At 35.9% G+C, this 144,179-nt stretch overlaps 8 protein-coding genes across 11 annotated transcripts; 4 read left to right on the plus strand and 4 right to left on the minus strand.

The window, feature by feature from the left end:
- Positions 1-6,605: 6,605 nt before the first annotated feature.
- On the plus strand, positions 6,606-10,853 carry LOC116124435 (glyceraldehyde-3-phosphate dehydrogenase GAPCP2, chloroplastic-like). The gene is made up of 14 exons (XM_031410159.1): positions 6,606-6,840; positions 7,301-7,377; positions 7,475-7,542; positions 7,625-7,663; positions 8,029-8,129; positions 8,456-8,568; positions 8,673-8,772; positions 8,887-9,033; positions 9,371-9,431; positions 9,517-9,614; positions 9,709-9,851; positions 9,981-10,064; positions 10,385-10,474; positions 10,571-10,853. The coding sequence occupies exons 1-14, from the start codon at positions 6,751-6,753 to the stop codon at positions 10,623-10,625; spliced, it is 1,266 nt and encodes a 421-aa protein (XP_031266019.1). The 5' UTR covers positions 6,606-6,750; the 3' UTR covers positions 10,626-10,853.
- A 7,366-nt stretch (positions 10,854-18,219) lies between these two features.
- Positions 18,220-23,255, minus strand: LOC116124459 (leukocyte receptor cluster member 1 homolog). 2 transcript variants are annotated; one of them, XM_031410195.1, is made up of 3 exons: positions 23,086-23,255; positions 20,944-21,662; positions 18,220-18,519 (listed from the first exon to the last, which is right to left on the minus strand). In XM_031410195.1, the coding sequence occupies exons 2-3, from the start codon at positions 21,630-21,632 to the stop codon at positions 18,492-18,494; spliced, it is 717 nt and encodes a 238-aa protein (XP_031266055.1). In that variant the 5' UTR covers positions 21,633-21,662; positions 23,086-23,255; the 3' UTR covers positions 18,220-18,491. The 2 variants fall into 2 exon arrangements, with proteins under 2 accessions (XP_031266055.1, XP_031266056.1); XM_031410196.1 differs by lacking the exon at positions 23,086-23,255 and adding an exon at positions 22,477-23,062.
- A 5,151-nt stretch (positions 23,256-28,406) lies between these two features.
- LOC116124371 lies at positions 28,407-35,588 on the plus strand. 2 transcript variants are annotated; one of them, XM_031410091.1, is made up of 10 exons: positions 28,407-28,689; positions 29,337-29,436; positions 29,528-32,350; positions 32,441-32,521; positions 32,904-33,056; positions 33,430-33,593; positions 33,832-33,979; positions 34,072-34,194; positions 34,475-34,562; positions 35,140-35,330. In XM_031410091.1, exons 3-10 carry the CDS (start codon positions 29,612-29,614, stop codon positions 35,328-35,330), a joined length of 3,687 nt encoding a protein of 1,228 aa, XP_031265951.1. In that variant the 5' UTR covers positions 28,407-28,689; positions 29,337-29,436; positions 29,528-29,611. The 2 variants fall into 2 exon arrangements, with proteins under 2 accessions (XP_031265951.1, XP_031265952.1); XM_031410092.1 differs by having other exon boundaries at positions 28,408-28,689; positions 29,543-32,350; positions 35,140-35,588.
- Positions 35,589-35,886: 298 nt separating this feature from the next.
- On the minus strand, positions 35,887-37,849 carry LOC116124500 (GRAS family protein RAM1-like). Its single transcript, XM_031410240.1, has one exon. It carries the CDS (start codon positions 37,602-37,604, stop codon positions 35,994-35,996), a length of 1,611 nt encoding a protein of 536 aa, XP_031266100.1. The 5' UTR covers positions 37,605-37,849; the 3' UTR covers positions 35,887-35,993.
- Positions 37,850-57,054: 19,205 nt separating this feature from the next.
- Positions 57,055-61,450, plus strand: LOC116124445 (nuclear transcription factor Y subunit C-2). 2 transcript variants are annotated; one of them, XM_031410173.1, is made up of 3 exons: positions 57,078-57,169; positions 59,364-59,533; positions 60,368-61,450. In XM_031410173.1, exon 3 carries the CDS (start codon positions 60,422-60,424, stop codon positions 61,235-61,237), a length of 816 nt encoding a protein of 271 aa, XP_031266033.1. In that variant the 5' UTR covers positions 57,078-57,169; positions 59,364-59,533; positions 60,368-60,421; the 3' UTR covers positions 61,238-61,450. The 2 variants fall into 2 exon arrangements, with proteins under 2 accessions (XP_031266032.1, XP_031266033.1); XM_031410172.1 differs by lacking the exon at positions 59,364-59,533 and having other exon boundaries at positions 57,055-57,169.
- A 48-nt stretch (positions 61,451-61,498) lies between these two features.
- On the minus strand, positions 61,499-62,379 carry LOC116124446 (SKP1-like protein 1A). The gene has a single exon (XM_031410174.1). It carries the CDS (start codon positions 62,263-62,265, stop codon positions 61,645-61,647), a length of 621 nt encoding a protein of 206 aa, XP_031266034.1. The 5' UTR covers positions 62,266-62,379; the 3' UTR covers positions 61,499-61,644.
- A 5,224-nt stretch (positions 62,380-67,603) lies between these two features.
- LOC116124407 (SKP1-like protein 14) lies at positions 67,604-68,161 on the minus strand. Its single transcript, XM_031410130.1, has one exon. It carries the CDS (start codon positions 68,159-68,161, stop codon positions 67,604-67,606), a length of 558 nt encoding a protein of 185 aa, XP_031265990.1.
- A 1,053-nt stretch (positions 68,162-69,214) lies between these two features.
- Positions 69,215-70,022, plus strand: LOC116124408 (pseudo histidine-containing phosphotransfer protein 2-like). The gene is made up of 5 exons (XM_031410131.1): positions 69,215-69,274; positions 69,348-69,478; positions 69,557-69,625; positions 69,747-69,818; positions 69,911-70,022. Exons 1-5 carry the CDS (start codon positions 69,215-69,217, stop codon positions 70,020-70,022), a joined length of 444 nt encoding a protein of 147 aa, XP_031265991.1.
- Positions 70,023-144,179: the final 74,157 nt, after the last annotated feature.

Below are 144,179 nucleotides of genomic sequence, written 5' to 3' on the forward strand. Positions count from 1 at the left end.
CCACCTTCCTTCAATTCTGATAGCCAGCCAATAGCTGGTGCACCAAAGTACATTGATACAAAGGCCTTATTCTAGATCTTCCACAGAATCAACTTTATAAGACCTGTGCCCAGCTCTCCTGCACATGACAAAAAAAAAAAAAAGAAATTTGGAATTTAGTCAAATACAAAGCAAAAAAAACATGCTGAAAGCGTCAACATGAACAGAAAATTCAGTACTCTTTACTAGTAGTATTGAAAGTACAATTTTATTTATCTACTTACATGTAATCCCAGAAAGCAGTGAGTAGTCAATTCCCATAATTCCAGGTTTTTGTCCGACACCATGCACAAAAACGCATGCTAACCATCTCAGCAGAGCACAAAGAACTGTCTGTAGAAAGATAAAACCGCATGGGGAAAAATTACATGCAATCTTGAAAGAGAAACTTAAAAGTACCTCCACTAATGTTCTAATCTTATCATGTAACCTGTAAACTATTCACTATTGAACCGTATACTTACAGGTTTAACACCCTTTGTGCAAGTACTTGGAAAGAATGATTTCAGCTTATTGCCTGCAAGAAGACATTAATGCCATTTGAGTTCATTTCCCTTTCACAGAAGATTAGTTCATTAACTTTTCAATTTATTGCACCAAAATTTGACTTAAAGGAAAGAAAGAAGGTTCGTGCCTTCCGTTCTATTCGGGAAAGATCGGGTCCTTTCTTTCTTGCATCATGAGAAAACGCGCACTTTTTCCGCGTTTTTCTCCCGATTTTGTCCATTCTTTGGCAACCCGGATTATTCACATCTCTTCCATGTCTTCAGTGAAGTTTAGCATCCCAAGAATCAGTACCTGATTCTCATTCAAGAAAGATGGAAAATCAACCAGGCTGTAAACATAGTGCAACTGTTTCTAAGGTAAAGAGATACTCAGATATGGCATAAGAAACTTTTCTGGAAAATAATACACTAACAGGGTTCAGATTCAAATCACAATGAACTAGAGGCAATCAAAGTCAGGTCAATTACAAACTTGGAAGAAAAATGGCTTGGGGGGGCCCCGCGGTGAACTGCGACTCATGGCTTCAAAAGATGAATATCATCTTTAATAGTTACATACGTTTTAGTGTAAGGAATATGATTCGTATGGTGACATGAATTCAATGCAGTAAAGTAACTAGAAACTGAAAAAGTGTAACCTGTATTTTGTGAAGCAGGTTTATTAGCAGAAGGCAGTGAAGAAGAAACATCATTCGTGAAGAACCATCATCCAAGAACTTTCTGCACGACAGAAAAATAATAATGGTAATAAATCTCAAAATAAAGTGTTGATTTGGGTAAGGAATTGCCTTTGCTTTTGGCGTGCAGTAAATCCTGATTCCAGCATCTTTAGAACAAAAATAAATTTCTAGCATGTATCTTATATCATGTTAAAATATGACTTACATTTCCACCATTCCTTGAAAGTTCAATCAATACTAATTTTAATGCTTTTAACAAAAACTACGAGATGGGAAAACACCACAAACAACAGAGCAAGGACATATCAAACAATCAATTGTGAAATTTGAGTATTAGCGAAAACAACCACCTTGAGGAGACTTTCTTGACTGAAAACATATCTTTCCAATTGGCAATGTAGATTTGTGAGTAGCCTTTTTCGCGCCTCCTTTATAGCCCTGACAATATATTCTTCACTCCTTTCTCTGCAAGGAAGTAATGTATCAATTCTCAGCAGGTTAAAACCTTTGGTGATGCTAAGGATTAAATGAAGTCTCAAGATTTTGCAACTACTTCATCATAGGTTGATAAATATTTCAGGTAAGCAGCTCCAAAATATACACTTACGAAGGCCCTATACAGAAGATTGGATTTATTTCCACATCATATGCTTTGCAACCCATATCACACTGCAAGCAATTTGTAGTGAAGATTAGGGAAATGATTATGAGTTAAAATTGTTAAATGCTCAAAAAGACAAACAGATCATAGTTGTTACCCAAACAGCCAAATAGCAGTTTTTGTTGAAATTTGCATGAGAACTTGAGTGGTTTCCTTAGACTTTTTTTCAATACGCATAGAAAGGAGCTGTCTGTCACTTTCAAGTTCACAAATTGCACAAATCATTTCCTGTAGAAACATAAAACGATCTGAAATTAAACATCTATGGTAGCAGAGAAAAAACTTGAAGCAAATAGTAAAGGACATCCGTTTTTCTTATTTGTTTCACATTTATCTGCTATGGAGAGAGAGATCGAAATATCCCTTTCTCTGAGGGTGTGAAAAATGAAAAACATATAAAAATCAATTTTGTAAACAGATTTCATTCCACTGAATTAAACATCATCCATGTTGTCAAACTTATAAATCCAGAACATAAAATACACAACCAGATGAAAAGATACAAACCGGATCAATCTGTGAATCAAAATGCTTCGAACAGTGATATTGACCACAGCCTGAAAGCATACGACACAATGCAAGGGAAGATCAAAGAATAAGACAGACCCAGTTGAGTAAGTAAACTGCATATGAGTATTCAAATATAACATATGCCTTATGCAATGAATCTGGTTTACCTTATCTCGTGAGTCAAAAAAGGCTCTCCATGAGATCCCTAGAGAGATGGACTTTCTGTCCTCTATTTTTCAGCATCTAGCCATTCAGTGCTGACTTCAACTTCCTTCCAACATTCCTTCATGTCTCGGGATCAACACAATCATCCCAATACTTGTGACTGCCATCAATACTACTTGATCTCTCTTATAGATCTATCATCATCCACAACAACAATAGCATCAATCCAATTCTCAATATCCCATCAAAAACCTAAAAAAACAAATCATAAACACCCTATAAAATTCATAAAAACATACAATGTCACACTTATAACATATAAACGTTATCAAATCCAAATACAAACGTGATCAATCAGTACAGCAGCATCGTCTCGACTACGTATAAAACATTGTACATAACAATTTAATAGTAACATTACCAAAAGAAGGATCACATATTAAAAGAGACATTGTTAAAACTCTCATATTTCATTATCAAATATAAAAAAAAAACGTAGAATTATATTGAAATTGAACATTATAAGACAAACCCCATGTACCAAAATGAAGAAACAAAATTACGGAGAGGGGGGGTTACTTAAGAGGCAGGAGGAAATGGGGTAAGGAAATGAAATCCTTTCTTCTGGGGGCTCTGTGTATGTTTGTTACGTTTGTTGGTTAGAATGAAAGGTGATTGAAACAAAAGGAAATAATAAAAATCGAGGCCAATGGACGTGAGGTAGAAGAGGTTTTCCGTGGCTGACACGTGGCGTGCCCCGCTGTCGCTTCCTTTTTCAGGTGAAATGGCAATATCTCTCCCCCCCATTTGGGAACTATTCGAATGCGGCTGGAGAGTATATTGCTCTTTCTTATTCCTTCTTTTTCTGGCCACTGAATTGGTTTACTAAGTTTAGCTTGTGTGGTCAACATGATTGGTTTGACCATTTATTGTAATTCATTATGACGTGGCACGATTTGTTGGTTCAATAGTAATTCTAGAGTCTGGTTTTTTTTTTTTTTTTTTTTAAGGTTTTCAATTTGTAACCAGAAATTTAATGGTTTTATTAACTTTTTTATGAGAATACTTTTATAAAAAAAATTAAAATATTTTACATCCATATTTGTTTAAAAAACCTCACCCTATATGAATTCATTAAATAATTAAAAAAAAAAAGAAGCATATAATTAAAATTATTATTTGAGTTGAAAATACAAGATACTCGATAGCTAAATACAAAGAATTTTTCCATCGACCAATTAACCGTTAATTATGGTTTGATAAGCCTATTCGTATAGTTTGATGTCTAAGACATCACACATGCACCCTAAGAGAAAAAACGACCGAAAGAAGGCTGGGGTGGATTGCAGTTGCAATGGTTAGGGTTTCTTGGAGTTTTGATCATGGGGGCATGTTTGCAGATTTCAAACCTATAGGGATTATGTGTTAATTCTCAGAGGTGTGTCTTTTAAGTTTTAAACTTGTTGGTATGCTGACATCACCGATCGAAATGACCAACGAGAATCAGCTCCTTGATGGTTCAAGGGCGGTCTAGGTTTTTAGAACATTGTAAGATATCAACACTTCATTGTAAGAGAAAAAAGTCTTGTTTTGACAAGATTACTATTTCTTATTATCATTTATATATAGAGTTTATTGATTTGCATTATTTTCAAGCTTTATATTGATAAGAATATGACATACAACCAAATATTCTGTTGAAACGAAAATTTGTACTAACTAGAGAGATGCGATTGAATGGTGGAATCAGAATGGTGTAGGCGTGATTACGGATAATCAACGATAGGTGAATAATAGTGCAATCAAGTAAAAGACAATAAAATTTTTTAAAGTGGTTCGGCGAGGAAACTCTTATGTCTATGTCACTGTTCTTATATTCGCTGTGAGAGCTTATAATGAGAGTTTATGAAAAATTTCTAACCCATTTTCATCATTTGAGGGGTTTATATAAAGGTTTGTGTAAAGAAAATAGCAAAAATAAAGGAATTACAATTGATTTGAACTGCAATTCTAAAATTCTCTCGATTGGGCACTATAATTGCACAGAAATTGTTGTTAATCTGGTTATTTTCATAATATGGGATCTAAAATTATCTGGGAATTGATTGAACGATCATTCATGTTGTTTGCGATTAGTTTACGCTGGATCGAGCTATATATCGATGAGCTTATGCTGAGTCAAATAATCGGTAGGTCTGATTGATTCTGGGTCTATCTAATACCTCGCAACTCACGAACTTGATGGAAAAATCAAGGACAACAATTCTCAATATGTTCAGCTCAAGGAACAAGTTAAAGACCCATTAAACAATATTGTACTATAAAAGTCTTCGAAAGAAACTAAATACTTCTACATAATCTACTCCAAGACTTTATCGTAAAATTAAATACCAGAATCGTTTTTTAAAATATTTTTACCCGTATCGCGGGACTTGTCCTATTAGTAATAGACAAACGAAGAAAATAGCTAAAATTGAACAGAAATAAAAGAAAAATGATTAATCACAAAAATGTATAGCGTGATGATTAAAAGGTGGCACTCCATGGAAATGGAATCCAATAATGCGTGTTTTGTTAATTAATAAAAATTAGATGCAGTGGAGGGTTTGTTGGCAGCAATCCAAACACTGCGTTGCCTAAGCAAATTTCTAGAGTAGACCGTCCCCACTTTGAGCCACCCGACCAATAAAACGTACATTTCCTACGGATTGCTTCTATACAGTCCACCAGTGTCTTGTCTTTTTATTTATTTTTATATATAATAAATCGATAATATATCTTATGGATATAATAATTAAAGAAGACGGATACTAAATGGTACTTCGATATAATCAATAAATTTTTATGCATTTGTTATGTGAGAAGAGAAGCATTTCGATAGTCTTATGAAGTATTATTAGATTAGTTAGGTATAAAATAAATAATTGTATAAGTTAACCCATAAATGAGTAATATATAGATCGGAATTATTTATCAAGTATATGTAACCTTTATATTAAAAATATTATAACCTTTACTAATTTTAGACATCAATTTTCACGCAAACCATTACTGGATGTTGAATGTGACAATAGGGATTTTTAGATATATTATTTAAGAGGATTTACTTGCATTAACTTTAGAGTTCCAAGACTTGAGAGATTAGCGAGGTATACGTAAACTGATTTGGACATTTTATCACAAAAAAAAAAAATTTCAATTCATATTTTTATTTATGATATTACTATTTAATTCAAAGGTCGCATGTCAACCTCACGCATGCTAAATCCATAATTTTATTAATTATAAATTAAATTATTAATATTTTAGCATATGCTCTAAGAATATAAACTATTATTTAAAATTTTTAATTATTTTATTATTAAAAAAATTTTAAAGTGCAAGAGAATCTGTCATTTTTTTTTCACAAAAATGGTTTATTTCACACAATTGCAATAAAAAAATGTAAGAAGTTTGATTTTGCTACTTTATTTATTTTAATCACGAGTCAAGGTGCAAATCTGACCGTAGACTTGGTACTTGTAGGGACTTTAGAGCGCGGAACTGGATTGACAAGTCAAAACCTAACCACAAACGTGGCTTTCACCAGCCACAGGCAGCCGACTTGTCGGTAGGACCGGCTAAATCTAAAAATGAAAAAAAGCCCAAAATAGGCCCAGCCATGGACCGACGTGGCTTTCGAGGGTCGCTGAACTTTTCTCAGCTCAGCAATAAAACGACAATCCCACCTACGTTTATCTCACAGTCGTCTTCCCCAGATACAATTAAGAAATGTTATTATGTCCCCGTTCTCATTCCCTTATCATACGCTTTGTTCTGAAAAGCCAACATTTTCAAATCAGTTTCACACGTGGCAAGCTTTGATAGGCATATATAGGAAGTAAATATAGGCCGAGAAACAGAAAGGTGGTGTAATATGTTGATGTGTAGCGTTGTTGACATAAGAAACTCCGCTCAGTTATTCAATTTCTGTTTTAAAAAAACACGCGCTACGCTTAACCCAAAACTGAGAATAAACAATTGTTTTCTTTTGCTTTTAAAAACACTTCATTTCGTATTTTGGCCACTGCCTGCCTCCTCTCAAAACTCAAAAGCCAGCCCTCTCCTTTCTTTTCTGTTCCTCTTTATTAGGGTTTCCGCTTGTTAAAAAGAGAAGCCCCGGGAAAAGTGGCACTGTTGTTTTCAACAAATGGCTTTCTCTTCTCTCCTTAGATCTACGCCCACCGTTTATCTTTCACGCGCCGCCGACTTCTCTTCTTCCTCCTCCGATCGTCTCAAGGTCCGATCGCCGTCCTCTGTTTTTGCCTTGGTTTTTTAGAAGCTCCGTTTGCTTGTTGTTGACTGGACTGGGCTTGGAATCTCAGTTGCTTCTATTTATTTATTTATTTTGGTGCTTATGGAATTAAAAAGAAGAAGTTTATTACATTTAATATATTTGGAAATATATTTATATATTAAGCTGATCTGAGTTTAGGTAACTGGCTTCTCTGTAACAATACCGGTACGGACAACGTTGTACGGCCAGTTTGTTTCATAACAGTTCTGTTTTCAATTTCAGTAATGTCACCGGAAAAGTGTTCGAATAATTTTCTTTTTCTTTTTAAATCGTGTTATGTTGCTTTAAGTATTGATTTTGGGTGATCTTTTTATTTATTGTTTATTTTTTAAAATTTAAGAAGCTGTTTTAAAAGTTTGCTTCTGCATTCTAATAATATATTTATATAATGCAATTTTCTCAGGGTTCATGTGTTGGGTTTAATCTCAACACTTCAAGCATTTTTGGTTCTTCGGTCGCGAGCGGGTCTTCTTCTTTACAGTTGAGTGACCTAGTAATTAACATTCGGTGGTGCGTTTGTTTGTTTCGTTCTTGTTTTGTTGTTAATAGTGGGACTTCTTTGTGTTAAATTATGCAGGAGATATGTTGCCAAGAGTATTCAACCCATCAAAGCCACTGCTACAGAGCTGCCACCCACAGTTCAAAGTAAGAATAAAAGGATTTCATTTAGTGATTCATAATCTTGGAAACTAGTTTAATAGTGTGCTGATCTGTTTTGTTTTGTTAGAAACTCGGAGCAGTGGGAGCACAAAGATTGGAATCAATGGTATGTTTTACTCTGATTGGAACTATGCTTTTTTTGCTTATTTTGACTTTGAAGGGATTAGCATTGCGAAAGTAGCTGAAAAGTTGTGTTCATCTCTAACTAAATATTACAAGGAGCTACAAAAAGTTTAGGAGCTTAGTGTTTGATGTGTTTTAAAGGATGGTATTTGAGTCCTTATGGCGTATTTGTTAGACTGATAATTTGTTATGCTGTAATGAAGAGTTCATTAGTTGCTCATCTCTCTAGCGTTTTGAATACTGGAAATCTCAATATTTACGATTGCATATATTCTTATTCATTTCAGATAAGGGCTTTTTAGTTAAGAATTGTGATATGATAACTCATTTGTTGCTGAACTTTTGCAGGTTTTGGTCGCATTGGAAGACTGGTTTTGAGAGTAGCAACCTCAAGGGATGATATTGACGTGGTAGCAGTAAATGATCCTTTTGTTGATGCCAAGTACATGGTAAGGATGCACAATTAGTTGCGCGTGTCGCACTTTTATTTGTTAAGTTCTCTTTGGTTGATGGATGTTTAACTATTAAATAATGATTCATATTGTTATTTTCTGTGCAGTTTTTCATTGAAAGTTTCTGTGGTAATATAAGAGTGTTTGGTTTAGTCTTCTTTTGCTTCATGATTATGTTTGGTAGTATGAACTTTTTCTTCCCTGATAAATGATTGCTCATCTCTCAAGTCCAATATTTACCATGGTAATGATTTGTTAGACTTCTTCAAATTATGGAAAAGAGTTGTTGTTGTTCACTTTTTTTTTTTCCTCTTCTCTTGCAGGCTTACATGTTTAAGTATGATTCCACTCATGGAGTTTTTAAGGGAACCCTCAAGGTTGTGGATGAATCCACTTTGGAAATAAATGGGAAGCAGATTAAAATTTTCAGCAAAAGGTAGGGCCTCAGAGATCAAATGAAGATTTATATATTGGCGTGGTTTTATTGCAAACATAAGTAATTGATTCTACTTAAGGTCTAATGTTTAACTCTCCACCTAGGGACCCGGCTGAGATCCCTTGGGGTGTTTATGGGGCTGAGTATGTTGTTGAATCTTCTGGGGTCTTCACAACAATTGACAAGGCTTCAGCTCACATAAAGGTTAGTTCAGAGTTTTTTGACACTATTTTTTTTTTAGTTCATTGCTATCTTTTTACCTCTCATACATTTATGGACAGATATAACTCAAAACTTTCTTGACTTTGTGCTCTATAGGGTGGTGCAAAGAAAGTGGTAATATCTGCTCCATCAGCTGATGCACCTATGTTTGTGATTGGAGTAAATGAGAAGACTTACAAGCCAAGCATGGATATTGTTTCTAATGCCAGCTGCACTACCAATTGTCTTGCCCCTCTTGCCAAGGTTTGATTGCATTTTCATCCTCAATTTTCAAGCCTTATTGATACTTATTCCGAAAATATATTATTTGGACTTGGGGTTTCATAAATTTAGTTTGCTCCGCCTTGCTGATAATAGTTGGCCCCTCTGTTGGTTCACTTAATACCAGTTTAGAAACATGTGCACACCTCTTACGAGTTGTTCTTGACAAGTAATAATTTTGAGAATTAGCCAAAAAATTAGAAAAAAAAGAAAAAGAAATCCACTGTAAGCTTATTGTAATCCCATTCTTAATCAGCTACTTGAGTTATGCTGTGCCTCTTTTATACATAGCTAATGAAATCACCATCACATTTTGCAGGTGGTCCACGAGGAATTTGGTATTCTTGAAGGTTTAATGACAACTGTGCATGCAACTACAGGTCCTTCTCTTTGACTCTCTGATGTGCTCAACATGTCATATCTAGGGGTTTGGTAACTAATGTAATCATGGCTGCCAATGTTCAGCTACACAAAAAACTGTTGATGGTCCTTCAATGAAGGATTGGCGAGGGGGACGTGGAGCTGGACAAAACATCATTCCTAGTTCAACTGGTGCCGCAAAGGTTAGACATGAAACATTTGGATTTCCTTGCTGATATAATGAATATGAAATTATTTTGCTTGGCTGCTACAATTTTGCTGCTACTTATACTGCAGGCTGTTGGAAAAGTTCTTCCAGACCTCAATGGCAAGCTTACTGGAATGGCATTCCGTGTCCCAACTCCCAATGTTTCCGTTGTGGATTTAACTTGTCGACTTGAGAAGAGTGCTTCTTATGAAGATGTCAAAGCAGCAATAAAGTATGGTGTTTTTTCAGTTATATTGTACAACTTGCATTTTCTTAACAATATATTTTCTATTCTTCTTTTCCTTGGGGGAGGGGTTGGTTGTTTTTGCTTACGAGTTACTAATACTTTCTCCAAATGAAGGTATGCATCAGAGGGCCCATTGAAAGGCATTCTTGGATACACAGATGAGGATGTTGTCTCTAATGACTTCGTTGGTGACTCAAGGTATATCTGTGTTTATTTATACTTGTGTGTCTCTACTTGTATGAAATTGGTGATATACAGAAAGTTAGTAGATGTACATTGAATAATTTATCAGTGGAAGAGGGTTCTTGTTGCATTGTGCTAAACATTTTCCAGATATGTTGTAATACTTGTTTCTCTTTCCTCAATTTCTAGCATTGTTAATTCATTTTTAGGATCTCATACCATATATCTTACTGACAGTTGCTTTCGTGTCAAGATGATTTTTGAAACACAAAAATATATTCATTTTTAATCTCTATTTGGTGCATTTTAGAACTTATGGCTTTGTTTCATTCCAGGTCAAGTATATTCGATGCCAAGGCTGGGATTGGGTTGAGTAAGTCTTTCATGAAGCTTGTCTCATGGTATGACAATGAGTGGGGATACAGGTAAAACATCTCTTACTCGCACACTTGGTCAGTGAAACAGATTATATCGAGGTGATTATGATTATGTGATAATTTTATCTTCGATTTTTCTTGCAGCAACCGAGTTCTGGATCTGATAGAGCATATGGCATTAGTTGCAGCCCACCACTAAATAAAATTACTAAAGATGTTTGCTGTTGCTAGCAATTGATGCACAGCGATGCTATGAATTAGATTGAAATAGTAGTTATAAATTCAATAGCGATTCAGCTTTTCATTTTTGGTTTTGAGTGACTTTCATCACAATATGAACTTGGACATCTGATGATGCAACTTGAAAATAATGGAATGTTCATAGTGTATGAGCTTTATTCCAGTAATATACATCTCTGTTTGGGCATGGTGAATTTGTTCATACGAATTCAACTGGCTTTCGCAGTCTTCTCAGTGCAATGTTAATAAGATGGTCAATAATCGAGTGGCCTGCATGAAATTTGATATAGCAAATGTTACTGTTCTTGTTTAAGCAATTTTCAATTAGTATGAAAGAAAAATCTACTTCTAATAGCCTGCCCCAGGGAAAGAAACTTAATGTGAAAATCAGGCTTCAATTAGTATGAAAGAAAAATCTTGAAGTTATTCTGGTCAATGTTTTAATAACCAACACCTAGCAAAGTTGTTGGTCGCTTAAAGTGGGTGACAACTTTTAAAATTCAGCAAATATACCCTTAGAAAATCATGTTAAGCGCTTACAGGTTTGAAATTTAGTAAACATATCTCAAATACAAATTGGCCGGTGATTGGTTGGTGGCGGTGACATCCTAAATGCAATTCCAATCATTTCTTAAGCTTATTCTTTAGAAAATCTATCCAATATTTGTCAGATCTCATTGATGTTGACGTCGACATTTCAGGCCAGATCTCCCTGACGTCGACGTCGACAACCCCTTTCATCTTGAAAATACTTCCCTCTTCCTTTCGACGAAAACCCATCTCACCTTTACCCCGTTAGCCTCATCAATCGCTGGCAAAAGAAGGCAGTTGTTGTAGCCCTTTTTTTCGATTTCCGATTGATTCACTCATCGGAAATCAATTTTGTCGTCATTATTGCACTCACTATCACTTTCTCTTCAAAAACCCTAACATCTTGGTCTTCAATTGTTCACCGATCATCATCCCAAATTCTAAGTTTTGGGTGAATAGAGAAATTGTTAACCTAGCCTGGTGAAGCTCTCGGGTCTCGGTTAAACCAGCCAGGCCGGGTCGGGTTTTAAAACATCGATTATGGTAATTACCAAATTAATCTATAATGCTAGGGTAACTCAGACTCAGATTAAGTTTCAGTCCGTAATGGAAATGCTTGGAGTCTGGGACTGACTCGCTTCATTGGATGCCCTCGTTTGAGGAGAACTTGATGATCTCAGGATTTCAGGTGGCTTTGCGTAGGTGAAGGATTTCAGACTGGCAAATGTAAAGGCTTTTGTCTTCGATGCATTTGTTAGGTGGATTATTATTTATCAATTCTTCTACTGCTTTTATCCACCATGCAGTTAATCAATAATAATAAGTTCTTCATTTCATTTTACTCAGCTGTGGATCAATTTTTTGAATGAAATGCCATCAATAAATTAGTCTCTTTTTTTATTTATTTTTAATTAATAAAATGATTGTGTTTCACAACTCTTATCATAAAACTCAAATTTCATCATCAATCCTGGAAAAAGAAAAGATAAACTAATGGGTATTTTATAAGAAACGTGGTGATCGGTTGTTGCGCTAATTTTCTTGAAGATTAATTGAAGCGTGTATAAACTGACTAAAAACATTATAAAAAAAAAGGGGGAGGGGGGAAGAGGGTATTTTGTAAGAAAAACACTTAAAAATAACCTATCTTATAAGTAATTGCAGAAGGTTGGAAATAACCTATCTTATAAGTAATTGCAGAAGGCTGGAACATATATATATATATATGTTTGTTATTAGGTTCAAAATTTGGGGGTTTTGGGAAAAGTTTTTTGAAAAAGTTAAAAAAAAGTTGAATTGGGCGGGTATTACGATGTAGAATTTATAAATTAATAAAATACCCTTTATGTTTGTTTTTTTACAAAATACCCCCTATAATAAAACATTAAAAGTTAACAAAAATACCCCTAACCCACCCTCAAACACCCCCAGCCGGCGACCACCACCGGAGGTGGCCGGAGCTCGCTTAAGGGCGCATGGACGGTTGATCTTGTCGGTCATGCGTCGATATGGCCTTTTCCGGCCAATCCACAGTGGATCTGGCTGGAAAAGGCCAGATCTACGGTCAAGCCAGATCTGGCCGTATTTGCTCTCAACGATGGCCAACCGGTCATCGTTGATGGTCAACGATGACCGTTTGTTGGCCGTCGTGACCGAGTGTTACGGCCAAGATCTGGCCGTCAACGGCCAGATCTTTGGCCTTAGATCTGGCCTTTTCCGGCCAGATCACAGTGGATCTGGCCGGAAAAGGCTAGATCGGCGCACTACCGGCCAGATTCAGCTGGTAGTGCGCCATCCTACCAAATTCCGGCCATTTTCCGGTAGTGGTGGCCGGAATCTGGTAAATGTGGATTGTTTGGGTATTTTTGTAATTTTAAAAAAAATATTTAGGGGTATTTATTAAATTAACAAATTTAGAGGGGTTAAAAAAATTGAATAATTTGAAAAAATTTCCAAAATGAGAGATTTATTTATTTTACGGTTTAACTTTTTTAGGAATACCAAGAGTAGTATTCCCAATCTTGAACCAAACGAAGCCAATATGTTAGATATTGCTCCATGAGTTACAAAACTAGCTAGTCACTTCACTAATTTTTGAATGGACGAGGCAGATTTAAACTTTCCAGTTTCACTTCTGGAGGCTCAACGGAGGGGGCATGAGCTTTAGAACACACATCATCATGAAGAGACTGAGTCACCCCTCTGCAGATTGTGGGGGAGGGCAGGAGCCTTGCCGATGATGATGATGGCTGATGGTTGATGGTTGATGACATGGAAGAGCCCAGTATTTATAGGAATAAATGACATAATCTAATTGACATATTTTTATTATGTGACATATAATTAATTAATTATATTCATTAAGACTATAATCTATGTTCTAGATTTTTACTATCTACTACATATCTTCATTAAACAATTTCTTATTAGCTTAAAGCTTATTTTTTGAACTTGAATAAGAGATATAGTTTTTTTTTTTTGGGTAACCAAACCACGTCACCTCTCTAATCCTCGGAATTTATTAATACCTTACAAGCCTAAAAATATATGGTATTTATTAATTTACTATTTAAAGAAACATTTTTAATAATTACTTATGCATTTCTAGAAAAAAATAAATAAATAATGTCAATTCACATTTTAAGGGTTTTTTTTTTTTTTTTTTTTTTTTTTTTTTGGGTTTTGTTTGGTTTGGCTCATGAGCTCATCTAGATGCTTCTTAGCTCTCACTTTAGATTATAGAATGATTGAGACCATCTCCAACCCATTACATCAAATTGGTGCAAGTTTTGGTGTAAAATATTATTACATCTCCAACCCACCACACCAAATATTACACCAAAAAGAATATTCCTTATAATATTCTCTTTCTTTTTCTTTTATTGTAATAATTAACAATTAATCTATTTCACTCATTATTTTTGTATATATTAATTAAATATTGGGAATGATATTTTTATTAAATAATAATTACTTTGAAAATTATACTAATTTAATAAAATTAAGCATTTATTTAATCAAATAAACATTACATTTAATATTAAAAAACATTACATAATATAAAATGATACCCCAAAAAAAAAAAAAAAACAACAACACAAAATTAAAATTCCATATTGATAGTAATTTAATTTCAGTGTTTTTAAATTAGTATTAATTTTTATTTTGAGTTATTGTAGTTTAATATTTGCAATTAATAAAGTTTTGTTTGTAATTTTTCATCATTTTTTGAATTATATCATTATTATGAATTTATTATTATAAATATTAACATAAATAATAATCAAATTAAATTAAATACAAATAATCAAATTTGGTGTAAAATTTAATAATCAAATTAATTTAACAAAATTAAAAAAAAAAAATTAATGGTGCTACAGGGCATATAATCTGAACAGGCACCGTGTGATTATTTTGATTTTTGATTATCATTTTAAATTGTAAACAAATACAGAGAAAATTTGTCGTCTCAATCCTGTTACAATCAACATTACTCAGCTAGCTACTTCAACCTGAATTAAAAAATCAAAACATGGGAATTGGAGGCCAATAAAATTCTTAAGAAGCAGGAAGATCGAAGGGAAGGGTTGCTCCAGTGTTCATTTAACATCTTCAAACTCCCAACTACTAGGATTCCGCATGCTCATGTTCCTGGAGTTCTCTCTAATTCTATTTCAGTGTCTAAAGCAATCTTACCCCAACCACTTTCATCTTCCGCATAATCCTGAAACAGTATAATTAATCATTCTAATAGTTCATTAAGAAAATCTGGAATCGAATCTCAGTAATATTTATTGATATGCAATTTACCATCTTCATTAACTTGGCCTCTAATACCTTCACATCTACCAGAATCTTAATCCCTGTCATAAAATGAAAATAAAAATAAAAATAAATCAAGTATGTTGATGGAGCATGTTAACCTCAGACAGAGAAAGAGAAAGCTCGTACAGAGATGTGAATGGTAGGGGTCTTTGCATCTGGTAAATCGCTAATCCGATTATGACAAAACTCATCAAATTCTGTGTTGCTTCTTTCACTGGAATTGTTACTGAGGAGGATGAACAACTTGGAGAAGATAGAGAGTGAAGCTCCATCATAGAGCTCAGAAGAAAAGAGTTTAATGGTGTGAATGTAATTGAGATGCAATGGTGAAACTAGAGGGGACGAGTATTTATAGTGGCATTGATATGTTATGCCATTAATACTAATACTATACGTTACATTATGCAATTCCAAGATGCATTTCTGGGAAATGTTTCACCGTCGACGTTGCACCATAAGTTACAGTAAGAGATTATAGGGTTTAGGGTTTGAGGTTAATATTACCTGGTCATTTGGATCATCGAATCATAATCTAATTAATTTTTTTACGTGTTTTACTCTATAACATCTTTGTCTTGTAGGTATTATAAGAAAAATGTCTTCTTCCATCGATATTTCTACTAACGTAGATGAAAAATGTTAGAAAATAGAATTTACTCGAATAAAAACCGTATTGCAAACAATTATAATCCAACCTTACCATAGATTACAAATAAAAATGCTAATTTTGGGAAGGTTATATGTTTTAAATTACTTAATTATATACTCTTTATTTATTTTTCTTAAATACATGTAGACAAAGCTTGATTGGTCCACTGGGACCAATAATATGTCTAGTCCAAGCTCGTTAAACTGAGATGGGATTAGAGGATTACAACCTTATAATATTAATGCCATTAAGAACGTAATTTGGCTTAGATTCTTTGGTATCTAATAATTTATTAAATATACTAAATTTACTTCCATCTTTAACATAAATAATTAATAATTATTGAATTTACTGCCATATAAGAAATTCAAAATTAAATGTACTAGATTTACTTCCATATTAGCTAAAAACTTCCATCTTTAATATATCATAAATAATTACTGAATTTATTACCATATATATAAATAATTAAATATACTATACTGGATTATTGTCTTTTAATTAAAGTAATTAATACTGTAATCTGTTGTGTAGATTCTTTATAATAACTGTATTAAATGCACTTCCATATTAGGTGAAAACTTCTATCTTTAACAAATATAATCAACAATTACTAAATTTATAATTTTTATATTAGGTAAAAAATTCGATATCTTTAAAACCAAAGTAATAATATTGCACATATGAGATATATATACCATCTCTTGAATATAGAAACTGAAAATAATTAATTATATTAATCTCTTTGTGTTTTTAAGTCAATAATGTCAGGGACCTTAAAAATAATTAACTTATTTATAAAAACTAATATAACATAACATATAATATATTAAATCAATCGAAGAAGAAAAATTTATAAACTAGTCAAAATAAATAAATCAATTATAACGAATACTATCACAATAAATTTTTAGGAGCTAGAACCGAAACTGTTGGTTCCACCTTGTTGAAGATAACAATAGCAACTTACGGTGTTAAAAAACAGAAAGAAGAAGAAATTGAGTTAACTTCCAAGTCTCTTAGTTTTTCATATGAAGGAACGGCAGCGTTTTGGTTTCAGTAAAATATCTCTGCACTTTCCCATTCTCTGCAGATTGTGAACTGAAGCAGACTAAGACTTAGGCTTTTCTCTTTCTATTGAAGAAGAAGAAAATGGTTCAACGGTCAAGATTATTTGTGTTTGTGTTTGTTTCTAAAACAATTGATGGCTTAGATTTTTGTTTACAAGGATTGCCAACTTGGACAGCAAGTATTGTATAAATACTTTTGTAAAGTTATTTTGATTTTGATTCGATTAAAAAAAAAATAAAAAAATTGAGATATTTCATTTTGAGTAATACTATATTTACACTACTCTTTTATATCATATTTATTACATCATGGTGTGTCATATGTCATAACCACATATATTTTTAATTATTTTAAATTTTTAATATTATAATAGAAGAGTAATGCTATATTTACTCCATTTTTTTCACATAATTTTCATTACTTCAGGATGTGGCATATGTCACAACCACACAAATTCTATTATAATATTAAAAATTAAAAATAATTAAAAATTTATGTGATTGTGACATATACCACGTTATGATGTAATGAATATGGTTATAACATATATCACATCATGATATAATAAATATAGTATAAAAAAGTGATGTAAATGTAACATTACTCAACTTCCATATCAGTTAAAATAAAATAATCAATAATTACTAAATTTACTTCGATAGAAATTCAATATAATTACATTAAGGACCTTTAAGTTTTCCATATGTCCTTATAGTTTTAGAATTTGCACAAAGAGCCTTAACACAATAACTATTGATTTAAATTTGTTATCTAAAATACATTCTCAAAATGTCTTCAATGTAATTAATTTATACCAAAATTTACATTCTATGATAGATTATAGTGGCAATCTCGAAAATAATAACTTTCATGTTCATCCAAATAATGCCTTTCAATACCATACTACTTCATAAAATAAAAACATATATCTCAGTAAAATTAATAAATAAATGAAATAATAAAATATGTATACATCAATTATAAAATTATATTCTAGTCAAACAGTTTTTACATAAATTAACTTCTATATAAACCCTTTTTTATTTTTTTATTTTTTTAACACCAAAACATCCCTACCTACCAACTTACACGCATCCTGAATAATTCTCGAAAAAAGACCAGCATAACAATCATATATAATTTTACTAGAATAAAACCGTCCTGAGAAAGAACTTCTTCATTCCCCAAAAAAAGAAAATGGTTTCAGTTAGCGTAGGAGAAGAAAATACAGAAGATGATGATGTGAAGAGGAAGAGAAAATCTTCAGTTTTTCGTTATCGGATCAATGGCTTACCAGATTATTAAGGGTAACTCCAAATTTTCCATTATTTTTGCTCTTTGATGTATCTTACACAAGAACCGTACATTTAAATCCTAATCTCGGTATTTGTTTCAAAGTATCTATCTTATCAGATTAAGTTAAAGTTGGACTGTCTTGCTTCATTGGATGCTCCGACCTCGGCTTGAGGAAGATCTTAGGAATATTGGTGTTCACAGACAAGGTTTACGGATCAAAACCTGGTCCGAATGTTTCCCAAGAGACAAAATAACACCCTGGAATCAGAATTTCATGCTGCCTTTTGAGTTGCAATGGTGAAACTGCGACTAGCACAGTGTCTCCATTGATACTGTAAATTAATACAAGTCCCAGCTTCACCATTGCATCTCAACGGGCAGCATTGAATTTAGTTCATTACAAACATCTACATTATCAACGAACACCAGCATCCTTCAGACTGTATTGTCCTTTTACTGATTTCCTCGTCCAAATAGCACCCTGGAATAATAAAAATCAACACATGATAAACTCAAACGTCTTCTGTTTAATTATGTATATAGTTAAGGATATCATGTCGAGAAGACAAAAATGTGAGTTTATCTCTGAAATCAGTACAATTTTTTAATGCGATGGATCGAAACCGTTACTTTTTCTGATGAGTGGAGAGATTATTTGTGCATAAAATCTGCAATAGTATGAAGAACCAATTCTGGAGAAAATGTAGGAATCTCCTGTATATATACATGGAATATTGAATTTGCCCAGTGTGCAAACATGCATGATTTCTTAAACTCTGCCTCCCGCAGGCTGAAGCTGCTCTTATAATCAAATTCTTATGGAAAACTTTTCCTAAAACTCAAAATTCATGTTTGGGTATATGATCTTATGGACTGAAATCAGACAATGAATACGGCACAATTTAGCAATAGATGCACTCTCAATAATGTTTGACTCCTAATCTATCAGAATAATCAAATATAATCACAAATGTCATTGATGATCAAAACTCTCCTGAAATTGATGAAGTCATATTTATGCAGATTTTTCACTAAAGAAAGCAAAGCAAAAAGCCATAAATACAACATGTGCTACCAATGATTTATAAGAGGCATAAAAAGTCCACTATAAGATCAGGGGAAACAAAATATCAGTACAAATAAATTCATCCTCATTTTCAAACACAATGACCTGTTCTACCGCATCCAAATTTAAATTGAAAGGCTTTGGCATTTATTTTAACAAGGCTTGCGACAATGCTCACATTCAACGCCGTAGAATATATAAGATTGTTGAGCAGATGCAGGCGCCAGCAACTACACAACTATACAGCTATAAAAAGTACAAACTCAATACAAGCCAAATCATGATATAAAATTTGCTATAAAAACAGATCATTGTGGTTGAAGAGTAGATTACAAGCAGAATTCCAACATTTCAGTTCATTCAACTTGATGATTGCCTCTAGTAAGAAGCCAAGAATAATGAATATGTGAAAAAATAATACTTCCTAACAAAAATTGGCAGAAGCAAAACAACTAATTATAATATCCCTTCAAACACAACTACTGCTTGAATGTTTAAACCCTCAATAAAATAGCACAAATTGGCAAAGACAACTGAATGCAAATAACCTTATGCAGATACTTTCACTCATGACAATGTCACCTTAGACATAAAATGACAGAAGAGATGCGATCATTTTTAATAAGGGCATTTCTAAAAGTATGCACAGTTGTAGAATTGAATTATCTTACATATATAGATTGTAAAAGAAGTGCTCATATAGCAGGAGCAAATTATTTGAACATAATTATGCAGTGCAGAAAGAAAATTCAACAGCTCCTCCACACAGTGATTCTCTTGCAATACATGGTTATGCTAACTAAATTACTGACTCAAATTCCAATCGTGAACAGCAAGATGAATGCATATTGGAACTGAAACTTAGGCACACACCAATAATATTATCTTCATACAATTTACTAGTTTGAGTTTGAAACTGAGAACTAAATTTGTTGTATGACAAAGCTTTTAGGAAAAATTAGGCTCACAACAGTCGGATATCATTAAGCAGATCAAATTAGGAGACGCAGTGAAAACAAAAAGAGATTCTGTATCTCTATGGACATTAATATTCTGTTGCATTAATGTAAATCCATTCACAGAACAACACTTTGAATACTAAGAATGCAATTCCTTTTAGAGCACCCAAATGCTCTGAGGTTGTAGGAACCACAATTCCATGTATATAACCCAAAAGCTATTAGTATTAATTAATTGAAAGTATAAAAAGAGGACCCATCATGCCACTTGGTTTTCTGTATAAGAAAGTCACCTAACCTATAAATAAATTAGACAGACACTAGCCTTCTTTTTTATCTCAAAAATGCATGCCCAGAAATGCTTCAAGACCTACAAAGATTCCAAGAAGGAGATGATGGAGAAGCTTCTCATTTGATCCTACTACAATTTGTCCAAGCAGACTAATACTATCACATTTGATTTTACTGTACAATCACATATAATTCAAGAAATATGTGCATACACTGTACTACTTTCCGATTGCCTACATGAGGCTATAATGAATAGTTAAACTATACCCGCACATTCCAGTAAATATACCGTGAATGATTATGTAAGCCAAAGTTAAGCATCTTTGTTAACAGGTAGTATAGAACATAATATATTCAATAATGTATACATTAAAAAGATATAATACCAAAATATGCCTGTGATTTCTTGCTGAAACTATTAATTCAATGAACTAGTACATTACTTGTTTGGAACATCCTCAAACTAAAAATAAATTCTTGCTCCAAGAGTTGGCCACATAAAACCAGAGAGAGGCCAAACACATTGCCCAGATAAATTCTAATATTTCTAGTGTTAGGTATATATGATATGAAATTTCTTAAAGCTCACCTCCTGGAAAAACCTCTATCCCTTGCAAAAGTCCTCTCTCTCTGACTCTTCTCCACAAACAATGCCCGTTCCCTCTCTTTCTCCTTCTTTTCCCTTTTCAACCGTTCTTCTCTCAATTCTTGTAGCGTCTTCTTCCCTCCCTGCTTTTGCTCCTCCTTTTGCACTCTCACCAACCCATCATCCATACCATTCTCAGCATCTGCATCACCATTGCTCCTCCGCTCAAGATACCACGGCAACTTAATCCCTTTCCCGGCTAACCCATAACCTAGCCTATACTTCTCGTCATCTGGTGTCATAACTTTTTTTGACGCTTCCTCCTCTTTCCTCATCTTCTTCCTCTTAAACCCATCTTTCTCTTCACCACCCTCTTTCTCTGACCCTTTAATTGGGTCAAAAATCTTAATCCCTTCAAAGAGATTAATATGATTCGACTTTGGTTCAGATTCAACATGCTCTGTAGCAGCCTCTCCAGTTGTCTCTTTAGCTCGTTTCAATGGAGCCAAACCACGGGCAGCACGAAGCTGCTCTAAACGAAATTCAGCATCTCGTTTCCTGGCCTGTTCACGCTTAAGTTGCTCTTCTTTTGCAGCAGCCTCTTCGTCTTGACGGACTTTTTCTCTGTTTTCATAATTGTACACATTCCACCGCTTCTGTGGAAGAATATTCAAACCACCATGACCTCCCATAATTCAAAATTACTGTAACTTGAGAATCACCTGAAAATCATTGTATACAAGTTAACTAGGGTTTTTGCAAAAAAAAAAAACCATAAATTAAAAGTATGGATGATGATAAGTATGGAGGAGCAATGGTGATGTGGATGATGAGAATTATAGCAAAATATGCAGATCCTACAAAATCAAGCACGGTATCACACTTAGCAGTTATAGTAAAACAATGTCCACAATCTGAACATGGAAGGCAAAACTATACAATATTGACAAACAACAATCAACACATTAATACTTAATAGTTTTATGTGTAACTATTTTGTTATGCTAATTATAGTAATTACCATAATTATTTTTTTATATAATCAAACTTTACATAAGAATATATTAATAATATATAAAAATAGGAATTCTTTTTAGATATCCTTAATTTTAAAAACAAACAATCACATATCTTAAAACTATTAAGTATTAATATACATTTAGAGTTAAGTTAAAAAAACAAACACAACCTAACACTTGACTTATTTGTGTCCAAGAACCTTTTACTATTTAGAACTTAACATTAGAGAGAGTAAATTATTGCTAATGTTAATGTGCTGTTGTTTCCAGCAGACACAGCTAAACAAAGATCTGTTTTTCTCTGTTTATACAGAAAAGTGTCAGGAAATTTTCCGTTTTATAGCAGCACTTGCACTCATTTTTCTTGTAGGCTTTGTAGACAATCTAGGCAGAAATTACAGCCAACAATCTATCTGTGCTTGCAGATAAACTTACAGCAATTAAAAGAATGCTCTCTTTTAGTTCTTTCTTTTAGAATATATCAAATAACTTCGAGTGTCTCAAAGTAAACAATAACCCGAGACAAAAAGGCACACTTTCATCATGTTCATTCCCTCCAAGTTTAATTAAACCATAACCTGCTCCACTAGCTTCCAGTACAGTAATTTCATTCCATTTATCTTCAACTGATTCCTTTAACAGCACTAACAATCTCATTGGTCGAGGTGTAGGCGACACAGATTGACAGAACAGCTTTGGAACTTTTTACAGCAGCCAGCATTAAAATCCTGGGTTTACCACTTTGAATTTTAAATGCCCCGCAACAAACAGGCTGCAATGGATTTTTAGGTAGTGAGCAGGCTTCAAGCATTAACACATGCAATCTGAAGTTAGGGGTTGATTCAATTTTCTTAACTTGAGCATAACTCTCAGGCATCCTATCTCTATCATTATACAGCGCCCATATCTGAACTACTTATTTTATTGTACTTTTAGTTTCTAATTGAAATAAACGAAAATAGTTCTTGGCAAGCTCAGAGCAACAACAACAAAAATCAGAACTTCCCAGCAAATACAAACACCAACAACAAAATCGACACAGCAACAAGAATAACAAGCATGAGAACAACAGCAATAGATTGACAAATACACTGATCCCAGCAAAATCGACATAGCAAATACAAACCCCGTAGTCGTTGCCTCGTTCGCACCGTGCCACCGTTGCACGTGGGGGTTGTACACGAAAGGAAGAATTAGGGATTTAGAGATTTAGGGTTATGTCACACGGAAAGAGAGAACGAAATTAGGGATTCAGGGATTTACGAAGGAAGGAAGAATAGAGTGGAGAGACAGAGAAGAAAGAATAAAGCACCAATTACCAAACCCTCTTCCACATTAATATAAACCAATGTTTTAAAATCCGGCCCGGCCGGTTAAACCGGGACCCGGCCAGTCAGCCGGGCCAGGTGAGCTATATAACCGGCAAAAATACTTTACCCAGTTTGACCCGCGGTTGGACCGGGGTACTGTAGCACTCACCGGTCCAACCGGTAGCTTTACTATAAACCGAGTCAAGCAAAATCCATTAATACAAATTGCAAAACTTAAAAAATAAAAATATTAAATTTAATAAATTATATTAACTACACATTACACACTTAAACAGTATCAAGTATCAACATTTTCCCCCATTTCACGCACTTTCCTTTTTCGTCTAAACTCCTCTGAACCATTTTGCATTTTCAATTTTTCATCATCCACGAACTCCCCTTTACCAGTTCACTAACTTCACTGTGAATAGCCTTCACCGTCACCAGTTCACCGTGGAATCTCGTCGTCTCCCCTTCACCATTTCGCGATCTGTTCTCACTCTTCTCTTCACCGCCGATCTGCTCGTTTCTTCCGTCACCGTCTATCTGAAAGCTGCACCATCGTTGTCATCTTCTTCTTGCTCAGGAACTGATGAACTGTGGGCATTCGCAATCTCTTCTTCTCTTCTGCAGTTTTGCTCTGTTCAGTGTTCAAGTGTTCGTCCGTTAGTCGAGCTCCACATTGATTTCGTCTCTGCTCTGTTCAGTGTTCAACGGCAGCTCGTCTTCAGTCTTCACCAACACCAGGTATTGATTTCGTCTCTGTTCCAAGTTTCCAACTATGTAACTTATTATTGTTTTTCATTTTTCGTTTTTTACTACAATGTTTATACTTATAGAGTTTATGCTTTTTTAATTGGAAAGAAACTTTATAGAGTTTATGCTTTTTTAATTGGAAAGAAAGCAGTTGAGGAAGATGGACATGACTTAAACTGAGTTGGGTTTGGTTGGAATAATGGAAATCTTGTGAAAAAGAGAGATAAAAATGAACTGTCATGGGTATAAATTTATTGTGTTAAGCAAATAAAGCTTTACTACATTTATGAAAATTCAATGAGGAAGTAGTGTTGCGCAATTCGCTTGTATTTTTTGAGCTCCATTTGAGTGCAGAAGTTTGGAAAATTAGTTGTAGAAAAAAGGGTTTAAGCCACAACTACGTTCTGTCTTGTAAACAAAGGCTCTTGGCTATTTATTACTAGCTGAAGTTTTAAAGTCTACCTACTTTTGATGAAAGCAACGCATAAACTTTATGAATAATAAAAAATGATTTGTATATTTAATTTTGCTCTTTAAGGAGTTGTTACAAAAAAATTATATATGATCCTATTGATTATGAGAGTATTGATAAAACTGAATGGTGGATAGTTGATGAGGAAGAGGAGATTGGTGAGCTTAATTATGATGAATTGAAACAATCATTATATGGAGAAGGAGCTACTCCTGTAGATGATGGTGAATCTAGTGATCACCCTTTTTATTATGATTCAACAGATGCTTCAGAAGGTTATTTAAAATTTTTTTAAGCAATTTCAATTTGGTATTAGCTAGTTTATATTCAATTAGTTTAAATGGGAAGATTTAACTTATGGTTTTTCTTTTTTGTTAGAATTTTTTGTAGATAATGTCGCTGTTGTTAATAATGATGACGATCATCCATCAGGTGGTGTGTGAATTGTCAATTTTAATTGAGGATGGGATGATGGATTGATTGATTGAAGACCATTTGGTGAAGATCAATTTTTGTTAGAATGTTGAAATGTTGAGTCGTTGACTTGAAAGTTGGAAACTTGAAACAACTATTATGTTATTTTTCTTCATTCATTTTGTTATTTTGATTTGTATTATTAATATAATGATGTTTGATGATGTTTTGCTATGGATTTTTTATTTTGGAGTTTATGATTTGGACTTTAGAGTAAAATTTGGGAAAGGAAAGTATTATGTGAACAGTAACTTGATGATGTCATCATGCTGACGTCATCAAGTTACTGTTCACCGGTTGAACCAGCTGGTTCAATCGGTTAAACCGATCGACCCGAGACCCGGTCTTCTTGTCGGGTTTTGTCCCGGGTCGGTTTTTAAAACATTGATATAAACTCATTCAATTTAACCAAATAAATCACCAAATTTAACACGTGTGTTTTTTGTGTGTGTGGGGGTGGGTGGGTTTGATAATGTATCTTCTATTATTTGATTATGACAATTAATGTATTATCTCTATTTTTTTTTTTTTTATATTTTAACATTATTTGCTAATATATATTTTTTTGTTACAATTTTATTCTTTATTAATAAAATTTATAGATAAAAATACCTTTGTTATCTATATAATTTATAATAAAATTTATGGACAATCTTAACCGCATACTTATGATTTTTAAGACAAAATTACCCTTAAACTTTAACAAAATTATCCAAGACTAGAGCCACCCCTAGCCACCACCCAATAGATTGTCGACGATTGCTAGTGGTGGTGGCCGGTGACCGACAGTCCATTGGGTGGTTGGGATAGTTGGAGGTGATTTTGTTACAAATTAAAATTGTTTATGGTTGTGGTGTTTTAGCAAAATTTCAAATGTAGGATGTTAAAAGAAATAGTTCAAAAATTAATAATAAAAATAATATTATATTAATATTTAAAAAGGAGGGCGATTTAGTAATCTATGTAACTTATTCACTCATTTATCCTTCCAACTAAATATATCAATATAATATACCCAATAATTTATTTCAACCTAACCAAACACATTTTCCTAAACATTCAAGGGGTGTTTGGTTGGGGGTTATGTGGGATTACTGAAATTATATCATCTTATATTACTTGATTACTACGTTTGGTTATTAAGTAATATAAAATTCCGGTAATCTTCAAATACTAATAGTAGTTATTGTTGGTAATATCAAATTATCTCTATTTTCTTAGGTATTGTAAGATTACCAAGGTAATCTTTTTTTTTTGCTTCTAACAATTATATCCTTTATTAATAAAATTTTAGGACAATAATACCCTTATTTTTAAATTAATTTACATGAATATTGCTTGTACTATTTCACCCCAATTAATTAACTTTTTGGACAAAATTACCCTTGAATTCAAAACAAATTGCAACCCACCCAACCCCCCCCCCCCCCCCCCCAAAAAAAACCTACTGTCACTGGCTGCCCGCGACCAATTTCTGTCACCGTCGGAATGGTGCACGGAAGGCCGAAAAATGTCGCCATTCACCGATATGGCCATTCTGGCTTGAGATCTGGGCGGAAAACTGCCAGATCTAATTTGCTCGTTTCCGGCCAAATCTAGCCGGAAATGGCCATATGGCAGATGGAGGTCATTTTCTATCTTCTGTACGTCATTAGGTTGCTGACTGTCGGCGGCCAGTAGTGGTTGCCAGCGACCGACGGTGGCTGGGTTGGTGAGGGTGCATTGTTGATTTTCCAAACTTTTATTATGGGGTTGTTTTTGCTAAGTTTTTAAATGTAGGGGGGTTCTAATAATCTAAATAATAATATTTAATTAGAGGATAATTCAGTAATTTAAATAACATACCCATCAATTTATTTCTCCCAACCAAACATATTAATAAAACATACCCACCAATTTATTCCAACTAACCAAACACATTTTCTTAAATAGTCCCAGTAATCTTAAAGGTAATCTAACTTTTCAGTAATCCAACATTCCTTGAACCAAACGCATCCTCACAGTAATTTTTCAATCTATCTTTTCATTAATATAACATTTTCAATAATACAATATTCCCTATATTCACTTCCATATTTGTTAAAACTTTCTTTCTTAACCTAATTAATCATACACATTAATTACTAAATTTACCATAATTAACCACTAGTCTTGTGGTCAGATGAAAAGACTTTAGTCATCTAACCTATTGGGCTTGTAGGGTGTTAGTTGAAGCACATCCTGACCTATTAGGCTAGTAGAATGTTAAGTGCGCATAAATTGACTCAGATGCTCACAAGGTGTTAATTGAGGGGCACCCAACCTAACAAAATGTTTTTTTTTTTTTTTTTTACCATAATTGGGTTATAGAATTTAGACACAATCAAAAGAAGGTCTAAAATGTGGAAATTAACAAGGGAACAAAACGAATAATAAGCATTAAGAGTCTAAATCTTGTATGAAAAGTTCTTAAACAATTGGATTGATATGATATTTGGAAGCTTGACCATTGAAACCAAAGCAAAATATATCACAAACTTTTTGACAATTTCTTCTATGATATAAAACAAATCAATTTGAACCGACCAAGATATATTACAAATTAAATTTGGTTTTATCTGAAATTGGGAAACAAAAAACAATAGCCAACTTGACCGACCACGCCCAAATTCTCAACCTTTTCTGCTTAAATATTTCGAATAAATCTAAGTAACAGGACAAACCCAGTTGAGATTTGATATTAATGAACTAATATGGTGACATTAAGTGATTAAATAAATTAGTTATACACAATAAATCAACAAGGTCAAACCGCCATCCTAATCAATCTTCACAACTTGAAGATGCCTACAATCATTTTGCATCACTCACTGTCAAATTTTCTTTCCTTTAAAGTTAATCAAATTTCAGAATTTTTATGCAAAGTGGTGAGTGCAAGGTATCTCACCTGTGAATCCGCAACCCATTTCATTCCTGTTTAAGCATCACACCAAAAGTATAAGATAAACACAAACTATTCTATTATCATTTAGACGTTTAAGTGGAAATGGTTTAGGTGTGAGGCCATCAATTGCACATGTGACATGACAAAATCAATCCAAGGCATTTCATACTCATCTTGTACTAAATTTATATATTTTTTAAAGGATTATTGGGCATGATACATTACATGCACATGTGTTCTATCAATCTTGCACCCCATCTCTACATCGTTGATTTTTTCACAAATCAAAACAATCTCATATTAATCACTCTATCAACTGATAACACAAAACCTTTGATCAATGATCATCAAAGGGTGTCTAAAAATAGACTTGAATACACAAGATGGATGAGGGTAATTTAGTCAAAAAAAAAAATTGTAGGGGCATTAAGGTCAATATTAGAAGAAGGTGGGGGCTATCTGGGAACTTGGAGTTTCTTGTTTGACTATTAGTGAAGGAAGAATTTAGATGTGAAGTAGCAGACAGAGAGATTGTAATCATTTTTATATTGTCTGAAAAAAAAATCAATTTTTGTGGCAGAAGAAGATAAAACCAAAGCTACCCATTAAAGAAAATGATGAAAAGTGAGGGAAAGTGAAAGAAAACGAGGTAAATATAGGGATTTTCGTGTGTTATTCTTATGCTTTTTGTAGCTTCGAAAAGTGAGTTTTTCAGGTTCATTAATGGCTGTTTTTTCCAAACCCTTCCGAGAAAGTCTAACCAGAGCTCATTTATTGAAAGCATTTCTCTAAAAGGTACATCTTTTAAACTATTAGCCTGTTTTTCTTCTTAAAATTTGTATATCAAATCCTATTGATTGAGATTAAGTATGATTCGATTGAGTATCTGATGAGTTTGAGGAGGGTTTTTTTTTCTTCTTCTGAATTTGTTGTGTTCATTAATGTTAAATGTTGATTTTTGTTGTTAATCTACGGTGGAAGTAGGTTCCTTTATGAGGAATCGGTTAGCTAATATTGTTAGCTGAATAAATTGATGTTTGATTAATACTAAGTGTTGTGTTTAATGATAGTAATTTTGCGTTCTTTTTGGCCTCTGTCAGCTGCTGGTGATCCCAATTATGAAACCAGCAGCTCTGTATGAATAAATTTGCCATTTCATTATAGTAGTTCCATGCATATATAAAAATTTAGATCTTAATTTTGGCAAGTCGTTATTTGAAATTTTAAGGATGTGATAAGTAAAGGTATGAAATTAAAATACATAATTAATTTTTATATATACTAAATTTAGGTGTGGATTATTACCATAACTATTTAATATGATTTTTTTTTTTTAATATTTCTTTCTTTGGGTTTGAATTATATGTGTATTTCCAATTTATCTTAGAGCATTATATTTGTATTTTTATTTACTTTTCTTCTCTGATTCTTATATTGTGCAGGCCATAATATCCTCTGAAGGCCTTTTGCTAGTATTAGCTCCAACTACAGTTAATAGTTATCATCTTTAATATTCGGAAGTTACCGTAAACCTCTTCCACTGTAAGTAAACTGGAAACTTGCTGTGGCTGTTTGCTAGCAAATTCAGCTTTTCCGTATCTTATTGCAGTTCCTGCTTTACATATAATTGAAGATTGCAATTTGGCAGATGAACCGTTTGCATACGAGTTTCTTCTAGTCTTCAACATTGGGGTAATTCCTATTTGAGTCAAGCTAAATGGAGAGAAACCCAAACCACATAGACATGGAACAATCAAGAATACCTCAACCTTATCAATACACTTCCATGCAACCTGGAAATGGAGAATTCCAGGTCCAGCCTGCATCTCAGGCATATATGCTGGACCCTACTGGCAGCATAAATGCTAATATGATACCTCCTGACCCATATATGTCAGAGGTTAAACCTGTACGTAACTTCTCCATACAGACTGGTGAGGAATTCGCCCTTGAATTTATGCGTGATCGGGTGAATCCCCGGAAGCCTTTGATTCCAAATATTGCAGGTGATCCCAATTATGCTACTGGCTATATGGAACTAAAAGGCATTTTAGGTATTAGTCATACAGGATCCGAAAGTGGGTCAGATGTTTCAATGCTCACCATGGTAGAGAGAGGTCAGAAAGAGTTTGAGAGAAGAAATTCTTCTTTACACGAAGAAAGAAGCAACTATGGGTCAGTTCGGTCTATACCACCTTCAGGTTATGATAGTAATCGGAGCCTACCACGTGGATATGCGTCATCGGAAGCCTCTGATAGCTCATCAATTAAAATGAAAGTTCTCTGCAGCTTTGGTGGCAAAGTCCTACCCCGGCCAAGTGATGGAAAGCTTAGGTATGTTGGAGGTGAAACACGCATTATACGTATAAGGAAGGACATTTCTTGGCAGAGGCTTAAGCAAAAAACATTAGAAGTTTATAGCCAAGTTCATGTGATTAAGTATCAACTCCCTGGGGAGGATCTCGATGCATTGGTTTCTGTGTCCTGTGATGAGGATCTGCAGAACATGATGGAGGAGTGTGATGAGCTTGGAGATAGAGAAGTATCACAAAAGCTTAGGATTTTTCTGTTCTCCATGAGTGATTTGGCTGATACTCAGTTTAGTCTCGGCAGCAGTGATGGGGACTCTGAGATTCAGTATGTGGTTGCTGTAAATGGCATGGAGTTGGGGTCCCAAAAAAGCTTGAACCTGCATGGTTTGAGGAGCACATCAGCAAATGATTTGAATGAGTTAGAAGGGCAGAACAATGAAAGGAGGACGAGTAGAGCTGTAACAGACACAGTTGGGGTTAGCACTTCAACATTGACTGGCAACGTTGTACCATCATCGAGTACTCGTACATCTAAAACTATTCTACCAAGTTCCTCCAATTCCTATGAAACCAATCCGCAGTTTTATCATGAGCAGATGATGCATCTTAGAGAAACTAAAGAATATCCGCTGCACTATGGCCATGATCCTTCTGGATACACTCCTGTTGAGAAAATACCAACTTCAATCCCTCTTCATGGGTTTATAAATCAACATGGAGATGTGAGTGAAGGGCAACCATATAGTGTTTTACAAGCACAATATCCATATATGATGGCAAGGCTGGGTAAACCAATATCTGATGGTTCAGTTCAGCTAGAAGATGATAAGGTGATGAAGCATTTTCCTGTTGAAGAAGCAGCAGTTCGAATTGTTGCACCTGAAGGATCTCTACCTTTAGAACATGAGGGAAGACACCAAGAACCTGAAAAGGTGTTTCCACCTGTTGATGCTGTAAATGCACTACAGGTTCCAAAGTGCAGTAATGATGACTTATGTTCCATGTCGAGCAGCACACATGGTGCTGCTCATGGTATTTCAGAGTCTGATCAAATTGATATGAGCCATCTTGTGCCACCTGCACCTTCTCAGAGGATCTATTATTCAGAGATGATACCTCGGGAGCAGGCAGGGTTGCTTGATCGGTTGTCGAAGTCTGATGACTCCCTTGGTTCTCAGTTTCTCATTTCTCATTCACGTTCTGACATTGTCCAGCAGGATCCAGTGTCAGAATCTGATGAAAATTTGCATAATGATCCTCAAACCATTGAAGATGGACTTGCCCAACTTCAGAAGTACAAAGAGTTTGCTGATGCTATATCTCAGATGAATTCAGAGCTTTCTGAAGAAATGTTAGACCATCACGAGTTGAAGCAGGTAATTCCAAACCTGATGGACAACAAAGGTGCTCAAAACAAGGACAGGGTTCATAAGCAACTATTGGTAGATGAAAAAGGAGAAGCTGAATCAGAACTTCCTGCAGTGAGCCAAGCAGCTTCCATTATGCACCATGAAGGATTTGCATCTAATCCATCAGAGTTTAACGGTGGTGAGAAAATTGGCCAGGCATCCTCTGCTAGTACCATTCAGGGGCATTCACAGCCTTTTCCTCAGTCAGAGAGCTCAACTAAAGATTTTTCTCAAGGAATTTCCTCTGTTGGTGTTTCAGCACCAGAGCGGGTAGATATTCGTGTTGATGTTGATGATAGGTTCCCTCGCGATTTCCTCTCAGATATGTACTCCAAAGCCAAACTCTCTGAGTATCCCTCTGGTATTACTCCGCTGCACAAAGATGGAGCTGGCATTAGTGTGAACATGAAAAATCACGAACCAAAGCGCTGGTCGTATTTTCGTAATTTGGCTCAAGCAGAGTTTGGTCAAAAAGATGATTCTTCCATGGACCAAGATCATCTCAGTTTCTCGCCTGCACTTAGAGATGCTGAAGAAGGAGATCGTGTATTGTATCAGTTTACACCTTTAACAACAGAAGGAGTTCCAATGGGCCATGTGGATTCCCAACCCAATTTTGGTGAAGATAACCAGAAAGGTTTACCTAGAACATTTGGAGCGGATCCTAGTGTTAGTGAAAGCATGCAGTTTGACGCTATGATGGAGAACCTAAAAGCACCAGAGTCAGAGTATGAGGTAATAAATCTCTTTTACTGGTGATTTGGTTTCAGAAACTTCTAAACTATATGGCCATTGCAGAATATCTAACCACTTCAATGCTTTTAGGAAGCAAATGTAGGAAACAAGAATATTGGTCTACCTCCTCTTGATCCTTCTTTGGGAGACTTTGATATTAGTACCTTGCAGGTATGATGCCTGTGTTTGAAATATTGGCTTGCACTTTAACATGGTCTCTTACTGTATGTTGTCTTTCTGTTACTGTGACATGTTTTTACAAGGCTAAGACGTGCTTGATTAGATATTTTATATGATTATACTGGATATCTTGAACAATCATGCTGCGTTTAATGTTTTAATCTTGTGAGAGCATGTGTTTCACCTCTAAAATTGTCCTTTTCCTCTTCTATACTCTACACATTCATGAAAAGTACCAACATACTTTCTTCTTTCTTGCTTGCCTTTGGATTTAGCCCTTTTGGTTGTTTGATATTGTTTAGCTTCCTTTTGACAATTTCCTTTGTCTATACTCAACTTCTGCTTTGTTATTTCTTCTGAATGTACTTAAAAGGTAATAAAAAATGAAGATCTTGAAGAGCAGAAAGAACTGGGTTCTGGTACTTTTGGGACTGTGTATCACGGAAAATGGAGGGGAACAGATGTTGCCATTAAGAGAATTAAAAAGAGCTGCTTCACAGGAAGATCATCAGAGCAAGAGAGATTGGTAATTATTCCTTTGCACCTTGAGACATTCAAATATAGCTATACATGTCTGTATGTGTAAACATTTATACTAGTACATGATGTCAAGCCTTGAGTTGTTCACTTTAGTCCAGTCTTCCCAAAAATTATGCCAAATGGTCTATCTCCAAATTGGACAATGCCTTTTTATATACACCAACAGTCTTCCATGTTATACTAAAGAAAATTAAAAGAAAAACTATTCACACAGTTTCAAACATAGCTATACTTCTCTTCCATGTTTTCTATACATATCATGTCACGTGTGCTACAATCGTATCTCTGATCAGAAAAACATCAAGACTACTCTCTTTGTATTTTCTTTCTTAATGCTTTTTGCTCACTGACATCTCCAGACTGTGGAGTTCTGGCGTGAAGCTGACATTCTTTCAAAGCTTCACCATCCAAATGTGGTGGCATTTTATGGTGTAGTGCAAGATGGACCTGGTGGGACATTAGCTACTGTGGCCGAATACATGGTTGATGGTTCTCTTAGGCATGTTTTGGTTCGCAAGGATAGGTAACAATCATTGAATTTCGATTTGACTTCTGGATTATGGAACAGATGTTCTAAAATTTTATTTATATTATCATACTAGAATAGAATATTAGACAGATTATATATGATTTTGGACTGGAAAGTCCAAAAGAATTGTGACTTTCTGATATGTGCTTCCTGCTGGTTCACGATTTTGGTGTGGAAGCTGTTACTGCTTTCAAACTTATCTCTGGCTTCATGTTTCTTCAATCTTAATCAGGTTTCTTGACCGACGCAAGAGATTAATAATTGCTATGGATGCAGCATTTGGAATGGAATATCTGCACTCAAAGAACATTGTACATTTTGATTTGAAATGTGACAATTTGCTTGTGAACTTAAAAGATCCTTCACGACCAATTTGCAAGGTACAGTTGACGATGCTGCCTATTTTAGTGATAGGCATTCCCAACAAACATTTTGTACTAATTGCAGTTGTTTATATTCTTACTCATTCCAGGTTGGTGATTTTGGACTATCTAAAATCAAGCGGAATACCTTGGTTTCTGGTGGTGTACGTGGAACCCTACCATGGATGGCCCCTGAGCTGCTAAGTGGCAGCAGCAGCAAGGTCTCAGAAAAGGTAAGATGCACTCATGATATTTTCTTCCGCAATGGCTAAACAAAGAACATAATTATATGGTATTGATTTTTCCTCTTGTCAACAACTAGTCGAGATGCAGATACCTTTTTGCTTAACAAGAGTGAGCTTTGAAACATATGTCTGTGTATTATTATTGTCAGGAAATCAAGGGTTTGAAACTTGGTGCTTTTAGGGTTCTATTTTTTTTTTCTTGTGTCTGGCTGTTGAGCTTTGCCTCTTGCAAGTACTGGTTTGCTTACATTTCTTTGTTGATCCACAGGTTGATGTGTTCTCCTTTGGTATTGTCTTATGGGAGATTCTCACTGGGGAGGAGCCATATGCCAATATGCACTATGGTGCAATCATAGGTTTGTCTTCAGTACTATTCTCCTTTTGCCTTCTCTCTCGATTATGCCTGTTTTACGAAACTGCAACACTGTGAATCCCAAGTTCATATAATCAGTGTCTGCTTGCATAGACAAATAAAATTTAGGTCTGAAGGCGTGAAGCAAAAGTTCTATATCATAGCACTTTTTTCCTTGAACTAGGTCATTCCAGTGTAGTTTACATCTTCATTGAAAGTGTTTTTTTAAAACTGGTTTTCCTCTCTTTCCAGGAATGGTGCCACATCTACATTTTCCCTTTTGCATTTGTATATCAGCATTATTTGTAGCATCCTTATATCATGTTGCTTTGATGATCCGTTGAACTATGAATATCTGAATTTAGAACAGAAATTGTTCGTGTTGCTTCAGTACCTCTATGAATTTAGTTACAGGCCAGCCCCATACAATGATAGGATTTGATGCTCTATAATTGTGTTATGTTTGTTTTTCCATCATTTTTGGTTTGTGCAAAGGGGTCGCATCCAAATGTTATGTTATCTTTTCTTTCAACAATCTATATGAAATATAGATCATCTTAGATGTTTTCCCTTGCATGCAGGAGGAATTGTAAATAACACGTTGAGACCAACCATTCCAAGCTATTGCGATGCTGAATGGAAAGAATTGATGGAGCAGTGTTGGGCTCCAAATCCCTCTGCCAGGCCATCCTTCACAGAAATTGCCAGTCGCTTACGTGTGATGTATAATGCGGCTAACCAAGCCAAACATGCTCACAAGGCATCCAAGTAATGGTTTAACGGTTCCTCTGTACCTCCAAATGTTTTATTGATAATTCATTCAATTTGTACACGCCAGAGATAGATACTAATAGAAAGGGGAAATAGCCTTCCATAATTGTTTTTTTTTTTTTGAAATGGAAGAGCTTCTCCTAAATAAAACTCCAATGTATCTCAATTTTCTCGCAAACCTAATAACATTGTCGTTGACTGTTACATAACTTATTCAGATTTACTTCACATAAAGAGCTGCAGTTTTCTCATTTGATTTGCATTGCTGATGATATAAAGGCTTTTGATACACTAATCTCCCCTATGCAAATATGGTCTGATTTGTGCTCCTCTTGTTTCAGTAATTGCATTTTTTCTTGCCCAAAAATAAGGCTAGTTGAACTTGGTCAGTTTTCAATAGATTTTGCCAGGTTTAATGGTCCAAAAGTACCAAATTATATGCCTGGAATAGTTCAAAATGATTCAGCTGGCAGTAAATGGAAAAATTTGGAGACCAAAGTAACAGATGGTTACATTTGAAGAAGTCCTTATACAATGAAATCAATAATGCCATTTTGTATAAAGGGATTATTGTTTACTAGATAATCCACCACATTATTTTTCTAACTCAAAAGTCACTTTTGTGAACAAATAATCCGTTTTGGGGAGGGTATCATCCAAGACATTAAGAAGATGAACCATTGTTGACCTGCCAAGCAGATGCAAGCATTATTGGTCTTCCTTTCCATCCAAGGAGAAGGCAGCCTTTCTCACTAGCCAAAGTGTAGCCATCACAACCATAAACAGATAGCATCATCCTAGCTTGACTCAAACACTTCATCCCCACAACTTGAAATCCTGCTCGGCCTAGTTGTCTTCTCCATTGATCTGCCCTTTCATGCCTTTCAATCCTATCAGAGCCCTCATATGCTACAATGTTTCTTATCTCTTCTGCAAAGTGAAGTCTCTCTATGTTCATCCTCTGAGGACTGTTTCTCGGCAAACTAGCCTCAAGCGAGTCGAAAATAGCAGAGTAGTAATGAAGAGACTCAAGAAATCTCCCAAGAAAGAAAGGACCATTATGGTTAGCATCTTGCTCCACCATTGTAAGCAAGGTTGGATTGAGTTTCTTGATTGCTTGGAGAATTGCCTTCAGGGAGCCTCTACTCTCTTTTACAAACTTGTGCAAGTGCATAATACTATTCACAAACAATGCTTCTCCTTTTTTCAAGTTAATATTCTCCCTGCTTAAAAGCGATGGGGTAATTGGCTCTGATATCATGAAGAACTCTAACGAGACACCTTGTGAACTAGCATCCTGCACAAGTACATTCATGCTAGCTTCAAGCTCTAACAGATTTTGATCATTGATTAATCCGGTAATTCGTATTTTTGGAGGACCCTCAGGCCTTGAAGCCAGACTTCTAATCAAAGAAGGCCATTGAAGGGTATGTTCCATTCCCAGATCAATGATGTGCAAAGAGTCTTTTCCTTGTGCAGCTTGACATATAGCTTCATTTGCAGCCATGAAACCAAAAGCAATGAAAGGAGTTGTCTGGTATAGGAGTTGAAAAGCTTCAACTTTCTCCTCCCTGGAGATCAAAGACACATCCATAGCTCCATCAGTAAATGTACCATTTGCATTGACATTCTGAAGAAGTGATAGCCTAGACGTCAACCCCATTGCAAAACAATAGGAAATTCTCTGTAAAGAATCACCCCAAGAATTTGCAGAAGCCCAAATCTGCCTAAGCATAGACTCAGCAAGCTGAGTATCTCTGCAACCAACAGCCTCAGCACAAGCCAATAACAAATGCACCAAGTGAAGCCCTTGATCCACACCATGACTCACGTCCTCCACACTTGGTACCATCTCATGAGAGGCAATCCCTAACTCTTCATAAGAGACACCATTACTTATTTGCGAATGGTCATCTCCTCCATTTATCACAAATTGGACATCTTCAAAATGATCAAAACTACTCTTGAGCCCCTCCTCAGAGGCCTTGAGATTATCATGGCCATTGTTATTATTATTATCTTTGTTGCTGTCATGATCGTTCTCCATGTTAAAGAAGCTATCAACAAACTCATCAACCTCAGAGGCAGCTAAATGAGGAGTGCTGGTGGAGTCATCGTGATCGGAAGGAGAAAACAACTCAACTTCATTCATTATCTCCTCCCATTCTCCTTGTTCTTGCTCAACTCTTGCAGGACAAAACCTTCTAATGGCAAGGTCATGATTGAAGCTCTCATAATGCATTGGGAAAGAGAAACAACCATTCATGGTTTCCATTGATTCTTCAACAACTTTTGAGGATGAATAGAGAGTATTGCCTAAAGGGTACCTAAATTTGGAGACTAGAGATGCTTTCTCAACTTCTTTTAAATATGTGGTTAAGAATGTTCTCTTTGTTTGAGGCGAGAGAGAAAGGGGAAACTAGTAAATTCTTCCAAAGTTTCAATCCAGATTTGACATATATAAGATATCTGCATTCCTTAAAACCCAGATCAACGTCAAGTAACAGATTATTGCCATCAATAAACGCTAAACAACAAATTTCTAGACATATTTTTTAATTTTCTCTTTTCTATGAAAATATAAGGTAAAGGGTGTTATAAAAGAATATTGAAATGGACTTAGGTGAAGGTGAATGAAAGGGACAGGCATGGTTGGGGGTAGTGATAACAAGCTTTGAATTTTGGTTGTTTTCAATTATTTTATATATATATGCTTGACAACTTTACATGCAATGGCCGGCCATAAAGAGGCCGATTAACCCAACACAATAAAGGGCCCCCTCTCTCTTGTCTAATTGGTGTCATGTGCTTGTCACAAATCATCCTCTTCTTGGGCGGCCAACAAACAATGAGACGTCAAAGGTGGCTTAATTGCACACCTCCTGCAAATTTGCAATGGAATCAAACCGGGGGTGGGGGGCTTTTGCTTCATTTCCTTTTAAATGATAAAAATGAGTGAAATCTTCATTCTCATACCCATTTATCAATATTGAAAAACTTTGCGTACATATATATATATACACCATGTGATTCATATGTTTATGTTATAAAATCGTGAGAACTTTTGTTAATGATTGATAGTTTTTTAAATGTGATTGAATGGATGCACGACCGACATGATTTTTCGCTCATCTCCTCACCAACCCTTGGGTTCTAAGTTGAAAATAGATAAATTAACAAAGAAGAAAAGTTTCACAGTTCACTTTTAAGGTAACTAAACCCAACAACCACTCCCCCAACCGAAATGAAAACACCTTATGTATACACCATTGTTTTCAAACACAAAATGGCCCTAACTACAAATGGGTGCATTGAGATCACAGAATGGTTGGTAATATTCCAACTAAATTATTTATTTCAATGTACTCCACGCATATGCAAAAATTAATTTTATGTCCCTTCACCTACGTTGGCATTATGGTACTATGATAGAGATGGGTAGCAAACAAGCATAACCAAACTCTATTACTCTCATGGAGAGAAAAAAATTGCAATCGATTCATATACGAACAACCGATATTACTTCGTATGTTCAGAGGAAATCATTCTTTAAATATAACGTGAAATGGATCTTATTCAATAGTCGATCAAATTGGTTTTCTAAGTTCTTGGAGGTTGGTTAGTAGTAATTCTAGCTTCTACAAAATCTGTAGAACATTTGATTCCTAGCAAGCTAAATCCAAAACGTTGAGCCAAAAGTTGCTTTTGATTATACAACTCATTGCCCAAGTAAAAAATTAGTTTATTGTGTTTTATTGATTGTTGCTTCCAATGGCAGAACCACTTTGTATTATTTTAAGTCAAAGCATAATATTAAGACATTTTTATATAGGAGACCAATATAATAAAGGATAGGTCAAAAGATAATGTTAATAATAATTTTGATTGGTTGTGAGTTCTAAACGAGTCAATTATTATGCATTTAAATGATGCATAAATGTGATGGGTTGTATAAATTAATTTTTGATATAAATGAATATAAATATTTTATGTGAAATATAATTAACATGACAATAAATCTCGTATTGGGTTGTATTAGTTAACTCTTATATGAGCACTAGACATGAGGCCCGGGTGTTATACATGTATGTTTATTCAATGTTTTTGAAATAAATTGTAAACAAATTTATTCTAACAAAATAAACTAATTAGATTACGACATAATAATTGTTAAATTATATCAATTTTAAAGTAAATATAAGTTATATATATATATATATACAAAGTTGTGTTAAAATAAAATTAATAATTGTGCCTATATAATTATTAATATCAATTATAGGTAGATGTCATTAAATCATTCATCAAACTTGAGAAGATTACCTGAATATTATATGGTCTAATTATATTTTTAGGATCATCACCTTGTACAATTGATATTATTTTTGCAGACATGTATTTGATATTCGATGTCAGTATTTTGTTGTGAATCGTATATGATATTTAAGATCACCTAAGTATTATCAAGATCAACTATTTAAATTTAAAATTTATACTGACCTTCTGCAATTTTTGTAACTTATATTCATTTTCAAGTTATGTTGCGCTGATATGTTTATTATATTTTTTTTTTACATTATTATTGGTTTTTTGTGTTTTAAATATATATTTTTATATTAAAGTTCATTTTATATTGAATTGATAATTAAAAAATCAATAAATAAAATATCTACAAATTGAACTCAAAGTCTATATCATCATGGTTCTTCTCAAATATGTCACCATTTGAAATCTGCAACCAAAGTTTACAACTTTGTCAAGAAAAGCAAAAAAATTTGCAGGATAACCCAATGAGTATTATTGATAAGTGTATAAATCAATCAGAGAAAAAAAAACATTGTTGAAAAATGTGATCTTTAAAGCAAGAGACTTGCATAGCCAAGGGAAAAAAAACTGATTTTGATTGTTGATAAGAGAAAATGAATTATTTTTATTATTATTATTTTGGAAATTAAAAAAAAATTAAAAATGTTGAGAAAAGAACTCACATAGAAAGCAACAACAACTCCAACAGTATAATTTGAAGGCAACTTAATTGAAACATTGAAGAAGTCATGAAGATAAAAGTTATGTGATATAAATCTATTTGCTGCAATTAGAATTGACAACCACCTGTAGCAAAAAAAAAAAATTTGATGATATCATCTTAAAGAAAGAAGATAATTGTAAAACCCACAAAACCTACAAATCAAACAACAAAATCAATCCAAAAATCAACAAAAAGAGATAGAATAAATACAATTAAAACTATATATCAATATTTGTTTTCCTTTGTTATCACTAAAATTGAATTTGTTTTATGTGTGTGACGATAAAATGAATGGTTCGACAGCAGGTCTATAGTTATCTTAATTCATCGTATAATATATCAAATTAAAGCTCTATCTTTCTAGTTTCTAAATATTTAAACCGCTCATCAATTGTATTTTTATTGAGTAAATTATGACTAATTTACTACTGACTGTTAAATGAAAATCGAGAAATAAGAGAAACCAAAATGTATGTGATAATAAAAGAAATAATTCTATAGTAGGGCTACAGTTATCCAAATTAAGCGTATAATATATCAAATTAAAGCTCTATCTGTCTAGTTTTTAAATATTTGAACCTATTATCAATTGGATTTTTATTGAGAAAGTTATGATCAATTTACTATTGACTATTCAGTGTAAACCAAAATGTGTGTGATGATAAAAAGAATTGTTTGATAGTGGCGCTACCGTTATCCAAATTAAGTGTATAATATATCAAATTAAATCACTGCCTGTCTAGTTTCTAAAGATTCAAACCTCTCATCAATTGGAGTTTTATTGAGCAAGTTATGGTTAATGTACTACTGATTGTTCAGTGGAAACCTAAATGTGTGTGATGATAAAATGAATGGTTTACTAAAGCTACATAGTTAAGCATCAAACATCAGTTGATATTTGTTAAATAAATGAAATTAGTTATATTCAACAATAACCTCTTTTCATTCATGATATATGTATGTAACATAAAAAGATATCAACAAAAAGAGATAGAACAATTACAATTAAAATTACATATCAATATTTGTTTTCCTTTAAGGATAATAATAATGGTTCGACATATTATAAATGGTTTACTAAAGCTACATGGTTCAACAACAAATATCAGATGATATTTGTGATACAAATAAAATTTTTTATATCCAACAACAACCTGTTTTCGATATATATATGTAACATAAAAAAATATCAACAAAAAGAGATATAACAAATACAATTAAAAATGAATATCAATATTTGTTTTCCTTTGTCATCACTAAAATTGAATTGGTTTTATATGTGTGATGATAAAATAAATGGTTCAGCCGCAGGTCTATAGTTATTCAGATTCATCGTATAATATATCAAATTGAAGCTCTATCTTTCTAGTTTCCAAAGATTCAAACCGCTCATCAATTGAATTTTTATTGAGTAAGTTATGACCAATTTATTATTGATTGTTCAATGGAATCGAGAAATAGGGAAAACCAAAATGTGTGTGATGAAAAAAGGAATGGTTCGGTAGTGGGGCTACAATTATCCAAATTAAGTGTAACGCCCCACTTAAGGTACGTACTCAAGATTTGCTGTCTTGCTTAAATATTTATTGATTTGGTTTTAATTGAGTTTGGTTGTTGTCATGATATGTTGAATTGGTTAAGTGTTTGCCTTGGTTTTGGTTGAGATTTGGTGAATTTTGGAAATCCAATCTTCGTCGGGGCGAAGGAGAATCTTCGCCGCGGCGATGAGGTGCTGTACCCATGGGTAGGTTCTGCCGTGTTTCGCCGGGGCGATGGAATGTTCTTCACCGCGGCGAAGAGCCTAACAAAAAGTTTCTTGAGTTTTCTAGAGAATTATTCATAAGGGTAAAAATGACATTTCTACCCCTAATTAGTAAGAAAAGTGGGGAGTAAAATGTAAGAAAATTTAGTAGAGAATGTGTTGGAGTGGGGGTGTATTTGCAAAGAATCAAAAGATATAGGTGGAATTTATAAGGAAGAGTAAGGGCAAAATTGGAAATGATAGTTATAATATGAGCTAAAAAGGGTTAAGTGAAATAAACCCTTCATTTTGCATCCATTCCACCGCCATATCCATTCTCTAATTTCTCTCAATCTTCCATTCAATTTTCCTAAGATTTCTAAGGGATTTAAGAGAGCTTTTGAGTAATTTTGAATAGAGATTTCATCTAAAGCATCCTAAGGTAAAGATTCTTGCTTTAGATGTGAGTTTTTCTTATGGTTATATTGAAGTCTTATATTGTTATTATTGTTCTTGTTGTTGTTTTAAGTTGAAGAGAGAAGACAAGACAATAAAGGAAAGGAAAAGTGCTAGAGAAGTCACTTTTTCCCAAGGTAAGTAAATCCAACTAAATTGAGATTTAAGAATTTATTTGAGTAGAAATTGTGTATGTATATGTATGTATTATGCTTGCTGAGAAATTGAGATGTTATGAGTATGTATCTATGTTGATATAAATTTAATTGAGTTATGAGAAGTGTTGTGATTGTATGATGATGAGTTGAGTTTGATTGAAGTTGGAGGGAGTTTTGAGCAAACCCTATGGGAGTGTTTGCCTTGACAGGGAATTAGAGTGTATGAGGGAGTTTTCCTCCCATTTTTGATGATTAAAGAGAAGAGTAGAATTATAGATAAGTAGAGCTTGGGTATGCACATGAGTTGGTTGAGGAAATGTCTAAGTGAAATCTGCCTTGTCACAGTCGTGACTTTCTAAGTGAATTTTAGGCATCTTACGGATTGAACTGGGCTGAGACCAAAACATCAAAGTTGTAGCCCTGTTTTTGAGCTTTAAAACGAGACCAAAAATGTAGCAATCCGATGTGTATAACGCAAGTTATGCCCTTTTTAGTGTGACCTGTGCAGAATGACGATTTTGGAGCAACATTGCATTTATTCATTTCTTGAGTGCATTAATGAGCATGAACCATCCACATGCACTAATTATGCCTTAGAGAAAGAGTAGAAAAAAGAGATTAGGGAACTTTGAGTGTGAACTTTATTAAGAGAAAAGAGGGAAAGAGAGAATATAGTAGGTTGTGCGATGGGGAACCCGTGCGTAATGGGTAGAGTATTCCTGCATGTACGCCGCATTGAGAGAGCGGCATGAGTATGAGAGAGAGAAGTGGTGTAGCCCGTGAGAGTACATGCGGATGAGGGCTATACCCGAGAGTACCCGAGAGAGAGATTATTCACTCACATGGCTAAGGGTTCCGAATCCATGCATAACCGAGTCCGATCGGCTAGAATGAGGAGAAGTCACGTAGAGCGGGAGCGAGTCCCGGCCGTGCCTCCGGTAAGATGAGGCCGTGACTATAAAAAGAGTTAATAGAAAAGAGTTATGAGAAGGAGGAAATAGATGAAGTATAAGAGAGAGAGAGAGAGAGAGAGAGAGAGAGAGAGAGAGAGAGAGTAAACGAGAATTGTAAGGAAATAATTAGAGAGAGAGAGTTACAAGGATAGATGAGTAGAGGATTTACTTACTGAGCATTAGTTGTGCTCACCCCGTTGTTTTCTATGTTTTTGCAGGATTTAGGTGAGGACACAGTCGGATGGACATCGGCGGGCGAAGGGAAATGACTACACTGTCCACCTTGTTTTGATGCTTTTGTACATGTTTTATGAATATTTGAGTAGAACGCGGCTATTACATTAAGCGTGTAATACACCAAATTAATTCTCCATTTGTCTAGTTTGTAAATATTCAAACCTCTCATCAATTGGAGTTTTATTGAGCAAGTTATGGTTAATTTACTACTGACTGTTTAGTGAAAACCGAAATGTGTGATATGATAAAATGAATGGTTTGGTAGTGAGGTCACAGTTCTGTCTAGTTTCTAAAGATTTAAACCTCTCATCAATTGGAGTTTTATTGAGCAAGTTATGGTCAATTTACTACTGATTGTTCAGTGGAAACTGAAATGTGTGTGATGATTAAATGAATGGTTCAACAGTAGGGCAAATTATCCAAAGTAAGCTTATAATATATCAATTTAAAACCCTGTTTGTCTAGTTTCTAAATATGCAAACCTCTTATCAATTGGATCTTTATTGAGCAAGTTATGATCAATTTACTACTAACTGTGTAATGGAAGCCAAAATGTGTATGATGATGAAAGGAATGGTTTGGCAGTGGGGCTACAGTTATCCAAATTAAGCGTGTGATATATCAAATTAAAACACTGTAAAGATTCAATCTTTCCATCAATTGGAGTTTTATTGAGCAAGTTATGGTTAATTTACTACTGATTGTTCAGTGGAAACCGAAATATGTGTGATGATAAAATGAATGGTTTACTTGACCCAAATTTAAGGGATTATCATATTAGGACTGATAAAAAATATTTCAAATAGCACCTATTAATTGGAAAACGGAATTAGCCAAAATTAATTAATTTAACATATATACTCACACATCAGTAGGACATAAACAATTAATCATTCATATAACAAATTAAAATACACGAATGTTTTTACAGAAAACATATTCAACACAAATGAACTATTTCTACTGATATAGATATGACATATACTCACAGTTCGGCTGACAATAAGATCATCCTCGATTCGATCTTAGTAAAGTACATAACATTTCCTTGAAAACAAACATAACAAAATTTAATCGATATTTATGTTAAGATTGTTAAGGAACAATTATTCATTCGTATAACAACTGTTACCTGAAAACGAAATCAATAAAAGTTAATTAATCTTTATATTAAAATTGTTAAGGAATACACTTACCGTAGGGCAGGACTAACACAATTAATCATTCAAATATATTGACCAAACAAAAACAATCATTCAACCAAATAATAACTGTTAAAATAGTTAGGAGATATACTTATAATTTCGTATTAAAATAGTTAGAAGATATACTTACAGTTTAAAAGAACAAATCAAAATAACAACTCACTTGACAATGTCAGTCAGATATCCTTCCTTAATTCCATGCCAATTAATGAATCTTTGACCTGTAAACAACTACAAAAACGTAAATAAATAAAAAATCATCGATTAACAAAATCATGAAGAGCAGACGTATTATTGACACAAACTAACGTAACCTATAAACAATTAACAAAAGACCAGACGTATTGTTGACACGAACTAGCATATTGCGATAATACACAACTGAATATACGCCCCTTTTATAACCTCTTATTTAGACATTTCGAATGCTAACACAATTAAATACGAATTGAATATGAAAAAATGTTTGCAATATCAATACAATGCACCTATATAATTATTAATAAACAAATATGCTTTTACTACCAATGCAATGCACCTATGTAATCCAATCTTTATGTTTATTTATTTAGACTTTGGAATACTAATACAACAATTAATATTGTCTACATCATTAACAATAAAATTCAACCACATGACAATCACAAATCTAAGATGTCATTATAGTTGGACCTTTAGAATGCCAATGCAATTCACCTATATAATTAGTATTATTATTAATTATTAATACAACCAATGCAATGCACCTATGTAATCCAATCTTTATATATATTTATTTAGACTTTGGAATACCAATGCAACAATTAATATTGTCTACATCATCACCAATAAAATTCAACCACATGACAATCACAAATCCAAGGTGTCATTATGGTTAGACATTTAGAATAATAATGCAATGTACCTGTATTATTATTATTATTATTATTATTATTAATACATGTCCCATTTATTTTAATTAATTAATAATAATAGATGGAGCAATAAATACCAACCCAACGTATCAAGATAGAGCAATTCTAGAACCTCCAAAATGTGCCACGTGTCGATCAACCCATATGGGTATTCAACTTTATATGTATAGATAGATTGATTTAAGTGGTGTTTGCTTTACTATAAAGTAGTATCGACATCTAAATTTGTATTCTAAATAAAAACTCCACTCATTCTATACCCGTCATGGGTCATTTTGTATGAGTAAACGACCTTTTCCCACCAAGGTTTGGCCTAATGACACTTTCACATACACCGTTAGTAAATTCTGTTAAATACAGTATATATTTGTTGTAAAGACAGAAATACCATCCCTATTTGATTTAACATTTTTTTATTATTACATGTAGAGTCAATTATCTTTATACCCACTTTTTAATTATAAAATTATTGATATATCCCCAACTATTAAATTTCTTAATAAACATAATAAAAACAACTCTAATTCACAAAAAACTTCAATTGAAACAAAATTCAATGTCGGCCAAACAACTCTAATTCATACTTTCCATTTAGATACGTAATTATAAGACTAATTGATTTTTGTCTGCAAATCACTTATCAGATGAAAAGATTTAGAAGATTCTTAACATTAAGAGACTGAAAGCTATCTTGTTGTTCCCATTTACCTGCCAGACGTCGGAGAATTGAGATGGCTAGAAGCTACCAGTTACTTTAGATGCATTGATAATAAGCACAACCAGAAAGATTGATCCACAAGGTAGAACTGCAACTAACATTCTATATTAAATTTTAACACAAATCAAGCAAAATTATAAATATGCAATCAAGTTGTACACTTTGTAGTAAAGCATAATTCCTGCAATCAAGCTATCAAGCTGTACACCGCCATTATCGTTACCTTTAAAAAAAAAAAATCCAGGTCAGTTTCTCTTCTCAACCTCTCTTTTGCTCTTCCTCTCGACCTTGACCCACCGGATCTCCCCTCTCAGCTTTTCCCAATCCTCACAAAAAACCCTAAAAACTAGCAAAAAAACCCCTTAATGAAGAAGCTCATTCCTTTTATTATTTTCGCTTCTCATGTTTCTTCCCTCTATAAATTGAACTTGAATCCCCAGATTGCGCTTGATTTTTTTTACTGAATTTCGCGAAACCTGGGTTCAAACATAACGTAGAGTCGTATTCTTCTTTGGTGAATCTTTTAATTGGGAGTCTTTTATGTTTTGGCTGACGAGTTCGACTGTATTGTATATGGGTGGTACACCCATGATGGAACCCACCCAAAGTACATTGCAAGTGGAAACTGCCGAAGACAGTTTTCGCCTAAAACTGCAGCAGTTGCACCCATATATAAGTGAAAAAATTCCTTTTAGAATTTCTTCTTCAAACTCTCTAAAAAATATATTGAAAGAAAAAACACACATACGGTGGTTCTCTCTCAAGATACAATTTTGCTTCAGAGTTAAGGAGTAAAGGTATTTATGCTGTGAACTTCATTGTAATTCGTTCAAGTAAAATGTGATTGCAATGGGTGACTATTAATATGATCTTGGGATAGCTTAGAATATTTGGCTCCGTTTGGTTCAAAATTTGGGGGTTTTGGGAAAAGTTTTTTGAAAAAAGTTAAAAAAAAGTTGAATTGGGTGGGTATTACGATGTAAGATTTATAAATTAATAAAATACCCCATATGTTTGTTTTTTTACAAAATACACCCTATAATAAAACATTAAAAGTTAACAAAAATACCCCTAACCCACCCTCAAACACCCCCAGTCAGCCACCACCACCGGAGGTGGCTGGAGTCACCTTATGGGCGCATGACCGGCTGGATCTTGCCGGTCATGCGCCGATATGGCCTTTTCCGGCCAGATCCACGGTGGATCTAGCCGTCAACTGCCAGATCTGGCCGTATTTGCTCTCAACAATGGCCAACAAACGGTCGTCGTTGATGGCCAGATCTAAGGCCAAAGATCTGGCCGTTGACGACCAGATCTTTGGCCTTAGATCTGGCCTTTTCCGGCTAGATCCACCGTGGATCTAGCTGAAAAAGGCTAGATCAGCGCACTACCGGCCAGATTCAGCCGGTAGTGTGCCATCCTACCAGATTCCGGCCATTTTCCAGTGGTGGTGGCCGGAATCTGGTAAATGTGGATTGTTGGGGTGTTTTTGTAATTTTAAAAAAAATATTTAGGGGTATTTAATTAAATTAAAAAATTTAGACGGTTTAAAAAAATAAAAAAAAATTGAATAATATTGAAAATAGTATTCCCAAAAATGAGAGTTTTTGGGTATTTTACTGTTTAACTTTTTTGGGAATACTAAGAGTAGTATTCCCAATCTTGAACCAAACGAAGCCGAAAGTTTTTGGGTATTTTACTGTTTAACTTTTTTGGGAATACTAAGAGTAGTATTCCCAATCTTGAACCAAACGAAGCCTTTGTTATTATCAGTTTTTTTTTAGTTTTTTCCAACATTGGTATCAGAGCCATGGTTTTACATCTTTTTAATTTCGTACTATTGTGTTAAAGCATTCTATATGTTACTTAAATTCAATTCTGAAATTTCATTTTTTGTGCTTGTAGAGTTGTCTTTCTACTAATAATAATTATATTATTAGATTCCTTATGAAACTATGAAGAAAATGGCTTTTGAATCACAAAAAACGGAGTTAAAATTGTTTAGTTATGCTTCTTTAAAGATTCGGGTTCGTATAGGCTGTTTTTCCAGATCGGGTACCAAGTTATAGACCCGAGCAGAGGTAGAAGATGACCATGTTGACCAACAAAATTCGTTTTAATTTCAACCTTAGAAACGACTTGTCATTTGTTTTTACTGACTTTTAATTAAAAAAAAAAAAAAAAAACACAGAAAGCGTCGTGACTTGAACCCAGACTTATCAAGGCTATAACTGATCGTGAACCATATGGGCAGATTTTTGGATTATAGTATAACTTCTACCACATTTTTTATTTAATTTTTAAGTCTATTGCATTTTCTTTATACCATGAGTGAAAAGATAATGTGGTTGTTGAACCCAAGTCTTTACGTGGAAGGCAGATACACTTAACCATTGGGCTATATTTTGGTTTGTGCTAGCCATTCTTACAAATCTTGTATATTCATGTCAGACCCAACCCAAAAACAAAATAAAACGGGTCAAGTTGACCCGCGTATTCTACCCAAAACCTCAAACGGGTTAGTCAAACCCGATTAACACCCAACCCATATGGTCAAACAAAGTCAACGGGCCAAACCGGGTCAAATTTAACCCGGTCAAAGGTGAAACGGGTCAAACCGACCCGAAGTTTATGTAAGGAGCATGGTAGGTGCGTGTGGCTACACGTGGGGACTTCTGGGTGGCGCGTGAGGGCATGTGGAGTGTTCTAAAATTGTTTTTTTCATTGCTTTAAAGAATAAAATGCATCCTTGGTATGTTATTGGGAGTCTATTTTGGTTATTAAGCCATAAACACGTATATATTATTTATCAAATATAGTCAACCTTTATTTGATAAATAAATAGTTTTTTTTTTTTTTTTTGGTATTTGTTACAGAAAAATGTTACGTTATAGACGTACAATGACTACTAGAACACCCGCTCAAAAGGAAAGGGTTATGAACATGATTATAACTCTACAAACTCACGCCTTAATATTAAGAGACACAGAGGATGAGTTGGTGCAACTCCTAAATCATTTCATTCATGTGAATGAAAAGATTTAGGAAATTGTTTGGACAGGGGGATTAAAGGAAGATGAGTTAAAATACAAAGTCCTTAGAGAGGCTCTTAGTTACCCTAGTCTTGTTGATCTCCTTGATCTGGTTTGAAACAAGTTGAAAGTTCAAAACCTTAAAGATGACAATAAAGATTATAGACGTTTAGTCAACAACTACATCAAGGAGTACATAGATTAGGGTGCCAAAAAGACGGCTGATGCATCTATAGGAGTCTCCACTCGTAAAGGACATCACAAGAAACTGGGAGTTCCCTTGCCTAAGGTTACTTACAAGTTAGATAAAGACCTTAGGATAAGGCTTATCAGATCCTTCCCAGTTTATGGAATGTGGCAGTACACTTAGTTTTTTTTTGGCAATTGTTTGTTTTAATGTCACTACATGTTGAATTCTATTTACATAATGGAATCAGTTTTATTTATTTATTTATTTTTCATTAAAATTTAAAATTTTATGTGAATTTATGTTGAATTATACTTAAATGATTGTGTCTTAATATTATTTAGAATTAAAATTAATTATATCTATGATAATTGGAGATTAGAATTTTGGATGATGATTGTTGACATAGTTAACTTTTGACTCCAAATCTAATATACAATTATTATTAATATAATTAATTAAATATACGCATGTTCCGAGCATTGAATAACATGCATGATCCAATGTGTAATTTTCTTTAGAAATGGAATCTGCATCTAAGAACATTGTCGCCGAACTTAATAAAGGAGAAAAATTTAACGGCGAAAATTATGAGATATAGAGCATGAAAATCCAATATGTCTTGGAAGAACAGGAGGTTCTTGAAGCTCTAACCACGACCATGGAAGAGCCTGAAGAAGGAGCCACGACTCAACATAGAAGAGACTGTGCGGCTTATGACATGCGGAAGAAGAAGAATTCCACTGCTCGCATCACTTTGTTAAGCAACATGGACAATGATCTCATGAAAAAGTACAAGGATTACGAATTAGCAAAGGACATTGGTCCGCCCTTGCTACAAAGTTTGGCGGTATGTCCATTACCAAACTCCGGTCACTTACTATCAAGTTTGACACATATAAGAAAAAGCCTGAACATACTATGAGAGTACACTTAAGGCACTTGTCAAACATGATTAGTGAGTTGAGAGATGCAGGTCATGTTCTAACTGATGAACAACAGATTCAAGCTGTCATTAGATCATTGCCTCAAAATTGGGAACACATGAAGATACACCTTACCCACAATTAGGGCATAAAAAATTTAGAAGATGCCACACGACATTTGGAACTGGAAGAAGATTGCCTTAATGCGAGTAAGGCAAATACTGATGTGTATATGACTGGTTCCAGTTCACATGGTGGGAAGGGATTTAAACGTAAATTCCAAGGTGGATCATAAAGAAAAGACAATACTGATAAGGCTTAAGGGAAGAATAGAAAGTTTTTTAAACACGGAAAAGGAAAACATCCTGCCAGGAAGAGAAACATGGCAAAGGTGAAATGCTATAACTGTGGCAGCAATGGACATTTTGCTCGCAATTGTAGCAAGCCAAAGAAGGTAAATTACTTGTTTGCACAAGTAAGTTCTATAAATGTTTCCAGTTCTGTTTTTCTAATTGAATCTCATCCTTTGTGGACTGTAGATTCAGCAGCAACATACCACATAGCGAAAGACAAGAGTGCTTTCGTGGAGTTTCGACGAATACCATGGGAAACAAAATGGATATATGTAGGTAACAATTCAAAAGTGGAAGTTAAAGGGATCGGCACATGCAAATTGATCATGCATGGAGGTCGAATCCTATACCTACATGACGTGTTATATGCACCTGATATTCGTCGAAATTTGATTGTCATGTTAGAACTTATATTTAAACTAGGTTTTAATTTAAACTTTTCTAGTACTGGTGTCCATTTATTTTTGGACACAACATACTATGGTTGTGGTTATATTTCTGATGGTTTTATCATACTTGACATTGCTTATAATTATAGTAATGCTTGTTTTTCCTTCATTACATCTTCCAATAATGATGATGTGAATGTATGACATGCACGGCTTGGCCATATTGGCCAACAACGAATGAATATACTAGCAAGAGAAGGCTTGTTAGGAACCTTAACAAAAGTAGACTTGACTACTTGTGAACATTGCCTATCTTGAAAAATTGCAAGAAAACTATTTGGAAAATTGATAAAAGCTGAAGTTCCATTGCAACTAATTCATTCTGACATATGTGGTCCAATGAATGTGAGGGCTAGACATGGGGCTGTTTATTTCATCACATTTATAGATGATTTCACACGATATGGTTGTGTTTTTTTGATTTCTCAAAAATTAGAAGCTTTAGAATGATTTCAGAAATTTAAAAACTTAGTTGAGAATTAATTAGATAAAAAGATAAAAGTTCTACAAATCGATCGAGGTTGTGAATATTTATCTGATTAGTTCAGAAATTTTTGTAATGAAATGGGAATAGAACATTAATTAACTGTTCCAAGAACTCCGCAACAAAATGGTGTTGCAGAACGAAGAAACAGAATCCTACTTGAGATAGTGAGGTCTATGATGGCACAAGCAAACTTGCCCATCACCTTTTGGGGTGATGCCTTATTGACTACCACATATATCCTCAATCGAGTACCCTCCAAATCTATTACTACTACACCATATGAGTTATGGACAAATCGGAAATCCGATTTGAGTCTCCTGAAGCCATGGGGATGTGTTGCCTATGTTCATGATCCTTCCCATAAATATAGAAAATTAGGTCCAAGGGGGAAGAAATGTATATTCATAAGATACTCAGAACATTCAAAGGGATACATCTTCATAGGAGAATAAGAAAGTTGTAGCATCATTGAGTTTGAATCACGAGATGTCACATTCTTAGAAACCGATTTTCCTAAGAAGGGCGAGATAAGTCAAGACTTGTTTCTAAATGAAACACAAGAACAAGGCAATTCTACTGCCGAAAACTAGTTGGTTATACTACATCCCAGTGGGAGCGCTATGGAAGTTGATGAATCAGTTTCAGATTCTCCATCATTCCCCACTGACGATCTAACTATGATAGCTGGTCCAAGTGGGAGTAACACCAATCAATCTCCAATATGTCGATCAAATAGGAAACAAGTTCCATGTCGACGATTTGAGATTGACGGGGGAATTTTTCTAGTTACTCCACAAGATGAAGAAGAGCCAAGGAATATAAATAAGACTCTCAATTGCCCTTTTAAGGAGAAATGGATGAAAGCAATGGAAGAAGAATTAAAGTCTATGAAATCAAACCAAGTATGGGAATTGGTTGATTTATCGAAAAGACGCAAAGCCATTAGGAACAAATGGGTTCTCAAAATCAAGCATAAAGCTAATGGTAGTATTGAAAGATATAAAGCTCGCTTAGTCGCGAAGGGGTTTACCTCAATCCGACTTATTCTAGCTATAGTTGCTAGCATGGATCTTGAATTGCCTCAAATGGATGTAAAGACTGCTTTTCTCAATGGAGAATTACAAGAAGAAATCTACATGGAACAACTAATAGGTTTTATTAGAGAATGTCAAGAACACAAAGTGTGCAGACTTTTAAAGTCAATTTATGGCCTCAAGCAGTCCTCCAGGCAGTGGTATATTTGATTTCATAATACGATAATGTCATATGATTTCAAAATGATAGATGAAGATCACTGTGTATATACAAAGAGATCCAATAACAAATTTGTTATATTGTCATTATATGTTGATGATATACTTATAGCTAGAAATGATAAAGGATTTGTCAATGAAATCAAAGGATGGTTATCATCTCATTTTGAGATGAAAGATATGGGTGAAGCTGCATATATTCTTGGAGTCAAAATTTCAAGAGATTGCTCAAGAAAATTAGTATTTCTTTCACAAGAACTATACATTAAGAAAATTCTTGAACGATTTCATATGCAAGATTGTAAACCCATAGACAACCCTATCGCGAAAGGCGAGACTTTGAGTTATAAAGTGTATCCGAAGACTCCACAAGAAAAGGAACAAATGAAGAATGTTCCTTATATAAGTGTTGCTGGAAGTCTTATGTATGCCATGATGTGCACAAGAGCAGACATCTGTTATGTTGTTGGGTTGGTAAGCAGATATCAGTCCGACCCAGGACAAGCACATTGGAAAGCAGTGAAGAGAATCTTAAGATATCTAAAAGGAACAGCTGATTACTCATTATGTTATCAATGAAATGATTTACACTTGAGAGGCTACACCGATGCTGATTGGGGAGGAGATTTAGATGAAAGGAAATCTACTTCCAGATATATTTTCTTACTAAATGGTAGGGTCATATCTTGGAGCAATAAGAAACAATCATGTATAGCCTTATATACAATGGATGCTGAGTTTGTAGCATTTTTAGCTGTAGTGCAAGAAGCCGTTTGGTTGAGACAGTTCTTGAATCATCTGGGAATAATTAATGTTGCTATTGAATCAGTGAGAGTAAACTGTGATAGTCAAGAAACAATAGCATACACTAATGATCCCAAATATCATGGTAAAATGAAACACATAGATATCAAATATAATTTTGTGCGAGACTTGATGGCACAAAAGGAGGTGAACATGAGTACATATCTACGCATGACATGGTTATGGATCCATTTACAAAGCTTATACCAAGAGATACTTTCAATAGACATGTTAGATCTCTATGCTTATGTAGATGTTGAATATACTCATACTTTGAGATTTCCCAAAATTGTTCACGTTTGTCTTATCAATATTAAATAACAATATTGTCAATGCTCAATTTTGATTATTATGGAACATGAAGGAGTATATATATTACGTAAATATTATATATGTTTATTTTGAAAAGCATGTTGGACAGTTAAAAGACTGGTCTTCTCACACAGGCAATCACCTCCATTACTTCGTAGGAATGAAGATGAGACGATTTTAAGCTAATTATCTAGGTGATAATAGAGAGCCAAGCTTAAAATATTTAACGTCGCCTAAATAAAAATTAGAATTAAAATCATGTCATATTGAAATATGACCATAAGTGATAAATGATCACTTTATCTGTCTAATTGTCAGATTAGAGTTCTGATGAATTAAAAGTATGTAAAGTGAACTCAAGTTAGACATTAGGTATGTCTGAACTAAAATCTGTACGACATTTACAAGAAAAGAGACATGCACTCCATGGGAAAGGAGGAAATGCTGTAGTATGTGATTTATACAACATGTGCAAAATATTGACCAAGGGGGTAATGAAAGTCAAAATCTCAATTTTAACATTGTGTGAGACCTTGAGACTTTAAGAATAAAATCTCATAAAATACCTTTATTACTCTATTTTGTTTCTTGAAAACCTTATTTAATGATTGCTATCTTAGAGTATTGCCAAAAGATTAAGATAAATTCAATCTGCTAGGACATTTCTAGAAAAGCAAGTTAAATGAAAGTTGCAAGAATCAAGAAAAGATGAAGATTACAATTTTGGATTATCACACTATAATCATGTGTATTCATTGGTTGACCAATTATGTTTTACTTTTATGTAAAGAGAAAACATAATTATGAATACAACTGATGTTTATTATAAATGAGATTGTTAGAAAAAAAGATGTGATAAGTAATCTAGGATATTGCATACAACATACAACCTAAGTTTCACAATTCGAGAAGTTATATATTCCTAACAGATATATGACTAATGTGCTCTCGAAGTATGCATGGTCACACGACATATTTACTAAAGTATGAACCTTGAAGAAGCACAAAGAGAAATAGTCCCATCATGTGTGAGTGGGAGATATTGGATATGGGTGAGACACCCATGATGGAACCCACCCAAAGTACGTTGCAAGTGGAAACTGCCAAAGGATATTTTCACCTAAAATTGCAGGCAACTGCCGCCCATATATAAGTGAAGAAATTCCTTTTAGAATTTCTTTTTCAAACTTTCTAAAAAATATTTTGAAAGGAAAAACACACATATGGTGGTTCTCTCTCAAGATACAATTTTGCTTCAGAGTTAAAAAGTAAAGGTATTTATGTTGTAAACTTCATTGTAATTCATTTAAGTAAAATGTAATTGCAATGGGTGACTATTAATATGATCTTGGATAGCTTAGAATATTTGTTATTCTGAGTTTTTTTAGTTTTTTCCAAAAGACTGGATTCCGGCGAATTGGGTGCGAATCCTTGCTGTGAAGAGCAAGCTCAATCACCCGTAGAAAACTACCGCAGCCATTAAAACCGCCACACAATCAACCTACAACCACTACAAATCTCAAATAATCACAACCCAATTTTGATCGTTAATCAATCATCAAAATAGCAATAATCCACAAAGAAATTGCAAAATCTCAAGGGCAGCTCACAGTTACGTAAAGGAGATATTGCTTTGTTCGTTTTCTTTTTCTGTAGAGAATATTAAAAAGAGATGAAAGATGATGGAGGTGAGGCGCTAGGGTTGTTGGAGGTTGTTAGATTTTGGGGCTGCCATGACTAATCAAGAAGAAACCCTAGATTAAGGAGAAACGAGAGAAAAAAAACTTAGGCTTTATAAAATTGATTAGAGAAGAAACCCTACAGTAACCCAGATTTCAAATTTCAAATTTTGATTTTTTATGCTTAATGTAAATTGACCATCGTAGCCTTACTTATAAAAGACTTTTGACCATTCTACCCTTCTTCAAAAGAAAATTTACTAACAGATCAGGTTTGTGGGTAAGAAAATGTCATTTTAAACTTTTTTGGGTGAAAAAGTGTCATTAAACCAAACCTTGGATGGAGTTAACCAAACCCGTTCAGTTAGAGTTGATATTCATAAATTCACTAATCAAATAAATTACTTTTTAGTGGGTTTATTCTATTTTTTGATTTAAGACAAGTCCGTCTAAACGGGTTGACTCTTTAGTCATAATGAATTTTAGTTTTATTTATTTATTTATTTTACCTACCGAAATTTTTTTTTAATTATATTTTCAAATTTTTCCCATTAAATTTTGGATGCTAATTTTCAAGACAAATCTAAAACTAAAACTCCGCTGAATTCCCAAAAACACCCTAGAAATTGATCCAAAATCTCCAAACTAACCCCAACCACATTGGCAGTCTTTTTTCCTCATACGTCACAGTCGTTTAGTTGAGCACGCTGCTCTGACCAAACATCCAGCAGCTTTCATCCACGTGGACATCCTGACCATTCCATTATGAGTCAGAACTCTCACTGATTGACACGTGTCACCCCACAGATCCCTGCAGAAGTCTCCGCAGTTTCTAAAAGTTTCAAAGACTTGAACTTTCAAAACCTGTGTCCCTCCCTTTTAACCCTCACACATCTTTCTCTCTCTTAGGGTTTCTGCTACTCACCAAGCTCGCAGGCAATTCATGGGTAATTTTTATCTGTTTCTGGGTTGCTTTTATATTTGTTTTTTTGTTGTACTCTTTTCTTGGGTTGTTGAGAGCAACAACAGTGAAATAAATGACTTTTTTTCATGTTGGTTTCATCTTCAATTCTTACTTTTTATGTTAATTTTGTTTTAAGTTTGTTACTTTAAGCTTGAATGATGATGCTATGTGTGTTCTTGGCAACTTGGTGTGGCATTGTTGTCTTTGTTTGACCGGATCAGTGAAGTCTTCATGCGTGATCTTGTTTGAATGCTCTGCATTGTTTTTGATTTTGTGGTCAGTAACTTTAGGTGCAATGTAATTAGCAAGAAAAATTTTGTTTTTTCTTTTTATGTTCGTTTTTTCTTTGGATGGTATATACTAGAATTCGGTTCAAGACTATTTGTATACATATGCTACTTGTAATCAATGTATCTTATAGACATGTATATTTTAGTTAATATACACTTGCACGTCTTCTTGCATGAGCCGCTTTCACAAATTTAGAATCAGCTTTTTCCCTACTTTAGTGGAGACAGTTTAAATTGTATGATAATAAGGTTAATTTGTTGGGTTGTTGAGCAAACCGGTGGAAAAAAAAAAGGTCATAAAAACTAGAACTTTTCTTACTACTATTAATAAAATAAAAAAAATCTCAAAACTGGAATGAGTTCAACTAAGTAACCTTTACTTGTCATTCAAATGGTATATCCCCTCAAATGGTCACAATGTTGAAACTATGTCTTACAGTTATATTTTGTGCTAGAAGTACTTTTATAGATTCTTTGGTCAACAACTTTTTATATTGTGTGAACACCCCTATTTTTTCTGTCTTTGTTAAATTAAGTGAGAAAGTAGTTACCATTGTACATCTTCCGTGGATTTCCACCAACAATATTCTTTTACCTTCCAGACTGAAAATCTTGTATTTCTGTAGGCTTTGAGGCTTTTCCTCAATGTCCAATCGCATGGTATATGTTGTCTTAAAGTATTAATGTTGGGTATACAAAGATCTCTTAATGGCTTATTCAAGATTTTTTGGCCATTTGTTTAATGGGGAGGGAGCTACAAGTAATGAGTTACCAAATGGTCTCCCAAAAAAATTATCCATAATATATGTTATGTATAGTTAGGAAAAAATAAAGCTGCATAAAAAAGGTAGAGTAGAAAAATAGTGGTTGAGGTGGTTGAGTGAGTTGCTAATTATTTAGTCAATTCTCTAGTGATATCTCATGGGTGGTTGGGTGGGTTGCTAATCACTTGGTCAATTTTATTGTGATATCTTATGGTCAAAGTGGCCAATGAAATTGATTTAAGCTTGAAATTAGACATTTGGATTTGCTTGGGGAAGAGAGATGGGATAGTAGTCTTACAGAAAAGTAATTGGCTGAGAGAGATAGTACATAGAAACAAAGGAGCACTTGATGAGAATGGATGGATGTAAACTCCTATGGACATACCCACGATGTGATGCTAAAAGGGACAAGCTTTATGAGAAATGGCTTGTCAATAAAAATTGGAAAAACTTTACGTTATAACTAAGCAGTTTCTAGTCAAGATGAATGCTGATATACTCGAAAGGGAGTTAGATGCTGATTCTTAGTTTATGTTATTTATTATATTTTGAATAAAAAAATGCAGCACAGAAAGGTGCTGGCTATCCTGTTTAGTAATTTTTATGTACAAAAGATCTCTGTTCTTTTCATAGTGTTTTAGGCTAGGAAGATGTGAGATGGAGCTGATGATGTCATCCTTAATGATTTTTTGAACATCACTGACTAATTGTATTATTAGAGGTGATTTTTGGCTCATATTTGAACATAAAGAATTCATTTGTGCTCTGTAAAGTTGTTATTTACTAAAATTAAGACATAAAGTAATCCAATTTGCAGCTTCTTATATCTGGACACTACATTTATGTTTTAAAGAAGTGATGATCTAGGGTTCTGCGAGATGTTTACATGATGTCAAAATAACTTATTTTTTATGTTTTTTGCATCTAGCAAAACATGTTACCAGTTATGTAGTCCTTGATTTAGAGTCTTGTCACAAGTATCTATGTATAAGTAAAAGATTCTAAGGTTAGCTGATTCACTGGTGAATGTTTCACTTAGGTCACTGTTAGTTGTGGGGTGTGAAACTTCTGACATATGTGAAAGCTATGATGTCTCAGTCTGACTTTCTGGGTACCATTGCAGACTCTTAAACTTTGAGATATAGCTTTATGAAGATCTGTTTTGTCCATTGCAAGGAAGATAAATTTAGGGTAGGATTGTTTTCCCTATGGTTAAGCACAGTATGATGAGCATCTATCAAGGTGAATTATCATGGTAATACGTTTATGGCCCAAGCCATCAAAAAGTAGCAGGTAATGAGGGGGAAATCTTTTAGTTTTTGTATGTAGAATGTTTTTTTAGTGACATAAATCTCAGTCCTTGTCTAAGTCTTTATCTCTATCTCTAGTCAAGCTTGAAGTTTTTTGTTTTATGATCTTTAGCCTTTGTTTTATCTGGCAATAGTTGTAGCTATTATACATTTGTTTTATTTTCATGTCCCCAATCCTTCATTCTATGCTCTTTTTCAAGTAGTAGTTGGGTGGCACTAACCTAGATACAGCTATTACTTTCAGTATATTTGATACTTAAGTAGCCAGCTTTTGACATTTTTACCGAAAATTAAAGATGTTTTCTTAGTCACGATAGCATGCTGGATTAATTTCTTTCTTCGACATGCAGACTCCTTAAAGTGACTTGATCAATAAATTTATTAATATTTTGCAAATGAACATTGGTTGGGTATTTTTGACCAGCTTTGATATCAATGCTATAATTTTAGTTAGCAAAGCTTAATAATTAGATTGATGCAAGGACTTTGGATTGCAGTATAATTCATCGGACAAGTAAGGTTCTATGTATATATTAAACATGATTTTACTATGCTAATTACCTAACCAAAGGCATGTTGTAGTTGGTCATAATCTTTTGAGCCAATTCTAGCTTATTTAACTGTCTTCCAAATTTGTGTCAGTTTCTGAGCATGAAAACTTTCAAAACCTTATAACATTGTTAAATGTATATGGATTTAATTGTTCTATTAAATCAGCATGAAACATTTTTGTTCTTTAGATGTCAACTTACATTTTTTCCTCTCTTAACTTTGGATTGACTCCAAACATGGATCTTGTTATGCTTATTATTTGCAGTAATGTGATAAGACAATAGCTGGACTAGAGGGAAAAGAAATTTTGTAGTTGGCCATGGATCAATCTGATCAAAATCAACAGCATCATCACCATCAGCAGCAGCCTGTGATGGGAGTTGCTGGTGGTGGTCAGATGGTGTATCCTACGCCTCCCTACCAAACTGCTCCCATGGTGGCCTCGGGTACACCTGCTGTAGCTGTGCCTTCCCCGACACAGCCCCCCGCTACCTTCTCAAATTCTTCACACCAGCTTGCCTTCCAACAAGCCCAGCACTTCCACCACCAACAACAGCAGCAGCAACAACAGCAGCTTCAAATGTTCTGGTCCAACCAAATGCAAGAAATTGAGCAAACTATTGATTTCAAGAACCATAGCCTCCCACTTGCTCGGATCAAGAAAATAATGAAAGCTGATGAAGATGTTAGAATGATTTCAGCGGAGGCTCCTGTCATATTTGCAAAGGCTTGTGAGATGTTTATTCTGGAGCTGACCTTGCGCTCTTGGATCCACACAGAAGAGAATAAAAGGAGGACGTTGCAAAAGAATGATATTGCAGCTGCCATATCAAGGACTGATGTTTTTGATTTCTTGGTGGACATCATTCCAAGAGATGAATTGAAAGAGGAGGGACTTGGGGTCACTAAGGCTACAATTCCTGTTGTAGGTTCTCCTGCTGACATGCCTTTATACTATGTCCAACCACAGCATCCTGTTGGACCTACAGGGATGATCATGGGAAAGCCAGTCGATCAAGCTGCACTCTACGCGGCCCAACAGCCTCGACCTCCTGTGGCATTTATGCCATGGCCCCAGGGTCAACCACCGCAGCAGCAACCTCAGCAGTCTCAACAGCAACCAACTGATTCTTAAAGTTTGATGTCAGGTAATCTAAGGTGTGTCTTAGTAGAGCTTTTAAATATCAGGGATGGATTCTAGTTGTGGTAGCCATTAGCGTTAGTTGACAGTTGTAATATCTATCAAACTCTGTAGATGATGATGCCGATTTCATAGTGGCAGCTGGATCATGTATTGGCTAGTATCTCTTCTTTTGATTGAAATTGTGTGTGAAGGCTATTGTTTAAATTTCTATTTGCCTCAGGCTTGTTCCGATTATCATCTATTTCGTTCAGGTGAAGATCAAATAAGGAGAAGTCGCAATAAACAAGCAATAATGAATCAAGAAAACAAAACCCCAAATGAATTATTGAACTTCATCTACGATGCAAACAAACTAAGCTACAAATAACAAGAATTTCATCTTTCGTTCATTCATTAATTTAATCTTCATCAACACCTTCGAAAGCCCACTCATACTCCTTCCTCACAGCTTCTTCTTCCTGCGGCGTGAAGTCATTCTCAATCCCGAAAAACGCTCTCACATACTCCACGCTCTTATTCTTAAGCCTATTCGCGATCGTCTCCGTCAAAAAATCCAACATTTCTTTGATATTTAAATAATTGGCCGCCAGAATCAGCTCCTTCAACTGCTCGTTACTCTTCTCTTTAATATACTCCGCATTAAACTTCTTCACCTCGTCTTTCCCCGCCGCGCCCTTGGCGCGAAACTCCACGTGGGCCTTGCAGAACTCGATGATCCCCGCGAGTGGCTCCGCCGAAACATTCGGCAGCGGCACCACCGTGTCGTCCGCCGCGTCCTCATTCTCGTCGAAGAACGATTTGACGATCTCGAACTCCATCGCGACGGGGTCGTCCACCTCGAAGAGCTGGCCGTCAGCGGTCTTGAGGAAAATGATTCGCTTGGCTTGGCCCAATTTCGACATGTCGTTGGTTGGTTGTGTTGTCGGCTTGTTGAAAGAGTCTGGGTTGAGTTGTCGTGTAATTGTGGGTAGTGAGAGAAGATAATTATAGTGAAAATAAATCGAATTTATAGGCAACATTTATTAATTGGTTTTGGGTAAGAATCTCTTTTTGGACGAAAGTGAGGGCTATGGTTTCTTGTTGCGTAAGATTTGTCATCTAATTTTAGGATCAATGAAGACGATGACAATGGCAATCTAAAGCTCCTATTTTGGATGCTAAATTGTATTATTATTATATTATTTTTTTAAATTTTTTTTATCAACTTGAATTTGAGATAGTTTTCGAAATCTGTGAAAGACTGAATTTGCTATCTCTTGTGTAGGGGTGAGCGGTTCCGGGTACCCTGTATTTTCCGGGGAACCGGAACCGGAACTGCACTGCAGGTTCCCAAAAAAAGGAACCGAACCGGAACCGCACAGTGCTGGTTATTCAATTCAAGGAACCGGAACCTAAAATACAGTTTCCGTTCCTTTCCAGGGTACCCTGTAAAAATCAATTACCCCCCTTTAGTTTAAAAAATAACAAAACACCTTATAAGTTTACAAATCAACCCCTAACAAATTTTCATTATTCATTCATTTGTGTCCAATGTAACTCATAACCTGTAATCTCTAAGCAACACTTGAATTGTTAATCATTTAATTAAGTATTGTAATATTGTTTTATAGAATGTTATAATTAATTAATCTCATACCAATAATTTAAATAATGTATAATAATTTGATTAAGTATTGTGTAATTAGTAAATTACTTGTTTATAATATAATGTCATAGTCAATTAAGTAATCATTTAATTATGTAATGTTATATTAATTATATGATTATACTATAATAGTATAATGTAATGTTATAATGAATTAAGTATCATCTGTAAATTTATATTTATATTATAATTATTAAATTCAAATCATTTAATTATATACTAAGGTTTATAATGGAATATTAAATTGATTAAGTAATCATATTACAATATATAAAGTAATGTTATAATTAATTAATTTTTTAATCGTTTACTTAGTAATGTAATAGTATAGTAAATTACTGATGTTTATAATGTAATGTTATAAATTCATAACTAATTAAGTAATTATGTAATCATTTAACTATAGAATGCTATAATTAAGTAAGTGATCATATATATGTAATATAATAATATTATATTTAATTGAGTATTATTACTATAATGTATGTTTAATTATGTTTATAATGAAATGTTTATAAGATAATGTTATAATTAATTAATTTCTTATCATTTAATTAAGTATTGTGCTAATGTTTATGATGTAAATTAGTAATTACTAATGTTTAAAACATAATATCATAACTCATAATCTTAAGTATCATTTAATTATGTAATGTTATATTAATTATATGATCAATCTATAATAGTATAATGTAATGTTATAATGAATTAAGTAATCATACTATAAATCTATAATTTAATATTATAATTATAATTTCAAATCATTTGATTAATATACTAGTTTATAATAGAATGTTATAATTGATTAAGTAATCATATTACAAATATATAGTAATGTTATAATTAATTAAAATTTTAATCGTTAAATAAGTAATGTATAATATAGTAATTTAGTAAATTACTAATGTTTATAATGTAATGTTATAAATTCATAACTATTATGTAATTATGTAATCATTAACTATGTAATGCTATAATTAAGTAAGTAATCATAATATATAATGTAATATAATATATTATAATTTAATTGAGTAATTATTAACTATAATGTAATGCTTAATTAATTTTATAAGGTAATGTTATAATTATTAAATTTCTTCATTTAATTAAATATGTGCTAATGTTTATGTAGTAAATTAGTAATTACTAATGTTTAAAACATAATATCATAACTCATATCAATTAAGTAATCATTTAATTATTTGTTATATTAATTATATATCATACTATAATAGTATAATGCAATGTTATAATGAATTAAGTAATTATAACTAAATCTATAATTTAATATTATAATAATTAAATTTCAAATCATTTGATTAATATACTAATATTTATAATGGAATGTTATAATGATTAAGTAAATATTATAATAATAAGGTATGTTATATTAATTAAATTTTTAATCGTTTAATTAAGTAATGTAATAATTAGTAAATTACTAATGTTTATAATGTAATGTTATAAATTCATAACTATAAGTAATTATGTAATCATTTAACAATGTAATGCTATAATTAAGTAAGTGATCATAATATATAATGTAATATTATATATTATAATTTAATTGAGTAATTATTTAACTATAATGTAATGTTTAATTAATGTTTATAATGAAATGTTTATAAGGTAGTTTATAATTAATTAAATTTCTTATCATTTAATTAAGTATTGAGCTAATGTTTATGTAGTAAATTAGTAATTACTAATGTTTAAAACATAATATCATAACTCATAATCAATTAAGTAATCATTTAATTATGTAATGTTATATTAATTATATGATCATACTATAATAGTATAATGTAATTTTTAATGAATTAAGTAATCATACTATAATCTATATTTAATATTATAATTAATTAAATTTCAAATCATTTGATTAATATACTAATGTTTATAATGGAATGTTATAATTGATTAAGTAATCATATTATAAATATTAAGGTATGTTATAATTAATTAAATTTTTAATCGTTTAATTAGTATGTAATAAATATATAATTAGTAAATACTAATGTTTATAATGTAATGTTATAAATTCATAACTAATTATGTAATTATGTAATCATTTAACTATATAATGCTATAATTAAGTAAGTGATCATAATATATAATGTATATAATAATATTATAATTAATTGAGTAATTATTTAACTAAATGTAATCTTAATTAATGTTTATATAATAATGTAATGTTATGATTAGTTAAATTTCTTATCATTTATAATATTATGCTAATGTTTATATAGTAAATTAGTAATTACAATATTTATAAATAATGACATAATCAATTAGTTTATTTAATTATGTAATGTTTAATTAATTATATAATCATACTGTAATGATGTTATAGTGAATTAACTATTTAGTAATCATACTATAAATTTTTAATGTAATATTATAATTAATTAATTTTTAATCATTTAATTAAGTTTGTACTAATGTTTATAATAAAATGTTATAATTGATTAAGTAATTATACTATAAATCTATACGTAATGCTATAATTAATTAAATTTCTAATTATAAGTCATTAATTAACTATTTAATTATGTTATAACTTATAAGTCAATTAATTAAGTGTATCAATAATTAATGTAATGCTATAATTAATTATACTAAATCAATTAAGTAATGTTTAAAATTATATAATTAAGTAATCATTTAACTATAATGTAATGTTATAATTGATTAAGTATATATTTAGCTAGTAATTAAATTTATTAATGTTTACAATTTATCATTATAATTAATTAATTACTAATTTATTATAGATATACTTAGAACTTGATAATTGAAGTAAATATAATATATTATACTCAATCAAATATACTATTTTATTCAAAAATAATTCTTTTAATAACATTAAAAATGTAAAACACTTTTAATTGGATCATAATTCCATTATTCACTTAATTGATCAAAACTTTAATATTAATGTATTATAATATATTAAAGTTTTTATTGGTGTAATTTATATATAATAGTATTATTGTATTAGTATATTTATTTATTAGTTTATTCTAAAAATTTAACTTTCTTTTTATTTAAATTTTTTTATATGTAAAATATGAAACTCCCCCTTATTTACATTTCACAAATATTTCATTTAGTCCAGGTTCCAAAATAGGTTCTAAACAGGTTCCAAACAGGTTCCAAAACAGGTTCCAAACAGGTTCCAAAACAGGTTCCAAAGCAGTTCAAATAGTTCCAAACAGGTTCTAAACAGGTTCCAAAACAGGTTCCAAACCGGGTACCCCCTACAGGTTCCAACAGGGTACCCTTTTTACAGGTTCTGGTTCCGGTTTCGGTTCCTCCACATGCAACCGGAACCGAACCGCACAGTAGCGGTTCCAAAAATTGGAACCGGAACCTACCCGCACAGTGCAGGTTCTAGGTAGGTTCCAGTTCTGGTTCCGGTTCTTACCCCCGGTTCCGGTTCTACCCGCTACCCGTGCTCACCCCTACTCGTGTGTTGTTTTTTTGTGAAAAGAATATCAATCGAAGCGTAGGGTTTTTCAAATAACAAAGAGCTGGGTCAAGCATATTGAGCCTCTTTCCCATCTCTTCTCAAGAAACAATTAGGTTATTCTTTTTTTTGCAAAACTGTGCTCAATTTCATGCGACAATTCTGTCAAGATCTCTTCTTTAGTTGGAGGAAGAATTCTCATGAATTAGATTTTTTGAGGAATCGTATCAAGAGTTGATTTTTTTTTTTTTTTTTCTTTTTACAAAAATGAGTAGGAAACATTGCGCCTGTCTTTAGGTGATGTAGATATATCACCTCAACAAAATAGTAAAAACCGATAGTATCATAATACACATGAATAATTATTTCTGAATGGTAAAGTGGTTCGATAGAGATTTTTGGGTGTACTACTCAAGGGGTTTTAAGTTCGAGTCCCTTTTCGGTTGCTAATAAAAGTAATTATTGGAGTTCTTAATTAGTCGGTAATTTCAAGATTCCCAAAAATTAGTTGAGGTATAAATAAACTAGTCCGAATACTCCTGATGATTATAAAAAAAATTAATAATAATGCCCATGAATAAATTGCCAAAAACCAAACAATTATACATAAGTTGTATAATACATGCGTCTTGATGTAATACGTTGAGATGGTTTAATTAGTTACTATGTTGATGGTAATTGGATTACAGCTGTTGGGGCATAGAGTGGATTGAGTTGGGCTTGACTTTCTTGAGCATGTTGGGTCTCACTTTCAGCCTATATCTAGGTTGGGCTTGAGTTTCAGCCTATATGTTACCTTAAGAGTAAAACTATAAATCCCAAATTTCACTAATTCCTTCACACCATATACTTGAGCCATAGGATATCATATCAGATTACACCTTAATTGGTAGACAAATAACTGATTTGATGTTATATTATAGAGTATTATTACCCACGCTAGCGCCCACTCTTGGCTAATTAGATGAATTAAAGATAGTTTAAATAATTTTATTGTCTCAGTTTTGATTCTTTATCTAAACATCTAGAGGCCATTACAATTATTTGTTGTTTTAGCTTTTTTTGAGTATTAGTCTAGGTTCTCTCACCACGTATAGAACACTAGAATCAAATTCAAATAAATTCAACTAATTAAGTTTAATTTGCCTCAATAAATCATCACATGAACTAAACACACCAATTATTTAACTAATTAAAACTAAAACAAATCACGAATGTATTCTAATCATCGTCCAGCATATCAATCTGCGTCAACACCTTCGAATGCCCAAGAATTCTCCTCTCGAAGTCTATTCTCTTCTTCCTCCGTAAAATCATTCTCGATTCCGAAGAACTCTCTAACGTACTCCACACTCTTATTCTTGATTCTCTCCGCGACATTATCTTCGGCCAATTCCAGCAAGCTCTTCACGTTCAAATAATTTGCGGCGAGAAGAATTTCCTTCAGCATATCGACACTCTGATGGTTGATAAAATCCCCGTCAAACGCTTTCATCTCTGCCTTTTTCGGCTCATCCGCTTCGTCCTCACGAAACCCTACGTGCTTCTTGCAGTATTTTATGATCTGAGTGAGCGCAGCGGAGGAGACATTGGGAAGTGGCACGATAACGTTAACGTTATCGTCATCATGTTCATTCTCTTCAAAGAAAGTTTTCACTATGCCTAAGCAGTCCATGGCTACCGCCCTTTCGATTTCGAAGAGATGCCCATCTTCCGCCTTTAGGGTTATTTTTTTCTTCCCGAGAGGGAGAGGTTCTTGCGTTGTGGCTTTGCCTTTGTCGACTTGGTTGGCTGCCATTAGAACGAGCGAGTCAAGGTTTTTCAAAGAAAGAGAGAGAGAGAGAGCTAGGGTTTCTGTTGTTAAGTGAATTGAGGAAGAAAGGAATAGGGTTTATATAATTTCAATTATCTTGTAGTTAGAATAAGATTAAGTTTTTATTTTGGATTCAATTACCTTGTTTATATTTCTGAATTAACTTTGAATTAGAATAGGATTAGTTTTTATTTTTGGAGTTAATTACCTTTTTTGGTGACCGGGGTATCCGGGCGTTAATTACCTTTTTTGGTGACCGGGGTATCCGGACGTTAATTACTTTATTTGGTGACCGGAGTATCTAGGTCAGTTTGTGTGCACATCGATTAAAGAGTTAAATACTTTATTTGTGAAGGAGTTTGAAACCTTCTTATTTTCAATTTTACTTGATTGATATGTATACACGTCATTCTTTTATGCAGACATCCTGAGTTTTTTCTAGGAATCGTTAGAAGATTTTCTTTTTTTATATTCATTAATAAAGTTTTGATTGAAATTAATTTTTATCTTTTAGTAAATGCTACATATCAAAATTAATCATATGGTTGGGATTTTTATGGGGTGTATTAAGAGGTTCATGGTGATTTTTGAAATTTTAGATGGATCTATGTCATTAGGTAAAAGTTGAGGGAAGGTAGAAATTTAATGCAATATTCTAAATTCTAAGATAAATCTTAAATCTACAAGATTTGAACAGAGAGGCTTGAGAATCCATTTCATTAATTATATAATCTTCAAACAGCAAGAAAATCTGATATGCTTTCTAAAAACTACAAGTTTAATTATATTATTAATAATACTATTTTTTTTATTTAAAAAATAATAAAATATTGAATGATTTTGAATAATTAGTTTTTATTAAATTTGGATTTTTCCCAAACCCAGTTATTAGATACTGTAATCTGATTTTCTTTTTTTAGAATGAATGAATGAATTATTCATTTTTTCTGCTATAAATATTGCTGTTCTACTGGCCATTAATCCACTCCAATCTTTCATTTGTTTCTAATATTTGTTTATTTATTCATTGTTCTTGGAATGGAGAGAACTCAGTTGCTTCTGCAAATTGCCGCCATGAGACAAGCTCTATTCGATGAGGTTTTTGATGAACCCTAATTTCTTAATTACATATAATGATGTGTAATTACCCATAATTTATTTATTTTTGTAGGGAATTCTGGATAAGCATTTTACTTATCTTGAAAATCTAGAAGAAAATGGTAACCCTAATTTTGTTGAAGATACCACTGGATTATTTTTCAGGGACTCCGCCAACATGCTGGCTACCATTGAGCGGACTTTGTAAGTTTAGAACAATATTTAATTATTTGATTAATTAAATAATTAATCATTTTAATTTCATTTTCTGTGTTTGTGAAGGGAGAATACTCCAGTTGATTTCATGAAGTTGGATAAGTGCTTTTATCAGCTAAAAGGAAGCAGTGGTAGGTAAGTTGAATTAAGAGATAAAAAAATGGTTTAAATTATTAATTAAAGTAATTAAGGTTATTTAATTGCGATTAAGTTATTCTTTATATATATATATTATTCTTTATATATATATGTGCAGCATTGGTGCCATCAGACTGAAGAATGAAGTTAATCGAACGAGAGAATATTGCGAACAAGGGAATTTGGAAGCGTAAGTAATTAGTTCATTAATTAAGAAGTACTTATTTGTATGTATATGGATGATTATGCACTGATTAATTTCATAATTAATATTATTAACAGTGCAAAGGCAGCTTTCCAACAACTGAGAAATGAGCATAACATTCTCAGGGCTAGGCTTGATTCTTACTTACAGTTACTGAGACAAGCTGATTCTTCTTCTGATGAAAGTTAGGCTCAACCAAACTGAAGAAATCAATGAAGCAGCAGTGATTTTGATGGATATTTAGTTGCATAATTAATCACTAAATTTTGTTTTCATTTGTGCTTTGGTCAATTAAGTTTCTTAGTGTTTAAACTTGAATTTCTATTTGGAATAAAGTGTGGTTTGATATCTCTAGCTCCATATATACTCAAAATTAACGGAAACACAATACAACATATACCAATAAATTAAATGTCTAAAAGAGAATAGTGATCGGTAATACTACGCCGACAAACATTTCTTATTAACTTTCTTTTATAAACTCGACGTGATATTACTATACTGATAAACATTTCTCACTAACTTTCTCTCACAAACTCGACGTGACAATTCGTAATTGATTAACTCGTAAAACGGATCATACCTAACCAAATGCGAACTAACTAATTACGAACCACCACTTCAGATTTCTGAAAGGAAGTGAACAAATCCGTCGTCAAAGGCTTTGAGCTTAGAGGCTACGATGGCAACAATAATCCCCTTTGTTTTTGCATTTCGTTGTTAATTAAGAAGAAAGATCGTTGATTTCTTTTAAGAATTTTTTTATGAACTTTTTATACTCAAATTCAGAAGAGTCGTTAGATTAGATTTAGATGAAGGTGGTTAATTTATTTCTCATTTTAAGTCAACAGTTTATGTTATAATAATCTGATCCATAACTATATACAAAAACATAAACGAAGAAACACAACTCCATTAGAATAAAATTCTCACATATATAGATGAAAATCTGGATTTCCGAAATTTATTTAATGTTTTTTATGAACTACCCTGGTGCAATTAAAGCCCCAACTAAAAAAAAAAANCTTGATGATTTAATGGTGTTTTTTTCACCTGAGAGATAGGTGAAAAAACTCTCAAACCTCTGGGCTTTTGGAGGAAGATCCTGAGCTAAATTCCTCACATGAAAACGACAGCCATGTTGGTCTATTAACAATCAAATCCGAGGAAATTTAACTCGTCAAACATCCCAAGTTTGAATTTAAAAAAATGACCCTGAAAAAAGTTTGATTTTTTTTTTTAACTTTAAAAATCTGCCGTGGCACACTTAAGTGTAACTAAACATGCAAAAAGGGGCTAGAGTGAAAAGATTGAAACGCATATGGGTAATAGTAAATTAATGGAAATTTGTTTAAATTTTGGAAATTAAAAAACGACCCCCTCACATTCAAAATCGCTTAATCAAGGTGTCCACCGAAAAAATGACTGACGAAAACACCCCATCTCTCTGTGATTTTTGGCGATTAAATTTCCCTATTTCCAGCCAATATTTGATCTTAAATCTTCGTATCGCTATTAGTTACACAAAAATCATGGCTAATATTAACAAAGAGGAGGAAAACCCAACCCCACTCCAAATCCTAGGGTCCGACGGCGACGGTTGTTCAAAGGTTGTCGAAGAAGACGCTCCAGTGGATCATCCAATGAGTGAAGGTGGTCTAGCAGCAGAGGACATGACAGCGGCACAAGAACAGAGTGGAAAATCCAAAAATGGTTTTGAAGAGGAGGACACCGGCAAGAATTCAGGCGAGGAGGAGGACGCCGATGAACAAAAAAAATACATTTTTTTACCATTTGATGAACAATTTTATTGGTTTGTGAAAATTTGGGGGATATGTAATTGGTTCTAATTGTTACGGTGGTTGTGGCGTTTTGTCGAACAGTTGGCGGACATCAGTGGAGTGGCTTTGTTTAGGTCCCAAAGGATGAGGGAAGCCAATGGAGGTCATGGGAGGTTGTTTGTGAGAGGTTGGAGGGCTGGGAATGGTAGGAGAGGGCAGAATAGAGGGGTTGGGTGTTGCCCTACATATTGCAGGGTCGGCCATGCATAGCTATGCGTGTACAATACCTGTGGTCAGCCCAGTAATATGCAGGGTAGCCCCCAACCCCCCCATTCCACCTCCTCTTGCCATCCTAGCCATCTCCAATCATCAAAATTGCCACAACAACCTCTATAGGGCCTGCATTGGCGGTCCTTTTGAATCCAAAAACACTTGCACCCCGATGCCCTCGAAGCCCATATCCCCCAAATTGGCAGCCTATTGGTTGTTTTGTTTTGTTTTTTTGTTGATATTTAGTTTATATCGACTGTGCAGATTTTTCGAAGCGTAAATTATAAAGAATATGGGTTGGAGGTTGTAATTGATAAGAGAGGTACCATACTTCCCCGTAAGGGTGACGGTTAGGTCAAGTTGGCAAGTGTTTATGAGAATAAAGGATATTTTAGGTCAACAAAAGAGGGGTATGGACCGATTCAAAGATTGTTGTTTCGGTCATTTCGCGGACATAGGAGACAATTGGAATAAGGCGTTTTGGGGCAGGTAGCACATTATATGTTGCTGCACTCAGTTAAAAGCGAAAAAAAAAAAAAAAAAGAAAAAAAAAGAAAGAAAGAAATGTGGTTCATTGTGGATGGGAGGCCACTACATTTTCGGATGCTAGAATTTGCCTTGATGATAGGCCTAAGTGTGGGGCATTTCCAAAAACGGAAGAGCAAGAGAGAATAACAAAGAGTAGGGCAGCCGAAAACTTGGTTAAAAAGATTTTGGGGGGAGGGCAAGTGTCTATTATGGGATGTGATTTAGAGTAGAGGTTAGGAGAAGATGGGTATACCTCTTTGGAGAAGTTTAAGATATGCCTAGTATGGTTCGTGCATTCCATCCTAATGGCTTGTGACTCAACGAAAGCCATTAATATGGATTGGGTGCGGTTTGCAAGCAACCTGGAGTTCTTTAATGCTTATTTGTGGGGAAAGTTATCATTTCAGCTAACCATTGAGTCCCTATGTGGAAAAGACATGGCGATAAAGCACTGCCAATATGTCGAGAAGGACAGACCGAGCACTTACAATTTGTTTGACTTCTTGTGGGCAATGTAGGTAAATATTAATAGCTTTTTGTTATATATATATATTTTTTTGTATTATATATGTTTTATTTATGATATGGACTGTTTTTTTACAATGTAGGCTTGGATGTATGAGGTTGTCCTTGTCTTGGCTAAGGCCGAGGAGGAGGGGGGGACGGGACTTCGGATAAGCCACCATAATTTTCTAGGATGTCTCAGTGTGCCCATTGGGACTATGAAAAAATAGAAATGGAAATTCAAGCAACTCGGGTAAGATTAAAGGATTAATCTTTTGAATATGCACTTGCTTTTAAATATGGCTTAAATTTAATTGATTTTTTTTCTTATTGCAAGGAGTCGATCATCTTTTCCTCATCCCTACTAGGGGTGAATTAGGAGAGGAGTAGGTTACATCGTTCATAACACTGGATGATGTAGTAGATGAACGGATATACTTCATAATGCGGGACCTAGAAGGGGTCATGCATGTGAGTGTAGCTATAGGGTCACTGCTTGAGCATGTGTTTGATGCCGATGAGGATGAAGCTTCAGTCGGTGGGAGAGAGGAGGAGGAGGATGAAGAGGTTCGTATGCCTCCACCCAATCGACAAACCAGTACAATAAGTACCGATTTGTCGAGGCATCGGTGTCAGGAGAATGAGGTGGTTGACTTCATAAACGGTCTCTTTGACATGTTTACAACTGCCGTTTATGAAAGGTTTGAGAAGATGGAAGACTGGATGAAAATGGTAGAGAAAAAAGTTGATAGGGTGGCGGAGAAAGTTGGTGGGGTATTAAAAGTGGTTGAAGTGCAACCTCAGCATAGAAAAGAAAGCCGAAAGAGTAAGCACGCAAAATCTCCTTACACGGCAGTAACGTATGGAAAGAAGAGGAGAATGAAGAAAAAATGAGGAAGTCTGTGAAAGTGGAGAAGCAAAAATGAAGGAGGTTAAGGAGGAAGGCAGAGGAAGTGGAAAAGTGAAAATGGAGGAGGGTGAGGAGGAACACAGAGGAAGTTGGGAAGTGAAAATAGAGGAGGGTGAGGAGGAACGCGGAGGAAGTGGGGAAGTGAAAACGGAGGAGTTAAATGTTGATTTGTATAGATCAATAGATGAGGAAAAGAAAAAACTATTCTATGCCTATTACAATAAGAAAGGAAGTAATGGTTTTATGAAGTGTAAGACTGGGGATTATCTCCGGGAGTGGTTTGAAAAGATGTTGATAATGGGCAAGTGGCTAGATCACTCGGTGAGTTATTTTCCCATATTTTTCCGTATTTTTGCTTATGTTTTCTATGAGGTATTGTATACTGAATCGTTTAAGCGATCTATTTTTTTTTTTTTGAAGAGGTCGCTTAAACAATTTGTTTTGTTTTAACAGATCACTTAAGCGATCTCTTAAAACAAAACAGATTGCCTAAGGAAAAACCGTTCTATGGTGTTTGAATAGACACTTATCATGTCATTTTGATTTGATGCAGTACATTGATGAGGTATTGACACTTATGAGGTTGCGACAGATCAATAATGGTGATAATTTGTATCTACATTGTGCCATCACTGATGTGGCCTTTGGCCAAAGCCTAGTAAGTACATATGACACGTTAATGAAAAAGACCAATGGTGGAGGTGCAACAAGGGGAGACAAGCGAAAAAGAATGGCCACAGAAAACTTCAACGGTGTCCTTGATGATTTTCGGTTTGATGAGAGGATGATGCAGTATGTACGGGGGGAAATGCCCAAATATGGCAACAGTTGGACAAACATGAAAAGAGTATACTGCACCGTGAACATCAAAGATATGCATTGGATAACCATCGTTTGGCTACTGGAGGAGGGCTTGCTGCAGATCCTTGATTGCAACCTGAGTATTTGTCAGAAGAGGTAGTTGGACACGGAGATGCATTCATTGTGTACATTGGTTCCACGACTGTTGCGAGATAGCTGGATGTTTCAGCACTTGGGTGAAGAACTACTAATGAGAAAGTGGCTACATAAGCGTGTTCCCGTCCTGACAAATGATGCGAGGTAAATTTTGTATAAAACTTACATAATACAATTGTTCTATAAGCTAATTCTAATGCTAATGTCTTCCTCCTATTGTAGGCTAATTACGGGGCATATGCACTAAAATTTATTGAGTTCGACATGACCAACACCCCAATGGACAACTTGAATGACGATACAATGATCAAGTTTTGGGAGAGCTTAGCTGTTGAGTGATTCCATGGGCGTATAGATCCCTTTTGATTGACCAGAACCCAATCTAAGTCATTGTTGTCATCAAAAGGTATGGTAGTTGGACTTAGAGTTTTGCAGTTATGTGAAATGCATTTCTTGTTGGGTTGTCTTGAATAATTGGATTGTCTTGAATTGGATTAGCTGGTGTTGTTAGGCGTCAGGCTATTGATAATTGGGTTGTGGTATTATGTATGCTTTGTTGCCAAGGCCAAGGCTAGATAATGTTGGAAAGGGTGTTGTAGAAGAAGAAGAAGAGACTGTTGCTGATGCTGAAGGTGTCCTGGATAATTTCGAAGGATGGGGAAGTGGCTGAAGACAATGATGAAGAGGAAGGATAGAGGCTGCTGATGCTACTTTTATTATGGGTGTATATAGGACATTTATTTCTTGTTTATAATGTTGTATTTTCATGTAATTGACACATTTTAGATTTATAGAAGAGCAATTCAGTATTTCTTTCCCTCTTTTGACTTTGAGTTTATTTACTAATCTTGTTAAATGGAATTTGTTTGTGTTGATGCAAATAGGTTGTCAAATTGCGGAGAAAATGTGGAATTAATGTGTTGATGCAATTAGCTTGTCAAATTGAGGAGAAAAGATGGAATTAAAATGTGTTGGTGATATTAGGTTGTCAAGTTGAGTAAAAAAGCTGGGATTAATATGTGTTGGCCATGATCGCTTAAGTGATGTTAGATATCACTTAAGCAATCAAGGGTTATCCTTACTGGATCGCTTAAGCGAGACCTGGAATCGCTTAAGCAATCGTGTACTTGGGATGATCCTAATTCTGTCTTTGACTAGATCGGTTAAGCAATGTATGGTATCACTTTAGCGACCAAGGCTAAATATACTAGATCGCTTAAGCGAGACTTGGAATTGCTTAACCGATCATGCCCTTGGGATGATCTTGATTCTGCCTTTGACTAGATCGCTTAAGTGACCAAGGTTGAACATACTAGCTTACTTAAGCGATGTATGGTATCACTTTAGCGACCAAGGCTAAATATACTAGATTGCTTAAGCGAGACTAGGAATTGTTTAAGCGATGGTGCACTTGGGATGATCTTGATTCTGCCTTTAACTAGATCGCTTAAGTGACCAAGGTTGAACATACTAGATTGTTTAAGCGAGACCTGGAATCACTTAAAAGATCATGCACTTGGGATGATCTTGATTCTGCCTTTGGCTAGATCTTTTAAGCGATACCATACATCGCTTAAGCGATCAAGACTAAATATGCTGGATCGCTTAAGTGAGACCTGGAATCGCTTAAGCAATTGTGCACTTGAGGATGATTTTGACAATAATTGGCCTCAGTTTTTAGGAAACGACTCGGTTGCGCAGCGGAAAATAAAAATTACAACCATGGATCGTTCCTTAGAACCCAAAAATCAGGGCATAGAAAATTACAGTTTATATTTTATAAGAATCTGCTGAAAAATAAATCCAAAGGTTTAGATTCATACCCACGTTGGAGGCTCCACCAATATTGTCTCTGAACGTGTTTGCTACCGATCCAAGTATAGGATCGAACCGTAGAGGTCCACACGAAGACAATCAACAAGAACCAATGAGGGATTTGCTAGATCCTCCTTGGCCTTAAGAAATCAAGAAGAAAAACAAAAGTGTTTTGTTTTTCAATGGAACAGTAAAAGTGGCGTGGGAGAGTGTTTTTGGCTGAGGTTTTCTTTTCAAAATTAAAGAATAATCAAATAACACACACACACTATTCTTTTTTATGGCAAACCAGTGCCCTTTCCTACATGGAATGGGCTTGGGCTCCAACCCAAACAGCCCATGTTGCCAACCACTCCCAATTAGATATATTTTTTTTTTAATTTAATTCATCATTATTTCAATTAAAATCAATTAATATATATTTAATATATATATTACATTTAACAATAATGAATTTATAAATATATGCGAACATATATTTAAACGAATTTCACTTATTTGATTTTTTTCTAACAAATTAATAAAGGCTACAACCTCAGCAAATTTAATTGCACTGTGAAATTACCAAAATACCCTTTCGCCCAAAGACGAAAACGCCCTTCTCTCTTCTGGATCTTAAATTGTCTTCTAGTGTGTGACCCATAGGCTCCTCATCATACCGATAGTGTATAGTATCACGATTAACACCAATTAATTGTCTTACTAATACAGACCAAGATTGGCCCTAGCAAGGCATCATGGCCACCCGATAGATTCGATTCAGCAAAGTAGCTACCTGTCAACGATATGGTTACCGTACAATTCGATCATTTCATCATACGTTATCTCGATGAGACGAGGCATAGAAATATGTCAACCTCGGTTACTCTCGATTATATATTCAGTTTCTGGACCAATGACCCGTATTATAATCTGGATAGAGCAACACTCAATCCCCTGTGGCCACAGTTTTAGTGTCATTGCCATATACTGAATTGCCCGTGAGATAACTTCTCCGTACCCGGGAGTGATGAATCCTTTGTCAATCCCCTAGTCTTGATACACTTCTTGATATAGCCAATCACCACCGTACTGATAGCTCTGAATAGAACTGCGTTAGGCTAGTGTCAAACTGTACCAATCGGTGCAACAAGGCGCTCCGGTGATCTCAAGTCTAAGGATCACATGCACCACCATTCTTAGAGGATTTGTTCCATAGACACTGGGGTTACCATCCATATGGAATCCTCTGGTAGTCGTCTAGTAACTTGCTGCGTATATCCACGTACAACAACCACCCATGTGTTGCCCCAGGTTGTCACCACCAAACAACCTTGACAAGTGAGATCAGTCACTGCCTTTCGACAGGGTCGTTCAACACTATGATAGCCTTACCGTATTATCTGTACCCTTACTTCAGAATAATACTGGGGCTACGGACGTTTCTAGAATGGCCACCATATGTGCTCATAGGGTTCTCACTATCAAGATTTGAAACACTTGATACCCTCGTCACAGTTCTACCATTCTAAGGACATATATCAATACATATTGCAATAATAATGATTTACGCGATATAGAATAAAATGCCTTTTATTATTGATTAATGAACATTATTACAAAGAGTCAATTCCACAATAATTGATTAGCTCTAGGGCATCTACTCTAACATCAGTCGCTTAAGCGATTTATAGTATCGCTTAAGCGACGAAGGCTTATATACACTGGATCGTTTAAGCGATAACTGCATTGCTTAAGCGATCCCTTTTTTTTTGGATTATTTGACAATCCCATATTAAGTAACGTTAATGTTAACTTCGGACGTTCCCAACATCACAAGATGATTAACATTAATGTTAAGCGACATCGGTTATTAACACATATTAAGACCAATTAAGAATGATTATTTGCTACCTAATTCTATCATGTAAGAAGATTATTTACGTTAAATTAAACTTTGGGTATTCACAACATCAAAATATAACAAATATGATATGTGACATACGATATGTGACATTATATGGATGAATGTCATGGCACACTAGTGTGACACATTAGTAGAAACGTATTCATTTCACAAATATGGATGGTTATGATTGAATATAGAGCTAACCCACAATACAGAATATAATTTCTCACTCAAACGTGCACAATATCAAAAGATTGAGGAGAAAAGAAGCAAAATGGCCTTGGTCGCTTAAGCAATCATTGATTATCTATATTGGATCACTTACGCGATATCGGAAATCGCTTAAGCAATGATGTATTTGAGAATGATCATTGTAAGTACTAAAGTAAATTACCCTTGATCGCGTAAGGAAACTTGTACAGATAAGCCATGATCACTTAAGCGATAGACAACATTGCTTAAGCGACCAAGGCCATTTTCTTTGTACTTGACTGTTCCCTTTCAAATTCAAGATCGCTTAAGCGATGCCATATCTTGCTTAAGTGATCCTGTATAGATAAGCTGTCATTACTTAAGTGATAGATGATGTCGCTTAAGCGACCAAGGCCATTTTGCTTCTTATCTTTTCAATCTTTTGATATTGTGCACTTTTGAATGAGAAATTATATTCCGTATTGTGGGTTAGCTATATATTCAATCATAACCATCCATATTTGTGACAAGAAGTATGTTTCTACTAATATGTCACACTCGTGACTAATTCAGTAAATTGATTGATTTGACACGACAATTATATTGATAATATTTATTTTGCCTGTCTTACTTTTTTAAGCAGTAGTCAGTGCCTTACAAAGGTAATATGAGAATGGATGAAAATGAAAAATAATTAATTTTATTTAATACGATATAAAAGACGATTTATTCAAGGTAACAATTAAATTGAAAACATAAAAAATTGAAAAAAAGTCTTCAATGGTTGGCCTTGGCAACTCTCTCGATTCACTAATAAGTCATTGGCCTTGGCAACTCTCTTGATTCCATCATTCTTCTTGATGGCATAGCTGAAAATACAAGGACATAAAATCAGTTTAATTCACCACAAAAGATTGGCTTGCAGACAACAAAAACATAATAATTTCATTAGATCGCTTAAGCGATCTTTGGTTGCTTAAGCGATCTGCTGTTTGGTTTTGCAGATAAGCAATCTGGTGTTCATCAGATCAGATCTGAGCAGTAGATCGTTTAAGCAACCGACTGTCGCTTAAGTGATCTAGTGTTCACCCGATTTGATTTAAGCAGCAGATCGCTTAAGAGATCTTATGTTGCTTAAGAGATCTACTATTTAGAGCTGCAGATAAGTGCAGATTGCTTAAGTGTTCTTTTGTCGCTTAAGCGATCTGCTCTATAGATCTAACGGCAGGTTGCTTGCTTTTGATCGATTCGAACCTAATTTTCTTGATCTGCATGTGATCGATTTTGGCAACAACTTTTCTTGTGGCCAGGTTACTTGCAAATTAAGCAGTTATTCATCCTCCGAGGAACCTCACAGGCTGATGGAATATACTTAACTCTTTTTCTTCCCTTTTCTATCTTCTTGAATGATGGATGAATGATAATGTCAAGCAACTCTGGCGGCACCACTCACTACTCTTCTGGAGGAACCGGATATATTGTTTCAGAATAAGCCAACATGTAGTGGTTTGCCATATAGAGAGGGGAGCAAAGTTCTATGTAAATTCTTGAACCAAAATCCGAATTCCGTTGGTGTTTCAATGCTACTAGTGCATGAGGACAAGGTAAACGTTGAATGTCAAGCACTTTATAGCTGCAAGTTTTACTAAGAAGGTTAACCAGGGCATCCGGACCATGGGCGTGCACAGTGAACTCTTGTGCATTGAAAGGATAGGCAAATAGTGCATTTGATAGTTCCATACATTTTTACAATAATTTGTCAGTTGACGAAACAAGGGTTGTGGTAAAATTATCTGACTTCGTACGACGCTTATGGAACCACTATGACAATGTCCTATGGATTACATCAAAAAGGGCAACAATTGGAAGTTCTCTTTCTATTAGTAACTTCGAATTTATGGACTCAGCCATGTTCGTGGACATGACATCAAACCTCCTTCCAGAAAAGCAAGCTCTACTCCATCGCTCGAAACCAACATCATGCTCAAGATATTTAGCAATTCTATCATCTTTGATTTGGATTTGTAGGAAGTGCTCCTCAAACTTATCAACTCGATAAGCTTTTTCTGCCTTGTAGTATATCTGAAGGAAGCCAACACACTTAAACTTTTGTTTTATGTTCTCGCCAAGGTGCCTCATACAGAATCCGTGATGTGCTTGAGGGTAAATAGTGGCAATCCCCTTCTTTATAGAGTTGTGCCTATCAGATATTATGTACAACTCGTCACTAACAGGCACTATCGTAAGTAATTGCTGAAAAAACCAATTCCACGACTTGCCGTTCTCAGAGTTAACCACACACCATGTAACGAGATATGTGTGATTCTTGCAGTTCTATGCAATGGCCACCAACTATGTATCTCCATACTTTCTCGTCAAAAAGCAACCACCAATAGCCAATACCTTTCTCATGTTTACAAAACCCCTTATAGCAGCACTGTAAGCAAGAAAAAATATATTTAAACCTCATATTCTTGTCCCACTTTAAAGCCGTCTTGCTGTTAGAGTAGATGTCCTAGAGCCAATTAATTATTGTAGAATTGACTCTTTGTAATAATGTTCATTAATCAAGAAAAAAACATTTTATTCTATATTGCGTAAATCATTATTGTATGTATTGTTATATGTCCTTAGAATGGTAGAACCGTGACGAGGGTATCAAGTGTTTCAAAAATTGATAGTGAGAACCTTATGAGCTTATATGGTGGCCATTCTAGAAACGTTCATAGCCCTAGTATTATTCTGAAGTAAGGGCACATATAATACGGTAAGACTATCATAGTGTTGAACGACCCTGTCGAAAGGTAGTGACTGATCTCACTTGTTAAAGTTGTTCGGTGACAACCTGGTGCAACACATGGGTGCTTGCTATAGGCAAGTTCATTGGACCGACCCACTAGAGGATTCCATATGGATGGTAACCCCAGTGTTTATAGAACAAATCCTCTAACGAATGGTGGCGCATGTGATCCTTAGACTTGAGATCACCAAAATGCCTCGTGCATCGATTGGTGTAGTTTTACCCTAGCCCAACACAGTTCTATTCAGAGCTGTCAATACGGTAGTGATTGGCTGCATCAAGGAGTGTATCAAGACTATGGTGGATCGACAGAGGATTCATCACTCCTTGGTACGGGGGAAGTTATCTGACGGCGTAATTTAGTAAATGACAATGACATTAAAACTATGGCCATAGTAAGATTGAGTTATTGCTCCATCCAGATTATTATACCAATCATTGGTCCAATAACTGAGTACATACATATCGAGAGTAACTGAGGTTGACACTACTTCTGTGCCTCGGTCTCGTTGAGATAACGGATAATGAAAGAATTGGATTGTACAGTAACCATATCGTTGACAGGTAGCTGCTTCGCTGCATTCAAATCTATCGGGTGGCCATGATGCCTTGCCAGGGGCCAATCTTTGTCTGTGTATAGTGAGACGATGAATTGGTGTTAATCGCGATACTACACACTACCGGTATGATAATGAGTCTACGGGTCACACACATAGAAGATAATTTAAGAACCAGTTTATAAGAAAGGCATTTTCGTCTTTTTAGGCAAAAAGGTATTTTGGTAATCTCACAGTACAATTAAATTTGCCGAGGTCATAGCCTTTATTTAATTTGATATTAAAAATTAAATAAGTGAGATTATATTTAAATATGTGTTCTCATATATTTAAATGAATTGTTGTGATTGTTAAATGTTAATAAATGATATATATATATATATATATATATAAATTGAATTGAATTGAAATAATAATAATAATAATAATAATAATAATAATAATAATAATAATAATAATAATAATAATTAAAATATCTAAATGGGGCTGATTGGACATAGGGGTTGTTTGGGTTGGTGCCTAAGCCTATTCCATGAGGGAATAGGGCATTGTGTGCACTATATAAGTGCAAAATTCTTGTGAAATGAGATAACATTTCATTCAATCATTAAGATTAAAAATTCCGGCCCCCCTTTCTCTCTTCCCACGCCAGATTGCTTTTGTGTTGAATCAAAATATTATTGATTTTGTTCTTTGTTCTTAAGGCTAAAGAGGATCTAGCAAATCTCTCTTTAGTTCATTGGGGTTATCTTCGTGTGGACTATCACTGGTTCGATCCTACCCTTGGATCGATAGTGAAACCCGTTCAGAGACAAGTTGGAGGAGCCTCCAAATGTGCGTATGATTTCTTAACTCTAAACTGATTTTTCTGCAGATTCTAATATAATGTATAAATTGTAAATTTGTGCCCTGATCTTAGTTCTAAGGAACAATCCATGTTGTAAATAATTTTTGTTTTCCGCTACCATGACTTGATCGTTTCCTAACAGTGGTATCAGAGCCTAGGGTACCAGATTTTATAGTTCTATGTATGGTTGATTACATGTATTTGATTGATAACATGTTGCCTTGATGAATCTGCACAAAATCTGCCTTGAAAGCATGTTTTAAGAAATCAATTTAATTGATTAATTTAATTTATTGATGATCTGCAAGTTTGGTATATTGGGTTATGGATTTTTGTTGGAATCAGAAGTTTAGATTGATTGCAAAATCCGTTTGGCATATTTTTAGTGGTTGGTTGAACTGATTAGATGCTATAGATTAGTGTATGCTCGCCGCGACGATATAACCCATCGCCGTGGTGATTGTTGTTTGGCGTACTCGCTGATTGAAAAATCAGCGCTCATCGCGGTGATATAACCCATAGTCGTGGTGATCGTCCTTAGCGTGATCGCTTATTGAATATTAGCGCTTGTTTTAGCGATATAACTCATTGCTACGGCAATCGTAGTCTAAGGTACGCGCTGACAAAAATCAGCGCTCGTCACGGTGATACAACCCATTGCCATGGCAATCGCATGAGGTACATGTACGCAAAGTAAATCAGTGCACGCTGCGATGATCTAATCATCGCCGCAGAAGCGTACTTTCGAGTGCATAGGGGTCACAGTGAAAAGTTTCAAAACTTTTAGACCACATGTAGATTTGCAAATTGTCAGGGAGTAATTAATAATTAACCCACCCAATTCAAAAATTGATTGTTTTTGAAATGTATGCCATGTACTTGTTTGTATATTGCATGGTGCCCGATACATTAACCTTAGACCTACGGTGAATGTTTTAAAAATTTTGGGTATGTATGGTTGTAATTTATCAAATAGGGCCTCTGCGTCTTGCCTTTCTCCCCTTCTTGATATACATTCTTTTCTCATCTTATTCCCTTCGAATGTAAATCGAGGTTTCTATATTTTTTGATGTAAAGAATTTTGTATAATTATTCTCACTGTAAATTTAGAATGATGTTTTTGTAAGTACTCTAAGACGGATCAAGGAAGAGGCAATTATACTTGAAGACTCAAGATTTTATTGTAGGACCCCTAGGTGACTTACTGATTTCTCTAGGCTCAAGGAAATCGGTTTTGGTTGGGCCATGTACCGGCACGTTTTAATATTTTGTTTAGAATTCATGTTAAGGTTGAATGTTGAATAACATGTCAAATAATGTCATTCTAACAAAGATAATAATCTGGTGAGACATTAAATAATAACCCCTCAATTAAAGTATATTAAGTCACATATGCTTTCCATTGATAATCATATTTTACACTATGATTTTGCATTGAATTTTGATAGAATTTAGGATACTTTTCATACAATTTGGGCCATAATTGCTACCTAATTCTATTAATTTGTCTTTGCAGGCCTAAACGATGATTTTTAGCATAAATGACAGTTTTGAGCATAAATTGTGTAACTTGAGCTTGGAAACTCGGAATGACCTGAATTTAGAAGCTTTGGAAATATAAGAAGAAGAGCTATAACTTTCATGTTTTGGGTTTTTCCTAATTCTTACTGGACAAGGGTGAAAACTTGGCTTGAAGTTATGAAAAGTACGCTGGGAACTGAAGAAAAACGTCTTTGGACGTGCTTCAGTATTTCTGCCATAACTTGAGCTGTAGACTCGGATTGTGCTGATTCTTGAATGACCAGAAATATAATTGAAAGGGCTACAATTCATATGTTTAACACTTTTCCAGATTCAAACTCTATCATGCTCAAAATTGGCCCGAAATTATTCACCGCGGCGAGGAAAAAGATTGGCCGCGGCGAAACCTGCATCAGATGTAAAAATAAAACGATGCGTTTTGGCTTGCTAGGGCTTGGTCCTTAAGTGAAGGAGGTATAAATTAGAGCGAAGAGGAAGAAAAAAACTTGGTTCGTCATTTGGGAGGCAGCTCATAGAAGGAGAAGATTATTGAAGATTTGGGCTTCAAATTAGAGAAGATTTCTTCATCTTTTACTTGTTTTCCATGATAAATCTTGATTAAGTTTGTTTTTGTAATTTTATTTCGTTTTTGAGTATGAACTGAGTTGTTTAGCTAGGGTTTGATGTAACCTTGATACAATGATTCAAATTTATATGAATTGATTTACTTTGAGTTTTGATTTCATGATTGAGTGTTTATCTCTTTGCTTAATGACTTTTGGATGCTTGATGACCATTCAAATGTGTGTTTTTCACAATGAGACTGAGAAGTGATTTGTGATTGTGCCTCTTGGGATAAATACCGAAGATTAAGCAAACGCTAGAGATAGGTTTAGCGATCTATGAAATCTAGATAGAATTTCATAAAGCTTAAAAGACTTTGAACTATTAATCTTCAATTTGTTGGGTGCGGAAGCTTAATAGGGATAAGTAGGGAAATGTAGCCTGAGAAGGTATGTTTTACAACTTAGGGAATTCTATTTTCAATCAAGGAATTAGAACTCGGGTAATAGATTCTATGATTTGGGTTAGCGTATTTAGGTGAATTCAACACCCTAGCATTTGTTTTAGCATTGTTTAATTATTTAAGTTGTTATTTTGTTAATTTGTATTTAGTTGTTAATTTTCCATCAATCCAATTTATTGTTTCTTCAATTAGGACTTAAACTAGGGAAATCGGTACTTAGTAACACTATCCTCGTGGGAACGATACTCTACTCATCACTCTATTACTTGTGTGACTAGTATACTTGCTATTTATGCATGTTGTAGGAAACACGCATCATCCATCACCATGGTTTTAATTAAATCACTGTTCGTCGGAACCTTATTTGCCAAAGCGAAGGATACACTTCTACCAGTGGGAGGTTGAAATTCATTGGAGTTTTCCTTAATGGTGGTGGGCCGACTTAAAATAACGGTTTTGCTTGTTCGCCGAAGTGAAGGTTGATAAACATGTCATATGCATAGTAGAGAAGTACACATGTTGTGTGTATGTGGTGACATGTGGTGTTCACTCTACTAATACTGAGAATCACACTTGAGGATGATGGTTAGGGCCATTGGGTTGTATGATTGGCATGTTGGCTTCTTCACATTTGAGGTTGATAGTAGGAGCTATCAACTGGTGTGAATTAAGTTTGTTGGCCTACCTAATCAACCCATTTTGGCTTTGTTCGCCAAAGCGAAGGTTTGAAATAGGCTAGATGGGATCTCAGTCCACTAGGAAAGTCAATGGGCTTTCTTGAGTTAATAGTGAGGGTATTGACTTGAGTAAAATAGTGGGAGCATCGTTTAATAAAAGACCATATAAAATAATAATGAACTTTATAATGACTTTATCATTTCTGCAATTGTAGATTCACCAAAATGAGCATTAATTATGAACCTGCGATGGATAATCGAGAAAGAAAACAGGTTGGATGGATCCAATTTCTTGAACTGGTATCGTAATCTTCGGATTATACTCAAGTCGGAAAAGAAATTGTATATCCTTGAAAAACCATACATGGCTGAGCTTGATCTTGATGCCACTCAGGAAGTAAAGGACACTTATCAAAAGTTCCTTGATGATGCTGATGGCGTTCAATGCTTGATGTTAGCATCGATGACACCAGTGCTGCAAAAGCAGCATGAGAATATGGACGCTGCTGCCATTATTCTACACCTCAAGGAGCTTTTCGAAGGAAATGCTCGACATGAGAGGTACAAGGTGTCAAAAGCACTGTTTGGAAGTCGTCTGACTGAGGGAGCCCAAGTTGGTCCTCATGTGCTTAAGATGATCGAGCACATAGAGAGGCTTGAGACTTTGAGATTTGAGTTGGATGTAGAATTACAAATGAATTTGATTCTGCAATCCTTGCCTGATTCTTATGCACCGTTCATAATGAACTTCAATATGAACACAATGGTGAAAGCCTTGTCAGAGCTTTTGAACATGCTGAGGACTGCAGAGCAAGACTTGAAGAAGTCCAAGCCTGTTTTACTGGTTGCTGCCAGTAAAGGAAAGGTAATGGCAAGGGTAAGGCCAAGGCCAAACCTAAGCCCAAGCCTAAAGGACAGAGTGCTCTTGGGCTTGAGAGTGGCATAGAGAAGGGTGGGAAAGTAGTCTGCTTCTATTGTGGCAAGCTTGGCCACTATGTAAGGCTTTCCTTGCAAGCAAGAAGAAGTAAGATGCTTCGACTTCAGGTATATTTATGATTGAGATTAACTTCTCTCCCTCAACATCTTAGGTCATTGACACAGGATGTGGTACTCACATTTGTACTGATGTGCAAGGGCTAAGGTAGAGTAGAGTGCTCGCCAAGGGAGAGGTGAACCTACAAGTTGGAAATAGAGCACATGTGGCTGCATTGTCTATAGGGACTTACTGTTTATCTTTGCCTACGGGCTTGTTGTTGGAACTACATAATTGTTATTACGTACCTTCTATTTCTAGAAATATTATTTCAGTATCCACTTTGGATAATATAGGATATCATTTTGAGATATCTAATGGATTGCTGTCCTTTAGTTTGAATGGTATTATATTTGGAATTGCAAGGTTATATAATGAGTTATATGTTCTTGATTTAAAAAATAAGGATATTCTCAATGTTGAAACCTAGAAAGCTAAACATAGCAATCAAAACCAGACATACCTTTGGCACTGTAGATTGGGTCATATTAATAAAACCCGCATTGCAAAACTTCAAAGGGATGGAGTTTTGGACCTTTTTGACTTTTAGTCATTTGAGGTATGCGAGTCACGCCTGTTAGGCAAGATGACCAAGTCTCCTTTCACAGGACAAGGTGAAAGGGCTACTGAGCTGTTAGACATTATCCATAATGATGTATGTGGTCCACTAACAGTTGAGGCCAAAGGTGGATATTCATACTTCATCACATTTACTAATGATTTAAGTAAATATGGTTATGTCTACCTTATGAGACATAAATCTAAAACCTTTGATAAATTCAAGGAATTCAGGAATGAAGTACAAAATATGTTGGGCAAAAGTATTAAAGCTCTTCGATCGAATCGAGGAGGTTAATACTTAAGCTCAAGGTTTTCTGAATACCTAAAGGAATGTGGGATAGTATCACAACTCACCCCTCCGTATACACCCCAGCATAATGGAGTGTCTCAAAGGAAGAATAGGACTTTACTTGACATATTTAGGTCCATGATAAGTTTTAGTGATCTACCTACATCATTCCGGGGTTATGCCCTAGAGACTACGACTCACGTTTTGAACTGTGTGCTGTCAAAGTCTGTAGATAAGACTCCATATGAATTATGGAGTGGGTGAAAGCCCAACTTGTCTTTTCTAAGGATTTGGGGTTGTGAAGCTTATGTTAAGAAATTGACTTCGAATAAGTTGGGCCTAAAATCCTGTAAATGTATATTTGTGGGGTATCCTAAGGAGACCAAAGGATACTATTTCTACCACCCAGAAGAGCACAACATCTTTGTTGCTCGTTTTGGTGTCTTCCTAGAAAATGAATTTTTTCTAAGAAGTACTAGTGGGAGAAAAGTAGAACTCGATGAAGTTTTAGAACCACAAATAATACTAGACGAAGGACGGGATGATATGCCACAGGAAGTGGTTGAACATCAAAAGGAGGTTACTCCACAACTTTTGGATCAAAGTGAACTACATCAGGTAGCACAAGAGCTACGTAGATCTGGGAGAGTATGCCATGAGCCTGAGAGATACAGTTATCTCGTGACTCAACATGGTGATGTATTAGTCTACTAAGACGATGAACCTAGAACCTACGAAGACGCTATATTGGATCCAGTTTCGTTAAATGGCTTGAAGCCATGAAATCTGAGATGGACTTCATGTACAGAACCAAGTATGGTCTTTGATGGAACCACTTGAAGGGGTAAAACCCATAGGGTGTAAATGGGTCTTCAAGAAGAAAACTAACGTGGATGGCAATGTACATACTTATAAGGCACGATTGGTTGCCAAAGGTTTCAAACAAATTCATAGTATTGATTATGAAGAAACCTTTTTGTCGGTTGCCATGATTAAATCCATCCAGATTATGCTTGCGATTGCTCTATATCATGACTATGAGATTTGGCAAATGGATGTCAAAACAGCTTTCCTAAACGGAAACCTTGAAGAAGATGTGTATATGACACAACCCGATGGTTTCGTACTTGATAGGCAAGCTAATAGGGTATGCAAGTTGCAGAGATCCATTTATAGACTCAAGCAAGCTTCAAGGAGCTGGAACATTTGTTTTGATGAAGCCGTAAAAGAATTTGGTTTTATCAAGAACCAAGATGAACCCTGTGTTTACAAGAAAGTGAGTGGGAGCATAGTGGCATTCCTAGTGTTGTATGTCGATGACATACTTCTGATAGGAAATGATATACCGAACTTGCAGTCGGTAAAGACTTGGTTATCCAAGTGCTTCTCTATGAAGGACTTAGAGGAAGCAACCTACATCCTTGGAATAAAGATCTATCATGATAGATCGCGTAGGTTACTTGGCCTAAGTCAGAGTGCATATATTGACAAAGTACTGAAAAGATTTAGTATGGAAGAATCCAAGAAGGGATTTCTTTCGATGTCACATGATGTTTATCTCTCTAAGGAAATGTGTCCTACAGCACAAGATGAGAGAGATAGGATGAGGAGGATCCCATATGCATCAGCAATTGGGTCCATAATGTATGTCATGCTATGTACTCGGATTGATGTCTTATGTACTTTGAGCACTTGTAGTAGATATCAATCGGATCCAGGTGAGCGTCACTGGATGGCTATCAAGAATATTCTGAAGTACCTAAAGACTACTAAGGATATGTTCTTGGTTTATGGAGGGTAAGATGAGCTCATTGTAAGAGGATACAGTGATACTAGTTTCCAAACAGACAAAAATGATTATCGATCGCAATTAGGTTTGTATTTTGTCTTCATGAGGGTGCAGTGAGTTGAAAGAGCTCCAAGCAAAGCATAGTAGCAGACTTTACAATGGAGGCTGAGTATATTGCATTATCAGATGCGGCCAAGGAGGCAGTCTGGATTAAGAAGTTCGTCACTGAACTTGGTGTGGTTCCCATGATTATTGATCCAATAGACATCTATAGTGGCAACAATGGAGCAATCACTCAAGCCAGGGAACCATGGTCTCATAAGAATTCCAGACACATACTTGAGAGGAAAGATGTGCAGATCAATAAAGTGCATACTAACGACAATCTTACAGATCCACTAACAAAGCCTCTGTCGTAGCAGAAGCATGAAAGGCACTTGAGATCATTTGGTATTAAATACATGAATGATTGGCTGTAGTGCAAGTGGGAGATTGTTAGAGTGGGTGCCCTAGAGCCAATCAATTATTGTAGAATTGACTCTTTGTAATAATGTTCATTGATCAATAAAAATGCATTTTATTCTATATCGTGTAAATCATTATTGTATGAATTGATATATGTCCTTAGAATGGTAGAACCGTGACGAGGGTATCAAGTGTTTCAAATATTGATAGTGAGAACCCTATGAGCTTATATGGTGGCCATTCTAGAAACGTCCATAGCCCTAGTATTATTCTAAAGTAAGGGCATAGATAATACGGTAAGGCTATCATAGTTTTGAATGACCCTGTCGAAAGGTAGTGACTAATCTCACTTGTTAAGGTTGTTTGGTGACAACTTGGTGTAACACATTGGTGCTTGCTTTAGGCAAGTTCATTGGACTGACCCACCAGAGGATTCCATATGGATGGTAACCCCAGTGTCTATGGAACAAATCCTCTAAAGAATGGTGGTGCATGTGATCCTTAGACTTGAGATCACCAGAACGCCTCGTGCATCGATTGGTGTGGTTTGACACTAGCCCAACGCAGTTCTATTCAGAGCTATCAATACAGTAGTGATTGGCTGCATCAAGGAGTGTATCAAGACTATGGTGGATCGACAGATGATTCATCACTCCCGGGTACGGGGGAAGTTATCTCACGGCGCAATTCAATAAATGGCAATGACATTAAAACTGTGGCCACAATGGGATTGAGTTGTTGCTCTATCCAGATTATTATTACGGTCATTGGTCCAGTAACTGAATACATACATATCGAGAGTAACTGAGGTTGATACTATTTCTGTGCCCCAATCTCGTTGAGATAATGGATGATGAAAGGATTGGATTGTATGGTAACCATATCGTCGACAGGTAGCTACTTCGCTGAATCCGAATCTATCGGGTGGCCATGATGTCTTGCTAGGGGCCAATCTTGGTCTATGTATAATGAAAAGATTAATTGGTGTTAATCGTGATACTACACACTATCAGTATAATAAGGAGCCTACGGGTCACACACATAGAAGATAATTTAAGAACCAGTTCATAAGAAGGGTGTTTTTGTCTTTTTAGGCAAAATGGTATTTTGGTAATCTCATAGTACAATTAAATTTGCTGAGGTCGTAGCCTTTATTTAATTTGATATTAAAAATTAAATAAGTGAGATTATATTTAAATATGTGTTCTCATATATTTAAATGAATATATATATATTAATTGAATTGAATTGAAATAATAATAATAATAATTAAAATATCTAAATGGGGCTATTTGGACATAGGAGTTGTTTGGGTTGGTGCCCAAGCCTATTGCATGAGGGAATACGGCATTGTGTGCACTATATAAGTGCAAAATTTTTGTGAAATGAGATAACATTTCATTCAATCATTAAGATTAAAAATTCCAGCTCCCTTTTCTCTCTTCCCACGCTAGATTGCTTTTGTGTTGAATCCAAATATTATTGATTTTGTTCTTTGTTCTTAAGGCTAAAGAGGATCTAGCAAATCCCTCTTTAGTTCCTTGGGGTTATCTTCGTGTGGACTACCACTGGTTCGATCCTACCCTTGGATCGGTAGCGAAACCCGTTCAGAGAGAGAGAAGTTGGAGGAGCCTCCAAACGTGCGTGATTTCATAACTCTAAACTGATTTTTCTGCAGATTCTACTATAATGTATAAACTGTAAATTTGTGCCCTGATCTTGGTTCTAAGGAATGATCCATGTTGTAAATAATTTTTGTTTTCCACTGCCATGACTTGATCGTTTCCTAACACTTGATGCCTTGGTTTGTTAACTGAAGCATATAACGGTACGCTTCTAATACTACATACCTGTGCTCTGGCGTGCCCCTCCCAAAATCTTGTGCATATTGTCTGCCTTTCCAACATTTCCAGTAACTAACATTGCATTCCAACTCTGTGCGCACAAGTCTTTGAATGTCCTTAGGAGATGGACCTTTCCTTTCAACAAACTGACTTTTGACAAATTGTCCAATAACATCGGTGGAGGCTTGTCGATGCTTACCTGAAATATGTTCCAACCCACATGTGTGCTCACGGGTATATGTGCTAACAATAATTTTTTTGGACTCTGCCAACCTTGTACAATAAACCTGCCACTTGCACTTTTGGTCACGACAAGCAACCGTCACTATCGATGAATTAGACTTTTTGGTGATGAACTCAAAATTACCTCTCACGGTAACAAGTTTTAGCTTCCTCACCACTTCCTCCTTGTTGTCAAATAAATGCCTTACGCACAAGTCTCCATCAGTAAAAACATGAGGTGATTCACTAGTACTCGCAATTGCTGTCTCTAAACTTGCATAAAGGACCATAGTGTTCTCTTTCTTAGAAACAACACCTTTCGCATAATCTGTATTTATAGGAATCTCTACATCTACGGGAACATGTATAGGCCCCACATGACCAACCTCTTCTACAATTTCTTCCTCACCAACCAAATCACCACATACTCTTGATTTTTCAACAAGGAAATCAATGCCCTCGTAGTTAAAATTAAAACTAGCATTCTCCCCACCCAAATCACTGCTTATTCTTGAACCAACTTCCAAAGCTTCATCCATAACCGAAACCATTAAAATCGGCTTCAAACCATTATCGCCCACATCAAGTATATATAACTTCACATCTTCATCAGGCATTAATACAATAAGGGGTACCTTAAAATTTGTAGGAACTTTGCTTAAAACATACTTCACAACTATATCACTAACGTAAGCAACTCAACCCACCTTTTCTAATGATTTCATCAATCAACTCATCAAAACTAACTTCTGTACTCACAGTAATTGCTTTAACTTGTTTGCTCTTCCCAATCCACTTCTAGCAACTTTCTTCCTCCACCCACTCACCAAAATATTCAATACCCAAAATAGCCTGTCCCATGTCTAATAATAGTCAAGTACCTATAATGCAAGAATACAAAAATTATTAAGCGATATATTAAGGGTTGATAGATTTTAAAAAGCATCTACAGAGTTACTTAAGTGATGTGGTGTATCGCTTAAGCGATATGGTATATTGCTTACTGGATCGCTTAAGCGATCCAGTATACCTAAGCCTGATCGCTTAAGCAATCTTTTGTCATATACTTGATCACTTAAGCGATCTGCTACTATATATCAGACTTATAGTAGATCGCTTAAGCAATCTTCTGCCATATACCTGATCACCTAAGCGATCTGCGATCTGCTGCATTATATCAAACATACAAGATCGCTTAAGTGATACACCAGATCGCTTAAGCTATCCATCAGATCCAAAACACATTTTCAGTCATCTCCATCTACAATCGATGTTATCACCCCCAACTACCCACCATGCAAGAAAATATTCAACAAATTTCACTCTTTTCAACTTGCATTACATCAAACACAACCCAACAACCTAAACAGCTAAATCAAAATCAGAACCCAAACCCAATCCATTATTAAATCTTTGAATCGAAATACAAAATGCAAAGAGGAGATACACATACCTGGATGAAATTTCAGGAGGAGGAGGAGACAGATCTGTGGTGGAGAATATGTCAATGGTGAAGGAAGAAGAAGATGTAGAGGAAGAAAAAGATGTAGAGGAAGAAGAAGATGCAGACGAAGAAGAAGATGTGGATGAAGCTAAGAAGAAACAGTAACCAGGGGAGGGATGCGTTAATGGCAGGAGGAAGAAGAAGGTGCTTGGGTTTGTTTGGAAGAATTTTGGGTTTTGGGGGACATAGTATAATTTTTAAAAGATTACATAATACTTCATTAATCCTAATTAACCGCTAATCATGTTTAATTACCCTTAATCAATAATAAGGCTATTAAGTTAACACTTTAAAACTTCACAGCCTTTTAATTACATTTGAACTTCACATGGTCTTTTAATAAAATGCCCCCTTCTATAAATCATTAGAACACTATCCATGAACGGTCTTCTTACCAACCATAGCAATTAACCATGACCACTAAAGTCTTCCTCGTCCTCGTTTATTTTTCCTAAAGTTATTTCTTCCCAATTCTATTAAAACTAAGAATCCTAGTACTAGTCATATCAAAACTAGAACAACTCATCTTTTAACTATAATGAATAAACTAGACTTGTAATAAAAACTAACCAAGCTTAGTTTAATATCTAACATAGCCGGAAAAATGCAATAAAAATACCATTTCAACTTTGGAATGAATTAAATAGCCATAAAGTTTGAAACTCTTTACTAAATGACCATCGCTTAAGCGATGTAGGCTTGTCTATAAGCTTATCTCTTAAGCTATATGTTTAAATCGCTTAAGCGATATTGTATTTGAAACTTCATGGCTATTTAATTCATTCCAAACTTTAAATTGTGTTTTAATAATCTGCCCCACTAATAGCCTCCTTTAAACTAAGCTTTTACAAATCATTAGAATACTATCCATTTATGGTCTTCTTGCCAACAATAGCAACCATGACCACTATAGTCTTCCTCGTCGTCGTCGATTTTGCTCAAGTTATTTCTTGGAGGCACTTGCATGATCTTCTTCTTTGAAGTTTGAACTATGTACAACTTTTTCTTGATTTTGGGGGCACTTGCTGAATCGATTGCTGAGTAAGTCTCTTAAATTGCAAAAATTTTGGGGTGTGATTGTAACAAATAAAATTGGAAAAATTTTGGGGTGTTATTGTAACAAATGAAAATTATAGTGAACACGGAACAATAATTAGGTACTCGCGAGTGTACCGTACCCCCATGAGATAGGGTACGGTCCAATTTTTTACACGTTTAAAACTGGCTCTTTAGACTCATATTTGCATCCGTTAGACCCGACCTACTCTCTTGGCCCTCCCGTTTTGCCAGGAGACCGTTGGCTCTTGAAATTTTCGGTGGCCTACTTCCGCGGCTCTACCCTTCCCAAAAACCTCCTCTCCACCACCCCTGACATCGCAGCCTCCCACCCTTCACCCAAAATCCCACCCCACAGCCACCACAAGGCACCGCCGTTGACCAAAGAACTAAACCCCACCCATCGAAAACCATTATAAACAGCCGCCACCCACAAGCAAATCACCAGTACCACTCTAATGATAAAACAAAAAAGAAATTGCAGTCGATGCCGCTCACACAAATTGAGAATGGCAAATATGGCTTTAGCAAAAGTTCAGGTAAATCTTGACCCAGCAGAGCTGTCCTCTGACTTGGAAACCATAAACAATGAGGAGAGAGGTTTTTCATAAAATGGGTTTGAGCATGAAACCATTTGTCAGAGGAAAAAGTTTTGCAATCAAGTCAAAGCAGATTGCAATTTCGTTGCTGAGAGTGGTGTCAAGCAAATTGCAATTTTTTTTTTTGTTTTTTTTTAATTTGTTGGAAAGAAAATCTTAAGAGTGTTGATTCCCTGTTCCTCTCTTTATGCAGAAAAGTCCTCTCCAGTGATCATTAATAAATTAATCATTCTATGAATTGATACTTGTCATGTCTGGGAAAATAAAGAGTTGACGTGGGAAAGTCACGTGAAGGGTGACCTGCTCCCGTCAGAGCAACACGCACACGTCAGACCTGCCAAATGAAATGGAGCTCACATGCGTCCATTTCCCTGCAATAAGTCGTGCGAAGTCAGCTTGGGAAAGGGAAAATAGGACATAAAGCTGGATTATATCCTGACAATCACACCAACCCATGGATTTAATGATGATTATACGCTTCAATTTGGTATAAAATGGGGGAAGACCCCTTCATTAAGGGGATTCGGCCATTTTCATACTGAGAAAAAACTCTCTCTCTCTCCTGTAAACACATTTACTTTTTTCCAACTCTTTTGTAAGTCAGTCCGTAGTTGCGACCTGACCCACACTAATATCAATACAAATCAGTGGACGTAGCACTTGCTACCTTAGCATCCGAACCACTTAAAAAACTCTCTTTGCATTTATTTCGCTTTATATATTCCATTTTCACGTGTATTTAACAGCCAATCAACGTTACGCACGTGACAATTCGTTGGTGCCAAAAACCAGCATCAACAGTTTGGCGCTAGAAGGAGGGTCTGATTTAGTGTCTACCCTTCATCAGGAGAATCTTGGACCTACTGGTCTTACAGCTACAATGGCCCGCCAATCTGAAACTGAGCAGGTGAACCAGCACGCTGAAGGAGTTCCCCCAGCCCAGAGGGACACCCCTTCCAACATACCTCCAGTTTCGCAAAATGCTGCTGGAAATACCCCAGCAGCTCCGCAACTGGACCTTGCCATCAGAAGCTACCTAGAGAGGTTCGACAATACTCTCCCCGCAAAATGTTGGGCGCGATGATTCTGATCACCACCAGCAGAACGATCCCGATCGTTCCCATGCGGGTGGCCCTCACACCTAGCGGGGCGGTTCGTACCACCGCGAGGGTCGTGAAAATGCCCCACACAATACATCACCTTCACACGCCTCTAGTCAGCGTGTGTCAAGTGCGGCTGGAAATATCGGCCGAGGCGAGGAGGGATTCGACCTCCGAACTCTCCTGAACCGCAACCGGGAAGGCCGGGCTCGCATGGGTGAAAGCAACCCAGGTTTGGCTCCGTTACCACAAATTGAGGAGCTGCAGCGAGCTCTGGACAGGTTAAGGGAGCAACAAAACGAACAGGCGCAGTTCGCCTCAACATCTCCATTTTCTCCTGAAGTGCTAGCTGCTCCACTTCCACCAGGGTTCAGAATGCCAGATATGCGGCCGTTTGATGGAAACTATGACCCGCAGGATCATTTATATGAGTTCAACGACCTGATGGAGCTCCACCAGGTTTTGGACCTTGTGAAATGCCATTGTTTGGCCGTGACGATGACATCTCACGCCAAACGGTGGTTAAGGTCGCTCCCAACGGGATCGATCAGTTCGTGGCCTCAGATGAGCATGACGTTCCTGCGGCATTTCCAAGCCAATCGGAAATTTTCAATGCCTTTGAGCTACCTCAGCAACATAAGGCAAGAAAGAGACGAATCCCTGCAGTCTTATATTGACTGCTTCCACAAGGAACTCAACAAAGTGGCTCACGCTCTAGAAGAGTCCATCCGAACTCTTATAATAGCTGGAGTTCGCCCGCAAACCGACCTGTGGAAAGAACTGCAGGCTGAGGACGATATTTCCCTCACCAGATTCTATAACCTGGCAGAAAAGTATCTCCGAATAGAGAATTCGCTGGCGGCACTCCGACGTCGCGATCATGGCACTTCCAGCAGTACGCCTGGTTGGGGAGATAATAGGCGAGCTGATCGCAAAGGAGACACTGACGATCAGCGAAAAGGGTAGAAAAAGTCCTATGCTCCTGTTCCTCATCGTGACCGCGACGGGGCTCAATATACTCCGCTGAATGTGTCCATATCTGCAATCCTCGATAAATCCGAGGAGGCCAGCCTGCTCGGTGAGCCCGAACCCATGAAAACTCCTACCACGGCCAGAAGCAGCAAAAAATACTGTCGTTACCATCGGGATAATGGGCATCTCACTGATGAATGCCGAGCTCTAAAGCAGGCTATCGAAGAGCTTATCAAGAAGGGGCATTTCAAGGAGTACATTGACGACTCCCCAAAAGAGAACCAAGGGGAGCGAAAGAAAAAGCGCCGTGATCGCAGCGGGTATGATAGTGTTAACATAATTTTCGGGGGTTCGCACCTCGCGGGAAACACGCGAGGAGCGCAGGAAAGATATGCTCGCGAAGTACATCATGACCCGATCAGGGTAATGAACACTTCGCCGCGGCCTCAAAAAGCCCGAAAAGAGGAACCAATCGCCTTCTGCGAGAAAGAGGCAGCTCGCTTACACCATCCTCACGAGGATGCTCTGGTGGTCACCCCCCTAATAGGGTGTCATAATGTCTGCAGAATGCTTGTGGACAACGGAAGCGCTGTGAACATTCTGTTCAAGTCCGCTTTCGATAGAATGAACTTGGCCGAAGCCGACCTGAAGCCCGCCTCGATGCCTCTGTACGGTTTTACAGGGGATCATCTGATCCCCAGCGGAACAATCCAGCTCCTAGTCACGCTCGGCGACTACGACAAGGTGACTAGGGTTACAGAATTCTTGGTCGTGGACTGCCCATCGGCCTTCAATGGAATCTTAGGGTGACCTCTGCTGAGAACTTTCAGGGCAGTCACTTCCATTTATCATCTCAAGATGAAGTTCCCTACTCCAACGGGGATAGGGGAGGTAAGCGGATCGCAAAGCGCATCTCGCGAATGCTATGTAAAATCGGTCCAAATGGCCTACAAAGGAAAGGGCATTTCGCGGTGTGCACCCTGCCAAGCTATGGCGATCAGCCGGATTGAGCCACAGCCTGGTCCAGCGGAGGATAATATAGATCCACGGATTCAGGAAATCCCTCCGAGCGGCCCAGTTGAGGATCTGTCTAAAATTTCGGTTGATCCAAAAGAGCCGAGCTGAGTGCTAAAGATCGGGAGCTGTCTCAACCCTCAGCTCGCCTCCGAGCTGGTAAGCTTCTTGAAGGAGAACATTGATGTGTTCGCCTGGTCGCATGCAGATATGGTCGGGATCAGCCCAAACATTATTTGCCATTCGCTAAACGTCAGCAGTGAAGCCAAGCCAGTTCGCCAAAAGAGAAGGGCGATGGATCCGGAGCGGTACGCCGCATTAAAATCAGAAGTCGAGAACCTTTTCCAAAATGGATCTGTTCGCGAGGCTCTCTACCCGACCTGGGTTGCTAACCCGCTCCTGGTAAAGAAGCCAAATGGCAAGTGGCGGACCTGCGTAGACTTCAGCGATCTAAACAAAGCTTGCCCGAAAGACAGCTTCCCCCTGCCAAGAATCGACCAGCTCGTCAATGCCACCTCTGGGCACGAGCTGTTAAGCTTCATGGATGCATACTCGGGTACAATCAAATCCCGATGTATAAGCCAGATGAGGAGCATACGACCTTCATTACGGACAGGGGGCTTTACTGTTACAAAGTCATGCCCTTCGGCCTCAAGAATGCGGGGCGACCTATCAGAGGTTGGTCAACCGAATGTTCTCCGACCAGATCGGGAGGACAATGGAGGTCTATGTGGACGACATGCTGGTCAAATCCCAGGTCACCTCATAGCATATTACGCATCTCGCTGAGATGTTTGACATACTCCGGCTCTACAGAATGAAGCTGAACCCTCTCAAATGTTCATTCGGGGTATCGTCAAGAAAGTTCTTGGGATATATGGTCAATCAGCGGGGCATAGAAATAAACCCCGAAAAGATTCAAGCTTTGCTTGATATGGAGAGCCCAACCAGCAAAAAGCAGGTCATGAGTCTGAACGGGCGAATAGCGGCACTGAGTCGCCTCATATCAAGGATAACAGACCGTTGTTTACCATTCTTCAATGTTCTAAAGGCCAATAAGAAATTTGAATGGACTTCCGAATGCGAGCAGGCATTCCAGAGTATAAAAAAGCATATTGGGAAGCCTCCTCTCCTCTCTAAGCCTCTTCCACAGGAAATCCTGCTCATCTACCTGTCCGTGTCTCAGTTCGCAGTCAGTGCAGCTTTAATACGGGAAGAGAAAAAGGCTCAGTGGCTAGTATATTATGCAAGTAAACGTCTATCGGATGCCGAGATGCGGTATCCGGAAATGGAGCGACTAGCTTTTGCTCTGCTGGTCGAGTCCAAAAAGCTGCGACCTTACTTCCATGCCCACACAATCAATGTAATGACAAGTTACCCTCTCAGGCAGGTCCTCCAGAAACCGGAGGCCTTGGGTAAACTGCTCAAATGGGCCATGGAGCTGAGCCAGTTCGACCTAAAGTATACGCCCAGCTCGACCATCAAAGGGCAAGCTGTTGCAGACTTCATCTTGGAATTTTCCTATCTCCCAAGCGAGCAACAGTCTAGCGAAGTCGGGCAAGAAACTATTCAGAACCTGTCGACCTGGAACCTCTACGTCGACGGGTCATCAAACAGGAAAAGAGCCGGTGCGGGTCTTCTCCTGGTGAGCCCCGAGGGGGTTCGAATTCATGGTATTCTCCGGTTCGGGTTTAAAGCGACCAACAATGAGTCCGAATACGAAGCTCTGCTCGCCGGGTTGCGACTCGCCAAAGAAATGGGTGCAACCACGATCAGTATTTATAGCGACTCTATGCTGGTCGTCAACCAGATTCTAGGGGAATACCAAGCTAAGGAAGAGAACATGGTTCGCTACCTGAAAGAAGCTAAGGTCTCTCTGGGGTCATTCAAGCACTTTGAAATCACTCAGATCCCTAGGGAGAGCAATTCTATAGCGGATGCCTTGGCAAAGATAGCCTCGTCATTAGATTCAGAGGCTTCTGATAGCATTCCTGTTTGTTTTGTCGATGCTCCAACTATCAGCTCGACCGAACAGGCCGTGAATGTGGTTCAGCCAGATTCCTGGATGACTCCCATTGTCCAGTACCTCAAGGATGGGACCTTGCCTAGCGACAAGGTCGAGGCAAGGGTCCTGAGAGTAAGGTCTGCTCATTTTGCACTCATCGGGGATCAGCTGTACATGAGAGGATTCAGTGCCTCTCTCCTCCGATGTGTAACCAGTGAAGAAGCAGACTACATCATGAGGGAAATTCATGAAGGGATCTGCGATAACCACACAGCAGCTCGATCTCTTGCGAACAAGGTTGTTCGTCAGGGATATTATTGGCCCCGAATCGAAGAAGATGCGCACAACTTTGTCAAGAAGTGCGACAAATGCCAGCGGTTCGCGAACATTCCGCGAGCCCCATCTCACGAGCTGATTACTATGTCTAGCCCCTGGCCATTTTCCATGTGGGAGATCGACCTTATCGGCCCCATGCCAGTTGGAAAGGGAGGGGTCAAGTATGCCGTAGTCGCGGTAGACTATTTCACAAAATGGGTTGAAGCCGAACCGCTAGCCGCGATCACGACCAGAAAGCTGAAAGACTTCGTTTTCAAGAACATAGTGTGCTGCTACGGAATTCCTTACACCCTTATCTCAGATAATGGAAAGCAATTCGATAATGAGGAGTTCAAGCAATTCTGCGACGAGCTCGGCAACCATAAAAAGTTTGCCTCGGTCGCCAGACCACAAGCGAATGGCCAAGTTGAAGCAGTCAACAAGACCATCAAGCACACTCTGAAGGCCAAGCTCGGGGCAGCCAAAGGAAATTGGGCTGACGATCTCCCCGAAGTCTTGTGGGCGTACAAGACAACTCCAAGGACCTCCACCTCGGAAACCCTATTTTCGCTAGCCTATGGCTGCGAAGTGATGATCCCTGTAGAGGTCGGGACCGGTTCTCTTCGGAGGGACCTGTACAATGAGGGCGAAAACGAAGCACTTATGACAGCGAGTTTGGATCTGGTCGAAGAGCATCGCAACAAGGCTTCGCTAAGGATAGTAGCCTACCAGCAGCGAGCAAAAAGGTTCTTCGACTCAAAGGTCAAGCGAAGAGACTTCCAGGTCGGAGACCTTGTGCTAAAGGAAGTTCTTGGAACCAGAGAGCCAAGTGCGGGGGTATTAGGACCTAACTGGGAAGGTCCATACCGGGTTGACAAAGTGATCAGACCGGGGACTTACCATCTTAAAAGATTGAACGGCTCCAAAGTACCCCGAGCTTGGAATGCCGAGCACCTCCGGCCATACTATCAGTAATCCCGAACTCAGCTCTCAGTTTTTGTTAATTTCTTTTAAGTATTACTTTGTTCGCTCAAAACAGTTCGCATGTGTTCTGTTCGCATGTAAGAATTTATATGTAATCGCTTATGTAAATCACAATTGTAAAGTGTACATATATATGAAAAAGCGAACTGCAATTGTAAAGAAAATATGTCTTCATTTATGTACAAAAAGTCAAGACTCGATTACAATGGGGACGACTCATTACACTAAGGCTGGTCGGGGGGATCCTTCGAGCCAGAACCACCTGCCTGATCGGGTCCTTGAGCGGCCGCGACAGTCTGGTCGTCCTCTTCGACCATGATCTGCAAGGTCGCCTGCCAACCCTCTGGGAGGTCGGACAAGTCCAAATCTGGGTTCTTTGCTCGCAGGGTGTAGATGGACCCGATTGCCCAGTCCGTGGCCTTCTTCTCCATCTCCTCTGACTGATTCTGCATCTCTTCAGTCAGAGAAGCGATTCTCTCCCGACTCTCCTGGAGCTCGGCCTCAAGAGCTAGCCTTTCCTGTTCGGAGGCCTCCCTATCTTCTTCAGCTTGCTGAGCCCGTGCGAAGGGCGCCTAGATCTCCTGGTCCCTTTCTCCGACCTCCTTAGAGAGCCTGGCGGTTGTCCTTTGAAGTTCTCTGACTTCCTCTGTACGTCGATCAAGCTCCGTCTTCTGGAAGTCCACTGTTCGTAGAGCAGCGTCCTTTTGGTTCAGATACCTATTCGCCGCCTCGAACGCTTGAGTTCTTTCCGCTTCAACGGACTCCAAGCTCTACTTCAGCTTCGCGACCTCCTCCTTCAGGTCGCTCGTCCCCTTTGCGGCCCCCAGCCACGTCTTTTCCATGGACATCCTCATCGCAAGCAACGCCTGCGAGCAGGATACTAGTTAGAAATAAATCAGAACGAAATTTCAAGTACAGCTCGTTTACCTTGCTCAGATGTTGGAACGACGTGGTCATCAGGTCATCGCCCGTGTTAGCAAACTCGTCGTACGACTCCGATAGCTCGCACTCGAGCAGGCCATAGACTATTGGCTGCAGGTATTCGGGCAGACTCCCCAATGAGTCTAGAACAGGCGCGTCCTTCGCCTTGTCACCAGCAACTGCCTCACTCACGGGCTCCTTGCCCGACCTCCTGGATTCTTGGCGCGACCTCAGAGGCTGTTCCTCAGATTCGGTCTCCGACTCTTCGGGCTGAATCTGCTTCCTTTTCTTCGACCTTTGGGTCGGAGCCTTCCGCTTTGGGCGAGCAGTTGGCGCCTGAGTGGCTTGTTCCGTCCTGGTCACTTCTTGCACAGGACGGGGCTGGGGAGCCGGCACTGTTCGCACCGGCTGTGCTGAGATAGGATGAGCAGCTTCGACCGGCCTCTCTCTCCTCAATCGAGGGAAGATGAATGGTGCTCGGCGGGGCTGCCCGGACTCCTTTGGAGGCATCGTTTCTGCAATTAAGTTCGTTAGTAAACAAAATCATCCTACGACCAGAAGGGAACCAGTATGACTTACCTTCTGGGGGTTCTAAAGACGCCTTGTCGCTGAAAAACCCGTACTTCCGCAAGTTCGCGGTCGTCACAAGCCTCCTCGCGTCCCGACTCTCCTCGTCCAGTACTCCAAAGGATACGAGCCTGTTTGGGTCGGCGAGTAAATTTTGGCTGGTCGTTCTGTTAACTGCAAAAGAAAACAGGTCGTTACTATAGATCATGCGAGCAGATAATGGACCCAATGAAGAAAAACCTACTTGGATCCTGAAAGCGGCAGTAGCCGTCATAGCAAAAGAAGAAGAACTTTGTCTTGTAGGCCCCCGCATTGCTGGGATAGCTGTGTATCCCCGCAGCCATGGTAGGTCGCCGAGACAAATAGTATGAGTCCTTGTCCCGACTCTTTTTGAGATAATAGGCGATGCCGAGCTCCATTGCAGTTGGCTCGCCCAAGCCGCTTTCGCAGCACGCGATGTACATCGCGACAGCGATGATGTACGCGTTTGGCGTCAGCTGCATCGACGCGATCCTGAAGTGATCCAGGACCGACCTGATGAAAGGATGGAGGGGAATCCTCCCTCCACCCTTGAAAATCTCTTCAGAGATCGCGACAAGGCCATCGGCAGGGCGCCGTGACGACCTGGTATGGTCGAGGAACACCTCCGCACGAATGTCAAACTGCTGTTTAATCCTATCGAATTCCTCTGAGGTGAGGACCGAAAAGACGTCCAGGGACGCGTCCTCGGGAACTCCCCGCGAGGACGAGCTGGCTCCTTCCTCAGTCTGGATGTCGACGGTTCCATTCCAGTCTGCAACATCGACAGACACGGTCATTTGGGCCTTCATGTTTGTCCCGTGCGGCGGCAGGGGACAAATTCTTAAACCCTAACAGTAAGTCGAGCCGCCGTCCACGGCTCGAATCCAATGACGGTGTCGCGTCTCTGGTGAAACACCAGGAGACCCAACGCCATCGCCCAACCAAGCGAATGCAAAGAAAAAGAAGAAGAGAATCTTACCTTCCGGGATGAGTGACCGAGGCCGAAACTCGTTTCAGTTGCCTGAGAAGCGCCGATCGAAAAAGAATGGTGTCTGGTTTGCAAAGGCTTGTCACTCGAAACAAAAGAAATTTCGGTGACCTCATCTGAAAAATACGAGTTTTTATATGGATTGCGAATCGACGGTTACCACCCCTCGGAACCGAAACGACAGCCCACTCTCTCTCCCCGCATTAAATGCGCCCCACGTCGCATTAAATGCCATGATAATAGTCGTCGTTTCGAATGCGCTGCGCAACTAATGCTGTCAAAACGGCGTCGGGTCAGCACACGACGCATTTAATGTGTCTGACAACCGCTTTAACGCATGCAGAGCGCATGACAGCGCAGAGCCAGGTTCATTGAATCTCTAAGGTACAGAAAGGAGCGTCCATCAGATCCAGGTCGCTAGGGTGAAGATTGTCAGGTCGCTTAGGCAAGGAATTGCGCGAAATCGTGTTCGCCAAGAGTCCTGTGCCGAGCTCATCCCATTCAGGTCGGAGCGACCAAAACCTCCAATATGACTTAGTTTCCAAGGTTCGATCCTCAAACCTTAAAAACTAAGGGGCTTTTGTTATGTCTGGGAAAATAAAGAGTTGACGTGGGAAAGTCACGTGAAGGGTGACCTGCTCCCGTCAGAGCAACACGCACACGTCAGACCTGCCAAATGATATGGAGCTCACACGCGTCCATTTCCCTGCAATAAGTCGTGCGAAGTCAGCTTGGGAAAGGGAAAATAGGACATAAAGCCAGATTATATCTTGACAATCACACTAACCCATGGATTTAATGATGATTATACGCTTCAGTTTGGTATAAAATGGGGAAGACCCCTTCATTAAGGGGATTCGGTCATTTTCATACTGAGAAAAAACTCTCTCTCTCTCCTGTAAACACATTTACTTTTTTCCAACTCTTTTGTAAGTCAGTCCGCAGTTGCGACCTGACCCACACTAATATCAATACAAATCAGTGGACGTAGCACTTGCTACCTTAGCATCCGAACCACTTAAAAAACTCTCTTTGCATTTATTTCGCTTTATATATTCTATTTTCACGTGTATTTAACAGCCAATCAACGTTACGCATGTGACAATTCGTTGGTGCCAAAAACCAGCATCAACAATACTAATGGTTGATGAATTTATTACACAAAATATTTTACAGAGTCTGAAACAACAAAGGCTTTAGTTGAGAGTTGGATTGGCCTTCAAAGGAATTAAAATTTCTGTCATTTGGGTTGTGGTTCTTCCTCCATGTTTGAGCTCCAATGTCCTTCGTATTGTTTCACTTGTTCTTCAATACCACGGTTGAAATATACCTTAAGGCCACACTTCTTCACGTTGTAATTTTCTACATTGAAATCAAAAGTAACATACCGGTAAACTCATTCGTCACCTCCGTCTTACTACCATATTGGTCTATGATAATCAACTTATAACGAAAAAAAACAGATTCGGGAGTTTTTTCATGGTCTGGAAATGTTACAACAAGGCACACAATAAATTTGTGGAAGGGACCATTCTCAAGATAAACAAGTGGCAGGTCGTGAGTTATCGAAGATCCCACATTTTGGAAGCTCAACCACTCTGGAATTTCATTTCCAGGTAAAAAGATAGCTCCTCTTGAAAAAAATTATTCTTTGTACCTAGAAAATCATTTAACAGAAAATGTTAAAATATAAAATAAAAATCACTACATAGAGGAAAAGTGGACTATGGAAGTTATACCTTTTCATCAGCGGCTTTGAGTATATTTCGAGCATTATCCAGTTTAAAACAATTACCAAAGTTGAATTGCTGCACAAACAATAATTTTGAGTCAGAACATGACTCCAATGATGTACAATCGTACATATGCTTCAACCCATATAACTATTGCTAGAAGCTTTGGTAAGAATTTAAGTCTCTCACGATTGCTTATGTCCAGATATTGCAATTTAGAAAGCCGTTGGATTCTTGATGGTATCCATTCAAAATTGTTTCCACTTAGATTTATCTGCTGCAGAGAAGATAACTGGCCAAGATGGCCGAGTAACTTCGTGATTTGACAATTAGATAAATCTAAATCCTTTAGAGACCTCAAAACTGATAAAAAAGGCCATTATGAATTCATTAGATCCTGACACCTCCTTCCACTTAAGCATAACGTTCGAAGTTTATTCAAAGATAAGTGGAATGTGGTAGTTCTCTTATGGCAGTGTAATTAGCTTTGAGTACAGACAAAGCTTCTAATTGTCCTAAGTTGTTGGGGAATCTATGGAGGTTTGAGCAACCCGTGAGATTAAGGTACCAAAGAGTCTTCAACTCACAAATGTCGCTTGGAGACTTTCAATCCTTGAACATTTTTAAGGATTCAAGAGTTTTAGTTTTGATGGATATTCAATCAAAGGCAACTCTGTTATAGATGTTCCACTCAAACATACTACACTCATGTTACATGTGATCTTTGGAGCCTTCTTAAGATTTGAGCAACCAGAGAGATCGAGATTTTGATCGAATGTCTGAAGGAAGACTGCCAAGGCTTTTGCAACCTTTAAGATTCAAGTTAACCAACTTATTCAGATATTGAATTGATGGATGAACCTCAATCAAACTTGTAGAACCTTGTAGAATCAAACTCTCAAGATTTGGGGCTGATGAGAGATTTGGAATTCTAATTACGTGCTTGGAGTGGATGAGGTTGATATGCTTCAACTTCTCTAAATGCTGCAAACAATAAATTAAGAAGACGGGAAAGTAACATAAATTATATGATCAGCTTTATGATTTTCTTAAAAAAGAGAATATGAAGATAAATATTTATACCTGGAGACCATTCTAGAGTTGTTTAATTTTACTACAAGGCATGATATGTGCAAAAAGATTTTCCATCTCAAAATTTGATGGTAGCGAGTCCAAAGGATATCCAAACCAGCGAAAGCACCTTATGTTAGATGAACTGAATTCTAGGCCTTGCAAAGCACACACCTTATTCTCATTCTCTTCGTCCAGTGTGCAATATGGACAATCAACATTCTGATTTCCGTTTATTGAGAAGCAATGGCAATAATAGTTAAACCATCTATTGTTGTTCTTGTGGCTGTAGCTACATCAACTTCTCTTGTCCGGGCAATAAAAGTCCAAGAATATGAGGTTTTGCATCTTCAAGAAAGCATTCTAGTTCAAGTTTATCTCTTTTATTTTAGAGATATCCAAGTAGATGCATTCAATTGCTTCAGTTCCCTAACAATCAAATGACAATAAATTAGTATATTAAATAAATGTCAAAGCCTACTATTACAACACGTTGGTATAAAGTTAAATTCTAATTTTTTTTCTCCGAATACATTTTTGTAAAACTCAAATGTAGACATGCCCCAAATCTAACTTAACCTTTCGCTGTAGGATTTAATAAATTAACAAGTATAGAATGTGAATCGTTCAAGATGCATGACAATTAATAATTAATAATAATAAATGGATGATGTTATCCAATTTATAAAAATATAAAAAAAACGTAATTAGTTAGTCTCTCACCGTGTTTTTTCTTAACATATGATAAATATCATCATGATGTCATAATCAGCTTCGTTTACTTGGGTCTTTAGATTCTTGTTGGACAATTTTCTCCCCCATTTTTTTGTAACAAATCATGCATTTCTATAAATAGTGAATTAGTTATAAGAGACTTGTCAATGAAATTGCTTATTCCTACTTTGGAATCAAAACTGTCATCATCCAGGAGTTCCATTGCAAGATTTATATCAACAATTTCAAAAAAAGCATGCAATATCTAGAAATATATTTTTCTCTTGATCTTTAAGTCCATCATAACTTATTTTCAACACATCTTGGATCTTTGAATTTGTATTTTTTTCTAGGTTAAACAATCTTCTCAAATAGCGAAGAACCCAAAACTTTAAGAGCTAAAGGAACACCTTGAGTGAAATTTATTACCCTTATTGATAGCTCCATGTAACATGCCGGGGGATGATCTAGTTTAAATGCATGACGACTAAAAAGTATAAGAGCTTCATTAAATGGTAATCCCTCAACTTCATATCTGTTAGCATGACTTACTACACAAGTTTTAAGCACTTGTTTATCTCTTGCTGTAATAATGACTTGACTTCCAGGACCTAAACATTCAAGATCTCCATTTTACTTTTCTATTTGCTGTGAACATGTCACATCATCAAAAACAATGAGAGCTTTCTTATTGTGAAACCTACTTTTGGTGAATGTGGACTATAAAATAGCCCAAATATCTTCTAATATAGCAGAAAGAAGTTCTTGACTCAAACGAATTAATCCAAATTTTTCTGACTCTTCCCTGACATTGCTTTGAAAGTAGACACTCAAAAATTAGCTTGAGATTTTGGTGAATAATGCACGCGCAAGAGTTGTTTTGCTTATAACACCAATTCCCCAAATCCCAACAATGTTGCAAACATTTTTTAAATCAAGACATAATAGCAATTCAAGTTTTACTACTTTTTATTCTATCCCAACAAGGTGCTTGTTTTTACTTAGGGACATATTATTCACTTTTTCCAATATTCCTTTGACAATTTTCTCTATTAACACAGCTTCAGTTCTAACAAAGTATAAAACCCTTTTATTAGTTTAATTAAATCAAAATAGAAACAACAATGCTTTTTAATTACAATGTCTATGCTAACAAAGCATTTGAATTAAGAGAAAACAACATACATTGAAAGAACCATAACAAAGAGTAAAATTCATAGTTTTGTATTTTTGTTTAGCTCATAAGAATGTCCAATTTAACTCAATTTCCACATACTCTATAGTAGTTTAACACCACATTTATCTGTAATTAAATTTATTAAAATAAAAATCTAAACGAATTTCATTTTATTATTTTTTTTAAAAACATTTTGAGTCCCCTATTAACTGTATCCTTCCCAGATATCTTAAAATTCATGTTTTTTAATTTTCTTAAATATTATAGTTTTAGAATTTAATTTTTCATACTTAAATATTTTACTATATTTTTTCATCAATGTTACATCATATTAAATATCTAAATACTAGAGATATTTTTTGTCAGTTTTATATATAATAAATAAATTTCTTTTCCCAAACTAAGAAGAGAAGTCCTTATCCATTGAACAAACTTAAATGTCTGCAAAAAGTAATTGTAATTGGGAAATTCAATTAATGTGCAATTACTTGATGTTATTTGAATCAAATCTGGATAGATTAGCAACTTCTGTCAAAGCATTCCTCCATCTTATCACCTTTTTCGAGCTCTGCTTTTCTTCATGGTTCACAAATGCTTCTCCAAATGTCCCTTTTTGGTTTCTTATATGCGACAGATCTACTTCATATAAAATTGGCACTACCACCAGATCTCTTACTTTCTTACATTCAATGATCTTTGCAAGTTCTTCAAGATACCATCTAGATGTGGCATACCTTTTGAGAAGACAATAACCGCAATCATTGATTCTTCAATCGCATTCAAAAGTGCTTCTGAAATTTTATCTCATCTATGAAGCTCATCATCAATAAAAGTGTTGATTTTCTTTGAACACAGAGTTGCATAGAGATAGCTTGTAAAGTTGTCCTGTGTATCCTCATCTCTAAAACTAAGAAAAACATGATGGTTTGTTACACTTGTATCCTTATCTTTAAAACTAAGGGAAATGTGATATTTTGGTTAAGAAGTTTTGGATGAAGAAGAAGAAGCCATTAATACACTTCACGGTTGATGAAAGACTCCTTAAAGAAGAGATAATTTTGAAGAACCCAACTCAAAATTATATAACCAAGACAGTGATATGCCATTTGTTGGAATTTTGTAGATAACGCCAGAGGGAGCAGGTGAGATGTCTAAGCCAAGGTCATTGCAGAAAAAAATATTGGACATATCAATTTGTGATCTGGCAATTGGGATTATGACAAGACATTTTTTTAATATTAAATTATATTATAGCGATAATAACAATATAATCACTACGATGATTTCTATAAAATCTTTCATAAATAGCACTTTATCAATAGCATGTAAAACTTTATTACGTAAAAAATTATATAAAAAATCTGCTAATCTAAAAAATTAAACTAATATATATTTATATATTATTGTGGGCCTATTTAACATGCACTACTAAAGGCCTCTTGAATATTTTCTCAAATAATTCTAAATCCACCACTGTTAATCAGTTTCATTCTTTAACCTGCCCAAATTCATTGGGCTTTCTGCCCCAATATAGAATTGATAATTATTATTAGCAAGAATTAATAAAAATTGTTAATTGACAAGTAACAAATGACTTGATAAAGTAACGTTACATAAGTTGATAAATCATTTTGAAAATTATAGCATATTACACTAACCGTGTAACATTATTGACATAATGGAATAAGATTAAATATTAGATATCTTTTAGTATAGAGGTTTGAATATATAAACAATAACTTTTGAGTCTGGGAGACTATATCAAATCCATGACAAAAAAATTTCGCTTGAAAATTTTACAGGTTTATTAATCAAAAGTTTGAAAAGCTTATAAATATAACAACTCTATTTATAATAAATTAATCCTACTATTACTAGAATACATAATTAAAAAAAAAAAAAAATCAATGACATTTTAATTAATTAATTAATTTTTTTTTTTTTTTTTAACTTTTGAGTAAAAAAATCATACTCTAGCTTGGGCATGCTATTTTAGAGAGAGCTAAAAAGACTGTTGAAATATCAAATTACTCAAATATAAGCAATTAAATTTCGATGAAAAGAACAAATAATAATTAACTCTCTTATTAGTTAATGTAAGAATCTGGTATTGAGTGGCACGAAGAGGCAACTAAGCTACCGAAGAGTGCCGAGAAGGATAAAAAGAGGCAAGAGAGGCAACCTTAGTTGCTGAGTATGCCGAGACAATACAACAAAAGGAGAAGAATAATTTTTGTATTCATTGTATTCCCTGTACAATGTGTTCCAATTTATACAATTACAAATGTAATATGTAAGGAAAGAAAATAAAGGAAATGAATGCAAATCAATACATACAAGGCAATCGAATAGTTCTAGCTAGGCTACCATATTTGGATACAATCAATTATCTCAATCTTCTAAATATGGCGTGTACAATCATCCATATGTCAACACTCCACCTCAAGCTCATGGTTTATAAATGCCATAAACTCTAAGCTCGCACAATAAATACGAATGTTGCCTCTGACATAATGACTTTATGAATAAGTCTACTCGCTGATCTGTGGTTTGGATATGTTATGTTTTAGTTACCCCTTCTTGTATCTTGTCTCTGATATAGTGACAATCAATCTCTATATGCTTTGTTCTTTCATGGAAGACTCGATTGGCTATGATGTCGTTTGCTACCTTGTTGTTATAGTATAGTTTAATCGGTGTCTCCACTTGTAGATTAAGATCATTTAACAATCTTAGGATCCATGTGACCTCACATGTGGCTTTGGCCATGACTCTGTATTTTGCTTCTGCGGATGAGAGTGATATGGTCGTTTGCTTCGTTGTTTCCAAGAGATAAGTGACTCTCCGAGTTTAAAATAGAAACTAGTAAAGGATCATCTTGTCATTGGACATGAACCCCAATCTGAATTGCAATATGCAGTGATGTTAAGATCTCATTTCTTTCGTAAGAGGAGGCCCAACCTCGAACATCCCTTCAAATATTTGAGTACCCTTACTATTGCATCCATGTGGGATTGCTTTGGAGCATGCATAAACTGGCCGAGGATTTGAACCGCATAGCTGATGTCTGGTCGAGTCATGGTGAGGTATATGAGCCTTCTGACGAGTCATTGATAGCTAGAGCTATCTTCTAATAATGGATCAATCTTAGGATTTTGGCTTTTCTCATCATATTCTGGTGTGGTGAGCTTAACATTTTGTTCTACAGGAATGACGCTTGGCTTGCATGCAGCTTGCCCTGAATCTACAATGACTTCAAGCACATAATTTCGTTGACTGAGGGATATTTGTTTTGAGGAACAAGCAATCTCGATACCTAGAAAAAACTTTGGTGCCCCTAGATTTTTGATGTGGAATATATTGTGGAGATACTCTTTTAATTCTGTGATTACCTTTTCGTCGTTTTCTGTAATGAGAATGTCATCAACATAGATGATCAGACTGAGGAAAGACTCACCCTTTTGTTTTGAGAATAAGACATAATCATGCTTGGATTGAGTGAATCCAATGGCTGTTAGAGCTTCTGTAAACTTTGTGTTCCACTACCATGATGCTTGCTTTAGCCCTTATAAAGATTTCTGCAACCTACATACAAGATTCTCCCTCTGATTGTGAAGACTGGGAGGAATATCCATGCAAATCTTCTCATCAAGGTCCCCATGAAGAAAGGCATTATGAACGTCCATCGGTGAGTGGCCAATCGTGGTGAGCAGCAATGAAAAGAAATGCATGAACAGTGACATGTTTGGCTATAGGCGAGAAGGTTTCCTGATAGTCAAACCCTTCTCGTTGAGTGAAGCCTTTTGCTACAAGCCGAGCCTTATATCTTTCGATGGAGCCATCATCACGGTATTTGATTTTGTAGGCCCACTTGCAACCAATAAGTGTCTAGTGAGAAGGTCATGAAACTAGGTCCCATGTGTGATTGCTGACCAAAGCATTTAGTTCGGCTTCCATGGCTTGACGCTAACAATCATGCTGAACGAAATTAGAAAAGGTGACTGGTTCCTGATCAGCTGAAATGTTGCTTATACATGATCTATGGCCAAGGGATAATCTATCAAAATTGACATAATGAGATATGGGATTAGGGGTACCTTCCGTAGTGGAACAGATGTAATCACTCGTCCATACAAGCGGCCGACTAACTCTGGAGGACCTTTGGAGAGGAATAGTGTTTGGTGAAGAGGTGTGCGGGTCCGGATCTAGGGGTAAAGGATTAGTTGGAGCAGGACTTGTGGTGGACAGATCCGTGGTGTCAAGTGTATTGGAAACTGTAGACTCTTGATGCGAACCAGGAGTGGGAGCATGATCAGACTTTGGCTATGCAATTGGAATGGGAACCATTGTCATGGGAGTCTTTGGCTAATGATACAATAGTGCAGGTGCCGATGGAGGGGACGAAGTGGTACTTTCTAAGAAGGGCAAAATTCCCTGATGGAAACCAACATCTCTGTTGACAAAAAATTTGTTAAGTTGGGGATCATAAAGACGATACCCTTTCTAAAGCATAGGATATGCCATGAAAATACATTTCCTGGCACGAGGAGCAAATTTATCATGGGAGCCCACTATTGTGGAGTAACACAAACAAACAAAAACACGTAAGTAAAAGTTATCAAGTATCTTTTCAAACAGTAATTCAAAAGGAGTTTAACCTCCAATAACATGTGTAGGCATGTGATTAATGAGATAGGTGGCTGTAATCACATATTCGCTCCAACAGGTGGCTGTAATCACACATTCGCTCCAAAAGGTGGATGTAATCACACATTCGCCCTAAAGGGCTCGAGCTACTTCTAAGAGGTGACGGTGTTTTCATTCAACAATCCCATTTTGTTGAGGAGTATAAGTACAAGAACTCTCATGGAGAATTCCGTGGGAAAGGAACAAGTTAGAGCATTGTTGGTTGAAAATTTCTAAAGCATTATCAGTTCTAACCCATTGAACCCATGTGTTAAATTGTGTTTGAACCATTGAGAGAAAGTTAAGAATGTCAGAAAAAGCTTGGGCTTTGGATTGCATTAGGAATATCTAGGTTCCTCATGAAAAATCATCTACTATTGTTAGGAAAAACCTGGATCCATCATGATTGGGAACAAATTATGGGCCCCAAATATCAAGATGGATTAGGGCAAAAGGTTTTTTTATGGAGGATGTGCTAGTGGGAAAGCTTGTTCTAGGTTGTATGTCAATCAGACAAATTGGACAATTTGAGTGAGGAAGAGATGCACTGTGACCCAATCTTTGATGCAAAATCAGAGAATTATTATTATTATTAATATTGGCATTATAAGAATATTCTTTATTTCAAGGAAAAGAAAAATGCTCACAGTAGTAGAGACCATGGTGGGCTTTACCCAAACCCATATGTTCACTACAAAAAAACTACATTCTGTAACCAATTTTTTAGCAACTAACTAGAATTAGTTGCAGAAAGGCTACATTTACCAACTAAATTGCCATTGGTCGGGCAAAAAGGATTAAAATTTTGGGGTCCACATGTTCCAACTTTTGGCGTCTAAAGTTAATGTTCTGCGACTATTTTGTTAGTCATAGAACATGTTGCTTTAGTGACTAATAAATTTAGTTGCAGTTTTTAGTAGGCAATTTTTCCCTCCATAATTTGACAATTTGCATCTAAAATATTATATTTTGCATCTACATTATTGGTTACGAAAAACAATTTTTTTGCAACTATCCCTTAGTAGCTAAATTAGTTGCGAATAATTAGTAATTTATTAGTAACTATTATGATTAGTTAAGAAAAATGAAATTGCCAAAATATCCCATATTTGGACAATAATTACAAGGGCCCCAAGGTATTTTTAGCAACCAATGTTTGTGTTCATATTAACAATAGTTGCAAAAAATTATATACAGCAACTAAATTTGGTTTAGTTGCCAATTGAAGTTGAAAAATTCATGTTCCCCCCAAATTAGCGTGTTCCTACCAGACTTCAATTATAGGCAACTATGACTAATGCTTTCTTGACTAAATATTTGATTACAAATTGATTTGTTTGCAAAATATAATTATATTTAAAAATTAAACAACTAATTAAAAGCCTTACTTTTTAAAGTTATTTACAGAAAACCCTAACCTATATAAAGCAAGCCTTTCCCCAAATTCCCAATCTCTTCTCCACAAAAATCCCTAGCTATTTCCCCAAACTCCCAATCTCATAACCTTACCTAGCTTTTCTCTTCTCCACGCAAATCCCCCAACATCTAGCATTCGAAATCACAAGAATAGAGAACTGGAGCAAGCCTATATAATGTAAAAAAACAAATTGTAACCAACATTGATCATCAGAGAGAGAGTAGCGGACGAGACAAGCTCCTGCGTCTACAAAAGATCCTACAGTTTCAGTTTTGACACCAGTGGCTACTTAAACTGAAGCTCTTGTTCAAGGGAAGGGTTCTAGACTAGCCTTAGAACCAACCTGAGACCATTCTCAAGAACCTAGAAGCAACAAGAAGAGGAAGCTCTTTGTGTGAGCTAGACAGTGAGTCAACATTCGTCCAACTATTTAGGTATATTTCCCCAAATTCCCAATCTCTTTCCCATGCAAATCCCTAGCTATTTCCCAAAATTTCCCAAAGGCATAACCTTACCTGGCTCTTCTCTTCTGGACGCGTCTTCATCTTCATCGCATTTGCTTGAATTTCCCAAATTCAGAACCTCATGTCATCTCTTCTCCACTCATCTTCATCTTTCAATTGATCTTCTTGGCTTCCTTCATTCATCCAATACGAGGCAGACCCTAACCTCTCGTAAGTACAAATTTTGGTTCTTTGGTTCTCTCACATGGTAACATTGAATCTGATTTCAATTTTTGAGAAGCTGATGTACTTTCATGTATTAACATTGCATTGATTTCAAATACTTGATTTTTGTTTGATAACTTGTGAATTGATTTATTTGGGATAAGTTTTTTTGAAAGTGTGTTTTTGTTTTTGCATGATTTTACCATCACCTTCTTGTTACTGTAATATTTCATTTGATACTAAAGTCGGTTTACTCTTCTCTTTTACTGTGGCTTTTTCCTCTTTCTTGTTTGGGTTGACTTATCTCCTTTACGAACTTATTTAGTGTAGCTCTTCAAGCTATTTCTTTTACCCCTGATTGTGTGTGTGTATGTGTGTGTGTGTGTGTGTGTGTGTGTGTGTGTGTGTGTGTGTGTAATAAATCAGTGGATCACCAGATATATATAAAATGAATAAACTTGGAGGCTAGTTGATGTAGCCCTGAAAAGGGAATCGGTTAGTTAATTTTAAGCTTTTCTCATTAAATGTATTTTGATGACTAAGTCTAAGTTTGTTTTTCTGGTCTTTGTTTGGTTTTGTCAAATTTGGTTAAGTTTCATTTCTAGTGTTTCCTGTATTTTGATCAGGAGTCTTACTTCTAGTAGGATTAGTAAATAAAGTTTATATAAATACCTAAGTCTAGTGTGTATTTGAATTCTGATTTGAAGAACATTGTGTTATTTTATGTATAGTTAAGGTATATTTGTCCACTGCTTTATCATCTTCTCTCTTTTATTCCCTGATTAAAACAGATAAATGCACCTGAGGTAGTTGTATGCATAATAGCTTCCCAGATTGCTAATCTTGGTGAGAGCATAATAGGTGCTACATTTCAAGAAAAAGAAGGATTTCGTTTGGTAAGCACCCGTTTAATGACTTCTCTTATATTTTGTATCCCAGTTATAATGTCATGTTTCCCATCTGTCGCCCTTATGCTGAGATCAACTACATCTCATGAGTCTTTCCTGTTTGGTTGGACTATATATGTTGGATTGATCACTTGACATCAATAATGCCATTGACCTGTCTGAACCTTAGATTACTTTGGCGTTTTGTTGGGTTTGTGTTAAACTTTTGCAGGTGTTTTCTGGTTAGGTTCCAGACCATTGATTGTCTAAAGAATGTTTTATGCCTTTCAAACCATACAATACTTGTGCTATAGATTTTTGGTAGCCTGGCTATGGAAAAGTATGATAATGATATGCTGGCTTTGTAGAACCAATAACTTTGAGACTTGCTGAGTCAGAATCAATATGTGAACAAAAAAATCTGAAAATTTTATTATTCAACCATAGGCCAAACTTAATGGAGTTATATATTCGATGGTACCTTATTATTTTTTTTTTTCAGTTATAGTTTACATTCTCTACTCCTTGTGTGTTTGTGTGCATGCCTTTCTATGGACTGATCATTTTATTGAAGGTTGAAACTTGGGATCACTAGCTTTTTCATTAGCTTGTCTGGTTGTTGGTGCGAACCTCATCAATTCTTGAAACCAGTTCACTTCACTGGCATAAGTTATCGGAATATAATCATGAGGATTTATCCCTAGAGCTTCCTGGGCTTCCTCCAGTTTCTCCTCAAAAGATTCAACACATCCTATGTTAAAATAGAACTTGTATTGGCTTATATTTCTTCTGGCAGAGTTAGCATTGACAAGCACCTGTTTAAACTCATCATTGGTTTCATTTGCATTGCGTGGGTGTTTTTCACATACACTTTGGCAACTTATCTGTTTGAAACAACAATTTTATCCACCAGACTAGGTTCAAGTAGCTTGTTTTTAAACTCTTGGAAACTAATCTGAAGAACACATCAAGCAACTTAAATTAAAATATTTAAAGAATATAAATTTGTAAAAGAAAACATGCCACAAGAAGATGTATGAAAAAGAAAATACGTTAAGATAGAAAAGAGAAAAAGCACCATATTTTAGGCACAAAAAGCTGTTCTTTTTCATGTTTTAACTGCAAGATAAGCTGCCAACATTTTCTTCCATTCCAATTTTAGTGAACATTTTGGCATTACTGTTTGATTATTCAGGCTTGATATTACTGTCTCATTATGCTTAACTTTAGTGGATGATGCATATTTTTGAACAGTGACGTTACTGAGTGTTATTCAATATAGAAATTAAGGTTATTCAACATTGCTTTTGTATTCAATTGTGTGAAGTATTTAGCCTGTTCTGGTGTGATTGGTAATTCTGAGTTGCTGAGCATTGGAGTTCAGAGTGAACTGCATGATGGTCTGTGAGTGAACTTGCAAGGAAACCTTGGGTTTTTATCAGAACCATAATGTACTAATTGACTTGTAATGCATTCACTTAAAACTTAGAGTGTGGTATTTCTTTTCATATAAGGAAAATGACATATTCTTGATAAATTATAAAATTATAACCTAATTATTTTGTTTTAACTAAGATATTTGAGGATCTTAAAGTTGACTTGAAGACCGAGGCTAAGAAAAGTGCAGGCACCATTGTTACTACAACTATAAAAAAGAAGGTATAAGTTACGTAAATTGATAATTAATTAATTTATTGATCGTTTATACTCATTTACATTATCACTAGCACTATATTGTTTGTATGGATAATGTGGTTTAATTGGGTTGAGTATTGTCTTTATGATAGAACATATTTATGATACTAAATTTATGTTTTGTTTGTGAACCTAGAAGGTCACAATAGATAGAAGATGGATTTGGTTGTCTAATAGGTTGTGTGATGAATATATTCAAGGAATTGACTCTTTCATAGACATTGCAAAACAACATTTGGATAGTGAGGGTAAGACTTGCTGCCCATGTAGATCTTGTTTGAATACAAGATCACATGATATATACACCATTTAGCTACATTTGTATAGACATTGGTTTTCAAGAAGTTATGATGTATGGACTTTTCACGGGGAACACATGAATGACGTCATGTCTGGCGATGAAGTAGACAATGAATATGAAGAAGATGATGAAATCATGGAAATGTTGAATGATGCTCCTGGTCTAGTAAACATGCATATGGATGGGGATTCATCAAATGTAGGTGGTAGTACAACCCAGAATCTTAAGAGTGCAGACTATGAGAAATTTGATGACATGTTTGCATATGCTCAACAAGAATTGTATCCAGGGTGCACCAACATCTCAGTCTTAGAGTTCATAGTTAAATTGTTGCATATAAAAGCCATCAGTCACATGACTAATAAATCATGTGACTTGATAATACAGCTGATAAAAAGTGTGTTGCTAAAGGATCCAATCTCCCCGAATCCTACTATGAAGCTAGAAAAATTATGCAACAATTAGGCTTAGGATATGAATCAATACATGCATGTAGGTTTGATTATGCATTATTTTGGAAGGAGCATGCGAATGCTGATAAATGTCCTATATGTGATGAACCTAGATATAAGATTAATGATGGAAAGGGCACAAAAATTACTTATAAGGTTCTGCATTACTTCCCATTGAAACCTAGACTCCAACGACTCTTCATGTAAAGGCACACAGCTAAAGATATGACGTGGCATAAGGAAAAATGATTAAATACAGAAGATATGTTGAGGCATCCTGCTGATTCTGAATCTTGGAAGGAATTTGACAAGATATACCCTTCATTTGCATAAGATGCTCGAAATGTTCGAATGGGTATTGCAACTAATGGTTTTAATCCTTTTGGGAACATGAGTCTATCTTATAGCATGTGGTTGGTGGTACTTGTCCCTTACAATTTGCCTCTATAGAAGTGTATGAAAGACCCTTACTTTATGATGCCATTGCTCATTCTAGGGCCTAAAGCACCTGGAAGAGATATTGATGTATATTTGCGTCTATTGATTGAAGAATTAAAAGAGTTATAGGTTGATGGTGTACAGACTTGTGATATAGCTCGGGGAGAACATTTTCATTTACATGCCACTGTCATGTGGTCAATTAATGATTTTCCTGCCTTAGGCAATTTGTCTGGATGGAGAACCAAAGGCTATAAGGCTTGTCTTTTATGTAATGAGAATACTTCATCCCAATTGTTGAGAAGTAAACTATGCCACATGGGACATCGGCGATTCTTGTCTCTAGATCATCGGTGGAGGCGAAGCAAGCAATTTGATGGGAATAGAGAAGTTAGATCTTTGTCGAAACTATATTCAGGGGATGAAATTCATGAACAACAATCTCATGTGAATGAGGTGCATTTCGGGAAAAATATATTATCAGTTGACAGAGGTAGAAAAAGGAAACATAGTCCTGGCGTATCAAATTGGACAAAGAAAAGTATATTCTTTGAGTTCGAATACTAGTGTAAACTTAAAATCAGACATAACCTTAATGTGATGCACATTGAAAAAAACATAAGTGACAACATCATTGGCACATTATTGAACATCGAAGGGAAATCAAAAGATATTGATAAAGCTCGACTCGATTTGGCTAATATGAACATACGCAAAGAGTTACATTTGGAACCTCATGGTGATAGATATTTGAAACCACAAGCATGTTATACTCTTACATTAGATGAGAGAAGATAGTTTTGCTAGTTCCTGAAATCAGTGAAGTTTCCAGACGGGTATGCACGTAATATCTCCTGATGTGTCAATGTGAAAGACGGCAGGGTTCATGGGTTAAAGAGTCATGATTGTCATGTCCTACTACAACAACTGTTGCCCGTAGGAATACGTCCATTTTTACGTAAAGACGTTTTTGCTGCACTTGTCGAGCTGTCCTATTTCTTCCAACAAATATGTGTTAGGACTTTGACTGTAAATGATCTAAATAGATTGGAACAAGATATGGTCCTAATTCTTTGTAAGCTTGAAATGGTTTTCCCTTCTGCATTTTTTGATATTATGGTTCATTTGGTTGTACACCTTCCACTGGAAGCTAAATTGGGTGGTCCAGTTGGATATCGGTGGGGAACTGAAAAAATATGTTAGAAACAAAGCTAAACCGGAGGGCTCTATTGCGGAAGGTTATATTGTGAATGAAGCATTAACATTTTGTTCAATGTATCTACAGGGAATTGAAACAAGATTTAATCAAGCAGAGAGAAATGATGACAGTTTGCATGGACATCCAAAAGGAGTAATATTGGTTTTCTGTCAAAAGGATTATCCATGGAGTTCAAGGAACTTAATCGAAACTCCACAAGATGAATTGAAAAAGGCTTATTGGTACGTGTTGAACAATTGTGAAGAATTGCAACCTTTTCTAGATTGAGTCTCTTCTTAAGTTTAGTTTGAAACCTGTTGAGAAACAAATGTTTTCAATTGTATATAAGTTGAGTATTATAACCATAATTGTCTCTTTTATTTATGTAACAAACAAAGAAAACTTGAGTTAGATGCCCTAAATTGTGATACCATATTCAAAACACAAGAAGAGTTATTTCCTAAATGGTTTGCAGATCGTGTAAGTATACCTTAAGCATTTATAAAATATACAAAACAAGGTTGAATATGTTTTAGGTAATTTCATTGATTTGGAATTGATGTTTTTGTGTAGATAAACGCCTTGCATGTTGACAGGTGCAATGATACAACTAAGGAACTGTACTTCTTATCTTGTGGTCCTAATTTTCGTGTTAATTTTTTTAACAATTGTATTGTCAATGGAGTGCGTTTCCATAACAATGATCAATCACATTGTCGAGTTACACAAAATTGTGGAGTGATGGTGCCAGGGGAGCATGATGGTGATCTAATTGATTTTTATGGTGAATTAAGTGGTGTGTTAGAGCTAAATTATGTTAATGGGTTTAGGGTTATATTATTCAAGTGTAATTGGTTTGACATTGATGCAAAAAAGAAGAGGATGCAAAAAGATTATCATCTCACTTGGATTAATGTTGGCAAATTGTGGTATGAAAATGATCCTTTTATACTTGCAATTCAAGCTCAACAAGTATTCTATGTTGATGATTACAAGCTTGGGCTTAATTGGAAAGTGGTTCAAAAAGCTCAACATAGAAACCTATGGGATGTACAAGAGATAGATAACACAAATGAAGAAGAGGAGGATGTTGTTCCTGTACAAGAAGATGAGTTTGATAGGGGGCATTTCATTAGAAATGATGTTGATCCTGACCTGGTTGATGTAACAATTACACATGTTGGAGCTGAAGTAGTGGGAGATGATGTCAATGTTGATGTTGAAGAAGAAGATGATACGTTGATTGATTATTGTACTAATAATGAAAATGATTTAATGAGTGATTCTAAGAACAACTTCTGATGGTATGATTGTATACTTATATGTACTCTTTACTATTTTGTGTATGTTTAAATATAGTTAATGATCTAATTTCGTGAGATTAATTGTATAAAGTGACTTATATCTTACCTGGTTGTTTTCTCTTATGTTGATGTTTGCAGATTCCGAAGAAGGCTCTTGGTACAAGAAGGACCCTAGCTAGAAGTGCAAATGTTGTTCGAATGAATCAGAGTGTTGTACCGACTCCTGAAATTGCTACAAACACTGGTAAAGTTATGATATTGGTTAACATAAGCATACTGAAATATATACTTGGATTTTAGATATTGTCTACAATGTTTGTTTAAAATTTAAGAATCCATTTTACTTTACCAACATGTAAACCGTCCTTGTGATAACATATTATTTACTAATGATGCATTATTTTCATTTTGTAGGCAATATTATGGCAAAACAACGTGAGAAGGAAGACTAGAGGAGTTGGATGTGAAAGACTCATACAAACAACGAAGTCGAAGTTGCCTGTAGACTTTCAAAAAGAAGATGGAGTACCTATTAGAGTAAATGCATCAAAGTTGAGTATTAAGGTAGGACTAGTTGCGAGGAACTATGCCCACGTTAGAGTGCTTACTTGGAAGAAATTTCCCTACGATGTGGAAAAAAAAATGATTGCTCGTATCACAGTAATGTAGTTTAATATCATTATCCATATTGTCATACTTCCTTATGAAAATAATATATAATACCTATATAAGTTTAATGCATGTACATTATCGCTGAATTTAGACCAAGTTTGACATTGATGTCACTGAGCCGCATGTACTCAAATGGCTGAAGCACAAACCATGGAAGAGATTCAACAGCCTTCGGAGTGCCCTACATAAGAAATTCAAAGCACATGCTACTAAGGAGGAAGCATTACAGAATAGACCTGAAGAAATTAAAGATCCGATGATTGGATATATCTTTGTGACCTTTTTTCCAGGGAAAAGTTTCAGGTAAGGTCAACATGGCTTTTAATGTTATTATATATGTATTGTATTTTAATAATAAATTTTGTGGTGTTAGGCACAGTCAAAAACTTATTTTGAGAACCGGTCGAAGATGTGGTGTAACCACCGCAGTGGTTCCAAGAACTTTATCCAGCACAAAAAGGAAAAGGTATTTAATATTATTCACCTATACAAATATACAACTTTGTTTTCTTGTTTACTAATTTTATTTCAATTTATTGTCAATGACTATATGAACTATTAAGGCAAACCAACTTGGGGAATCTGTCGGTCTTGTACAATTATTTCATGACACTCGTTGGAGCGCTGAGAAAGGGTGGATTAATGAACAAGTAAGAGAGCTATATGTAAGTTGATCATCTTTCAATTATCGATATAAGGTCTCTTCTATTATATGTTATGTGTTGTGATCAGGGGTGGTGAAAAGGAGTAGCCTTTTCCTAAGCATAAAAAGGAGTAGTGAATAAAATGTAGTTTGTATTTGTATGTTGTACTTTTCTTTTAATACCTTTTTGAGTTTGTAATTATATGCCTGTAGTTCTTGTTGAGTTTTCTGGAGATAGTTTCTTTATTCTTCTGAGTGGTGTATCAGTTTTTGCTATGGAATTCCCTATTATCATTATCAGCATGCAGTGTGGTTTGTTTTCTAAAATTTGGGCCAGATTTTATTTCCTCTTTAAGCCAGGAGTTGTGGTGTTTAGATGTGGTAATATGTTAATCCACATTTTGGGACAAACTCTTATGTTCTTTAAATATTAGTTGACTGAATATGGTCTTATGTTCTTTAAATAAAAAGTTCAATGAAATACGGTCTTATGTTATGTATAAGTATATTGTTGATGGTTTTTCTTGCATAGTTTTAGCTTGTGACTCCTCTCAACAAGAAGAGGTCAATTAATTGTAGAATTTAGTGGTGCTACTGCATTTGGAATTCTGAGTTTTATGGAAATGGACTCTTGCCTTCTTGGATGTCATGTGATGTAGTTGGGCCTACTGTCAATTGTGCTGAGGTTTTTCTGTTGGGAACACTTTTTATCTTTATTTTCACCATTGACATTACCTTACTACTACCAAATGGTGATTATATAATTAACTGGTGAATGGAAGAGAAAGGTAAAGGCAACCTTTTGGTGGTTGCAGCTCCTGAAAGTAATTTTTTAGCAGATCTTATGGGTATTCTGAAAGTAGTAAGTTAGGCTGGTTGTGCGTTTTACTTGATATGAGAGTGGCTTTCTAGGACATCTTTGTTTTGTTTTGTTTATTTTAACCATTGGCTTTGCCTTATTTCAATCAATATATTTTTTTTTCTTCTTTTTGAACGTCAGCCTTTTCACATTTTTTTACTCTAATCACTTCCTCTAAATCATGGCCTGCTATATCTGAGAACACACCCTGCCACAAGCTGATTTGATGACACTTTAGAAGGTTTTCCTTAAATGATGATGTATACATTAATGGCTTTTGGAATGAAAATGGTCATTGTTGGCACACCTATCTGTTGATATATCAAAAACCAGCCTTTTGTTTTATTTATTTTGGGTAGTTCCAATGTAAAGATGTGATAAAAAGAGTGAAACCTTATCCTTTGATGGAATTTCATTCTCATTAAGAGTTTATGTATGGAAACGTTAGTTTTTCATAGCTGTTTAATGTATGTTAGCTTGTTTTTAAACTTATGTAAATATTTAGCTTTAAAATTTAAAACTAGGGAATTGAAGTTTAGATTGATAATCTTTGAGATACTTGTTTTGCTACTCCATCAATTTTATTTTTGTTTGGTGCTGCAATATATTCTGTGAACTTTGAGTACTCTTTCTTTTATGTTGCTATTTAGTTTCTTGGTTGACTTATTGATTATGCATTGAATTGATGGTAGGAAAAAATGATAGAGCTGCGAGATGAAACACAAGCAAGGGAAAGTGAAAAAATAGAAGCAGAAATATGTGAGGAAGTTCTGGATAAAGCTTTTGGATTTAACCAAAATTTTGCATTTTCACAGACTGAGCATCATGATACTACAGTAGAAGTAGAGTTAAGGTGCATAGTGCAACAACAAGAAAATAAGATTAAACAGTTTGAGAAGCAGCTCATCTTATTTGATCAACAAAAAGAGAAAATAAAAAGCCTTGAACAACAAAAATTTGTCCAATTGGAGATGATGAAGCAACTGACTATAGCCCTTGAACTACAACAATTTAATAAAGCTCTAACTCGACAGCTATTGCCATCTCCAACTGATGAAGACTTGTCCTCATCAGCTACAGCTATTTCAAAAACCTCAACTAGTGACACTTGAGATGCTAACAATATTGATGGTTAGTTTTTTGTTGTATGGGCAGTAGATATTTTGACATGGGGGTAGGATAGTTTTTTGTTGTATGGGCAGTAGATATTTTGACATGGGGGTAGGACCATCTTTTTAGGATTGTTTGCATATATCTGTTAGATGGCGTACATGGGGTGGGCATTTTTTTGTTAGTTATGCATAGATAGATAGCTAGTGTGGAAAATGTGGGTGCATGCTTTTTTCTTTGGTTATGCACACGTGATAGTGCATTTTGGATTTTTATTGCTCATCATGCATGAAAATCCATGTATGGACTATATATATAAATATATATATGTATGAAAATATGATATTTGATGTTAGTGATCAGATTTTTATATTGTGATTGGTAATTTTGTTGATGTTGAATGTATGAAGTAGGTCAATACGAAATGCTTTTGTCACTAATTATTTTCTCAAAAAAAAAAAAAAAAAAAAAACAAAACCCATTCTGTAACTAATTTTTTAGTAGCAAAAAGTAATTTATCATAATTGCATTCCACATTCAGCGTCTAAAGTGATTAGAATTAACCACCAAATTTTGGTCACAAAAGATACATTCTGTCTACTAATAAAATAGTCATATTCAACTTCTAAAATGATTAGAATTAACCATCAATATTGGTCACCAAAAGATCAATCGTCCACTAATAAAATAGTCGCGAAAACCTTTTGAATTTCACATTCAGCATCTAAAATGATTAAATTAACCACTAAATTTTGGTCACCAAAAGATACTTTCATCCACTAATAAAATAGTCGCGAAAACCTTTTGGATTCTACATTCAACGTCTAAAATGATTAGAATTAATCACTAAATTTTGGTCACCAAAAGATACATTCGTTCATTAATAAAATAGTCACGAAAACCTTTTGGATTCCACATTTAGCGTCTAAAATTATTAGAATTAACCACCAAATTTTGGTCACCGAAAGATATATTCGTTCACTAATAAAATAGTCGTGAAAACCTTTTGGATTCCACATTTAGCGTCTAAAAGTATTAGAATTAACCACCAAATTTTGGTCACCAAAAGATACATTCGACCACTAATAAAATAGTCGCGAAAACCTTTTGGATTCCACATTTAGCGTCTAAAAGTATTAGAATTAACCACCAAATTTTGGTCACCAAAAGATACATTCGTCTACTAATAAAATAGTTGTGAAAACTTTTTACGAAATTACCCTTGCACCTTCAGCGTCTAATTTTTGTGACATTCGCGACAAATTATTAGACATTAAAAGGTATATTTTGCAACTAATTGATTAGTCGTGATACCATTTTACCAAATTACCCTTGAACAATTAGCGTCTAAGGGGGGGACTATTTTAACCAGCAATTAGCTAAAAAAACTTTCCGCTATTAATTTAATTAATACTATTAAATTATTTCACAGTTTCAAGGCATCATTGTCATTTCAAAATTAACTAAACACTAGTTACTCTTAACCCTATTGTTGTTAACTAAACTAAACAATATTTTAATAAAACTAAGATTTACTAGTTCAAAGAAAAAAACTTTTCAGTCTTCAAGAAAAGCAGGGGCGAAAAGGTGCTTTCACAAAAACAATTGTAAAATTCAAGGTAATAGAAAGTAACAGCGTTACTGAGGGGGTATTTTGTGATGATTTTGGCATAGTCACGATAAAGTTAGTAATATCAAAACCTCAATAGTAAGTTTTGACATTTTTCCAATTTTTTTCAAAGCACCGACCAAAGTCTAATAATTGGTAGTCAATTTAACAAATTACAAAATCAAATTTGCTGAGTAGTTGTTAACCCTTATCCGTAGTTAAAAATTTTAGAACCTTGTACGAGAGAATCATTATTTGAATCTATCCAATTATTACTATATTATTAATCATGTTTGTCTCAAATATTATTCCCTTCGTTTCTCTTTAAAAGTCGTTTTAGCCTTATAAATTTTTTCCAAAATAAATGTCATTTGGCCAAATGCAACTCTCTCTCTCTTTCTCGAAGTATGCCCTTGTCTCCTCTCTCTCTCTTTCCCTCACCCCTCATCTCCTCTCTCTCTCTCTCTTTCTCTTTCTCTTTGAAAGCTATTTATTTTCTATCAATCATCATTGTCATTTCCCACGCACTTTCAGAGGAAGCAGCAAAGAGAAAAAATGTTTACATTAAAAAATTAATTTATTAAAAAACGTGCAATGACTTAAAACGACATTTAAGGAGAAACAGAGGGATTACTTTTTTTTTTTTTTTTTACTATAAAAAGTTAAGATCTCCTTAAAAAAAAAATAATAATAAATAAAAAATAAAAAAGTGAGTGTTTCCTAAAAGATAACTATTATGAATAACGCTAGATACACATTCTATTTTGTTTTTTAACTAATCCTTTGGNCTCAAATATTACTTTTTTTTTTTTTTTTTTTTTTTTTTATAAAAAGTTAAGATCTCCTTAAAAAAAAAATAATAATAAATAAAAAATCAAAAAGTGAGTGTTTCCTAAAAGATAACTATTATGAATATTGCTAGATACACATTCTATTTTGTTTTTTTAACTAATCCTTTGGAGCCATAGAATTGGCCACCCCCTATTAGTATCTAAGGGGATTCGAACTCTAGAGCTCATAAAACCTCATTTTGTTATTTTATCATCAGATTATCCAAGGGTGGTCCTGAAAGGTACACACATTAGGAATGAATTGTAATGTGCAATTATTATCAATGCAAAATTTGGATACAAGTATAAGATTATAATTGAAAGCAGGGACAAAGAGGAAATTTCTAAGAACTGTGCTTTTAGTAAGTTTGACTACCGTTGTATGAGTTGCTGGTGCAATGGTACCATTTGGCATCCTAATAGATAATTGTGGGATGGTATTTGTGTGTGACTGAAAATATTTAAGGTCACAAATTATGTGATCGCTAGCCCCTGAGTCAATAATCCATAAATCATAGGAAATTTAATTACTGAGACAAAAAGATGTACCTGTATAACTAGTAGAAACATTGTTTGTGGGGAGTCGATTCAGCATCTGGATGAGTTGAGTGATTTGCTCAGGCTTGATCAAGGGTGGTTGGGCTTCAGATCCCAATGTTGTGGTGGTATTCACACTATTTGCGGTAGGATTACCAATTTTGTCCTTAGGGTAACCATGTAATTTCCAGCACCTGTTTCAATTGTGATTCATCCTTTTACAATAGTCACAGTACATTTTTTTGCTTGATTGGAATGATCTTGAGCCATTAGATCCATTCTAAAAATTGCCCAGATGTGGACCATTAGATGAGTTCCCAAAAGGTTGACCAGATTGACTGTTGACTTGGTTGATTGCTTGCTGACCGTTGGATGGTTAGGGATGATCTTGGCCATTTATCCCTTGATATAAATTCTTTTCTTTCTCATTAGAGAACACTAGCCGTTGCCCTTCTCCTTTGTTTTCTCAGTCGGTGACAAAGGCCATGGTCTCACCTAATCGTGGTGATTCCATGGAGGCAAGGAGCAGACTTTCCTCCTGGACGGCCAATTGATACACACGGTGGAGCAATAACGGTGATGTGGTGGCTAGCATCTGCGTACGGAAGGCCAGAAAATTTTTGTTTAACTTGAGGATCAACTGATCTTGTTCCTTGATTTGTTGAAACTATAGCAAAGTTTCTGGTGGTCCACGGAGGTGATCGGTGACTGCATTGAGCTCATTCCATATGGCCGAGAGGCGGTTGTAATAGATCATCATCGGCTGGACTTGTTGCTCGACTTCAGCGAGACTTTGCCAGAGTGTGAAGATCTTGGCCAAGTCCAATTGGCTGTACATTTCCTTAATAAATTGCCAAAGTTCTTCAGCGATTTCTGTTAAGGGCAAACCGACGACAACTTCCTGGGTTAGCAAATTGTCGATCCATGAACGAACCAGCATGTTGCATCTAGTCCAGTGTTTGTGGAGATGAGGCTCTGTCGGCAATGTTACAATCCCATCTATAAAACCATCCTTGTCTTTAGTGGTGAGTGCCCGTCGGAAGTCATGAGCCCATGTTGCATAGTCTTCTGCACTGGTGAGGACTTGTTTAACCAGAACAAGTTCTGGTCCGTCGGATGGTGAGGTGTAGAGAGGATCGCCAGGCTCCAGCCAGTGAGATTGGAGCTGCATAATCTGGAATTGGAAGGGAAATGGATTTGGGCCGGTTTGACCCTAAAACCCGAAAGGAAATGTATTTGGGTTGGGCTCGATTTGGTTTTCTCAATTAGGTTCCATGTTTGGGCTTGTTTGTTTTTTGTGTGGGCTGGTTTGGCTGTTTGCTGAGTCTGAGCCCATAGTTGGTGTGCTAGGCCCAATTGGGTTTGTTGTGGTTTTCTGGTTCGGATCTATTTGGTTTTGGGAAACTAATTCTAAAGTTTGTTTTGCAGGGACAAGAGTTGGGTTGAAGAGATGCAACGAGAAGATGAGCTAGTTAGAGAACCCGCTCTGATACCATGTAACAATTTGGTATTAGAGCAGTATGAAGAGGTGACTAAGCTATCGAAGAGTGTCGAGAAGGATAAAAGGAGGTAAGAGAAGCAACCTTAGTTGTTGAGTATGCCGAGGCAATACAACAAAAGGAGAAGAATAATTTTTATATTCATTGTATTCTTTGTACAAAGTGTTCCAACTTATACAATTACAAATGTAATGTGTAAGGAAAGAAAATAAAGGAAATGAATACAAATAAATACATACAAGGCAATCAAATAATTCTAGCTAGGCTACCATATTTGGATACAATCAAATATCTCAAATCTTCTAAATATGGCGTGTACAGTCATCCATATGTCAATAGTTAAACTTCTGAAAGTTTTCAATTACGAACATCTTATTTTATTTTTTTGGGTAATTTTAAAAATTCATTGTTGAGGTTTTGTTAATACTAAATTCAATGAAAACTATGCTTGAAATCATCAAAAAATATTCCTCGTTATTAATACAATTAAATTATTTTCACAGTTTCAAGGCATCTTAGTCATTTCAAAATTAACTAAACACTAGTTACTCTTAACCCTATTATTGTTAACTAAAATTAAAAATATTTTAATTAAACTAAAATTCACTAGTTCAAAGAAAAAACTTTTCAATCTTCAGCAAAAGCAAGGGCGAAACGGTGTTTTCACAGAAAAATTGTAAAATTCAAGGTAATAGAAAGTAACAGTGTTAGTGAGGGGGTATTTTGTGATGATTTTGGCATAGTCACGATAAAGCTTAGTAATATCAAAACTTCAATAGTAAGTTTTGACATTTTTCCAATTTTTTTCAAAGCACCGACCAAAGTCTAATAATTGGTAGTAATTTAATTACAAAATCAAATTTGCTGAGTAGTTGTTATCCATAGTTAAAAATTTTAGAACTTTTGTACGAGAGAATGATTATTTGAATCTATTCAATTATTACTGTATTATTAATCATGTTTGCCTCAAATATTACTTTTTTTTTTTTTTTACTATTAAAAAGTTAAGATCTCCTTCAAAAAAAAAAAAAAAAAAGTGAGAGTGTTTCCTAAAAGATAACTATTATGAATAACGCTAGATACACATTCTATTTTGTTTTTTCAACTAATCCTTTGAAGTCCTAGAATTGATCACCCCCTATTAGAGCTAAGGGGATTTGAACTCTAAAGGTATAAAACGTCATTTTGTTATGTTATCACCAGATTATCCAAGGGTGGTTGGTGCACAAATTATTGATATAAACTAATTCTTTAAAATCGATTGTATATTCCTGCGTATTGACATGTTAGCTTCTTTATATTTAATTTATTTTAATTGAAATTATTAATATCTTAAAATAATCACGTGGATTTTGCACATAATTCATATATATGATCTTCATGATTAATTAATTAATTATGTAAAAGAGGAGTTTGTTTATTGATTTTGTGTGATATTCTAATCATGCAGAGTTTCCTCTTAATTTCACATAATTTTCATGAATTATTTGTTGATTTATTCATTTATTTAGTTATATAATTTATAATTTATTTGTTGATTTTGTGAAGAATTTTCAATTTTCTTTTGATGGAAGACAACGATTATTTGCAACAACAAATTAACATCAAAACCAACAGCATACCCTGCTGGATAGCTTGGTCAATGAGGTTTAATTTCCTTTCATTTTTATTTAATTCCTTAAATATATGTTTTTAATTAACATATTAAATTTGAAATATAGGGAATTCTTGTTGAACAATTGTTCAATGTACAAGCACTTGAAGATAGAAGAAATCCTCGCTTCTTGATCATTTATTTCAATTATTTTAGCACATGCAGCCACAACGCTAGCTACCTTGAGGAGGAACTGTAAGTTAATTTAATTAAGCTTATTTAATTATAATTAATTAACGATGAAATATAATAATAATAATAATAAAATTTTTATTTGAACAGGAATAAAACCCCAATTAATTTAGATGAGTTGGAGATTTGCCTCTATCGGCATAAGAGCAGCTGTTTAACGTTAAGTAAAAATAAAGAGAATTAATATAATTAAAAGAAAATTTAATGAGTAATTAAGAAAATATTTAACCTTAATTTGCAGTTGTGGTGCCAAAAAAGTGCTTGAAAAAATTGATAAAAGTTATTAATACTTGCAAGCGGGAGGAATTGGAAACGTAAGTCCTATTTTATTATTAAATTAATTAATTGTATTCATCGAGAAAAAAATAACTATGTATATAAATAATTATTATTAATTAACTAATATATGTTAATTTTAATTCAGTGGATGGGAAATTTATATTAATCGGCAAATATAGCCTCGAGGCATGAGGGTGAGGTTAATATCTGAAGGTTAAGCTTAATCCTTTCTTTGAGGTTTGTTTATGACTTATTAATTAATTAACATATATTATATTTAGGCATTTTTCGATTAATTAATTTCAATTTTATCAGCTTAAAAGAAATTTGATGATATTAAAGCATCTCTAGGAGAAAATTTCTTGAAGGTTTGTTTATGATTTATTAAATTTCTTGTTAATTAATTGATTAAAGGTTATATTTAGGCATTTGTTAGTTAATTAATTAATTTTCATTTTCATTTTTTTCAGCTTACAATAGATGATGAGCTTATAGAAGCTGCGAGAAAACTGAAGAAGTAAAGGAATTAATCCACCATTTTATTATATGAAGAATAAATTAAAACCTTTTGATTTAGCTTATAATTATGAAGTTTTTTTTTATCATACTTGTGCTATTTCAATTAAAAATAATTTGGATTTAATTATTAAATTATGTATGCTAATTTTCGTATCTGATTTTTATTAATTCATGTGTTTGTGGGACGCTGTGATTGAAATGAAATTATTGTTAAATAAATAAATAAATCACATTCGTAACTCGATCATGTATACACCTTCATAACTTGATTGTATACAAGAAAATATTTGTTGATTTATTTCGTACGTGATATCTAATCATGTAGATTTCACTCTTTCAACTAATTAATTTTAATGAAATATATGTTAATTTATTTTGAATTATCTCTTCCTAATTCAGTAATTAAGTTTTAATTAATTTTCAATGGCCAACAATCCCTTGCTCCAACAAGTTATCACCATGAGGCAAAACTTGTCAGTAGAGGTCAAATTTTTCTTTTACTCTTTTAATCACAATTAGTTCTTTTATTAATATAATTTTAATTAATTAATAGTTTGATTTTAATTTTAATTTAGGGATTTATAAATGAACAATTTGCTACACTGGCTGGACAAGCTTGATGAACAATTTAGCCTCCCAAAAATCTCCTAACCACCAGCACTGCACATCGCAGCCTCCCACCCTTCACGAAAAACCCTACCCCACAGCCACCACAAAACACTGCCGTTCACCAAAGAGCTAAACCCCACCCGTCACAAACCACTATAAACAGCCGCCACCACAAGCAAATCACCACCACCACTCTAATGATAAAACAAAAAAGAAAGTTCAATCGATGGCGCTCACTCAAATTGAGAATGGCAGAGGTGGCTTTAGCAAAAGTACAGGAAAATCTTGACCCAACAGAGGTCTCCTTTGACTTGGAAGTTGGAAACCATAAGCTATGAGGAGAGGTTTTTCGTAAAATGGGTATGTTATGCCTAAAAAGTCATGGCTGACGTGGGCTCTCATCAGTAAGAGCCAATTAGAATTTAGGGAGGCTTTGTGCCGTCTAGACGTTGCCACGTCACGCAATGACGGAAGAAGTATGGTTCCCGTCAGTGCAGCAAGTGTATGCCAGGCTTGCGAGTTGCTAAGAATCGTCCCCCTACCCAAGCCCTATGCAATTTAAGGATATCTCTTATGCAGACAACTAATGGGAAGCGGGTGTAATAACTCTTTTATACTAGGATACTTATAGAAATACATAAAGTAAAATACATTTATATCAACAAAAGTAGATGGGCCCACAATTTTCTTTTATTACATATAAACATTCTTATTACCAAATAAGATATTATTTTACAAAAAGTTATCAAAAACAGTGGACATGTAGCTATTGCTCCTCGCTTGCCGATGCAATCCGACCGCGTCCTCACCTGGATCCTGTAAACACAAAGAAAAACAACGGGTTGAGCACAAAAGTAATGCTCAGTAAGTAAATCCTCTACTCGTCTATCCCCGTAACTCTTTCTCTTAATTCTTTCCTTACACACTTCTCGTCTCATTTATTTTCTCTTTCTGTTTCTCTTTCACACAGCTCTCTTTTATTAATTTTCTATTGTAAGTCACGACCTCATCTTATCGGAGGCATGGCCAGGTGGAGTTCACAAAGCACCAACCCACTCTTCATGACTCTACTCATTCTCTCTTTATTCTTTCTCACTTGAATGTCACGGCCTCATCTTACCAGAGGCACGGCCGGGTGGAGTTCACAAAGCACCAACCCACTCTTCGTGACTGCCGGGTGGAGTTCACAAAGCACCAACCGCTCTTTGTGTTTTTCTCATTCTCTCTACTCTTAGAGTAGTTCATTCACAAAGTTCTCTACTCTTTCTCAAGCTACTTCTCAATGCACAATTAATGTATAAGGATGGTTCATGCTTAAAATTTCTTACTTAATGCACTTATGAAATGCACAAATGCAATGTTGCATCAAGATAGTCATTCTGCACAGGTCACACTCAAGAAAGCATAACTTGAGTTATACATATCGGATTGCTATGGTTTTGGTCTCGTTTTAAAGCTTAGAGATAGGGCTACAATATTTATGTTTTAATCTCAGCCCAGTTCAATCTGTAAGATGCCCAAAAATCACTTAGAAGGTCATAGCTGTGACAGGGCAACCATGATAACATATTCTCACTTAGGCATTTCATCAAACAACAATTGTGCCTAAACAAACTCTAATTTAATTATCATTCAATTTGTTTCCTAAACCATCCAAAATGAGAGAAAAAATCTCTTGTATCATCACCATAACCCCACGGCATAAACACTCCCACAATACTTCTCCAATTCTTTTAATTTCATCTCAAACTACATTCTCATCACTCAACAACACTTCTCATAATTGAAGTGTATTCAACAACCACAAAGCAAATATTCATCTCAACTCATCTCAATAACATAACATACTTATACATACATAAATCTCTACTCAATTTCAACTTAAAAGATTTCTCAAATCTCAACTTGGGTTGGATTTACTTATCTTGTAATGGAGAGATTTCACTAACACTTTTCCTTTCCTTTGATAGCTTGTCTCTTCTCTACAACTTTAAATAATAAAACCATAAGACTTCAATATACATATATAAGCAAAACTTCACATCTAAAGCAAGAATCCTTACCTTAGGATGCCTTAGATTAACTTTCTACCCTAAACTACTCAAAAAGCCCTTTAAATTTCTTGAAATATTGAAAGAAGAGTTGAGAGGAAGTGGTGAATGGGAATGGCAGTGGAGAAGAAAAAAATGAAGGGTTTTCTAAACCCAAACCCTTATTAACTTACAATTAACACATGCCTTTCCATTTTGCCCTTGCTCTTTCTTGGAAATTTTATCTATGTCCCTTAGTCAATTACAATAATGCCCTCATTTTTATTGTATTCTCCATGAAATTTTATCTCTTTTCACTCCCCAATTTTTCAACTAATTTTGAGTAAAAAGACCATTTTACCCCTAATGAAAGTTTAAGGGATTTTCTTCACATTTTTCTAAAAATAACTTTAACAAAATTCAACTAAGGGTATAAGAACATAAATTAAATTACATACCTCCATGTATGTGGGTGTTACAACGGGTTAGGAATTGTACCCCACCTGCCAGACTACAGGCTCATGATTATTACCTTGAATCCTCCCACTATAAATAGAGGGCTCCTCTCTCATTTACGGGATTGACTTATCTTTAGTCTTAAATAGCTTGCTCTCTCTCTCTCTCTCTCTCTCTCTCTCTCTCTCTCTCTCTATATATATATATATATATATATTCTCTCTAGATTGTAACTCAGCTCGTTACATGCGACCTAATTGTAACCATCTATTAATATAACTACAGTGGACGCAGGAATTGCTTTTGAATATCCAAACCACTTTAAAAACCATGTTTTATTTACTCTCTTGCTACATATTTCCATATCATGTGTAACTTCTAAGCCCACTTAGCACTTTGCACGTGTGAGTCATTGGTGTCAAAATCAAGCATCAACAGTTTGTTGCTAGAAGGAGAGCCTGATTTAGTATCTGCTCTTCATCAGAAACCTCTGGCTAATCGGTCCTACCAATCAGGAAATGGCTCACAGTTTTGAAGCTGAGCGAACCGACCTTGACAATGAGGAAATCCCCTAGGTACATGATTACACTTCTCCCGAAGTGCCGCCAGTCCAACAAAGTATCATGGCGGATATTCTTTCAAGCTTATGGCTCGACCTAGTTGTGATGAGTTACCTGGAGAGGTTCAATAATACTTTTCAAACAGTTAGCCAAAGGTTGGACCGTTTGGATCGGGTCGTGATAGCGAAAGCTCAGAAAAGGGCAAAAGCCCATATCGCACGCACTGCAGTGCGCAAAAGTAAGGGAAAACAAGTGGCGAGCAGTGGACCAAAGGGCTCCAAGGGACCAACAAACACCGGTCATGCAACGGGTAGAATACTCATGGCATTGCGACTCGGTGACATGTCGCAGCATGAGCCGTCCCAAGCCACATCGCATAGGCACTCCCACAAAAGTGCCAGGTAGGGAGATCCCTAATATTGCTGAAATGATGACCTCAATTGTCATCATATTCACACAGCCCCAACCAGTGTGTGTCAAGGTTTGCTGCAGCCTCCGGCTGAGTTAAGGAAGAGCTCGATTTGCGATCTTTCCTCAACCACAATCGTGAGGGTCGAACCCACGTTGAGGAAAGTGATCCCAAGGTAGCTCCGCTACCTCAGATTGAGGAACTATAGTGAGCTTTGGATTAGCTTAAGGCTCAGCAGAATGAATATGGAAAGGTTGTAGAGGCTTCTCCCTTTTCTCCAGACGTTTTAGCTGCTCCTTTCCCATTGAGATTCATAATGCTCGACATGCGGGTATGCGATGGGAATTCAGATCCGCAGGATCACCTTAACAAGTTCAACGACCTCATGGAACTCCACCAAGTCTCCGACTTGACCAAATGTTGCTACTTAGTAGAAACCCTAACTGCCTATGCCAAGTGCTGGTTTATATCGCTTCTCGTAGGATCAATCAGCTCATGGCATCAAATGAGCTCATCATTCTTGAGACACTTCCAAGCGAACAGGAAGTTCTCGATGCCGTTGAGCTATCTGAGCAACATACAGCAGAAGAGGAATGAATCCCTCCAGTCTTACATAGACAGATTCCATAGGGAAATCCACAAAGTGGCTCATACTTCCAAGGAGTTCGTTTGGACTCTCATTATTGCGGGGGTTCACCAACAGATTGACTTATGGAAGGAACTACAATCCGAGGATGATGTTTCTGTCACTTGCTTCCACAACCTCACAGAGAAATATCTCCGATTCGAAAATTATGTGGCCGCTTTTAATCACCACGACCCCAATCTCTCGACTAGTGCTCTCGACCAGGGGAATAATAGTAGAAGGACTGATCGCAGATGGGCTAGTGATGATCAGCGAAAAGGAAAGAAGTAGCGATTTGAGCCCAAAAAATCTTATGCCTTAGTTCCTCATCGCGATCATGATAAAAGTCAGTACGCTCCTTTGAATGCCTCAATGTCGGCTATTATAGATAAGTTAGAGGAGGCTAGCCTGCTCGAGGAGTCGGAGCCCATGGAGAATCCCCCTTTAGCCTAGAATAACAAAAAATATTATCACTATCATCGGGATAATGGGCATCACACTGATGAGTGTCAAGCTCCTAAGCAAGCAATTGAAGACCTCATCAAGCAGTTGCATTTCAAAGAGTATGTTGATGGTCCAACTCCCATTTGGGAAAAGGACCAAGAGGAATAAGGGAAGAAGCACCATGGTCTTAAGGGTCTCTACTACGTAGGGATCATCTTTGGAGGACTGCACCTCACGAGGAAATCTCGAGGTGCCTAGGAGAGGTATGCTTAGGAAGCTCGTCATGATCCCATGAGTGTAATGAGCACAACGTTATGACATTCTAAGGTTCGCCGGGAAGAGGAGATCACCTTCTCTAAGAAAGATGCAGAGCGATTGCATCATCCCCACGAGGATGCACTCGTCATCGTGCTGGAAATAAGTCAATGCAAAGTCCACATAATGTTGATGGACAATGGAAGCACTGTGAATATCTTGTTTCAGCAACCTTTTGAGAAAATACAATTGGATAAGGCAGATCTGAAGCATGCCTTTATCTCTCTCTATGGTTTTACTAGGGATCATCTGATTCCTAGGGGAACGATTTCACTCCCGATCACGTTGGGTGAAACTAATGAAATGACAAAAATGACGAAGTTTTTGGTGGTGGACTGTCCGTCTGCCTTTAATGGCATTCTGGGATGGCCTCTACTGCAAAATTTCAAGGTAGTCACCTCTATCTTCCATTTGAAAATGAAGTTCCCCACCCCGACAGGGATTGGGGAAGTAAAAGGATCTCAATGCGAATTTCGTGATTGCTACATAAGAGTAGTGTAGATAGCGTGCAAAGGAAAAGGAAGGCCAATAGGCATCCCCGAGCAGGCTATGGCGATCAGCAGGATTGAGTCACAGCCCAGCCTAGTAGAGGACAACATAGATCCTAGGTCGAAAAGTCGATGGAAGTTTATGTTGATGACATGCTGGTCAAGTTGCATGTCGTTTCAGATTTTTAGTAAACGGTCCCATATACGCAGCATAAACAAAAAAATATCGTTGTAAGGATCGTTTACATGAGCCAAGATCAAGGGTATAATTTTACAATTTATATTAAAGTAAAATCTGCACAAAAGATTAATCAAGAGTTTAGAACCATACGCACGTTTGGAGGCGCCACCACGTTTGTCTTTGAACGCTTTGCTACTGACCCAAGCGTAGGATCGAACCCACGTAGTCCACACGAAGACAATCACAAAAGAACCAAAGAGGGATTTGCTAGATCCTCTTTGGCTTTAAGATTAAAGAAGAATGAAATCAAATGAATTGATTTTAGGCAAAATGGGTTTCTGCCGTGGGAGTGTTTTTATGGCTGAAGGAGTTCTCTCTTTTTAATCAAATGATATAATGAATCTCTACTCTCATTTACAATTAACATTTTCTTTTATAGTTAAAAACTTAGTTGTCCTATTCCCATATGGAATAGGCTTAGACTCCAACCCAAACACCCCATGTTACCAAACACTCCCTAATTAGAAATTTTATTTATTTCATCATTATCTCAATTAAACTCAATTAATATATATTTAATCTATATATTAACATTTAACAATAATGATGATTTAATTAAATATATGTGAACACATATTTAAACGTAATTTCACTTATTTAATTTTTCTAATTAAATAAACGCTACGACCTTTAGCAAATTTAATTGTACTGTGAAATTACCAAAATACCCTTTCGCCTTAAAAAGACGAAAATGCCCTTCTTTCTTCTTGGATATTAAATTATCTTCTATGTGTGTGACCTATAGGCTCCTCATCATATCAGCAGCGTATAGTATCATGATTAACACCAATTAATCGTCTCACTGTACGCAGACCAAGATTCGCCCCTAGCAAGGCATCATGGCCACCCGATAGATTCGGATTCAGCAAAGCAGCTACCTGTCAACGATATGATTACCGTGCAATTCAATCATTTCATCATACGTTATCTCGACGAGACGAATGCATATAAATAGTGTCAACCTTCGATTACTCTCGATATTATGTATTCAGTTTCTGGACCAATGACCCGTATTATAAACTGGATAGAGCAACAACTCAATCCCACTGTGGCCACAGTTTTAACGTCATTGCCATATATTTAATTTTTCCTTGATATAATTTTTCTCTTACCTGGGAGTGATGAATCCTCTGTCAATCCACCATAGTCTTGATACACTCCTTGATGCAACCAATCACCATGGTATTGACAGCTCTGAAAAGAACTACGTTAGGCTAGTGTCAAACTATACTAATCGGTGCACAAGGTGCTCCGGAGATCTTAAGTCTAAGGATCACATGCACCACCATTCGTTGGAGAATTTGTTCCATAGACACTGGGGTTACTATCCATATGGAATCCTCTGGTGGGTCAGTCCAGTGAACTTGCTGTGGTGTAATCGCCTACAGCAAGCACCCATGTGTTGCACCAGGTTGTCACCAAACAACCTTGACAAGTGAGATCAGTCATTGCCTTTCGATAGGATCATTCAAAACTATGATAGCCTTACCATATTATCTGTGCCCTTACTTTAGAATAATACTAGGGTTACGATCGTTTCTAGAATGGCCACCATATGTGCTGATAGGGTTCTCACTATCAAGATTTGAAACACTTGATACCCTCGTCACGGTTCTACCATTCTAAGGACATATATCAATACATATTGCAATAATAATGATTTACGCGATATAGAATAAATGCCTTTTATTGATTAATGAACATTATTACAAAGAGTAAATTCTACAATAATTGATTGGCTCTAGGGCATCTACTCTAACAATCTCCCACTTGCACTATAGCCAATCATTCATGTATTTAACACCAAATGATCTCAAGTGCCTGTCATGCTTCTGCTACGATAGAGGCTTTGTTAGTGGATCTGCGAGATTGTCATCAGTATGCACTTTACTAATCTGCACGTCTTTCCTCTCAACTATCTCTCTGATGAGATGGAATCGTCTGAGTATGTGTCTAGATTTCTGATGAGACCATGGTTCCCTGGCTTGAGCAATTGCTCTATTTTTGTCACAATAGATGTCTACAAGATCAACAATCGTAGGAACTACACCAAGTTCAGTAATGAACTTCTTAATCCAGACTGCCTCCTTGGCCACATTTGATAATGCAATATACCCAGCCTCCATTGTAGAGTCCACTACAGTGCTTTGCGTGGAGCTCTTCCAGCTCACTGCACTGCCATTGAGACAAAATACAAACCCTGAATGCGATCGATAATCATCCTTGTCCGTCTGGAAACTAGCATCGCTGTATCCTCTTACAGTGAGCTCATCTTCCCCTCCATTAACCAAGAACATATCCTTAGTCCTCTTCAGGTACTTAAGAATATTCTTGACAGCCATCCAGTGATGCTCACCTGGATCCGATTGATATCTACTACAAGTGCTCAAAGCACATGAGACATCAATCCGAGTACATAGCATGGCATACATGATGGATCCAATTGTTGATGCATATGGGATCCTCTTCATCCTATCTCTCTCATCTTGTGTTTTAGGACACAATTCCTTAGAGAGATAAACACCATGTGACATCGGAAGAAATCCCTTCTTGGATTCTTCCATACTGAATCTTTTCAGTACTTTGTCAATATATGTACTCTGACTTAGGCCAAGAAACCTACGCGATCTATAATGATAGATCTTTATACCAAGTATGTAAGCTGCTTCCCCTAAGTCCTTCATGGAGAAGTACTTGGATAACCAAGTCTTTACCGACTGCAAGTTTGGTATGTCATTCTCCATCAGGAGTATGTCATCGACATGTAACACTAGGAATGCTACTGCGCTCCCACTCATTTTCTTGTAAACACAGGGCTCATCTTCGTTCTTGATAAAACCAAATTCTTTTACGGCTTCATCAAAACGAATGTTCCAGCTCCTTGAAGCTTGCTTGAGTCCATAAATGGATCTCTTCAACTTGCATACCTTATTAGCTTGACTATTAAGACGAAACCATCAGGTTGTGTCATGTACACATCCTCCTCAAGGTTTTCGTTCAGGAAAGTAGTTTTGATATCCATTTGCCAAATCTCATAGTCATGATATGCAACAATTGCAAGCATCATCCGGATGGATTTAATCATGGCAACCGGCGAAAAGGTTTCTTCATAGTCAGTGCCATGAATTTGTTTGAAACCTTTGGCAACCAGCCGTGATTTTTAAGTATGCACGTTGCCAGCCATGTCAGTCTTCTTCTTGAAGACCCATTTACACCCGATGGGTTTTACCCCTCTAGGTGGTCTCCCCAGAGACCACACTTGGTTATGGTACATGGAGTCCATCTCAGATTTCATAGCTCTAAGCCATTTAACGAAATCTGGATCCGATATAGCGTCTTTGTAGGTTCTGGGTTCATTGTCTTGGTAGACTAATACATCACCATGTTGAGTCACAAGATAACCGTATCTCTCGGGCTCATGGCGTACTCTCCCAGATCTATGTAGCTCTTGTGCTACTTGAGGTGGTTCACTTTGATCCACAAATTGTGGAGTAACCTCCTCACGATGCTCAACCACTTCTTGTGGCACATCATCCCGTCCTTCGTCTAGTATATCTTGTGGTTCTAGAACTTCATCCCATTAGTACTTCTTAGAAAATATACCTTCTTAGAAAATATACCTTCTTAGAAAATATTCCTTTTCTAAGAAAACACCAGATCGAGCAACAAAAATGTTGCACTCTTCTAGGTGGTAGAAGTAGTATCCTTTGGTCTCCTTTGGATACCCCACAAATATACATTTATAGGATTTTAGGCCCAGCTTGTTCGAAGTCAATTTCTTAACATAAGCTTTGCAACCCCAAATCGTTAGATAAGACAAGTTGGGCTTTTGCCCACTCCATAGTTCATATAGAGTCTTATCTACAGACTTTGATGACACACGGTTCAAAACTTGAGTCGCAGTCTCTAGGGCATAACCCCAGAATGATGCAGGTAAATCACTAAAACTCATCATGGACTTAACCATGTCAAGTAAGGTCCTATTCCTCCTTTCTGACACTCCATTGTGTTGGGGTGTATAAGGAGGGGTGAGTTGTGATACTATCCCACATTCTTTCAAGTACTCTGAAAACCCTGAGCTTAAGTATTCACCTCCTCGATCTGACTGAAGAGCTTTAATACTTTTACCCAACATATTTTGTACTTCATTCTTGAATTCCTTAAATTTATCAAAGGCTTCAGATTTATATCTAATAAGGTAGACATAACCATATCTATTGAAATCATCAGTAAATGTGATGAAGTATGAATATCCACCTCTGGCTTTAACTGTTAGTAGACCACATACATCACTATGGATGATGCCTAACAACTCAGTAGCCCTTTCACCTTGTCCTGTGAAAGGGGACTTGGTCATCTTGCCTAACAGGCATGACTCGCATACCTCAAATGACTGAAAGTCAAAAGGGTCCAAAACTCCATCCCTTTGAAGTTTTACAATGCGGGTCTTATTAACATGACACAATCTACAGTGCCAGAGATATGTCTGGTTTTGATCGCTATGTTTATCTTTCTTGGTTTCAATATTGAGAATATTTTTATTGTTTAAATCAAGAACATATAATCCATTATATAACCTTGCAATTCCAAATAGAATACCATTCAAACTAAAGGACAACAATCCATTAGATATCTCAAAATGATACCCCATATTATCCAAAGCGGATACTAAAATAATATTTCTAGAAATAGAAGGTACATGATAACAGTTATGTAGTTCCAATAATAAGCTCGTAGGCAAAGATAAACAATAAGTCCCTACAGCCAATGCAGCCACATGTGCTCCATTTCCAACTCGTAGGTCCACCTCTCCCTTGGCGAGCACTCTACTCTGCCTTAGACCCTGCACATCAGTACAAATGTGAGTACCACATCCTGTGTCAATGACCCAAGATGTTGAGGGAGAGAAATTAATCTCAATCATAAAAATACCTGAAGTCGTAGCCTCTGACTTCTTCTTGCTTGCGAGGAAAGCCTTGCAGTGTTTCCTCTAGTGGCCAGGCTTGCTACAAAAGAAGCAGACTACCTTGCCCTTCCGTATGCCACTCTTAGGCCCAAGAGCAACCTGTCTTTTAGGCTTGGGCTTGGGTTTGTCCTTGGCCTTACCCTTGCCTTTACCCTTTGGTTTACCGGCAACAACCAGTAAAACAGGTTTGGATTTTTTCAAGTGCTACTCTGCAGTCCTAAGCATGTTCAGAAGTTCTGACAAGGTTTTCTCCATCGTGTTCATATTGAAATTCATTATGAATGAAGCATAAGAGTCAGGCAAGGATTGTAGAATTAAATCCATTTTAATTCTGCATCCAAGCCACATCCCAAAGTCTCAAGCCTCTCTATGTGCTCGATCATCTTGAGCACATGAGGATCAACTTGGGCTCCCTCAGTTAGACGACTCCCAAACAGTGCTTTCGACACCTTTTACCTCTCATGTCGAGCATTTGTTTCATAAATCTCTTTGAGGTGTAGAATAATGGAAGAAGCATCCATATTCTCATGTTGCTT

This window comes from Pistacia vera, unplaced genomic scaffold, assembly GCF_008641045.1.
Source record: "Pistacia vera cultivar Batoury unplaced genomic scaffold, PisVer_v2 Contig152, whole genome shotgun sequence".
In the NCBI taxonomy this organism is placed as follows: Eukaryota; Viridiplantae; Streptophyta; class Magnoliopsida; order Sapindales; family Anacardiaceae; genus Pistacia; species Pistacia vera.

Bases quoted from the DNA above. Each gene is read 5' to 3' on its own strand.
- LOC116124435 (XM_031410159.1), top strand. From the start codon at position 6,751: ATGGCTTTCTCTTCTCTCCTTAGATCTACGCCCACCGTTTATCTTTCA. The intron at 6,841-7,300 runs GTCCGATCGCCG...CAATTTTCTCAG, and splicing joins CCTCCTCCGATCGTCTCAAG to GGTTCATGTGTTGGGTTTAA. The intron at 10,065-10,384 runs GTATATCTGTGT...GTTTCATTCCAG, and splicing joins GACTTCGTTGGTGACTCAAG to GTCAAGTATATTCGATGCCA.
- LOC116124459 (XM_031410195.1), bottom strand. From the start codon at position 21,632: ATGGGAGGTCATGGTGGTTTGAATATTCTTCCACAGAAGCGGTGGAAT. The intron at 18,520-20,943 runs GTGAGCTTTAAG...TTATTATTCCAG, and splicing joins GATAGAGGTTTTTCCAGGAG to GGTGCTATTTGGACGAGGAA.
- LOC116124371 (XM_031410091.1), top strand. From the start codon at position 29,612: ATGGAGAGAAACCCAAACCACATAGACATGGAACAATCAAGAATACCT. The intron at 33,594-33,831 runs GTAACAATCATT...AATCTTAATCAG, and splicing joins GTTTTGGTTCGCAAGGATAG to GTTTCTTGACCGACGCAAGA. The intron at 34,563-35,139 runs GTTTGTCTTCAG...CCTTGCATGCAG, and splicing joins GCACTATGGTGCAATCATAG to GAGGAATTGTAAATAACACG.
- LOC116124500 (XM_031410240.1), bottom strand. From the start codon at position 37,604: ATGGAAACCATGAATGGTTGTTTCTCTTTCCCAATGCATTATGAGAGC.
- LOC116124445 (XM_031410172.1), top strand. From the start codon at position 60,422: ATGGATCAATCTGATCAAAATCAACAGCATCATCACCATCAGCAGCAG.
- LOC116124446 (XM_031410174.1), bottom strand. From the start codon at position 62,265: ATGTTGCCTATAAATTCGATTTATTTTCACTATAATTATCTTCTCTCA.
- LOC116124407 (XM_031410130.1), bottom strand. From the start codon at position 68,161: ATGGCAGCCAACCAAGTCGACAAAGGCAAAGCCACAACGCAAGAACCT.
- LOC116124408 (XM_031410131.1), top strand. From the start codon at position 69,215: ATGGAGAGAACTCAGTTGCTTCTGCAAATTGCCGCCATGAGACAAGCT. The intron at 69,275-69,347 runs GTTTTTGATGAA...TTATTTTTGTAG, and splicing joins GACAAGCTCTATTCGATGAG to GGAATTCTGGATAAGCATTT. The intron at 69,479-69,556 runs GTAAGTTTAGAA...GTGTTTGTGAAG, and splicing joins GCTACCATTGAGCGGACTTT to GGAGAATACTCCAGTTGATT.